The sequence below is a fragment of the Phacochoerus africanus genome, chromosome 15, assembly GCF_016906955.1.
Source record: "Phacochoerus africanus isolate WHEZ1 chromosome 15, ROS_Pafr_v1, whole genome shotgun sequence".
NCBI lineage: Eukaryota > Metazoa > Chordata > Mammalia > Artiodactyla > Suidae > Phacochoerus > Phacochoerus africanus.
In genome coordinates this window covers 47,935,234-48,057,129 of record NC_062558.1, presented here as the reverse complement: position 1 = coordinate 48,057,129, position 121,896 = coordinate 47,935,234, and the positions used below count along the sequence as shown (strand labels likewise).

The following is a 121,896-nucleotide window of genomic DNA, read 5'->3' as shown; positions in this document are numbered from 1 at the left end:
ATGTGGAGAAATCAGAATTCTCAGACACTGCTGGTGAGAATGTAAAATGACACAGCCTCTTGAGAAAAGAGTCTGGCAGTTCCTTAAATGGTTAAAAATGGTATTATCACATGACCTAGCAATTCTATTCCTAGGCATGTGCCCAAGAGAAATGAAAACATATGTCTGCACAAAAACTTCTGCATGGAGTTCCCATCATGGCTCAGTGGAAACAAATCTGACTAGTATCCATGAGGACACAGGTTTTATCTATGGCCTTGCTCAATGGGTTAAGGACCTGGTGTTGCCATGAGCTGTGGTGTAGGTCATAGATCTGGCTTGGATCTGGCATTGCTGTGGCTGTGGTGTAGGCCAGCAGCTGTAGCTCTGATTCAACCCCTAGCCTGGGAACCTCCATACGCCATAGGTTCAGCCCTAAAAAGACAAAAACAAAAACAAAAACAAAAACAAAAACAAACAAAAAACCCACAACCTTCTACATGAGTATTTATAGAAGTGTTATTCATCATAGCCAAAAAGCAGAAGTAATACAAATGTCTATCAGCTGATGAATAAATGGGTGTGGAAAATTCGGTCAATCCATACAATGGAATATTATGCATTATGCCAAGTGAAAGAAGTTAGTCACAAGTGACAGTGTTGTGCATGATTCTATTTATATGAAAGGTACAGAACAGACAACTCTACAGAGACATAGAGTAGATTAGTGGCTACCTGGGGTCGGGGGAAAGGAGGAAGTTGGAATGACTATTACTGGTTATAGGATCTTTTTTTGGAATCATGAAAATGTTTTGGAATTAGGTAGAGGTGATGGTTGCACAACTATGAACATATTTAAAACCATTAAATTGGGAGTTCCCGTCGTGGCGCAGTGGTTAACGAATCGGACTAGGAACCATGAGGTTGCGGGTTCGGTCCCTGCCCTTGCTCAGTGGGTTAACAATCTGGCGTTGCCGTGAGCTGTGGTGTAGGTTGCAGACGCGGCTCGGATCCCAGGTTGCTGTGGCTCTGGCGTAGGCCGGTGGCTACAGCTCTGATTCAACCCCTAGCCTGGGAATCTCCATATGCCGCGGGAGCGGCCCAAGAAATAGCAACAACAACAACAACAAAGACAAAAGACAAAACAAAACAAAACAAAACAAAACAAAAACCATTAAATTGTATACTTTAAATGGGTAGATTATAGGATATGTAAATTATAACTCAGTAAAGCTGTTACAAGAAAAAAGAAAAGTCAGATGGTATTGCACTCATCCAAAGGCTTGGCTGGGACTTAGGGATCTGCCTCCAAGTGGTTCACTTATATGACTGTTGACAGGAGGCCTCAGTTCCTCACCGTGGTTTTAAATATGTTCATAGTTGTGCAACCATCACCTCTACCTAATTCCAAAACATTTTCATGATTCCAAAAAAAGATCCTATAACCAGTAATAGTCATTCCAACTTCCTCCTTTCCCCCGGTGTTCTCCTCCACCCATGGAGTTCTTCACAGGGCCACTTGAATGTCCTCATGATATGTCAACCAGCAACCCCAGAGCAAGTGATCCAAGAGAGAGCAAGAAGGAAGCCATATCTTTTATGACTTAGTCTAGGAAAGTAACGTCCCTTCTGCCACATTTTGTTAGAAGCAAGTGACTAGGTATAGCTCACACTGGAGGGGCAGGTAGCAGACTCCACCATTTGAAGAGAGGAGTATCAAAGAAACAGTGCACATTTTTTTTTTGGCCTTTTCTAAGGCTGCACCCATGGCATATGGAGGTTCCCAGGCTAGGAGTCTAATCGGAGCTGTAGCAGCTGGCCTACACCACAGCCACAGCAACGCAGGATCCGAGCTGCATCTGCAACCCACACCACAGCTCACAGCAACACTGGATCCTCAAACCACTGAGCAAGGCCAGGGATTGAACCTGCAACCCCATGGTTCCCAGTCAGCTTCATTAACCACTGAGCCACAATGGGAACTCCAAAACTGTGCACATTTTTAAACCACCACATAACATTGCCCTATTAGGAAGAACAGCTTCCATAGTGTCATTGTGTCTACATCTCCCCCCATCCCCACCTATCTTTTATTCCTATTTAAAAAATCTGTTAAATAGACTCTAATGTACTTCTTCTTAACTACTGAGATGTCTAGTTTGAACTAGACACAGTAGGTCTCACTGTTTGTTCCCTCAGATCTGGGGCAGGGCTTAGTTTATGCCAAGTGTGCCGGTTGAATTCCCACTTAGAAATCTTATGAGAATGATCCTGAACCTACAGATTCCAGGGATCTCCTGGAAGCAGACTGCCTTCAGGGCTTTCTCCCAGATGCCAGACACTGTCTGCCCTGCTGGATTTCCTTTCCTGGTCTGCAGTGGGGCTGCTCCAGACGTGATTGGTAAATTCCAGGTGAGGCAGTCATCAGCAGAGGCCACTGCCTTCCTGAGCAGCCCCCCACAAATGACTGGGCACAGTCAAGGCACTAGGGCCTGGCCCTTTCTGTGGGCCTTTTCCCCAGAGCTCTGGGCTGGTTGACTGAGACTTTTTAGAGCAGCACAGGGGTACAAGGCTCTTCTTATTCAGAACTTCCTTCAATCTCCTCTCTCCCCATAGACACCAGGCCTGCAGCAGCCTGAAGGCTTTCTCTGCTGAGACTGCTTCCTCTCCCTTTATCTTTCACAGGCATTTCCTCCAACAAATCTCTTGTTCTTCTAACTCTGTTTTGGCAGCAGCTTCCTAAAGGACACAATAGACACCCAGGCCTTGGCTCCTCTGGGCTATAGACCCCTTACTCCCAGGGGATGCCATCCCTCCCCGTCACCCCCACTTGAGCATCCTCTGTCCCCTCTCCCCTCCTCTCTCTGTCCAGGGCCTTGCCCTGGACCTAGAACACAGTAAACTCTCAGTAACTATTTGTTTTTGAACAAACACAGAATGCTCTGGAACTAGGCACTACTTGTTCCATTCTCCTGGCACAGAAAGCTGCATGGCACTCTCCAGGGGCGGGGGCGGGGGGGAACAGGAGGGCCAGCTCCAAGGGGCAGAGGGACAGCAGCCTTCAGGCAGTGGAGAGGAAGGCCCTGAGGTGGAGGGGGCTCTCGGGGAGTCGAGAATCTCCCAGGGCCAGGAAAGGCCCTCCCCACAGGCCAGGGGACCTCTGACTCAGCTTCTCCCTTGATGGTTCTGTGACTCCCAGCAAGTCACCTCTCCTCTGGGGCCTTATTCCATCCATCTCCACAACTGGATGAGAAATCCTGCCCTGCCTGTCTCCCTGGGGAGGGGCTGGGGTTGTGAGCATCAAATGAGGTCATGGCTGGGAAAGTGTTGGCAGGGGAGGGCAGTGTTCACGGAGTCCTAGGTCTGGGGTCAGAGAGTGGAGGGGAAGAGAGACAGAAAAGAGAGGAAGAGAAAAGAATTAAGAGAGAGGAAGACACACACACACAGATGAACAAAGAACAGAGAAAAACATGAGAGATGGAGAAAGAGGGAATGAATGAGAGAGAGACAATAAACGGGGAGCTCAGTGAAAACTGTAAAGAGACAGAAGAAAAAGAGGACAGAAAAAGAAGTGGAGAGAGGAAATAAGAAGGGGAGTCAAAGACAGAGAGAGATGGAGAGAGGGAGGGATGGAGGAGGCAGAAAGAAATGATGAGAATCAGAGTCAGAGAGGGAGAGACTTCTCCCACGGATCCCTGCCCGGCACTCCCCACTGTCATACACTGTGCACCCTGCCCCACCCCAGATGGGTGGGTCCCCTTCCATCTTCAGGGCTCAGCTGGTCCTGTCCTGTCCTGCTGGTTTGGCTCCTGACATCCTCTGCTCTGAGGCTGCTGAGGGGTACCCTGGTGGGAGGCAGGGCTCTGAAGCCTGTCCTGTAGGCTGACTGTAGCTGGACTGCCGTTGTCCTGCAGGTCGCTGATTAATCTGAAGGGAAAACCCAGTGATACCCTCCGAGGCTGCCCCAACCTGCCTCCCTTTGGGGTCCAAACAGGAAGAGACCTTAAAGGTCAACTCCACTGTACCCCTCACTGTGCAGAGAAGGAAACTAAGGCCGGGAGAGAGACAGGGACAGGCCTGCAGTCACACAGTTAGGCAGTGGCCAAACCAAGGACTAGCTGTCACAGATGCTGTGGCCCTTTGGGACTTGCTTTCTCCTGAGTAAATTGCTTTCTGCCCAGGGGTATCTTGTGCCTTTAGGGACAGTGTTTTTGGTGCTAGGCCCTGTGCCAGGATTCCTATGACGCAACTACTATGATTATGCCCATTATACAGATGAAGAGACTGAAGCGCAGAGAAGCTGAGTGCCAGGACCCAAGCCAGGTCTGTCTGACCTTGAAAACTGGTGTCCTGCCATGGCGCATCCCAGCCTCCCTGGGTTGTCACTGGAAGTGCTCCATACTATAGAAAAGGAGGGCAGAGGTGAGAGGAAGTTCCTACAGCTGGAGAAAATGACCAGAACCAACCATCAGAATTCTTCCCAGAGGGACACACCTTTGCTCAGTCCCTGCCTTTGGGTGTCCCTACCTTTCTGGCCATCACACCCATTTTCCTCTTTCCTAGCTTCTGGAGAGAAGGAGTTTGGGTTTGGCTCCTGGGCTACCCTCCCCCTCTCTCCCTCTTCTTTTTCTTCCTTCCTTCCATCCTTCCTTCCTTCCTTCCTTCCTTCCTTCCTTCCTTCCTTCCTTCCTTCCTTCCTTCCTTTCTCTCTCTCTCTCTCTTTCTTTCTTGGCTGCACCTGAAACATGAGGAATTTCCCAGGCCAGGGATCAAACCCACAGCACAGCAGCAACCCAAGCCATAGCAGTGAACACATCGGATCCCTAACCCACTGAGCCACCAAGGAATTTCCTCTCCCTCTTCTTCATTGTTACCAGCCATGACCTTTTGAGCCACAAACCCAGGCTGGTGCTGAAGCCACAGAGAAGGGTGTGCGCAGCCTGCAAGCCACCCCCACCACTGTCTCCCTCCTCTGCACAGGGAGCTCCCCTTTCCTAACTCTGCCCCTGGCTCTGCCTCACTGGGACTCATCCTCCTGGAAGAGACTTGGGTGCAGATTAGGGGGATATTGAGGAAGCAGTAAGTAGGCAGAGGCAGGACAGACAGATAAGACACTGTCCCAGCTGACCCTGACCTCCTGCGAAGCCCCCCAAGAGCTGTACTCCAGGCCTCTAACCCCTCCCCAGCTGGGCCTGACTGTGACCTGAGATTTCCCCACCCTCACTGATGCTCAGTTAGTTTCTTTCTTCTTCTTCCTTCCTTCCTTTTTTCTTTTTTTTTTTTGTCTTTTTGCTATTTCTTGGGCCGCTCCCGCGGCATATGGAGATTCCCAGACTAGGGGTCCAATCAGAGCTGTAGCCACCGGCCTACGCCAGAGCCACAGCAACAAGGGATCCGAGCTGCATCTGCAACCTACACCACAGCTCACAGCAATGCCAGATCCTTAACCCACTGAGCAAGGCCAGGGATCAAACCCACAACCCCATGGTTCCTAGCCGGATTCGTTAACCACTGAGCCACGACGGGAACTCCTGATCCTCAGTTTCTTCATCTGCACTTGGGTTATAAATTCCTGGCTTCCCCAGATGGAATCAAACATCAGCTTTGAGACACAGGAACATATGCCCAGGTGTAACTCCTCCCCAGTGGAGAGACCACCCTGTCTCTTGAGGGACACATGATGCCTGCTGTGTCCCCCAGATAACTCCAGTCCAGGAATGTAGGTGACTGCAGACCCAGCCACCCCACCCCCCACCCAGGACACACTGGCTCCTCTGGGGACTGTAGTCCCTGTAGTCCCTTTAAGCACAGAGCACCAGACCAGCCTCTTGTTGCTTTCAAAGCCTGCTCTGGCTGTGTCTCCACCATGTGTTAGACCAAGAAGGCTGCTGCTGGGCCAGGTCGGTGCTTGGAGTCCCAGGAAGTGGGAGCCCTGGGGCACTGTCCTCTGAATATGCCAGGTGCCTTTCTCAGAAGGGCTGGGCAGGGAGAGCACCCCAAGTGGCCAGGGGATGGACACTCCCTTTCCCAGAAGCCTCAGAGCTCCCAGGGGGAGTGGCCAAAGAGCCCCAGCCCTGCCAGCACCTCCTTTACCCAGATTTGCCAGGGCCCGGGGCCCTCTGCCAGCAATGAGGAGGTAGGTGTGGCAGCCATCTCCAGGGTTGGGGGATGAGGACCAGTTCTGAGAGGCCCCTCAGAGCCCCCACACCCTCTCCCCTCCGCAGAGAGATACAGATCCCCTCCTGGACTCCACCCCCAGGGCCACGGGCTTGGGCTTCTAATGGCCCCATCCCGGGGGCGCTGGCGGCAGGTGACTGGAAGGCGTGGAAAAAGGCCGGCTGAGTGGGGGCGTGGGCCCCGGCAAGTGCACTCCTCAGCCAATCAGCGGGCTGCCCAGCCGGTGGATTCAGTTACAAGCCCCAGATCACCCCATACTCCAGCCTCCTTCCTACTCCTCCCAAAGCTCCATTCATTGGCCCCGAAGCACCGGGTCTGCTGGGCACTGCTTCCGCTCAGCTGCTGGAGCTGCTGCCTCGTGGGCCCACCAGAAGTAGGCTTCCTGGGGGCTTTGTCTTGACTGGGCTGGGCCAGGGCGGAATGGGGGTTCTGGTGGTGCTGTTAGGAGTGCTGAGCTTCCTGGGGAGGACTTTGGGGGGCTCCCCTGCCCTCCACTGGGACAGCACCTCCTGCCACTTGGCCAGACCTATCCCTGGAAGACCCTTGAGGTCCCTTAGCTTCCTGGGCAAGGATGCCCAAGGACTGGCTCTGTTCCACGCCCACTGGGATGGGTACGGGAGGCTGCAGGTGTGCAGCCGGCAGGATGAGCCAGAGCTCACTGCAGCCTATGGTGCCCTCTGTGCTGGTGAGATCACCCGGGGCTCCTTTATCCACACCCCTGGACCTGAACTGCAGAGAGCCCTGGCCACCCTTCAGAGTCAGTGGGAGGCCTGCCGAGGGCCTGCTGAGAGCCCAGCAGGGACCAGGGAGAAGCGAGCAGCAGGGCAGAATGGAGTGCCTGGCATAGGGCGCCAGCGGGTGAAGAGAGGCTGGACCGTGCCTGGCACCTTGTGGTGCGGAGTTGGGGACTCTGCCGGGAACTCATCTGAGCTGGGTGAGCCATGGGGGTGTGGACTTGGGGGAGTGGGTGGGGAAGAAGTGCAGACTTTGGCCCCAGCACCCACTCTTCCAGGCTGTGCGTCCTGAGAGAGTGACTTAGCCACTCTGAACCTCAATTTCCTTATTTGTACGATGACATGAGCACAACGCTCATCACGGGATGCTCAAGTGAGGTTAGAGATGGGAGCATTTACCACTTACACCAGGGAGTCCTTGTTAATCACGATCAAGGGAGGGGGCTGGCTAGGTGGATCCAGAGCGGGATGAGCCAAAAGCCATTACCCAAGAGAAGGCCCAGTGGAGTGGACGCTGAGACCCAAAGGCCCGGGTTCAAACCCCAGCTCAGCTCATCTAGGCTGAACAAGTCAGCTTCCCGCTCCGAACCTGTTTTCTCACCTGTACTATAACAGTGACACCTCACTGCTGGGGCTGCGGTGCATCTGGGTGTGGAAAGCGCCAGGCATTTGGGAGATGCTCAGTAAAGGGCTTTATGGCTCAGATGATGAAAAACACTCCTGGCTTTTTTTTCACCCTTGGTACAGCTGACTGTGTACGTGGAGGACTGAGGGTGGGGGGAGAAACTGGCACTTGAGTTGGAGCAGGTTGGCATCCTAACAATGCCTCACCATGCCAGTGAGGTTGCACCCTGCTGTTTGCCATTCCATTCCACACACATTCATAACTTTGGAGTTTTATTTGGGGTGTGAGCCCAAGAATGCAGAAACCAGTTCTCCTGAGGAAGATCTTTCCATGGGCAAGGTCACCTGGCATGGCTGTGCCTGCGTGTTCTCTCTGGGTTTTGAAATTGAGGGTCCCAAAGAAGGAGGCCTAAGGGTATCTAGGGCATCTGTGTCAGAGCTGGGGCGAGAACCCAATCTCTGCTCCCATGACTAGGTGGGCACAGCCCTGTGTGGTGCCCAGGACCCTGCTGAGCTATGTCCCCTCTGCTCCCTGCAGGGGTCTTCCAGGGCTCCGATCTCTGCTGCCGGGAACATGACCGCTGCCCACACAATGTCTCGCCCTTCCAGTACAACTATGGCATCCGAAACTACCGATTCCACACCATCTCCCACTGCAACTGTGATGCCAGGTTGGTGGTGGGCAGGGAGGGCAGGGGGCTCAGGGTGGAGTTACCCAGTGGCTGGGTGCAGAGACTGGAACTCCAGAGAATCCTAAAGGATCAGCCAGCCAGATCCCACTGTACAGTGGGAATGCTGAGGCCCAGGAGGAGAGGGGACCCTTGGACCCCAAATCACCTGGCTGGTAGGGACTGGGTGGGCACAGGTAGGCCTCTGTGGTCCAGGGACCTGAGTGCCATCTCTGGGGCAGGTTCCAGCAGTGCCTGCAGGACCAGAGGGACTCTGTCTCTGACATCATGGGTGTAGCCTTCTTCAACGTGCTGGCGATCCCCTGCTTCGTGCTAGAGGAGCAGGAGGCCTGTGTGGAGTGGTACTGGTGGGGCGGGTATGTGGCTGCCTCCTTCCAGCCCCTTCCCAGCCAGGGGGAAGCTGGGGCTGTGTTGTCTGCATGTCTTTCCTCTGGGGAATGATGCTTCACACTCCTTTCTCTCCCCTGGGTGAGGCCCAGAATGCAGACGCTCCCTGGGTGCCCTGCATGACCCACTGGGCAGTGAGATGAGGGATGGGACTGGTAGATCCCCAGTATCCATGGAGATGAGCCTGTGGACTTCTGGGAGCGGGGATTCTGGGTTACCAATTGCCACTATGTGCCACCTCCCAGGTGTAGAAGGTATGGGTCTGTACCCCTTGCCCGCCTCCAGCCCAGGACCTTCTACAACGCCTCCTGGAGCTCCCCGGCCACCTCACTGACTCCCAGCCCCCAGAACCCAGCCCTTAGCAGGCCTCAGCCAATGAAGCACCCTCAGCAGTGGCCATCAGAGTGGAAAGAGTCCAAGTCCCCCAGTAAAACCAACGCCACAGCCCTCCAGGCTCCAGTAGCCTCTCCTGGGTCTGATAGGGCCTCCACAGTCCAGCTGGAGGTCACCCATCCAGGCTTCCAGGGGACAACAGGTGGCCAAAAACCTCCAGGTGAGCTCAGAACCTAACCTTGGGGGTTCCTGATGTGAGGAGATATCCCTGCCTCTGTGCTGGGTGGGGGGCCCTGGGTTGCTTCCTTTCCTGCTCTGAACTCTGGGGGTCTCTCAACCTCTCCCATCAAATTGTGCTGCAGCCAGAGGGATTTTTGGAAGCTCTACACTTGACAATGGCACGCCCCACTGAGCCCCCATGATGTCCCAAGACCCAGGATTCATCGGTTGCTAGTCCTGCAGACCCTACTCCCTAGACAAAACTCCAGTGTTACAAACTTCAGTTCCTCTAAAGCAGCCAGCTCTGTCCCACCACTGGGCCTTTGCACAGGCTGTTCTTCTCCCTGACTCTTCCTCTCTCCCAGCTTCTAATTAGCAGCCTCTGCCTCCAAGAAACCTTTTAGGACCACTCTTGACCCTGTGGGCTCTCTCCATGGCAGCACTGCTGTGTGTGTGTTAAGTGTGTGTGTGTGTGTGTGTGTGTGTGTGCATGTGTGCATGTCTCCCCCCTCTCTGGGGGCACAAAAGGCATGAGACAGAGGGACACTGTGCACGTGGTGCAGGGCATCTGTGCCAGATGGCAGTGGGCATCAGTAGGGCCTTGCTGGGGGATGGAGCCCCCTCACCAACACAGCTGCCCCCAGGTGCCCACCGGGCCTGCCGCAGCTTCCGTCACCTGGACCAGTGTAAGCACCAAATTGGACCTCAGGAGACCAAGTTCCAGCTGTTCAATAGTGCCCATGAGCCTCTCTTCCACTGCAACTGCACACGCCGGTGAGACCCGTTGGGGTGGGTTGCCTGTTGCCAGGCATGGGGTGGGGACACTGGCTGGCAAGGCCCTGTCCCAGCCTGAACCTGCCTCTGCCCTCAGGCTGGCACGCTTCCTGAGGCTCCATGGCCCACCTGTGGGTGCCAGCATGCTTTGGGAGCTGCTGGGCATGACTTGCTTCAAGCTGGCCCCTCCATTGGACTGTGCTGAGGGCAAAGGGTAAGTGACAACAGAACCAGAAGGGGTGGAGGATTTCTGCAAGGTGTGAGTGGCCTCTGCCCACTTTGTGCACCCAGGCCAAGGGAGGAGGTCGGGGGACCTCTGCACTCCACTGTCATCAGCCTGGGTTCAGCCCTGCAGTTGACCCATGGAGGTTGCCTCTCGACTGTGTCATTTATTTCCTATGTGACTTTGCAAGCTGAATCACCTCTCCACACCTCTGTTTCCCTACCTGTAAGAGGAAATGGCATGTATGACATACATAGGCCAAGACATGCAGGGTAAACGGTGAAACACCTGCTTAACTCTCCTCCTACTCCACAATCTCACCGCAACTCTGATCCTCAAAATCGAGTGCTTATAACTCTCCCTATTTCACAGGTAAGGAAACCGAGGCCCAGACTGGCCCAGGTTTCTGCAGCCAGCTAGTAGCAGGACTCAGGCTTCTGGGTGCTAGCCCAGGCTTATTCTGCCCCCTTCTAGGTGTAACCCACCCTCCCTGGCCCCAGCCCTGCTTTTCTCTGAGCCTAGGTCGCCCTGTCTTAAGATACGACGGGATTCTTGGCAGCCATGACCCTCCCGACTTTGCTCTTCCCACAGCTGTCCCAGAGACCCCAGGGCCTTCAAGGTGTCAGCTCGGCACTTGCTGCGACTTCAGCAGAGGCAACGCCAGCTCCAGGGCACAGGCACGGACAATGGGCAGGTTTGGCTTTCCGAGGACCAAGGGGCCCCCATATCATTCTACAACCGGTGCCCGCAGCTGACCTAGGGAGCCAGAGGACCCGAAGGGCACAAATCCTGGGACCAGTGACCTCAGTTCCAGCTTTCCTGGACACAGACTGGACTGTGACCCTGGCTTTGCCAGGCCCTGGGGGCTCAGCCTCCCCTCCATATCTTAGATTGAGGCATGACATGGGTTTTTGTGGACAAACAGAAGGCTATGTGGTAGGGCTGGGGACCAAGACCCAAATGCTGGACCATGTCTCCTGCTGTGCTTGGTGATCTTGGGCTGGTGACACAACCCCTCTGTACTTGGATGTGGTATTCAGAAGGCTCATTCTCCTGCCTTGGGCTTGGACCTTCCCAGAGGACTTCACATCCACATGGGACAAGGGTGAGGGTAACTCATTGCAATAGCCCCAGGAGGTGCTAGGAGGAGGTGTACATATGTCCATGTTGTAAAATTAATGCATGTCTCAAGGACCTGCCCAGGATGCCCCGGTGCCTGCCTGCTGAGGTCTGGGGGTAGCAGGTGGGGAAGGAGGGATGTGCCTGTGTCTGAATCCAGGATGGGGTAGGGGTGGGGGTGCTGGAGAGGGGCTTCCCAACTCCCCCCTCCCCAGGGGATCCCCTTCTTTTACCAGCTGCTATGTCCTTCCTGGACCAGCACTGTCCCATTCTTTCTGTCTTTAACCTAAACTTAGAGCTCCCCCATGCCCTTGAGTAGAGACCTCCTTCTCCCACTCTGAACCTTAGTTTCTTTCTCTGAAAAAGGGGACTGTAAACAGGACCTACCTCGTAGGGTTGTTGAGGATTAAGTGAGCCTGTTCCTGGATAGCACTTACCACCTAGTAACTGTTCCCTCCCTCCAACACACAACCAAACTGTGCTTAGGCCAGACTGGTTTTTAAAGGTCCACATAACCTCTTGGAGGCCTCAGTTTGCTCACCTGTAAGATGGGGCTAAGAACGGCACTGACCTCAACACCACAGCTCAGGCCCACGGTGCAGATTAAAGGAGATGGTGTGTGTACTGTGTTCAGCTGGTGCCTGGTAACTGTCAGATCTATCATCCTCTCGCCTCCTTTTTTTTTTTTTTTCCTTGCTTTTTAGGGCTGCACCTGTGGCTTATGGAAGTTCCCAGGCTAGGGGCTGAACCAGAGATGCTGGCCACAGCCACAGCTACAGCAATGCTCGGATCGGAGCTGCATCTGTGGCCTACACCACAGCTCAAGGCAATGCCAGATCCTTAACCCACTGAGAAAGGCCAGGGATCAAATCCATGTCCTCATGGATACTAATCAGGTTTGTTACCACTGAGTCACAATGGAAACTCCTCCTCTCACCTCTTTAGTCCCTTCCTGACTCCTCCCACCCCAGACTGCTAACAAGTTTTAGGAAGGAGTCCGGAGTGAGGCTGGAGAATTTAATTCCTAATTGATGACCTCCAGGTTTGCTCCCCCACCCTAGATGGGGGCCCAGATAGGGCTTTGCTGATTGTCACAGTCGAAGTGCCAGGACCAAGTTTAGGGGACTTCAGTCGGCCACCCTTAGCCAGAACAGAGTGGCAGGTGCAGATAAAGCTGGAGCAGCAGCAGGAGGGAGGCAGGTGGTTTGCGGAAGATTGGGCCAGAGTGGGGGCCACTTGGGCCCACCTTCCTGCCCCACCCTCAGGGCCCCAGGCCCCCTCCCTCCAGCCCCTGCCAACACTGGGGGCTCGGAGACAGGCCATTGGGGGCCGGGACCTCTCGATCGGGTCCCCAGGAACTACCACCGCCAGGATCTACAGTCTCTAGGCGCAAGGCAGGCAGCAAGCCCAGGCTTTGAGGCACAGGTGGCTGGAAGGCCCAGGGCCCAGGTGGCCCAGGGGACCCCCTCCTCACTGCTTCCCCGGCTGCCACTATCGCTTCCCCTGTCAGGGGCCACCCAGGGCAGGCGGCGGCTCTGAGGTGAGGGGCTTCTGCTGGTGCCACGGCGTTCACGGGACGAGGGCCGCAGGGCGAGGCCGGGGAAGCGGGCCAGGCCTGGGCTGCGGCTACGGTGCCTCTTGGACTTGCCAGGGCTGGGGCTGCGGGACTTGGGTGCAAGCAACTCCAGGGTGCTGTCATCCTCATCCTCTGAGCTGGCCCCTGAGCTATCTGTGCTGCTGCTGGCCAGCTCCGAGGTAGGCAGCGAGATCTGCGGGAAAGGCTGGTCACAGGGGGTGCACCTGTCCCTGGCTGGCCATGGAAGCCTCTGGGAACCACTCCCACCCTCCCCCCTGGGCAGACCCAGGAAGGTCAGGATACTTAAAGGAGCTCACTGAGCAGAACGCAGAGGCTGTAGCATTTGAATAGAGTCTTTCAGTGCCCCTGACCCAGCAGCCTGGCCTACTCACCTGGAAGGGCTCAGTGACGCCAATGAGGATGCTGTGGGTGTGGCTGTAATAGCCCAGGATGAAGTCTCCATGGCCCTTGGGCAGCGACTCCTCACTGAATGTCACCTGGTGGCCCCAGGGGGTTTAGGCCCAGGTAGGGTGAGGGAGACCAAGACCCCTCAAGCTGAGTCCTGAGCCCCCAAGGGTAACAGGAACTTCCTCCCACCCCTCTCCTCCTCTTAAGTACCTGGTAAATATTCCCGTCTACATCTTCATGTTTAGCCCAGACATAAGCCACGTAGTCCTTGCAGTGGCGGAAACCCACCTGGGGAGAAAGCAATCAGGGTTGTGATCCTTAACACCTGAACCTAGCAGCCTCCAGATTGGCATCAAATTCTAGAGAAGCCGATGACTCCACCCGGGTCCCTGGCTGCCCCTTCAGGCCCTTCTTTCCCCGAGCTGCTGACCAGCCCTGTGCTTCTCACCCGGTATAAGCCGATCCAGTCCCAGGAGCTGCGGGCGAACACGGTTTCCATGCGGTACCTCACCACAGCCTGCTCTGGCCGCACCCATTCGTCTGCCACCTCCAGCCGCACCAGAGGCACGTCGTCTCTGAAGGCAAACTGCCCAGGGGGAGGGGGCAACATCAGGGGAGACCCTCTAGTATCTCCCTTGGGCTTGAGTCAGCACAAGTCCGCTGAGATGAAGGGCCTTTGAAGCCACCGCACGGACTGGGAAATCGAGGAAGACGGGGGTCTAGGATAAATGCCAGGCTTCCTGCCTCCCAGCTCAGGGCTCTTTCTGCCCTTAGCCCTTAGCATCCTTAGGGAGTGAGGGAGAACATAACTTTGAAGCTTAAGTAGATTGTGGGTTTGGCCCTGGCTCTGCCATAGACATGCAGTGTGACCCTGGGTAAGTTTCTTGACCTCTCTGAACGCCAGGGCTCCTCTCTGTAAACTCTTATGATCTCATTCAACTCTTGAGATTGCTTTGCATATTCAGTGAGATACCATATAAAGCATCCTATAAACTTCCCAGTATACAGAAGGTGCTCAGTGAATGACTTGCCTATCTACTAACAAAAGAGAAGGGTCAAGTCCTGTGATGCACTGGATATTTGAGGGTAAACTGAACATACCTGAGCGGCAAGAAGAGCTTTGGGCAGAAAGCTGAAGACCTAAGACTCTGCTACTAGCTTGCTTCTTGACCTCAGGAAAGTCCCTAGCCAGCCTAACTAAGACTCAGTTTCCCCACCTGTACTCAGGGACCACTATTAACCTTGTTTGTCATCTGTCCATGGAGATAATTTATATCCTCTTCCCAGCTGATCAGGATGTCACCATGTGGATGGGGTTGCTGGGCTGGCAGGAGGCCAGGGTACTGGCTCCACCTCCTTAGGGAAGGACCCAGGTGATGCCAGCCTCAGGCTTTTGTCTGCTCCCCTGTTTATCTGGTTTCAAGTTTCTCTCCCGCCCCAGCTTCTAAGCCAAGCTGCCCCAGAAGAAGCCAGCATATCCTCTCCCTGTCCCTGGGCTCCTAACAGCAGGTCTGGCCAGTGTGGACTCTTGGAAGTACCCTGAAGGGCCTCGTGGGCTCAAAACTCCTCTGATCCCCACTTTGGGTAAGAGATTTAAGTTCCCAGATCAGGGAAAGCCTCTGTTTCCCTCATCAGCAAAACCAGGGGGAGAATTTGGACAACCTCTGGGCCTACCGAGATATTTAAAGGGATAATACACGTGAAGTAACCTCCCCAGAGCCTGGCATGTAGTAGGTGATCAACAGGTAATGTTTTATGGGGACAGAGTCCTAGACAAGGAGGGAAGGATAGGGTGCCCCAAAAGAGTGCTTCTCAAGGGGAGTCCCTCATTGGGGGATAAACTGCGCACCCAAGGCTTTTACCAAAGGTCATGGGAGGCCAGATGTGGGCAGATTTTCGTTCCCAGCTGAGGATGCTGGCCACTGTCCTCATCACACGACACACAACATAGTCAGCAGGGAAAACACTCTCTGACCTGCTGGGCTCCCTCTTAGCAGATCAAGAGAACCAGACAGTCCAGGGTTGGGGCTCAGGACTGGAAAGATGGGCTCCACCTCACTCTGCCACTGAGCCTACGTGCAACTTGGCACGCATGCCTACCCCACTAGGGGCCTCAGTTCCCCCAGAGCACAAAGAGTTGGACTATAGGGTCTCTCAGGTCCAGTTCTGACATTCTTGGATTTCTCTTTTTTACTTTGGTAACTGGGGACCTCAATCTTAACACAATGTTAAATTTTACAGTAACTATTTTAAATTCAGCTTTGTATTTTTTTAATGTCTCCACTCCCCCTCTCCACCACATATGGTAAAATGGTAAATTAAATGATGAATGAATATGAATGAATGCTACCTGGGGTTTGAGCAGACATTTTGAGTTTGCTGGTCATATATATGTGAATTTTAAGATACGTTGCCCTAGCTTTTCTCAGAAGAAGGGAGTTGAGACGAATGGAAAAGGCATATCTTTTTTTTTTTTTTTTGGTCTTTTTAGGGCCACACCTGCAACATATGGATGTTCCCAGGCTAGGGGTTGAATTGGAGCTATAGCTGCCAGCCTATGCCATAGCCACAGCCACGTCTGCAAACTACACTGCAGCTCGCAGCAATGCTGGATCCTTAACCCACTGAGCAGGGCCAGGGATTGAACCTGCATCCTCATGGATACTAGTCAGGTTCATTACCACGAGCCACAATGGGAACTCCGGCATATCCTTTTAAAACAGACTAGCCTGGGCTCAAATCCTAACTCTTCCCCTTATTAGACATTTGACTGGGGAAGGTGATGCTGTGTCTCTGAGCCTCAATTTCCTCCTCTGAAAATGGAGATTATAAACCCACCCCCAGTCTACTATGACAACTGGGTGCTGCTAAGGGCAGCTACAAGCGGTGACCAGTATGTAGTGGGGCGCTGAGCCAAGCTTCAGATGTCATGAGAGGAAAATGAGGCTGGGACTCACGTGCAGAACGAACTGGGCAGCCACAGGTTTGTGGTCACTGACTGTGTACTCCATGTGGCTGCGATAGCTGTGCTGGGTCACCTGGAGCCGGTGTCTCTCCCGTCCTGAGGGGCTGGGACCTCCACCTGGAGCCTTGACCTTCCACAGGATACGGTCTGTCCAGGCTGGCTTCCGCTTCTTGGCACTGTGGTGGGCAAGGGCAGCCTGAGTATCAGGAGTTGAGGGTCAAGGCATTTGCTTCCTGTCCCTCTTTCCTGTCTCCCGTACCCAGAAGACCTCAGCCCACATCTGCACCTCCCATCCCAGTGTCGAGCTCACCTGGTATCATATTTATTAGTACCCACGTCAAACTTGAAGGTAGGCGCAAAGTTGAGAGGCCCCTCCTGGAAACCCTTCAGGATAGGCCAGGTATTCTTGGCCATGTTAAGCTGTGAGAGTCCAGAGGCACAGAACTTGTCAAGAGCTTGGGCAGAGCTGGTGAGGGTGAGGGTCACAGCCTAGGGTACGCGTTTTTGTGGTCCTGGGGCATGCTCTGTGTACTTGGGGGTTGGGGGTACAGGCTGGAATGTCCCACCTGGTCTTTCTCCCAGAGCTGGTGGAGCTGCTCGCTGTCGATGGCAAATTTGACAAAGTGCAGGTCGTAGCTCTCAATGCGGAAGTTCAAGTCCCCGAACCAGAACACGAGGCTATTTGGAGGCGGAGGTCAGCGGGGTCCAAGGGGTGAAGAGCCCAACCCAGATCCTTCTCCACCCCCATCCAACCCGACAGCACTGGCTGCTCCTAGAGATGACGCAGTGGGTGGGTAGGTTGCAGCAGAGTCTCCAGCCCCCCATGGAGCAGCAGGGGGTGCGGATCTAAAGGAAAGTTAGGTACCTAGGTTCCGATTCCCAGCAAGGCCCTGCCCCTGGCGAAACTCCACCCTGAAGGCTCCACCTCCCACCGAACAACCGCTGTTTGTGTTCCTAGATATAGTTTGAGGGGGGGGCTCCACTCCCATGGGCCCCGCCTCTTCCCACAAGGCCTACCAGCCTGAGGCCCACCCTTCGTTCACTAGCCCCGCCCAAGCTCCCTGCCCCGGTCCATACTCGTGATCCAGGATGCCCTGAGCGCCAGGCCCCTGGAACTGCTGGAGGCTGAGGATGGTCTGGAAGTTGTCCTTACGCTGCTCAGCTTTGTCCATGTGGGCCGGCAGGTGGCAGTTCAGGAAGCACAGCATGTGCCCGAAGGCTGCCAGTCGCACACTCACTCCACCCTTGTTGCCCTTGGGAGACAAGGTTGGGCGGGCCATGGGCGGGGCCAAGCAAGGAGGTGAGACGCAGGGCGGGGTTTAGGGTAGGCGGAGTCAGCGGGTGAGGCTCTGGACGAGTGGACGCTTGGAGAGGGGTGGGTTCTAGGGAAATAGGTGTACGGAAAGGGGCGGGGGTCTAGACAACTGGATAGGGTAGAGGTGGGGTTTGGGAGAAGCAGTCCTCAGAGTAAGGGGTGGAGCTTGGGGGAGGGGAGAACAATGCCCGTGCTTGGGCGCCCCCCCCCCCAATAACCTACGGACACCTTAGGGCCCTGTCCCCTCCCACGCCAGTTCCACGCTCACCCAGTAGCCACCTAGGCCTGTGCGCGTGCAATCAGTCTGCACGTCCCTCAGGAAGGGCAGATGGTAGTACTTGGCAAACAGCAGCAGGATGACGCCCTGCATCCGCACAGTGCTCACCTGCAGCAAGGACAGGAGGTTGAGAGGGTGAGAGACAGGATACCACTCCCCTACCCTCGCCTTCGCTTTTTTCCCTCCTAAGGTCTGCTGCTCCATCCTCCCATTTCACAGATCCGGTAACAGAGGCCCAGCGGGTCCCACAGTGAGTCAAAGCGGATCTAGGGCCAGGAATCCGGAGGGTCTCCATCGCTTTGGCGGGGGCTGGGGGCGTGGGTTGCTGAGGGCGACATTACCAGCACGAAATTGAAGGGCCCCAATGCATCCATGAAGAGCTCACTCCACTGGTCCGTGAAGAGTGCGTCCTTGAGCCGCTTGTTGATCATGGAGTTCACTTCCTGCAACCTGTGGTGTGGGGACGATGAGGGGGGCTTTGGGATTGGGGGCAACCTAGAAACCCTTCCATGGGCAAGGGTCTGGGAGGCAGGAGGGGGTCAGGAGGCAGTCTACTCATCCTGCTCCTTTACCCGATGGCGATCATGTCTGCCCTGTCGCTGTCATCGCTGCTGCTGCTGCCCAGGTGGAGGAGGGATGTGACATCATCAGGGGGCATGGCGGTGCCCACATTCCACGTGACCACAGTAATCCTGGGGGTGGGGATACAGGAGGGGTTACTACTGGGCACCACATCCTTATCCTCAACCTCCCTCCCACAGGGCGCTTTCTGGGGAAAAAGGTGTGGTATAAGCCCTCAGAAGGACCCACAGGGGGCCCAGGATCTTTCCTACCAGACTCCCCCAGGGGACATCAATTGAGACAGGGATGGGGAAGCCCCTTAGGAGAGGATGCTGTCTTTTAAGGGTCCCAGAGTGGCCTAGCACCTGCAAGGACTCCCCTCCTTAGAGAGGTAGCAGGACTGAGCAGGGAAAGCTACCCAAGAAGGATGCTGTGTGGTTTGATTCTCAGTTGTACTCAGCTGAGCTCAAGGCCCAGCAATCTCTTGAGAGGGCCCCCTCACCAGAAGCCGGGATCACTCTTGCAGGTGGGCTGAGCTGACCAAGAGGAGGATGGTGAGGTGGACGTAGAAGAGGAGGTGGTGACCAGGGCTGGGGTTTCTCGGGGCTGAAGGCTGGGGCTCAGGTGCCCACCAGGACCAGCACCCTGGGTGCCAGGCCTGGGGAGGGCCATCTCAGGGGCTGAGGGGACACAGGGGGAACGGTTGGGGGAGCGGCTGGGGAGCGGCTGGGAGACCGAGGTGGCTTGGGCAGAGGTGGGGGCACAGTCTGGGATAATGGGGCCCCTGGCCGGAAGGTGGGGGACAGAAGTCCTGGGGAACGAGTACCAGGCTCTGGAGGTCTCTGGCCCACATCCAGGGGCAGGGTCTGGGGTGGCTGGGGCAAGACAGGATCCTCAGGGCTGCTGCGGGGGGCCTCAGGCCGGGCTCTGAAGGAGGGGGAGATCCAAGGGTCTGGGGGGGCTTGGATCAAGGATGGGGATCCCACAGGACCAGATGCCTGAGCTGGGGGCTGGAGATGTCCTGCAGAAGGGGGGAGAGGTGTAGGGGCTGGGGCATCCCTCTGTTTAGCTGGTGTCCATCCAACAGAGGCTGGTGCTGATGTCATGGATGCTGAAGCCAGGGCCTGTTCCTGAGTGGGTGATAGAGCTGGATTGGATGCTGGGGAAGAGCTCGAGGGGGGCTGTGGAGGGTGCTTCTCGGATGCCAGGGCTAAGCTTAGGCCTGAAGCAGCCAGTGCTGGCTTGGGTCCCACGGAGGCAGGTGGCACCTGCTTCTGGTCCCTGGACAGTGGAGCCAGCCTGGGCCCTGGAGTGGCTGGAGGAAGCCGAGGCCCAGCTGAGGCAGACATCACCAGCTGCCCCAGGGATGCTGGCGCCCGGACTGAGCCTGAGGTCACTGGAGGAGGCTTCGGCCCAGCTGAAACAGACATCACCAACTGGCCCACAGATTTTGGAGCCAGACTGGAGCTGAGATGGGCAGGAGTTGTTTTCCGCCCTCCAGGGGTAGTCATTGGAGCCAGGACAGGTCGGGGAGACGCCAGAGCCAGCCTCGGCCCCTCTGAGGAAGGCGGCGTAACTGCTCGTGGCCCCACAGGTGTCAGAGCCAACCTTGGTTCCAAGGCTGCCTTCTCCTTCACTGGGAGCTGAAAACATGAGTCCACCTTGTAGAGGATATGTCAAAGTCTCAGAGTCAGCCCTAACCCAGCCTCCATTCCCTTCAACCCCAGCAGACTCCATCTAGCTAAGAAAGGCACATCTTTCCAAGGAAATTCTTCCCAATTTCTCACCCCATTCCATTCTGCTGTGAATCAGCTTCTCTTTGGGGGAAAATGACACAGAAACTTGTCTCCTTCTTCATGTGTGAATACCTCTTCCATAGATGGGGAAACTGAGACCCCTGACTTAAATGATCAGAATGTGAGCCTGGACCTGAGGGCTCTCCTTGCCTTCATGGCTGGCACCTACTCTCTGGGCACCCTGAAGTGTCAGGTGGCTAGAGTCAGGCCACCTGCAGTCATTGCTCCTATGGCCAAGGGTTACTGACATGACACCCTAGATCTGGCCACACTGGACACCCTGGGTCCAGCCTATTAAAGACCCCTCCCATCCTCCACACTACCCAGGAACCTCCCCCCAAAAAACATCCTCAACACATTCCCAGAGCTCCATGTAGGAGCAAGACCTAGGGGCTGGGACTGGCTGTGTCGGTTCCAAGCTCTGGTCCATGTGACCTTAAGCAAGTACTTCCTTGCCCAGACCCTCAGCTTCCCTGTCTGTAAACTGAAAGAACCTAGTGAAGGGAAGCCTTGGTCTCACATTCTCTGCATTTATGAGCAGAGGATTTTTTTGCTAGAATTCCATTTGAACTCCATAGAATAGTCCCTCCTCCCAAGTGTGATTCTAACATTCAGAACAAGTTCAGGATTCTGCTGATCCTGGCATCGTACTGCTCTGTGAGTGGGTTGTACCCTCTTACCCTCATCATCCCACCTGTGAGGACAGGCAAGCAGCTATCCCCTTTTTGTCCCGCAGGTGGAGTAGGGGGGGCGTGGGGCCATGCAGGGACCCCCCTCTCCCTTTCCTGTCTGTCCCCTGTTTCTGATGCCCATCTTAGGAAGTCAGGATAAAGAATCCTTTGCCGATGAGGGCAGAAGGTTTACACTCAGCTTGGGGCAGTCCAATCCCTGCCTCCAGAGATGCAGTTCTGTCTGTGTCTCATGTCCTTCTCGGTTCAGAGAATCTGAAACTGCCACCACCTCTGTCCCCAAACTCAGCTCTTGGAGGCTTGCATTTTGAGCATCCTCCATGGTTCCTAATGTCCCACTCCAACCCCCCGCCCAAACACCACACCGCCTCCAGGACTAACAACTTAGACATCCCAGATGTCACAGTTTTAGTGTTCAGGGATAAGCCTCCTCATTTTGCACTGACTCAGAGAGGACAAGCAACTTGCCCAAGGTCACACAGTAAAGCTGGAGCACAGCTGGGTCCCCTGACAAACAGTCCAGTGCTCTCCTTGGGGCTCTCGGAGATGGCTAATTCCATCTTTCTCTGGGTATCCCATCACTAGCTGCCTCCCGTCCCCTGTTTGCCCCATCACTGATTGGTAGGCAGAAAAGAGTAATATCCCCTCAGCCAGGGGCACCGGGGTGCCTGCAGTGTGTGTGTGTTGGGGGTGGGACCAAGGATCAGGAATGGGGGGCTAGGCTTTAGGGGTCTTACCTTGGAGGGTGCCCCAGTTTGGGAAACCCCATGGGGCATGGGCAGGGGGCCCAGGCCAGCCCGGGTCCCCAGCCTCCCACTGCCACTGACGCCCTGGCCCTCCATGTCTGCAGCCCCGGCAGCCCGGGCTCCCTCGGGCTCTGGCTCTAGCTCCTCCGCTCCCGGGAACCAGTGATGTCATCAGCCGTTTCAACCTGCTGAGAATTTAAAGGCGCAGGCACCCACTTCCCAACCTAGAGCTGGCCAGGGCAAGGTGGCCTGCCCCCTGGGGACTAGCTGCTGAGCCTGGAATGGTTGTGGGGGGTCGGGGGTGGTGGTGGGACCATTGGCCTGGCACAGGTCCCAACTGGCAGCATATCAGAGGCTGTCTTTCTGCCCCCACCCTCCTGCCAGTAGGCCTGGCCAGCCCTTCCTCAAGGGAGGGGCACTGACACACCTGAGTGTAAGGTAGCTCAGAGGTCAGCCCCCTCTCAGGGCCTCAAAGACACCTGAGTCCCTGCCCTGGTCCTGTGACCTTCCCATTCCTTGACAGCTCAGGGTTTGCCTTGGCCCCCACCCTTGCCCCATTTTCAGGCCTTGGTGCCAGCCCCCGACCTGGCTCTATCTTTCCCATCCCAGAGCCAGACACTCAGGCTCCAGCAACTGGAGTCCTTTGCCATCTCAACCTCACCGCTGGCCCCTCCTCTTCTGCAGACACCTCCCACCTGCCCTGGATGTCCCCACAACCAGGCCAAGCCCAGCCCAGCTCCTCTCAGTTTTCTTGGTCCAAAACTCACTGGGTGTGGCTTGGGAGAGGGACTTGCTCAAGGTCACCTGGTGAGCTGGGGAGGTCTCCTGAGCCTCAGTGAGGAAAAGGAGCTGCCTCAGTGACCCAAGGCCCACAAGAACAAACTGGGGTGTCAGGAGGAAGGGAACGGAAGAGAAAGGCACAACCGACAGGGAGTGGGGAGCAGACTGGTAGGATGGTCAGAAACAGGACTTGGAACTTCTTTGGCTAGGACCCTGCACAGTGTTTGTTTAATGAATGAATGAATGGATCAATCAATCAACAAGAAGAGAGAATGAGTGACAAGGTTCAGATATGGCCAGAGATGGCTCTGGGCCCTCTGCTTCTGCCTTTTCCCCACTCTTACTCTTACCTGCTGATCAGTCCCTGGAATCCTGATTCCTCCAGAACTGCTACATTGCTTAGAGAAGAGTGATATCACTCAGTCTAGGCAGAAAACTTTCAGAGTTTTATGCCCAGAGCTCCCTGCTTGTTAACAGTCTCCTATGTATCTTCATGGTCACCTCCATGAAAGTCATGTGGACAGACACCTGATTTGCTTCCCTTGATGGAATTCTCACCTCTTCCTGACTGTCTCTGGGTTTAGTCTGTGTTTCTGTGCCAGCATCTCTGTAAGGCTGGAATTTGCAGGCATGGAGACCAAGGCCATATTAGGGCCTTGGGGTAGAAAGTTTTTTGGGCGATGATGATAGAGGTGATGACAGTGGTGATCATAGTGCTGGAGGTGATAATGTACATAATTATGATGACGGAAGTGGAGGACTGACCATGATGTTGAAGTGGAGAGGTGATGGTGCTGGCAAAGTGGAGGTAATAGTGATAGGATGGGTAACGGGGATAGAAGAGGGAGTGGAGGTAAGGGTGATGGCAGCAGTAGAGGTAATAACAAAAGTTGGTGATGATGGAGGTGGTAGAATGAAGAGATGGTGGTCATGGTGATGAGGGTAATAGAAAAGGTGGAGATGGACCAGAAGAGGTGGTGGAGTAGTTATGTTGATGGAAGCAGAGGTGGTGAAGGAGCTGGAGGTGAAGATGGGAGTGGCGGTGAGGGAAGAGACGAGACTTGACATGGTGGTGGTACTCAAGCCAGCAGAGACAGAAGGAAATTCTGAACTTACCCTGCCCAGCTCTCTGTCTATTTTACAGATGAGAAAACAGGCCCCCAAGAATACCTGGTTTCAGTTGCGGTCTTGGAAGGGGGTGGGGAAGATCCAGGTTTCTGGAACATCAGGGCTGAGACAGAGGCATCAATGCCTTACGGAAGGCAGGCAAATGTCATGCAAATAAGTGTGCAGAGGGCTCCTCTGCTCCAGCAGGGCAGCCAGGATCTCCACCATCTCCCCTCCCTGAGCTCAGATCCTTCAGGGGACTTTGACTCACCTGGAGAGTCACTGGGATTCCTGGTCTGTGTAAGGGAGAATAAAAATGATAGACACCTCCTAAGGTTGCTGTGAGAATTCAATAAGATAAGACGCATGAGGCGTTTAGCACAGAGCCCAGCACAAGCAAGCTCTCAGTAAGGCAATTGCCCTGGAGTCATAATCACCATCACATCTTCATCATCTATTCCTACCTGCCCATTTGGTGGATGCTGAAACTGAGGCCCAGCATAGTTGCATTCCTGGGGGGAAGGGAGAGGGGCGCTGAGACCCAGACATGGCCTTGCCAAGAGAAGCGGGTGGGAGGCGGACCCTGGCTGAGGAGAGAACAGGGTAAGAGCTATATTTGAGCTCCTGGTAGGATGACTAAGGAGGTTGATAACAGACTCTGGGGCTCAGGGAGGCAGGCTGGGGGCAGCTGCCAGGGAGAACCGCCCCCCTGGAGACGGCTGCCTCCGGAGGCACCTCCTGGTTCCCTCTCTTCACATACTCCTGGGGGAAGATAGTGGGGGGTGTCCTGAACAGAGATTACGTGTTGTCCAGGTCCTTCTGGGAAACTCTTAGTGCTCCCCTCCAGGCAGTTTGGGTCAGGGATGGAACAGGATGTGGTTGATGGATTATCTCCATAGTAACCCTGGGGGGTTGGTAATAAGATTCCTGTTTGACAGAGAAAGAAACTGAGGCCTAGGGGTTACCCAGTCAGTATGGGACAGAGCATGAAGTTCCCAAGGAGATGGTGGATAACTCTCCCCTACAGAGGTGCTCGTTGAACCTATTCTTTTTTTGTCCTTTTAGGGCCAACCTGCAGTGTATGGAAGCTCCCAGCCTAGAGGTCGAATTAGAGCTACAGTTGCCAGCCTACGCCACAGCCACAGCAATGTGGGATCCGAGCCATGTCTTCGACCTATACCACAGCTCACTGCAATGCCAGATCCTTAACCCACTGAGCCAGGCCAGGGATGAAATCCGCGTCCTCATGGATACTAGTTGGATTCGTTACTGCTGAGCCACGATGGGAACTCTTGAACCCATTCTTTGAAGGAGAGTCCATGTGGCCCAACTGAAAAGAGAATTAGCAGAGGGAGCAGCAGGTGCAGAGGTATGGAGTGTGAAATAGTGCCAACCCTGGATACGTGCCCTCATGGTCCTTTAGATCAGAGCAAATCCTGTAGAAGCAGGGAAGGGAGAGAGACTTTCTTCTTCCTATTTTCTCTTCTTCTTCCTCGATTCGCCTCCCAGGGCCACCTGATGATGGTAATAGTACAGAAGGGTCTGTCCTTTGTTTTGCTCCCTGGTCACCTGATCCAGGCCCACTGTGAGGGAGGTCACATTGGAGCCACTAGCTGAGAAATGTCTTGAGACTTTAGAGGGTGCCTCAGGGTATGGTGGGAAGGTGGAAGAGAAGGAGAGCATCCTGGATGGGAAAGTATACAGGGCCTGGAGGAGCATTTCTCCTCCCAAATCTTCACTCCAGGGGTCCTTACAGTACCACATGCCACATGTTATATCACTGTCCCTTCGTTCTCACCCTCTGGGGCAGGTGTCATCCTCACTCCCAAACTGGCCCTCAGGAATGGGTTAAAGCAGGAGGAATGACTTTCCCAAGGTCACACAGCTGGGGCTGAGCTCAAGCATCCCTCCTCCCTCTCCTTGACTCTCCCTCCTCCCAGGCAGGCCAGCACCCGCTGTCAGCTGCTCTGAAGTGAGCGGCTATTTTTATTCTGGTGCGAGGGGATCTCGGGCAGCAGAGCCATGTAGGTTAGAAGGCTCTAGGACAACCAGCTTCTGTAGGCAGGGAGAGGCTTACTGCAGGGATGTAAGCTTGCTGGGGGAGCCCTCGTTTTTTGCATGCTGACCTGTCCTTAGCTCCCAGGCCTCCATAAACTTCTTTATTGGAGCTCAGAACAGAGCACAGAGCCAAACTAAACCCTACCCCTGATCCTAGATTCAACTTGAGCCGTGTTAACTAAGCCCTGATCCCATGCTAAAACTGAACCTCTAGCCCCAGCTCCAGACTGAGCCCTGACTCTAGTCAAGTACTGAGCCTGATCCAAGCCTAAGTCTGATTTCAGCTTGAGACCTCAATTCTGGACCTAGATGGAGCCCTGATTTTAACTTTAGGCTGAGCTGTAGTCACAGCCTGAACTCTAACCCTAATCTGGACCAACCCTTGATGTTAGACAGGCCCAACCTCAAATCTAGATTGAGGTCCAAGTCTAGTCATTAACTGAACATAGTGGCAGGCTGAGCCCTGATTTTGGGCACAGTCTGAACCTTGGGACCTGACCCTGGGTCACACAAAACAGGTCACACATTAGTCCCTGACCTCAGACTGTGCATTGAATCTGGTCAATGGCTAAGCCCTAAGTGTAGTCACAGACTGAGACCTAGTCCCAATCATTGACTGAGCCCTGACTCTAGCCCAAGACTATGAACCTGGCCATAGGCTAAGGACTGACCCTGACTCTCTTTGAGCTTGGCTCTATCACAGACTAAATCCCAAACCCAGAGCCACCTGAGGAAGGCTGATGGCCTAGATTTTAAACTGCCACATAAGGGCTTGGGTTACGAGCAGAAAGCTGTTCTGGGAGATCCTGGGTCTCCCATGGCTGCTGATGCCAGAATATTCCCGGTACTATTGCGGCCAGTGTCTCTACCAGCAGTTCCACTAGCCGGCTAGTCAACCCACAGCAGCCCAGGCTGTGGCCCCTCTAGGCCACAGCATCCAGGTTAATGCAATGAGAGTGGTTTGGTGGCATCTGTCCAGTGAACATGGGCCCATGGGGCACTGAGGTTTGGCTCTGTCAGCAGAAAAGCCTCAGGCTCCATGAGGCCTCTGGTTTCAGCCACTCTGAGGCCCTTGCTGGGGTGTGGGGTGGGGTAGAGGGAACCCACGGCATACGACCCTTTATTTCTGTAAACAGGTTACTGTTTGTGTTTAGGTAATACATACTTATTATAGGAAACACAGAAAAATATTGTAAAGGTGAAAAAATTCGCCTATAATTTCATCTGCCAAGAGATGGCCATTTTGACTCCTTGGGTTGTTTCCTTCCAGATTTGGGGTTTTGGTTTAGGCATATATATTTATATATACATATTTTATAAGATTGATTGGCTACTCTGCTGTCACCATAACATCCATTGCAGCCCGTATCCCTGAGGGCCTTCAGGAATGGGTCCCAACTGGTTAAGCCAGGGAGCATTCCCATTTTCCGAGCCACTCGACTGGATCATGGATGACCTGATGAGATATAAGGAGACTTTTGCTGAGGACTTTTGGGAAATAAAGTTTGTTTTCTCTCCTGAGAAGTTTACAGAAATTTAAAAAAATTAAAGATTTCCACTTGATTAGATATGAGTCAAGAAGTCTATGGCAGTCCTGGTTATTGTAGGCAGCCATGTTGACACCATGCAGGTAACTGGGCTAATGATAAACTGACACTATGGAAAGCAGAATGGAAAGAGATCAGGTCTTGGTGACTATCAACCAGATCAAACCTCACCTGAAGCTCTCCCTTCCTGGACTCTTTTGTTATTTGAACCAACACATTCCTTTTACTGTTTAAGCTGGCTTAACTTGAGGTTTCTATGACTTGCAGCCCAGAGCATCACAACTCCCAACTGGTATGACTATCTCATAGCTTTTTAAACAATTTAATACTATAACTATGAACATTCTCCATGTCACTCAACACTATGCTGCATCATTTTAAACAATTTCATGGTTCTACTAAGGAGAATTGTATGCTGCATGCAATGTCACAATTGCATGCTGTGACATGCTTCTGTCATGTCTCCAGTTTTTCACCATGATAAACAGTGTTTTGATAAACATCTTGACCTAACAAGTAGTTCACTCTCTGAAGATTACTTTCAGTCAAATTCTGAGAAGTAGGATGACGGGGTAGAAGAAATATTTTTAGGGTTCTGATTTATTGTGTCAAGTTGCCTCTCAGAAAGCTTGGATGAATTCCCACTTCCGTGGCAGTAAATAGAGTGTTAGACATAGCCTATCATTTCAATGGTCTGGATAGAACCAATTATATTCACTGTGTCCACATATATTTATAGAGAATGGATGTCAAATAACAGCCCTAAGCCTATTATTATTATATCTTCACAATCAAATCAGCGAATGGGAGGGAGCGAGGTATGAGCAAAGGGCTGGGGGCAGACCTGATTTATCTATCTAGGGCTCATCATACTTTTAGAGGTCCACGAAAATGCTTTAATTTTCATTTCTTTTAAAAACAGAAGAAAAAAATGAATAAATAATAATGAATCCAGCCTGGATTTGATTCTTTGGAGGGGGGGGCTTGCCCATGCCATGCAAAAAGTTTCTGGGCCAGGGATAGAAACTGCACCATGGCAGTGACTTGAACCATAGTCAACGCCGGATCCTTACCCCCTGAGCCACCAGGGAACTCCTAATTCATCTTTATATTAAAGCAGCTATAAACTGCAGATTTTTAATATGTGGCCTTTTGTTGGTGGTAATAGTTTTGTGTGCATGTGTTGTTTTTAAGTAGAGGACAGGGCTCAGGAAGGTAAAACTGCCTAGGGTCCATGAACGTCATGATACAGCCTTGGTCTGATCTTAAGAAGGATTATGAGTGCTAGTTTCAGTGGGAAAGAGCATTGCAATTGTGATGATCATTGTACAACTACAGGTGTGATAGGAGTTCCCATTGTTGCTCAGTGGTTAACGAATCCGACTAGGAACCATGGGGTTGCGGATTTGATCCCTGGCCTTGCTCAGTGGGTTAAGGATATGGCGTTGCCGTGAGCTGTGGTGCAGGTTGCAGACGTGGCTCGGATCCCGGGTTGCTGTGGCTCTGGTGTAGGCTGGTGGCTACAGCTCCGATTGGACCCCTAGCCTGGGAATCTCCATATACTGTGGGAGAGGCCCCAAAAATGGCAAACAAACAAACAAACAACAACAACAACAACAAACTGCAGGTGTGATAAATTCATTAAGAAAGAAAGAAACAAAGAAAGAGCATTGCAATCAGTGTTCTGTGTCTGTCTTAGGCTTGAAGAGGGAAGCAGCACCCTGACCTAGTCATCTTGGACTTGGTGAACACAGGAATGTTTGAGGTTCAAATCCTAGAACCACTACTTAGTCGTTTTACCTTTCTAAGTCTGTTTCCTCACTTGTAAAACAGTTCCTAGGGCCTCTTTGAGGCACTGTGACAGGCATTATTCTAAAGAGTTTTCTAATGTGTATTAACCCTTTTATTCTCCCAGTCCCTAGAGTACGGCGTAATATTCCCATTGCCGCAACTTGTGCTCCAGGGAATGGAAACGTAGATCGGAATTTCATCCAGAGAAATAAAAGACACAGATGAGGATTCCCCAGGCCTCAGTTTTCCCATCTTCAAGTCGAGTGTCTGGCCCAGAAACTCGGTCTCTGTCCGCATCTCGCCCGCGCCCCCTGCCGGCGTGAGGGGGCATTGCCTGGCCCCATCCTGTTGGAGAGTCCACGCTCTCGGTCAGCAGAGGGAGGGTGGACACTCTTGGGACTGGGAAAGCAAAGGGCCGAGGAGCTCAAACCCTGCCGGCAGCGCTCGGGCGGCCGCCGAGCAGGCCCTGGGGCGGATACCGAGAGCTGGGGGCGTGGTCCCTAGCGGGGCGGGACCTCCAGCGGGGGCCCGGCCAGCCCGAGGGCCCAGACGTGGCGCTGTGGCCGGGCGGTTCACCTCTAGTTTTCGGATCACCTCCGGCCGGCTTTCAATGCACCTCCCGCCGCTTTCGCTGCCCCTGCTGCTGCTCCTCGCGGCACTCGCGGCAGCCACCACCACCTTCCGGCCCGACTGGAACCGTCTACAAGGCCTGGCCCGAGCCCGGGTAGAGGTGAGTGCGCCGGCCCCCAGCCCAGAAATCACCGCCCCCAACCTTGCGGGTCCTCAGCGTTGGAATCACTACCTCTTCTGGCCCCAGGACCCTCCCGACTCCCACGTCTTCCTCGGCGCCCGCCGGGACTGTCCCTCCCGCTTCCCAGCCTTAGAACGCCCCAGCACCATTCATGGAAGCCTGGAACACCCCTGATCTTGTGGCCTGGAAATCTGAACCCCTCCTTAGCTCCCCATCAGGCCTGACATGGGCCCCAGACACATTGGACCTGTCCCCTAACTTCTCTGGCCCTATGACTCCCAGACCAGTCCAATTTCCCATCCCCCCATCACTCCTCTTTTTCCTGGAATTCATCCCCACTCCAGTTCCGGTTGGTCTCTCTCCCTTTGCCTGGGGGAGGGAAGACCTTATGGGAGTCTAAGCCCCCATCCCCACTCCGCCCCCCATGCAAAACCCAGGAAAGGAGGCTAGGAATTTTCTTTAAACACTTACTGTGAAGTGTTCCCTCACCCTCTCCTGCCAAAGTCCCTGTCGGGTTGTGTGACGTGGATCATCACAGATCCTCTCTAGGCCTTAGTTTTCTCTCTGAAAAAAGATGGGGAGGAGGAGGGAGGACTAGAATAGGTAGCCCTGCGGTATGGACTCCTGCTAGAAGGAAGCTCCACATCAGGGAGTACAGGGAGGGGTCCACCCCTCCCTCCTTATTTGGGAAGAGACCAGATGGTCTGTGGGGCTGGGCCGCAGGCGACGGAGAGGGCCAGCTCTTCATGGGGTGAGGTAAGGAGCAGATGGCAGGTGTCTCTAATGAGGCCCCCAGGACAGAGCTGTTTCCTTCTGGTCTGCCTCCACCCAGAGGTTCTAGGGGCTAAAGACCCAGTTCTCTACTGCCTGAGGGGAAAAGGGTGCTCATTTCTCTTGGGCATCAGGAGTGGGTCAGCAGTCAGTAAGATGTGCAGGCAAGAGCCCTAAGTCTGCTGCTAAGTGCTCTTCGGGTCTCTGGCTTTACTCCTTTTTCCTCTGGTGTCATTACGTCTCAGCTTCCCCATCTGTACAGAGTTCTCCCTTCTGCCCACAAGAGGCCTCATCTCCACACCTTGGAACTGCTATTCAGGGAGTAATCCATAGCCCAACCCAAAGCTGAGCTGGGGGATGAGGGTAAAATTAGGGTTGAGTGTAGATGTGAGGGCTCCTGATCTATTCCATTTTGTCCCCTCTGCAGACCTGTGGGGGATGACAGCTGAATCGCCTCAAAGAGGTGAGTTTGGAGGAAGGGGTCCCAGTGAGCCTCCTGGGGGGTGGGAAACATGGTCCCAATGACTGGGTGGGGGAGGATCCTTTGGCAGGGAGTCAGGAAGTTGCACCTGACTAGCTGTGTGACCTCATTGGGCTTGTGTCCTGTTGGTACCTGAAGGGGGTTGGGGTCTGATACTCTGGTTCCTCCCCAGGTGAAGGCCTTCGTCACCCAGGACATCCCACTCTAGTATCCTCCTTCTGTTCTAGGGGAGGGAGGATGGGGAGAGGATCTGCCAGAATCTCCTTTCACTTAACTTCAGATACAGATGACAAATGGTTTTCACCTGACAAGTGAGATTGCATGATAGTTACTGCCCAAAGAATTCTGAGGTAGTCTTGGGTTGGCAAGAGAAATTGACTACGTGATGACTGCCACAGACACAGGGGCAGAGAGGAGGGCCCTTACTCCTTTGAAACTTAATTTCCTCATGTGTAAAGGGGGATCCCTGCCCTACTTGGGCAGAAAGAAGTTGCGCTGTTCACATCAGCAAGGCCCCAGGAGCCCCCCCCCCTCCGCTTCCATCCCCCCCCCCCCCCGCCCCCCGACATGGCCCACCACTACCCACCTTAACACCATCTCCAGCCACAACCTGGTCATGAAACATCTCCCGGGGGCCGACCCAGAGCTCGTGCTACTGGGCCACCGCTTTGAGGAACTGGAGGTGAGGCCCGGAGAGGCAGATGGGGGAGGGGGCTAAGAGATTGGGCCCGACCCGTTGACTCCGCCCCTCCTTCGCTGCAGCGAATCCCACTCAGCGACATGACCCGCGAAGAGATCAACGCACTGGTGCAGGAGCTCGGCTTCTATCGCAAGGCGGCGCCGGACGACCCTGTGCCTCCCGAATACATGCGGGCACCCGCTAGGCCCGCCGAAGGAGCTCCTGACCGCGCTGACCTGTAGGTCTGGCGGCGCGGCACCCCACCCTGCCTGAGCCTTAGGGACAGAATGAAGCGCTCAGCGTCCCGGGAGCCCCTCCCTCGCTGAGAGTCGACGACCCGTCCCCGAGCCAGCAGGGATGGAGTTGGGGGTTCCTCCTAAGCCGTATTTCTCCCCTCCCCAGCTCCACTAAATCCCCCTCTGCCTTAACCAAGACTCGACTCCTTCTTTCTTTGCTGCTGGTGAGTGAAGAATAGGAGCTCCCCGAATACCCATGGGAAATCCCACATCCCCAGCTGCCCGCTGCGAGAGTGGGTAGAATTTGCCCAGCTGCTTTCCATGCAAACCCCCAAGGGACGCAGAGGAGTCAGGCTCGTTGAAAACCAATAATTTATCAAAACGCTGCGTGTATGCGTGGGAGGGTGTCGCGACAGACAGGGCAGCGGTGGGCAGGCACACAGGGAGGGGACGGTGCCTGTGTGGTGCGGGCAGCTTGCCGCGGGCGGGCGGCCGTGCGGGCTGGGAAGCTAGACATTCTTGCCGCGCAGGCGCAGCTCGTGGCGCCGCAGGTGGTTGTATAGCGACTGCACATAGGTGAAGACGCATTTGGGGTCGGGCTTCTTGCCCATGATCATCATGTCCTCCACCTCCACCAGGGGCACGCAGTCCACCAGCATCCTGCGGGGAGGAGGTGGTTATCAGCGCCAGCCCTGCTTCTTGCGGCGACCCTCTACCCAGAGGTCTATTCCAGTGCTGCAGCCTGGGGGTCTTCCATAAACTCGACTCTTGATCTAATAAATGGGGGAAAAGCCTTCCAGAAAGGCAAAAGGCCCAGGCATCCAAGGCTGGAGGCACCCCTGTGGGAGCAGGGCCAGGCATGTGGAGGTGGAAAAGAAGAGCCCTGCTCCATCCCCATCGGACTCTAAGGACCCAGCATAGGGTCAAGGTTTCAGCCCCTGGCCCTGGGCGGTCCTGACTCCAGACCCCGCCCACTTCTCTCCAGAGGGCCGCCTCCTTCTCACCCTCAATGGCACACTCCCACTTGGCACAAGCCTCTCCATTGGGCTGATGTAACCAAAAGGGCCTCAAATCTTTCCTTGCATCCAGTACCCTCTCCAGTAACCCTCTCTGCCAGCTCCCTGGACTAGTACCTCCTGTAGAGCAGCCTGGGAACGCCGGTCTGCCTCAATAGACAACCCTGCTGTGTGAGATGGATGCCAGGGAGGGGTGTGTGTGTGTGTGTGTGGGAGACAGTTCTTAAACCCTTATTACCCCCTTGGATAAAGCAGGGGAGGCAGATGAGCATCCACATCAATACGGACTGGGCCATCTACATCACGTTCAGGAGCAGGACCACTCTTCTGACCATCTGCCAGTGTGCTAGATACACTTTACACACAGGGAAACTGAGTCACAGAGCAGAGGAGTCATTGATTTCAAGCTCTACAGCTTGGTAGGTGCAGGGCTGGGCCTGATGGATGTTGGCACCTGCCTGGGGCCCCTCCTTCAATATAGCAAGAACACTCACCCCACTCTGGGGTGAGCTGACTGCAGCTATTAAGCAACTGACAGCCCCAGGGGCTCAAAGCTTGAGTGTGCCTCCCTGACTCCATTTCCCTTTCCCTCCCAGAACAAGACCTCTTCAGCCTTGTTCCCTCCCATCTGCAATGCCCAGCATACAGGAAGCCCTCAGTCAGTGTTGTTATGTGAGTTTCTTTTGGCAGAGAAGGCATGAGGGAAGGAATTGCTCCTGTTCCCAAGACACCCAAGGGCCCAGAACAACCTCCCATCTTGTACCTTCAAGGTCAAACCATGGTAGGGCTAGGGCCTACTCTCAGCTCACCAGGACTCCAAGGAAGAAGCCTTGGATGCAGGAGACCTGTTTCAGTCAAGGTTCCACTCCTGGCCAGCTGTGGAAGCTAGAGAAAACCCTGCCCTGTGATTCAGTTTCCCCATCTTTGTAGAAACAGTATAGTCATTCTTTGCCTCCCTGGAGTCCTTGGAAGCACTGAGGATGAGTGAGAGGTTCCTGACTCTGCTGCTGATGTGCTATGTGCCCTTAGGGTTGTCTCTGGCACTGGGCTTGTTTCACCAGCTGTGCTATGACAAGGAGGCAGCCTCTCTCAGCAGCTTCTTCCAGCTGTGGCCATCTCCCCAGGGATCCTGGCCTCCCCCAATGTGGAGCTCCCTCCTAACTCCGGTGTCTTCCCTGGAGACCTTATAAAGCCATTGTTTACACCGGGGCTCATGGCTCAGGACTCCAGCTGCCCCAGTGACAGGCCAAACACCAGGCAATTCGAGCAACAGCACGGCTGAGTCACACTTTCCAACTGGATCAGGGCTGGGCTGGGCCCTTCTCCCTCCAGGCTGGCCTGCTGGGCAGCAGCTCCTAAGTCCATATATGACCTAGAGACAGCACCATGCCCATCCTCCCCTCACCTGCACGGCTTCTCTGAGTATATGTGTGCACATGTGGGCTGCCCCCACAATGGCTCCAGGTCCCAAGGGGCATCTGAGTGCACTGCCAGCCCTGTCCCTGACTCACATTACTTTGGGTAATCCCCTTTCTCCCTCTGGAGCTTTGTTTTTTCTTCTCTCTACAAATGGTGAGAAAAGTGATGAGGCAAAGAAGAGTTACTAAGTGGGGAGTATGGAGTTCCAGCTTCTGGCCCCAGCTCTGACCCAACATCCCTGGCACACTCTGAGCTCACCCCTGTCCTCCTCTGAGCTCCTGGTCTGCAATGGGCAGTTAGCTCAGGATCTGAATTCTCTCCTGTGGCCCTGAGGTGAAATGACCAGACAGGAAGTACAACTGGCTTGAGGATCTAGGATCCCCCACCAGAAACATCTTTCTGATAAAGTGGCCTCATTCCTGAGTGCCTCAATTTGGAGTATGCACCCCTAAGTCCCCAGTGCACAAACTGGCAGCCTGGGAGGCTTCCCTGACCCTCCTCCCCCTCCCCAATGGATCCATCAAGAAGCCCACCCCTCAACTTAAGCTGCTCTAGCCATCTAGTCTGTCCTCTCCCTCCCCGTCCCTCATCCAGGCCTCTCCCAAGGATTGTTTTAGAATACTACCGGACTACATACTTCCCTTCTCTGTTTGGAAACCTTTTATGACTCCTGTCCTCAGAAGGAAGTTCAGACTTCTGCCTGTGACCCCTTCTTCCCCCTCACACCCAGACTAATTAAACTTCCTTCCCTTTCTGGATATACTATGCCCTCCACTTCCCTCCACCCTACCCCTGTGCATAGGCTGATACCTCTGCAAGACTCTCTCTTCCTCCTTTAGCCTGAACTTGTCATTCAGACGCCAGCTTAGTCTGCACTTTTTTCACAGAGCTGTCCTGGACCTGCTGGCTGGGTCACGTGCCTCCCCCAGGTTCCCATGGTCTCTGGGGTTTCCTCCATCTCAGCCCTGTCCACCTGGGTCAACAGCACCCATTGAGGACAATGGTTTCGTCTGCTAGGTCCTGAACAACCAGAAGATAGAGCCATGTCTGGCTCTTCTGGCTCTTCTCAGGGTCCCCCTGCTTTCCCAAGCAACCTCCCCAGCTTCTCTCTGCACCCCACTGAGAAGATTCCTGTGTAACGGAGCAGGCGAGCAAGGCAGAGTTCCTCACCGTGGGGCCCCAAGCAGGGGTTAGGACTTTTTGGTTTTTACCAGCCCCTTCTGGACCAGACAGCGGTAGAACTCCTGGATGTACGTGTACACGCACTTCCAGTCAGGCTCTCGAAGCCGCACCATGTCCTCTGTGTCCAGGAGCTGCGGGCAGTCCGCATGGGTCCTGGGGAGGGTGGGGGGCCAGGAAGGGGCAGGGGGCAGGGCCCGAGCGGGGCAGGGGGGGAAGAGGCAGAGAAGAGAGAGGGGAGGAGAACAGAGAGACACACACATACACACACAGAGACATGAGTTCAGTTACGTTCTCAGTGCTGCAGTCTGCCAGCCCCCCCCGCATGCCCCCTCCCCATTGTGGACGTGCCGCTCACTACCCGTCACTAATGGTGTGCGATGCAGACAGGGGTGGGGGCCAGATCAGTCACAGATGCAGAGAACTCTTGGGGCAAGCGGGGGGAACACGGGGTGGGGGCTATGGCGCTGGCGCCAAGGTTGGCGAGGAGGGCTGTGCCCCAGGGAGGGGGGTGAGGGAGGCGTGAGAGGAGGTGGAGGGAGGAGAAAGAGGAAGAAATCTGGGAGGGGGGGGAGACAGGAAGAGAAAAGTTGAGAAGGAAAGAGATGGAGGAGGGTGCTGAGGGTGAGGTGAGCAGACGGGGCAACGATTCCAAAGTGGAGGGCTTGCTGATGTCCTATATAAGCCTCTGGCAACACCTATATAGGCTGGGCGGGCACGGTGCCCGGGCCAGGAGCCTCCTTTTGGAATCTCCAGCCGGGATCCCGTGGGAGCAGGAAGCTCTGGTGATAGTCAGAGGAGAGCAGGACAGAGAAAGGGAGGGAGAGAAGGGGGAGAGAGGAAGAGGGGATGTGGACAGGGCCACCTGGTGGGCCTTGGCCCGGGCTGGTAGGTGGGCCTCCGGCTCCTTCGTTCCTGCGGGCACCTGGCACACTCAGCAGCAGGTGGGGGAGAAGGATGGGGGCTCTTTGGGGAAGGGGGTCTCAGACGCTGAATGACAGTGTGGCTGGCCAGCTCCAGGGGCCTCAGGGCAGCTGGGCCTAGGCCAGATGTCCAGCCCCAGACACCCAGCTGACACCAACAGGGCTGGGGCCCACACTTACTCAGCAGATGAGAAGGCCACCTCAAAGTTCTGGCGCCGATTCTGTGGGCTGAGCTGCCCATAGTCAAAGGCCTCAGGGAAGAAGTTGTGCACCAGGGCACAGAAGGCCATCCCATCACTCCAACTTGAGGAGAAGTTCTGGATGTCCACATGCTATGGGCAGCGGGAGGACTGGTCAGTTCCTCCATGCCCTCCACCCTCCAGTGTTTTGGCATTTCAGACCTAGGGCAACTGAGCTTGGAGAGACCCTGTAGCTTGCTCAAGGCTGCATGGTGGGTGAGCAGTGGGAACATGAGCCTCCTCCAACTCAGTTGTAAACTCCCATGTCTGCCTCTTAGGGGGACAGAGTAACCAAGAAGCCCAGTACCACCCAGTTAAAGCTATAGTCATGCCGTCATCACTCCCTGCCTTATGCATACAAATTTACCAAGTGCCTCCAATGGAACAATGAGGAGGGGACTCCAAGATGGGGTCTGGCCCTAAACCGTCCCCATCATCCAAAGGGCCCTCATTAGGCCCTGCCACTTAATCACTTATTCTGGAATCTAGGGCATGTTACATGTCTCTGAGTCTGTTTTATCCCAGAGGAGGAATTCCCATCTTCCCTGCCAGGCACGGTGGCTGTGAAGGGTACAGATGTAACTGGATGGGGGAAGGAGCGGGAGGAGGGTGAGGTCCCTGTTGGGCCAGGGCCAGGCCCTCATAGAGCTCACCTCATAGCCCCGCGTCTTGGCTCGGCACCAGTCCAGCAACATCTGCTTGATGCTGTTGGCGTTGGGGACCCCAAAACTGGTGGAGCGCTGCACAGCTGCGCGGGGTCCGCCAGGGCTGCTGAGGGGGCAATATCGCGATCGGGGTCACAGGACTACAGCGGGGCTCCTCGGTGAGCCCACCCAGTGCGCACCAGCCCCGCCCCTTTTACCTTTAGGGTCTTCCCACCAGAGCTCCAGCCGCGCCCTTCGGTTTACGGCCCCGCCTACCACAGCCCAGGCCCCGCCCCGTGCAGTTATAGGCCTGCCCCGCTCACCCCGCGGCGCCTTCTTTCTCCAGCTTCTCAATCATGGCCTTCCGCGCCTGGGAGGCGGAGGTTTTGGGCAGGCTCTGTGCCTTCATCAGCTCTTTCTTCTTCTCAGCTTGACGTTTCTCTAGGGCCGCTAGGCTGCCAGGCCGTGGGCTGGCCTCATCCTCCCGGTCAAAGATACTGAGCGGTGGGAAGGAGACTGTTAGGGCTGAGGAGGGTCGCTCCTGAGCCTCGACCCCCACTTGCCAAGGGAGGGGTCTTGTCACGCTCCAGACTCTACATTCTCGTGGTATCTCCAACCACCAGCAACTCTTGCCAGCAAGGGAGGTCCCCTCATCACAACCATTTTACAGAGTAGTCGACTGAGGCTCAAATGACAAGAAAATGGGAGCCAAGCTCTTTTCAATAGACCTGGCCCCTGGGGAGTTCTCTGAAGAAGGCTCCTTATATCCTCAGCTTACAGGTGAGTTCAGAGTCTGGGCACTGTCATCAACTAATAATGACAACAAATGTGATAACAGTAATGGTAATGATAACAATAATACTAGCTTATTATTATTTTTTCTTTCTTTCTGTCTTTTTGCCTTTTCTAGGGCCACACCCGCGGCATATGGAGGTTCCCAGGCTAGGGGTTGAATCGGAGTTGTAGCCGCCCACCTACACCACAGCCACAGCAATGCGGGATCCCAGCTGCATCTGCGACCTACACCACAGCTCACGGCAATGCCAGATCCTTAACCCACTGAGCAAAGCCAGGGATCGAACCCACAACCTCATGGTTCCTAGTCAGATTTGTTAACCATTGAGCCACAACGGGAACTCCTAGCCTATGTCTATTGAGCCTTTTCTATGTGTTATTTTAAACTTCACAAGATAATGGAAGGACCCTCAACACTACCACTGAAGGTAAGGAAATGGAACCCTGTGGCCTTAGGTTTCAGGGGGCATGAGGGGCAGCTCAAGAGCTTGAACATGGGTCTCTGACTCAGAGTCCCTGGACACCTCTGGTTCCCAGCCTGAATTGATCCTACCTGCCCCAACATCCTCCATAACATAGCGTATACCCCACCCTCATAAAGCTAAGGTGAAAAAGTGCTCCGTGACACTGGGAAGTGGCAGTGCAGTGGTGGGAGGCCTCTCTAAGACCGCGAGCAAACCCTTAACCTCCCGCACAGTGTGGCTGAGGATTAGGTGAGATACCAAGGCTAGCAGGAGTGGTCTGACTCCCATTCTGCCTCTCCCTGGCTGTGTGCCTATAATTTCCCAGCACCCTCAGTAGAATGGGTGTGCAGTGAGGTCCCTTGGGGCACTGATTCCTCTGTGGTCTGGGAGTGGGTACCTGTGCTCACCTGCCCATCTTCTTGGATGATGAAGAGGAAAAGGTCTTGGTTTGCATCATAGTGCTGCCACCACCATCTGCAAAATAGAGGAAGGGGAGCAGGGTGAGGTCCTGGGCTGGACATGGGTGATGGGGTGGGAAGCTGGCAGAGGGAAGGTGGTAGCCACAGGCAGAGAAGAGAAAGTCATGGCTGGACAGAGAGACCCATGGATGAAAAGTTCGGAGAGAGAGTTCGAGGAAGAGTCTGAGGAGGCGGGCAGGTGGGCAGGCTCAGGGAGATGCCAGGCGGCCTTACTCTCCGAGCGCCTCACGAAACTTGACTCCACTGTGGTGGTGCGGGCCGTCCGTGTGCCATCATCTGCAGGGGCAGGGGATGAGAGGAAGGGTGTGAGAGGCACAGGGACCAGTGAGGTGCACATGTTCCCACCCTGAGCCCTGCTTGGCCCCTTACTGGAGTGGACGAGCCTCTCGGTCTTGGTGACAGTGCTGACAGCTGAGCCGTCAGCTGTCTGCTGGCTGTGCCGCATGGTAGTCTTGGTGGCTGTGTTGCCACGGCCCTCCCCAGGCCGGGCCCGTGCCTCTTGCAGCCGCCGTTCCCGTTCCTTGTCCCGCTGGTCTGGGCAGAGGATGCCCACACATGCCCAGAAGGGCCACCATCACCCACACAGCACAGATGCAGGGGCACGTGGGATACACAGATGGGGTAGAGGGCAACTTGTTAGCAATACTGAAGGCCCAGGGGACAAGGGCCCTCTCTAGGGGTAGCTGGGGGTGAGGGGATATCTGTAACTTGGTAGGGGATAGGGATGAGTGGTGGACTCAGAAACAAGGTGATATGGAACAGCTGAACTCAAAGGGGGAGTATTTGGATCTAAGCAAGTTTCTGTGGGAATGAGTAGCTGAGTCCAGAGGGATTATCTCCATCTAGGGAGCGAGCAGCAGAATCTAGGGAAGGAGAAACTGAGCGAGGGAAGTAGCTGAGTAGGCCTTCAAATGGGTCTTGGGTTGGGGGAGAAGAGCGGCTAGAAGAAATATCTAGATCTAAGAAGGGAGTAATTTGAGGTTTCCGAGAAGCAATTTGATCCAGAGAAAGGGTAGTTGGGAGAGAAGCTGGCAAAGGGGGTAACAGGACCTAAAGAAGAAGCAGGTGGCTGGGTGACCATCAGTCAGCCCAGGAGGAAGCAGCCAGATCCAGAAAGGGAGTAACGGAGAGTATCTGGAAAAGCAAATGGATCTAGAATCTGAAAGAGAGAATAGCTGGGACCAGGGAGGAAGCAGCTGTGTCCAGGGAAGGGAAGCTGAGAGGAGGCAGAGGCTAAGGTGGTCATCAGTGGACCTCAAGGAGAAAGATACAGCTAGGAGAAGGAGTATCTGGATTCAGGGAAGGAATGCTTGACAGTACTTGGAGAAGCAATTAGATCCAGAGGAGTAGCTGGGGAGAGAGCAGCTGGGTCTAGGAAGGAGAAGAGAAGCTGGTTCTGGGTCTAGGAAGTGGGAGAGAAGCAACTAGGGAAAAGAGCCTCTGAATCGAGGGAAGGAGACATAGGAAGAGCTGAATCTAGAGAAGGAGAAGCTGGGGAGGGCAGTTAACTGAGCTGGAGTGTCCACTAATGGACCCCAGTGAGGGGAGAAGCTGCACCAGGGTGGGGTATGGGCTCTCTACCTCTCTTTCTTTGTCGGAGCTCACGCAGTGCGGCCCGGATGAGCTTCCGCTCCTCAAAGTCTGTAGTCTGATCCAGCTGCAGAAAGAGCCCCTGTCATTGCCCACCTGGTGCCTCCTGGCCCCGGCCCCTTGCAAACCCCCAGTCCACCAGATGTGGCCATACCATCTTGTCCAGGACACCCTCATCTTCTATAGCCATCAGCTCCTCGGCTCTCAGTGGGCTCCTCCTCTCTGGTGCTTTGTCCACTCGTGTCTGCTCGGCGCCATTGGTCTCCTCCACTGCTGCAGAGGGGGGCTCTGCTGGCTCTGGTTCCATCTGCGGGAAGGGCAGAGGGCATGGACTTTAAGAAGGCATGTAGATGAAACCAAAGGGCAGGGGACCAGGCCCTGGGGCTTCTGGCACAGCCTCTGAAATACCACTGGTCGGTTAGACTGCCTGAGCAAGGAAGGCCAGGATGGCCATGCTGGTGTCAGGCTCAGGGAAGAAGCACTGAGGCACTGAGAGCCTTGTAGGGCTTCCCATGTACCCAGAATTGTCTCTTTAAAAAAATTTTTTTTAATATTCAAATACTAGTTTTCTTTTTATATTCATTTATTTTTTGTTTTTTTAGGGCCACCCCTGCGGCATATGGAGGTTCCCAGGCTAGGGGTCGAATCAGAGCTGTAGCCTCTGGCCCATGCCACAGCCACAGCAACGCAAGATCTGAGCCACATCTGTGACCTACACCACAGCTCACGGCAACGCTGGATCCTTAACCCACTGAGTGAGCCCAGGGATTGAACCTGCGTCCTCATGGATCCTAGTTGGGTTCATTAACCACTGAGCCACGACCAGAACTCCCCAGAATTGTCTTAATACAACTTAATACAACTAGCATGGCAGTAGTGAGCATCCTATGAGCAGTAGGAATTTTACTCTACTAAGAGAAAGGAAAAGCAAGGCTCAGGGTAGTTTCGTGATTTGCCTGCAGTCCTATAAGCATTTTGTGTTTTTGTTTTTTTGGGCTGCACCTGTGGCATATGGAAGTTCCCAGGCTAGGGGCTAAATTGGAGCTGCAGTTGCTAGCCTATACCACAGCCACAGCAACATGGGATCTGAGCCGCATCTACACCACAGCTCAAGGCAATGCCGGATCCTTTACCCACTGAGCAGAACCAGAGATGGAACCTGTGTCCTCATGGATACCGCTCAAGTTAACCTCTGAGCCACAAATGGAACTCCCGGTCCTTCTGTAAGTATGATGCAGCCTTGGATCTGAGCTAAAGGTAGCCTAACTCCTGATCCTGACTTCCTTCTGCTGCTTCATTCCCAGCCCCCTCCCAGGCAGCCTGGGCCCTGACCTGCCTGTTCCCAAAACCTGGGTCCTCCTGGGCCAGTGCCCAGGCAGCACATGGCCCCCCTCCCCAACCACAACACACCAAGGGGACTGGACCAAGGCCCGTAGGCTCCTGACCAGGTGTCTGACTGGGGCTGACCAGAGCCAAGTCCTCTGTGAAGCATGCCTCTGCTCCCCTCCCCCCAGCATGAACCACCCCTAAGTGGCCTGCAGCCCACCCTAGCTCCCCAACCCTCCCAAGGCATCTTCCCAGCCCCTTGCAGACAGCCCCCAGCCCAACTATCACAGCCCCTCCCCTTCTGGCAGGGCCTCTTGGTCTGCTGTAAGAGTAAGGAGAGCCGAGGTGGCAGCTGCTTCAGGGAGGCTCAGCTTGTCTGGGACAGGGGGTGGGGGTGGGGGCTGGGCCCCGGCCAGGGGCTGCCAGGGCAGTTGCCAAGCATGCTTCAGGGCCAGGAGCCTGGCACCATCTCACCTTGGTCTTGGAGCACCAGTGCCCCAAGTCCCCTGTACAGATAGGTAAACTGAGGTTCAGAGAAGGTAGTGGCACACCTCAAGTCACTCAGCAGAGGCAGAGCCTGGCTCGAAACCAATCCCCTCCCGGCAGCCCACAGGGACTTACGAGACTGCCGCAGCGGGCAGGGCCAGCAGAGGAGCGGCGGCGGGTGCTGAAGGCAGGTGGGTGGGCCACGGGGGTCCCAGCATCCTCGGCCGCCTGGAAGAAGGCCTCAGGATCGGCAGCGGCCAGAAGCAGCTCGCTGGGTTCCAGCTCAGGCTCAAGGTCAGGCACAAGTGGGACCCCCAGCCGCAGGCTCAGCACCTCCACCTGCCTGCCCAGGGCATCCAGCCTCCGGCTCAGTGCTGCTGTCTCCGCCCGCAGCTCTTCAGCTGCCCGGGCCACTGGCTCCACGGCTGAGGCGGCTGCCTCAGCTGCCTGGGTCACTGCCGCCCGGCCTGCCTCAGCCACTGCCCGAAGTTCCTCCAAAGCCTGGCCCAATCGCTCCTCGAGGGCTGCAGCCAGCTCAGACCCAGGTCCTGGTACCCCCGGCATGGTGGTGGCAGGGGCTCTATGGTCAAGTGACAACGGGGACAGTGGTAGGGACTGTGGCTTCTAGCTGGCAGAGTCAGAGTCTTTGCAGCTGGCCTGAGGGCGAAGGCAAGGGCAATGGGCCTGCCCCGCCCCTGCTGGCCTCCCAGCCTGCCACCCGCCAGCTGGGGCTGTAGCCCAAATAGAAACCTATTCTGGGCTCCCTCTCGAAGGGGCCGTGGGGGAGGGAGTGGCCCGCTAAGCAGGCGGATCGCCAGGCCTAGCCCTGGCCCTCCAGAGATCACAGACTGGCAGGACAGCCAAGTCTGCACAGGTTCTGAAGGATGGCCGAGGCCAGGCCCCAGGCTCCACAGGTGAGGGAACCCAGGCAGAGAGCAAGGACTGGGTCTGTCTGGGCCACCATGTACATTAGCTGTGACCCTGTGTCTGCCAGACTCCAGGGCCTGCATCCTTTGCCCTCATGCTGTGCTGTTTTAGAAAGCTTTGTAGAGATGGGGGCAATGAAGGCACAGAGAGGTGGGACTTTGAGCAATGTGATGTAACAAGTAAGTGTCCTCTGCCTGCCCCTGTGTTATCTTTTTTTTGGGGGGGGGGGTGGAGGGGGCACAGTATGCAATAGCTTGATGCAGGAGCTCAGTTTCCAGATCAGGGATTGAACCCAGGTTGCAGTGGTGAAAGCCCTGAGTCCTAACCACCAGACCAGTAGGGAACTCCCTTCTCTGTCTGCCCTGGTGCTCAGATCCAACCATAGACTCTGAACAGTGCATTATAGGCACATGATCTGCTTCCCCTTGCTTCTAGGCATGGAAGCTGAGGCGAGTCGGTGGCATCAGACCCAGGGCTTCCTGTGGCACATCCAATCCACCCCAAGGGCTTCGGCTGCCCTCTCCTTACTCCCTTGGCAGAGAGCAGTTAGGTCCTGCTCTGCGAAGGGAAGGGTGCTCTCTTGCTTCCACCTTTTCCCTGTCATCCCTGAGAAGGCCCAAAGCTGGTTCTAGCCACCTCACTTCAGCCAAAGTGCCATTCAGTCCTTGGTGCAGCACAGAGGGCATTACCTGGGCAGCAGGGCGGCCTGCTGGTGATGGGGATCCCTTCCCTGGCTGAGCTCGAAGCCAGCTGATCCTGGGCTCCAGAATGAATAATGGAAGGATGTAGCGTATTCAGTTCCTGGGCATCTGCTAGGCTGCCGCCTCACCTGACTGGCACCCTCCTGCCTGTCCCCCCATCAGTGCTTCTGCCTAGCACTCCCTGGAGATGTTGACGCAGATGGTAATCGCTAATCTCCAATCTCCTAAAGGGCCAAGCTGATCTTTGATGAGCAGATGAGCGCCTCTGCGCCTTGGGGCTGAGGGCCAGTATGGGGTAGGAGTAGGGCCACGGGAGCTGCTACAAGAAAAGAGGGACAAGCCCTCACCTACCCTCTCTGAGCTTCAGTTTTCCCACCTGCTCATGAGGAATAAACCAACCAATTTTAGAGTGAGGACTGGAGATCAACATGTGGGAAGCTTAAGGCCGGTACAGAGTGAGTTGATGACACGCCTAGTGGCTGACAGGCAAGAGTCTGGTCTTAGTTCTGCCACCAGCTGGCTTGGATTGTGGACAGCCACCTCTCTCTGGGCCTCAGTCTCCCTGTGTGTGCAGTGGGGAAGGGCAGAGCAGAGGAGCCCTGCTGGCCCTAAACCCTGAAGGGGTCTATGGGAGCTTGATGTTGGTAAGGCTGGGGCAGGGGTAAGGAAGGGCTCCCCTCACTTTTTTTTCCTTTTGTCTTTTTAGGGCCATATCTACAGCATATGGAGGTTCCCAGACTAGGGGTCATATCAGAGCAGTAGCCACTGGCCTATGCCACAGCCACAGCAACTTGGGACCCAAGCCGCATCTGAGACCTACATCACAGCTCACAGCAGTGCCAGTTCCTTAACCCACTGAGCGAGGCCAGGGATTGAACCCGAGTCCTCACGGATCCTAGTCGAGTTCGTTAACCACTGAGCCACGACAGGAACTCCAAGAAAGGGCTCACCTTAAGGCTGCAGCCTCCTCGGCTACCGGGGGAGGCATGGCTGAAGCTGGTGACGTGAGTGACAGTGCCCAGCCGGGCCACAGTCCCGGGGCTGCTGATATGGGTGATGGTGCTCTTGCCCCCACTGCTGGTGCTAAGGAGGGTGGGGGGCGCCCGTAGCCCCAGCGTCAGTTCTGGAGGGGGAAAAGGACTACTGTCAGATTCAGGGGGTGAGGGCAATGCCAGTCCAGGCTGATGGTGCCCCTCAATCCCAGCATACCCTCTAGAGACACCCTGAGCCTTGGCCACAGCACCTGTCCTATGTGCAGAGCCGGGCGGCTACAGGTGCTCATCTCCAGCAGCGGGGAGGCAGTGGGGAGGCCTACCTGCCCTCTGGTTGCCTGTGGGCAGAAGCACCCGGCCTGTGGAGGCCTGGCTCCGGCCATCCTTGATCTCGATGGTGAACGTGGTCTTCATACTGGCCCCTGGCTCTGCAGTGCCCACAGCTACGGGCAGTGGGGCACTGGGTTCCTCTGAGCGGGCCACGGGCCCCCCTGCTCTGTTTTCAAGGGGCCTGGCAGCCAAGCCCCGCCCTCCGGGGCCGTCCTCCCGGGGGCAGCTCTGAAGCTGGGAGGCTGTTCCTTGCTGCTCCTTGTTGAACCGGGAGGAGGTGTCACTGGGGCCCCGAGAGGAGGGGCCACTGGAGGAGGAGGAGGCAGGGGTGGCTCTGGTGTGGGAGGGGCCTGGGAGCCTTGCAGGGGTTGAGGGACCGAGGGTTCCCCGGGGTGGGCCTTCCTGGAGCCCAGCAGCCATAGGTGAATCAGATGTGAACTTGCGCACGCGGTCTCGAACGGAGCCAGTACGCTGGAACGCGGAAGGTCCACCGGCAAGGGGGGTGGGCTCTAGAAGGGACAGGAAGGCTGTCAGTGCTTGGATGGGACAGGGACTGCCCAGAGCCTGGGGCTGTGAGAACAGGCAATACCTCGGTTCTGGACTGGCTGGCGGGGGCTTAGCACGGATAGGGAACGTTGGCAAGGGCGGGGTCCAGCCGGGTCTGGCAACATGGGAAGAAGGCGGAGGCCATGTGGGGGCAGAGAAAGGAGAGTGGATGGTGGGGTCCACCTCTCATGGTCGTCTCTTCCACACGTCTTCAGCCTCCCAGCCCCTTCCTGCCCCTCCACCTCCCCAGCCTCCCCAGCCCATCCTGCACCTCCCACAGCTCCCCACCTCCCCAGTCAGCTGCCTCTCTTTCACAGGCCCCTCCTTCCCCTCCTGCACTGACCCCACAATGACACTCCTGGGGGCTGGGGCTAGGATTGGGCTGGAGGAAGGGTGCCCAGATCCTTCCTACCGATAGGGATGGGGGACACCCCCTGGCCAGCACTGCCCACGGCTCCACCAGGGAGATGGGTGCACTCCCTTATTGGGGAAAAGAATGTGCCTGAGGCCTGTTGCCTTTCAAGGCTGTGGGGAGGCCTCTGGCCATGGGTGGGGGAGTGGGCCAGGCCGGGGGCGGGGACACCTCAGGGGCAGTGGGAGGAGTGTCAGAGAACTGCCTGGACCTGAGGGGACTGGAGCTGTGTGGGCACAAGAACCCATTTTCCAGGCAGGGAAGGGCAGATGCCATAGCCATCTCTGCTGGAACCCTCACCTGCTCGCTTCGTGTCGGAGAGACCTTTGGTGGGGCCTTGGGCAGCAGTGGGCTCTGTGGGGCAATGCAGGAGCTGCAGGGGAACAGGGCATGGGCAGGGCCTGACTCCCAGACCGAGGAGCTCAACTGCCTGGCATCCCTGACCCTCATCCAGACTCACCTTGTTGACCACCTGCCTGTCACTGTTGAGGGTGGCTGGAGGCTCCTGGGGTTCAGGGCTGGGAGCCCTGGGTGGACTGGGAGGTGGCTCAGGGCTGCCCAGAGCCTCGGCAGCAGGGCCCTGGGCCTTGGCAGACTCCAGTGGAGGCTCAGGAGAGGTAGTGCTGGGCGAACTTTCAGGTGAGGCAAGTGAGCTGGGTGTGCTCCCAAGTGGGGCCCGCAGCAGGAGTGTCACTGTGGTCACATCCCGGCTGGTGCCATTTGGGGCTGGGGTTGGCTCTGGGACCTCTGCCTGGTGCTCTTGTTCCTGTGGCTTCAGCACCTGTGGGAAACCCACGGGATGAATCCAAGGCTCCCCAGGCACTCAGGGCAGGGCATGCAAAGCAGAGGGGCTGGGCATGGTTTCCTGCAGGCACACCTGCACAAGCATGGTCACTGGCACACCATGGGCAGTCTTGGATCCTCACTTCCCAACCTCTTAGTACTGCCTGCCCAAGGGCAGTTCAGAGAGCACCAGATCCTAATGCCAGGGGATTGGGACAGCAGGAGATCTGCTGGGGACTCCTAAACTTAATAGATTCCTGGATTGGGAGCTCCTTACCTCTGGCTCAGCCTGGTTAATCAAGGGGGTAGGGGGTAGTCCTGCCAGGACCAGGGAACCAGCGGCCTCTGCTGGCCACATAGGGAACCTGCACAGCCTGCCCTCACATCCATACTCCCTGGAGAACAGAGTTGACTCTGAGCATCTGGGGATTGACAAGTTCCTGAAAAGTCAAGGTAAGGATGGGGGCTCTCTGGTTGGGGGTGGGGAGGGAACGGCCTCAGGAGGATTTAAGCTGAGCAGGTACCAGGGTCTGATTTGCATTTCAGGGAGATCCCTCTGCTGAGTAGAGGCTGGATGGCCAGCATGGATGTGGAAGGTAGGCATGGAGGTGGGGAGGCAAGCAGGGAGACAGGAACCTGGGAGCAGTGTAGACAAGCTGGATTTGATGGGGAGGCCTTGGTAGAGAAAAACTGCAGTGGGAGCACGTGACCAGAGGTTGCCTGGGAGAGTGAGCAGAGACCTGAGATAGTTCCACCAAACACAAATTAGGGGACCCCTCAGTTAAGTACTGGTCTAGCAAAGACACACAGGCACTCAGTGCTGCTGGCATCCATGGGCAGAGGACCTTGCCCACACCCCTTACCTCACACCGTTCCAGCCTGTGTGATGCCCGCCCCTTGCTGTCCTCCCTTGAGCCACTGTTGGGACGCCCGCTGCACAGCCTTCCAGCCAAGGTGGCAGCTGGAAGGGAAGAGAAAAGCGTCAAGTGAGTGACTGGGGCGGGGGTGGGGGGGGCTGCACAGGGAGGGTGGTGCTGCAGGTGGCCTGCATCTGGGCAGGGGCGGGGCCAGGACAGGGCACGTACCTTCAATCTCCTGGGCCCGGATGCGGCGGATGGCAGCTCGGATCAGCTTGCGTTCCTCATACTCAGGGGCACCTCGTAGCTGTGGGTGAAGAGTGGGCCACGGGGATTGGGCTGTGGAGTCCAGGTCTTTACCTACCCTGCCCCCATCCCCTGCCCGGGTGCAGGCCTCACCAGAGCGGTCAGCTCCTCCACATCACTCATGGACTCCAGCCGTCCTGCCAGCCGTGCCAGAGCAGCCCGCTGCTCAGCCTCCCGCTGCTGAGAGCTGCAGGGACATCATGACCATAACTGCCACTGCCAGGGCCAGGTCATGGAGGATGTGGGCTGAGGGCGGAGGCCAGCACAGGGTACCCGGAACTTGGCAGAGGGCATGTTGCTGTGCACACCCTCTGGCTACACACTGGCACATGCACGCCCAAGGGCCTGAGCGCTAATACCACAAACTCAGACATGCTGTCCACATGGGTGTGGCCAGGACATTATGATTGGCACCTGGTTCATGCCTGTAAACGCCCCTGTGTACTACAAATGTGTGCCTGTACTGCCATTTGCTCACCCAGATGGGCAGCAGACACCTGGCTTTGCCTGCACAACAGGAGCTGAGCTTTGGCATGTGCTGCCCCACCAGCATGTCCAACCCCACCCCCACCCCACCACTCACTGCAGCCAGTTCTCCTTGTTGTCCTGCCGCTCAGCGCGGAAGCGCTTGGATGCCAGGGCTTCCTCCTCGCGCTCCAACTCCTGCCGCTGCAACTCCCGAATGGCCGAACGGATGCGTCGCCGCTCTGCCAGATCCGCTGTGACCTCCAACTGCGGGGCAGGCAGGGGCGAGGGGCAGGTCATTTTGGCTGCTGGGGCGGAGGGCTGGCACCAACTGCCCACAGCTCGGCCTGGGCACAATGAGTGTTCTGTCTCCACTCCCTCTGTCCCAAGCCCATCGCGTGCCTGCCCGCCCACCCAAACTTGGTCTCGGGGTACGGAGACCCAGACCACACAGCCAGGGCTTCTGGACAGATCACCATGCACTATGGTTCACAGAGTGGGCAGCCAGCCATCATCCACCTGTGGCAGGTGCCAAGCCAGGCACTTCTTCCTGTGATTCGAGTCCTGAGTCTCAGAGCTCTTCATCAAACCCCTGAGAGCCTGGGAGTCATGGCAGGAGGAGAGGCCATTCTATGGGCCCCTAACAGTGTCCCTGGGGAGGGAAGGGTGATTCGGGCCACTGGAGTCCAGCTGAACAAAGGAGACTCCCATGGTCCCAAAGTACCACAGTCTTGCTTGTGGGTGGCAGCCTCATCCACACTGGACAGACTGAGGCAAGAGTAGGCTCTCAGGAGTCAGTGTTCCCTGCCTGGCTGGGGGCTATTGTTTTCCCTGCCCTGGTCCAGCCTTAGTCACCACTGAAGGGGCAAAGAGGCTAGGGCCCAAAGTGGGAGGGCCAACCCCCCAGACATATAAAGCAGCTCCATTGAGGTCCACCTGGGCCCTAGAGAGGGTGTCCATGGGGGACAGGTGTTTTCCCATCTGGAAATTGGGGATGGCTGGTCTAAGCAGATTCAGGAAAGGGCAACCTTCTCTGGGCAGTCAGCCAATCCTGGTGCCCCCCTCACACCTTCCCCACCACCTGCTACAGAAACTGGCTCAGGGGAGAGAGGTCTGGCCCAAGGCCCCCAGGAAGATAATAGCAGAGATAAGCCTCCAGTGTGGGTCTGGGCCAGATGGGAGCAAGTATAGGCACGGTGGTTTCCTCTGTCTCCACCCCCAAATTGAGCAGGGGTAGGCCCAGGAGCCTTCCACTCCCTTCCTTTTTAGCCTCCTCCCCCATCATTCCTTCCTGCTCCATGGGGGAGCCAGGTGGGAGGGGGAGCATGGAGTGTGGGCTGGCTTAGCTTAGCTATGAGCTCACTTGTCCCCATCTGAAGAGAGTAGGGACAAATGACAGAACACTCCAGGGTACCTTCAGTCTCCAAATTCCTGAGGAGCTAGGGGAGGGTCCCATGAGGCTCAAGCCAGGACCCACAGCTGGCTCCAGCCCCAATCCAGTTCTGGCTGGGTGGTCAGATCATATCCTTATCACCTCTGGTTGTCGTTTTCTCAGTTGCCAGATGGGACAATGGCTCCCACCTCAGAGCAGTGGGTGGGGATGGGGGCAGTGACTTAAGGTCCCCCCTGCTTGGTTTCAGCTAGCAGGGAGGGGAGAGAGAGAAATGAAGGTAAATGAGGACAAGATACCAAGAGGCATTTGAAACATTTACTGAGAACTTGTGTGCCAGATCCTGTGCTGAGCCGCCCAACTTGTCCAAACCTCACGGAAGCCCCAGGCACTTTATTTCTCCCATTTGACAGAGGAGGAAACTGAGACTCAAGGATTTGCTTAGGGTCAAATGATCTGAGCCAGGATTCGAACACAGATCTCTGTGACTCTGCAGCCTAGAGGACCCTGGTACTATATCGAGGACCCCTCTAGCCTGGACTAGAGATGCCCTGGGGCTGAAGAGGGCCTATCATAGCAGAGGGGGCAAAATGAGACTCACTTTCTCACCCTCAGTCCTGGCCTTGCTGTAGGCCCAGAGCCCTCTGCAGTACACTTGGAGACTGGGGACCTGAGGGAACAGCTGGTCTAGCCCCTCCTGAACAGAGGGTAAAGAAGTTCAGAGATGCAATAACGAGCCCTTTGTCTCCTGGGTTTCCCTTCTTAACCCTCTGGGCTCTATAGAGACGGGGTTCTTGTCCTTGAAGAAGCCTGATGTGGGAACTTGGTTACTTCTGTGACCACTGGGATCCTCAGTGTCCCCATCTGGAAAATTGGAGCCTTTGTCTGATCCCCCCACGTGGGTGTGGCAGGGCTGGGGAATGGACACCCTCATTCCACTGGTCACCCTCCAGCATTACCCTTCCCTTTAGGCCTAGAGACAAAGGTCCACCCACAGTGTTCCTGCTGTGTGTCCTGTGTTCTCCGCCCTCTCAGGCCCCAACGTCCTGAGTGGAGGGGGCTGTGGGAGGGAGGGAAGGAAGTACAAAGCGCCATTGTCCACCGGGGGAAGGGGAAGGGGATGGGGCGGTTTCCGAAACTGCCCAGTGAAATTCTCCTGGGAGGAAAGCGGGCGCTTCCTCCTCCCGGGGGGCCGGGTCTCTGAGTACTTTGTACCCACCCTGCTGGGGTCTGACAGGCCCTGGCGGCGTCTCCTTGAGCCTCGCTCTCCCCACCAGCACCATGGAGGAGACTTTCCAGTCATTTGCTCAGTCCCACCTCCTCCAGTTAACCGGAGGGGAACCAGCGGGCAGCGGAGCGAGGCCTCGCCAGGGGGCGCTGAAGGCCCGCGGGCCCCACAACCGCCGGCCCCCTCCCCACCCCATACACTCAGGGCACCGCCCACGCCTCTCCCAATCAGCCCAGCACTAAGGCGCCCAGCTTGGAGCCGGCCACACAGGAAGTCCCCCGATACCGCCTGCTTTAACATCCCCGGTTACAGAGAGGAAACCCAGGTTCACAGACAAGCAGCTTCCGCAGGTCACCCAGCTAGTGAGTGTCAGAGTTCCATCTCAAACCCGGGACGGAGGCGGAGGGCGTCCGGATATGTGCTGGAGGGGCACGTGGCATTTCGTGTCCCCAGGTACCCCCATCCCGCGCAGTCCCCTCCCAGTTCTCAGGAATGTGCAGGACCCGAGGCTGGGAACCCGTCCTGGGGTCTCCAAATCAGTCAGACGCTGGGACGCGGGTTAACTTGCCCTTATAAGGCTCGGCCCTGCGGGGAGGAGCCCAGCTCGGGACTCCCCCGTTCCTGCCACGAGGCCAGCGCGCGGGGCGGGACTCTCAGCAGTTCTGGGGCGCAGTAATGGCGGGCGCCTGGCGGTGGAGGACCCGATCCTGGAATGGAAAAGACCTCGAGGGGCTTCGGGGTCCCGAGACGAGGTGCGAGGTCTCTCTAGTCCTTGCCCAGGCAGGGGGCCGGACGTGGGTGGACTACAGCCAAGGCCTCCGTGTCTCTGAAACCCTTTTCTAGCGCTCAGACTCGCATGGGGTGGGGGGTGGCGGCTCGAGAACCCTGAGCCTCAGAGTAGACCTCTAGGGAAGGGCATGCGCGGAGACTTGGCTTTCTCTCTGCTACCCACATTAGGATTCTAACTTCGTAATGGGAGATTGAGCCCATGTGGTGGGAACCTTTGGAAACCCAACTCATCTCCTTCAGGCTGCACACAGCCGCCTCTGGCAGTGGCAGACACCCGGAGTCTACGGTGCTGTCCGAAGACCCAGAGGCCGAGTGTCCTGGGTAGACGATGCCAGTGTCTGGGAGCTGTACAGTGGCTGGGCTGAGCTGGCTGGCTCTGGCTCCTGCCTCCAGAGGAGTGGTATGGGGGTGGGGTGTGTCATTTGCTTTCTCCCAGGGAAGGTAAATCTTTAATTTTCCCCCTGGACAAGGGTCAGGGGCTGGGGGGTGGGGCTCTGGTCCCTCCTCCAGTTCAGGTGTTTCCTTCCCTGGCTGGTGGGCACATGCCTGCCCTGCTATGCTGCCCCACAGCCACTCTGCATGGGGCCGGGAGTGGGGGTGGGGGGAGTGGGGGGTGTCAAGAAGAAGCTGGGGAAAGGGGATAGAGTGGGCCCATCCTTATTCGACCCCAAGATCTGGGTCCATACGTCATTTCATCCCCATGCCGAATATAGGACCTAGATATATTCACACATTCTCCCACCTCCCATGTTACAGGTAAAGAAACTCAGGCTCTGAGTAGGAAAGTGACAGATTAGAAGTCACAGAGTTCATAAGGGCCCCCCAAACCAGTCTCTGTGGGGTCTTCTGGCCCTGACTTATCCAGTCTCTTGGTCCCCCGTGACCCCATTTGTTTGGATCCGTTTCCTAGCTGGGTGCCCCAGATGATTTCACCTCTCTGAGCCACAGTGTCCTCCTGACTCTTGGAGCTGCTGTGACCATTCTGTGAGATGGTGTGCTTAGTGCCCAGCCAGCTCCCTACTGTGCCCTGGCTTATTAATCATTGCTGCTACTGTTATCAGTGGGTCAGCCTCCAGGGGTGGGTACTGCCCAGACTGTTGCATGGGAGAAGCAAATCCAGCCTCCTCACACCTGTAACTGCACATGGGTGAGTTACTATTTAAACAGGTGGTGGCAGTGGGGGGCTGGGAGGGACAAGGCCTCAGCACCTGGCATGGACAGGCACATGCCATCAGGGCCCCTGCATCAGCCATGCGGAACAGGATTAGCCCTGTTCCCCTGAGCCCTCCTCCTGCCCCTTCCCCCATCACCTCCTCCTGTCAGCTGAGAGGTATCCTGGACAGGCCCTGTCTCTCTGGCCTGGCTTGCCTGTCCTCATAATAGGGATGATGGGACCACTTACCAGCTTCCGCAGGGCTCCCTCATCCAGCCCAGCTAAGGTTTCATCCGCCATCTTGCTGGCCCCTAGCTCCGTCCGTCCTCTCCTGGTGAGTTCCCCAGTGCTTGTGGCACCTGACACCAGCTCAGGGAATTCTGCAGGGGACAGACATGAATCAGGCCTGCTGGGGCCTCTAGAAACCACAGGCACTTGGGCTCTGTGCCTCAGTTTCCCCCTCTAACCCCTGATCATCCATTAGTGTCCAATCCTTGTTATCTGTGATGTGGCGCCTGGTGGGTGGTGCCCTCTGCCCTAAGGTAGTGTGCTGAAAACTCAACATACCAAGAGTAAGGATCTCTGGTTCCGGCCCAGCCAACTCCACTGCCAGCCTGCTGTGTGGCCTTAAGCTGGGCCCTTGCCATGTCTAAACATCAAATAGGGAGGGTAGGGACCTGGATTGTGAAGCCAGGGCCCAACAAGGACTACCCAAGCTGTCCTTACCACCAGGGGGGTGCCTGCCAGTCTCCACAGCTTCCTACCCCACCCACCCATCCCCAGGGCCTGCTCAGCCTCTACTCACCTCAAAAGCTCTGCCTCTGGCTATAGGCTAAGCCTTTCTGAGCCCTTGCAGCCTTTGCCACTCTCATTCCCTCTGGTAACTTAAGCCATTGGTGGTAACACTCAGTCTTCCAATTCTTGAGGACGGCCCTCTGTGCACATCCCCTTCCACTCCTCCCCTTCCTGCCCTCCTCCTGATGCCAACTGCCCTGACCTCATGAAGCCAGGTGTCCAGGAACCTAGCTCCTTCTGCCAGTTCACACACTTAGGATTCAGTTCCCCGGCTGGAAGAGCCTTCAGAAACTGATCCGTCCAGCTCCTGGATGAGGCAAACAGGACTGGAGAGGGCCAGAGAATTGTCATGGGGAAGGAGGATCCCAAAAACCCAGAGGGGAGGGAATGGATTTAATCTTGGTCACCTCTAGCTTCTGAAGTCCTCTTCCAAAGTACCTTCAGGGGCTCCGGACACTCCCTTTTGCCCTACCACTGCCTATCAAAATGGCCCCCTAAATCCTGGCCCACCCTCCCACTGCAGCACTTTCCTTCCTCCCGCAGCACTAATGTCTTTCTGGAATTTGAGAGCTCATAGCCCGACACACATAGTAGGTGCTCAGTTAATGTATGGTGACTGAAATGGCCCCAGGATTGCCCCTGTTCCTGTTGATTCATCCCTCAGTCATCTCTTCCCCCTCCCCAGAACAGTCACAGTCACTGGCCGAGTCACCCCATCTGGTGAACGGGTTTGGGGGGTCCTGGTACACACAGTTGGGGTTCATCAGACCCTACCTGTTCAAGTCACTGCTTGCTTTTCCCATCCCTGTGGGCTAGGACAGGTGGCAGCCTCCCTCTGCTGGGGTCCTTGACTCTTCTCTACCTACTCTGGCGTAAACTCCCAAGAGCGTCACTCTGCAATCACCTGGCTTAGGTTCTGTGGACACTTTGAGTTCCCTTAAGTCTTCTGAGGGGCAGGGGTCCCTAATGCATAATCTAGGACTCCCAAGGAAGTCCCTTCCTCGCCAGGGATTCCTGTCGCTGTTCCTTTCCAGTTCCAGGGCTCCCTGTCCCAGTATGGGGTTCCCGAAGATTGTGAGGAGACTTGGGGGAATGTGGGCGCTTCCCCAGGGTTTCTGGCCCCCAAGACTTGCACCCCTGGGGGTCGTGGAGCCTCCTGGCGGCCCATGGACGTCCTTCCCCGCGGTCTCAGAACCTTATTCCATGGCTTAGAGACCCCGTGTGTAAGCGGGGTCTCCCAGGTCTGGGAGTCCCAGAACCCCGGGAATCCACATATCCAGATTCCACCCCCGGACCTGGCGGGGGTCTTGGTCCTGCCCGAAGGTCTGTACACTCACCTCTCAGCCCGGCCCGCCCGTCCGGCGCGGGCTCAGGTTAGGTCTTTTGGTATCCAACAGATGGACTAGGAGCGGTCAGGCGGAAGGCGCCGCGACCGGGATCCCAGACCCGCTCAGCAACCGTCCCTGGGATTCTGCAAGCGCCGCCCGTCCAGCCGCGCCAGCAGCCCTGCCGGCCCCGCCCCGCGCCGCAGCACTAGCCAATCATCGGGAGGGGCCCGCCCACCCTCTTGCCCCATTGGAGAGATTCAATTTTGACGGTCACGCCCCTAGTGAGGGCCCGCCCCTCGAGGGCCTGAGTTACAGAGGATTGCTGTCTTGGGGACACTGCTAGCGCGGTTTTGGCGGGTCCGGTGGGCGTCGGCAGGAGGACGCAGCTTTGAGCCAAAGTCGGGGAGGGCACCCAAAGCCGGGGTAAGTGGTCTGGGTTCGTACTATTTGCGGAGCCTTCAGGACAGCCTCTCTCCGCCCTCCTCTTTGTTCGTGAGACCCTGTCCACTCCCTTGACTCCGCCTCCTCCTCGCGTCAGTGCAGGGCTTGGCCGCAGTCCCTAGACTGTTTTCTTTCGGAACACCTGGTCGGGACCATCTCAGATCAGGGACTTGACCCTTCTTTGAAGCACCTCAGGGACCACCTCAAGTGGAGCAGGATCAACCACACAACACCCCTTCCCCAGACCATACACTATGAGCAGACATTGACCTCAACTACATTGCTTCTTCTCCCCTCCAAGACCCTTAGGGTTGGCCCCTTGCCTCGCTGGAGTTTTACATAGGTAATATTGAATCCAGAATCTCATTCAACAAATGGAGGAAATTGAGGCCGAGAGAGCAGCAGCATGCCAAAGACAGCACAAGCAGTCAGCCAGGGGACCCAAGAGCTCAGATCCACTGGGGAAACCACTTCATTCTCCGTGCTAGAGGTCAGGGCACTTCCCACAGGTGTCCATGGAAACCAAAGGGAGTTGGAACCTGGGAGTCCTGTCTATCAAATAATAACAGTAATAGTATCAACTAATTTATTTCATACTTGCCATGTTCCAGGTGTGTACACACACATATATGGATTATCAACTGTCCCATTTAACAGTTAAGGACAACAACTAATAGGTTGTGGAACTGTGACTTATACCAGCACCTTTCATTTTAGAATCTGTGCTTTTAACCTTTATGATGTGGGATTGTGGAGGAAGCCGTTTCAGGCTGTTGCCCCAGCAGAGCCCCTCAACCCTGCGTCCAGATTCTCTGTGATCACTCACGACCTCACCTCACCACCATCCAGGGGGAGGGCCAGTATCCACCCTGAGACTCTTTTAAGGGTGATATCTTATTTCATCCCTGCGTCCTGGAGGTGGTCCTGTTTTACACATGAGAAAACCATGGTGAAGCAAGGGAAGAGACTTCTTAAGGTCACACAGGAGGAAGAGCAAACAGAGCCCAATTTAGGAGCTGTAGTTCAAGGTCCCCTTCCTCTGGGCAGACCCCATCTGGGCCCTCTCTACTTGACCTAGATACCATCCTATTCTCCAGAAGGAGAGTCAGTGCCTTCCAAGCCAGCTTGGTCCTGTTCAAACCTAGCGGGCCATCTGAATGGCCCCTTGGGACTGGGCACACTTAGGCCACCTGAGTGGCAGCTGATGGCTCCAATGGATGGCCTGCTTTGGCTAGCTCTGCACTCCCCCCCACCCCCATACAGCTGGAGGGGAACTGCGCAGGACTCTACTTGGGACTAGCACATACTGGTTCTTGGTGGTACTGAAGATAAGCATGGGTCCCGTCCCTCTGTCAAGCCCTCAGGGCTGGGGTCCTACTCCATACCTTTTGGCCTTCCCCTCCTATCTGAAAGGGGCAGGGTGGGATGGTGGTGAAACAAAGATCAAAGGTGCCGGAGAAGCTTGCAGCCACATCACAGGAAGGAACAAACATCCTGTGAGGACAGTCCTGGTGTTTACTGAGCACCCGTTGCAAGTCCGACTCGGGGTTTGCCCCATTGCAGATTGACACTGTGCAAGATAAGTATCACCCAGATTCTCCAGAGGAGGAAGCTGAAGCTCAGGGAGGTGAAGGCACCTGGGCTGGTAATGGCATTAAAACGTGAGTGGAATTTTGCCCCATGCCAAAGCCCCTTTCCTCCACCTTGCTGCTTCTAGGATGGAGGGAATCCTGGAAGACTTCTTAGAGGAAGTAATAAGCAAACTGGTCCTTGAGGAAGGGTGCAAAGAAAGCCATCCCACAGAGAAGAGGGGGAAAGATATGAAAGGGTTTTTTGTGGCAGAGGAACAGTGTGAGTAAAGGCTGGGAGGTTTGTAAGTGGGAGGGGATGGGCTTTGGATGGAACAGGAAGTGGGGATGGAAGTCCTCCCATCTGTGAAACTCCCTGAATACCAAATGAACAGAGTGAGCATGTCTTATGGGCACTGAGGAGGCCTGGGCCTCAGTCTGTCCATCTATAAAATGAGGGGCTCGGAGTTCTTCACTTCAGGCCCTTCCAAGGCAAGGGGCTATAATAGAAAGGTCTAGATTTCTCCAGGTCCAACTCTGGACTGGCAGAGTGGGGAGTGGCTGCAGCAGCTCAGGGGCCAAGGGTAATATTTTGCTCCAGTCTCTGAGTCTGGGAATAAATACTTTACCAAGCTGGCAGTGCCAGATCCCTGAACCTTCCTGGCTTCCCCTCCCCCCAGCTGGGGTTCTGCAGAGAAAGCCCAGGCTTGGGGTCAGAAGGAAAGAGGAGTGATAGGTCTCAGGGCTAGCTCCCACCCAGGCAAAGTTGGTTCCCTTGGAGCCTCGGTTTCCTCAGCTGCACTGTGGGGAAGTTGTGGCCTGAGCTTTCTAAGCCATCTCCCCCTAGACTAGACAACATAAAATTCCAAGACTTTCAGGGAGACCCCACTTTGGGATGTGTTCACAAGTAGCTGTGAGGCCAGCCAAGGCCAAGACCTTGGGCCTATGAAGGAGTCTAGAGATTGCTGGGCACTGGGAGGGATGCAGGGGTTAGACCTGGGTTGGAGTTGGGCCTGCTGTTAGGGCTCATAGCCTAGTGAGAGTCGGGGGAGAGAAGGTTGTAGAGAAGAAGCCCTCACCTCTTGCCTCATGTTTAGCATGTGGAAGGAGTGGGGAAAGGCCACCTGGAGAAGGTACAGCATGGGAACAAAGGAAGGCAGGTAGGACTGAGGACTTTGCTGGGAAAAAGTGAGCAGTCAGGTGAGGCTGGAGCATGTGGACACTGAAGGAGAACTGATCCTTGCTGGACTTGGCTGGATCTGAGGCTGTGACCCTCTTTCTCATGGGCGGAACTGGAGGCCCCCAAGGTCATGGCCAGCAGCCCCAGGAGTGGAGCCTGGGACCTGTTTGGCAAACCAGTTTGGCAAGGCTCTCTCCTCCACAATGTTATCCAGCTGCTGTGTTCTCTGAAAAACAGTGCCAGATAAACTTCCGGTCTTGGAGGAGGAGGCCTGGCCCTAGGCACTGAGGGATGGGGAAGGAGTGACTCTGTAGTGAAGGAAACTTGGAGGCAAGTAGGCCCTGGGGAGGAGAAGGAGTCTGAGAGGCCCACTGGGCCATGATGAACCCCAGGAGACCAGCCTCATGGAGAAAGGAGAGGGTTCCCGATGGGCTCGCCTGGACCTCTTGTGACGTCCAGGGGTTTCTGGGTGCCTAGCAGGGGCCCTATATAATTGCTGCCACTTGGGTTGGAATCTGGCTCCAGATTACTTATATATGAGTGGCAGTGTTGTTACTATGGTGAACCTCACAGCTTGAACCTTGTGAGGTAGAACCATCATTATACAGAAGAGGGGACAGGCTCAGCCACGCCAGCACCTGACACAGGATCAGAACTCTTTTTTTAAATCATTTTCTTTTTAGGGCAGCACCTGTAGCATATGGAAGTTCCCAGGCTAGGGGTCAAATTGGAGCTACGGTTGCAGGTCTACACCACAGCCACAGCAACACAGGATCCGAGCCACATGTGCAACCTACACCATAGCTTATGGCAATGCCAGATCCTTAACCCACTGAGCAAGGCCAGGGATCAAACCTCCATCCTTATGTACACTATGTTGGGTTCATAACCCGCTGAGTCACAATGGGAACTCCGTGAACTCTTGATCTTAACCACAGTACCCTCACATCTACCATTTGGGATCTCTGCCCACAGGGGCCTTGTCATATTTTTCTTTTTCTTTTTTTGCTTTTTAGGGCCAGACCCACAGCATGTGGAAGTTCCCAGGCTAGGGGTCAAATCAGAGCTACAGCTGTCAGCCTACGCCACAGCCACAGCAACCAGGGATGCGAGCTGCATCTACAGCCTACACCACAGCTCACAGCAATGCCGGGTCACCGACCCACTGAGCAAAGCCAGGGATCAAACCTGTGTCCTCATGGATACTAGTCGGATTCGTTTCCACTGCACCACAGTGGGAACTCCCCGGTATTTCTTAAATTCTTGTGAGCACAACAGCTGAATCTTGGCATCATAGAGTCCTAGATGCCCACCTTGTGGTCCAAATAGGTAATCTAAGCCCCAGAGAGGGCAAGGAACAGGCTTCGGATCACACAGCAACATGAAGGAGGAGCCATTCTGTACCCCAGATCCTTAGCCTCCCAGAACCCTTGGTTCCCCTCAGGGCCTGAAACACTCATGAAATAACATTAACTGGCACATATCAAGTCCCATACTATATGCCATTCACTCATTTAATCATCACCACAGCCATGTGAGAGGTAGGTGCTAAGATTATATCCATTTTACAGATAAAGAAACTGAGGCTCAGAGAGAAGTCCCTTGTCCCAGCTGACACTGAATGTTGGTGATAGGGCCTGGGATTTGAACCCAGTTGTGTGGACTCTTTCCCCTTGGTGGACCCAAAAGGCCTCATTGGAGGCATGAAGACCTCTAGGTAGGAAGGTGGATGGCCCCTTTGCAGGCTCCAGAGGCAAGCAGTGTCCAATTCATAGTTTCCACACAGGCCTGGCCTCCCTGGGGCAGGCAGAGAAGTGCTGAAGCTGCGGAAATGCTCTGAACCTTCCCAGAGGAGGCGGCCACGGTGGGAGGGAGTGTTCAGTGCAGACCTCAGAGCCAAGTGTAGACGTGGCGGCTGGACCGGCTGCAGGCGAGGGAGGGCAGGCGGGTGGGGCCCAAACCCGAACCAGCCTCCCAGCAGTGTTCCCAGCCATCCGCCAGCCAGGCCCAGCCCTGCCCACCCTTCTAGCTTGCCATCTGGATTTGAGATGAGGACACTGGGCCTAATAATAGCTGAACTGTAGCAAAGGCAATGCCTGGAGCTGCATGCAGCCTGTGGGGGGCTGGGATCCCCCATCATCTCATACTGGCCTAAAACAAGTTTCCAAATTTTTTAAATAATAGCAAGTGTTATGAAGTGCATACATGTGCTAGGCGTTGTGCTAAGTTTAGCTCACAGTAACTCCTTTATTCCTCACAACCACCCCAAGGAGATAAGACTGTTATTAGGTCTATTTGATGGGTGGAGAAACCAAGGCACAGAGTTAGGTCACTTGCCCCTGATGGTTATAGCAGCCTCTAACTGCTGAGCACACACATGTCCTGGGCACTGTGCTAAGCACTTTCCACATACTCTCCCACTTGAGGAAAATTCACGAGGCATTATAGGCAGATTGTCATTTATTTAGATCATGAAAAAAATGAGACCCAGAGAGAAAAGGGATTTGGCTGATGCCATGTGGCTGCAAAGGGTGATTCAAACCCAGGACTCTAGAGAGGGCAAGACCTTGGCTTTTGGAATCAGACAAACCTGAGTATGCTGGTGACATCACTGTTTCTAAGCTGTGTGGCTTTGGCAAGTCTCATCACCTGCCTGACATTCTGTTTTCTCCTCTGTAAAGTGGAGGTTTGGTTAACATGATACTAATACCACCTGTCAGCTATTAAGCCCACCTTGGGAGTAAGTCATTTACATCCTGCTTTTACACTGTGCATTCCCTCATTCAGTTCTCACAACAGCTCCCAAGATGAGGGGCTCTCCTCTTCTCTCACACTTGCTTTCTAGAAGAGAATGTTGTCAGTACAGATTAGGGTCAGCTCTGTGAAGAGACACGTGGCACTATGGGAACTTGTATTGAGGGCTACTTAAATTTTTTTTTTTTTTTCTTTTGGCTACCCAACGGCATACAGAGTTCCTGGGCTAGGGATCAGATCCCAGATACAGCTGCAACCTATGCTGCACCTGTTACAACTCCAGATCCTTAACCCACTGTGATGGGCTGGGGCTCGAACCTGTGTGTCAGCACTCCCAAGATGCCACCAATCCCACTGTGCCACAGCAGGAAGTCCTAAATTATTTTTAAAGTTTTGTTCTGAAGAGATAATCCTCAGAGATCAGAGAAGGTACCACTCAGGAGGTAATTATTCTCAGATATGGAGGATAAGACGAAATTTGCTGAACAAGGAGGTGGTCTTGGGGTGAGGAGTGGTGTTTCCCAGAGGGAATAGGCTATGCAAATGCCCTGAGGCAGGAACACCCTTCAGGAACTGATGGAGGACCGATGCAACTGGAGTTTGAAGCGTTAGGGAGCAGTGGTGTGAAAATGACAAGGGAGAAGGGAGCAGAGGCCATCCCTGTGGGTAGGACTGGGTACCTCATTTCTGCAGCCTGGTGCAAAATGAAAACATAAAACTCCTTACTAAAATTATTAAGAATTTCAAAATAGTGACAGGAGAGCATTAAATCAAGCATGGGGTCCTGTGCAACTGCACAGGTCATACACCCACGAAGTTGGTCCTGCCCTTGGACCACAGTAAGAAAGGAGAACTTTGCTGTGAGAGCTACAGGGAGCCAGGAAAGGCTTTTGAGCTAGGGGTAATGAGATCTGATTTGCATAAACCCAGGTGTTGTCTCACTGCTCCACACCTGGATGGTATGTGACCCTCTCCTCTGCACAGGTGGCCTGATTCATTTTCCTGAAATATTTTACTCACTCTCTTGCTTAAGAACCTGCAGTGGCTCCAAACACCCCCCCGCCCTTCAGTCCAGCTCCTACTCCCTACCCAGACACTCAAGCTTCATAATCTGCCCTCACCTGCCATGGTTAACCTGCCGTCAGCATAGGCTCTGTGCTGAATCCCAGAGCTGATGAACTAACTCAAGGATGCACAGCAATTACAGGAGGGCAAGCCAGGGCGGGAACACAGGTCTCCTGCAGTAGGCACCTCCCTGCCTTGGAGGAGGCTGCACCCTCACAATGTACTTTGTATCCTACCCCACCCCCAGCATAGAGGCTTGCACACAGTAGGTGCTCAGTGCGTGCCTGTGGCAGTGGCAGTGAATACCTCTTGGGGCACATCTTTGACCAGGGCAGGATATTCAAAATCCAGAATGTAGTGTCCCTCCTGACTTCTCCTCTCCATCACCTCTATCTCTAGGCACTGGCCAAGACTCACTGCACCACCCTGGGCCAGGTCCTGCCCATAGACATGTGTTTGGTCTGCGCTGCTTTTTCAACGTTTTTTTTCAATTCATCATTAATGTTAAAAATCAAGAACTTTCACAGGGCAATCTGCATTGTTTCTTTGCAAAGTCCTGGGTCCGGATTCGCCAGGGGCAACTTTCCCTAAGTGGACCCTAAGAAGAATTGTGCCTTGAGGCCTTAGTAGGACCGTGGAGCTTGGAACCTTGGAGAAAAAGAGCCCTTGTTACCACCAAAGACCAATCAGGATTCTGAAATCTCACCAATCAGAAGAAGAACTCTACCTTCTGGAGGCGGGGCATGTGGGGTAAGCCCCGCCCCCAGCCTGTGAAGGAAGGAGGGATGTTTTGCTCCCATTCTTACCAACCAACTCCACCCTGATGGCGGACTCCTGAATCCCGGGAGGCTGAATGGATGCAGTGAGTGTTCCTCATTTGGGCTGCATTGGTCCCTCCCACCCAGCCTGGATCTTGGATGGCTCTTCCTCCTCATTTTCACTTTGGCTGGCTCCTGATTACCATTCAGGTCTCAACTCAAATGTCACCTCCTTAGAAAGACCTTCCCAGTGCACCTCTCTGAAGCTTCACACATTACTCTGTATTGTATTATCATTTTAAATTTTGAATATTTAAAAAATCATAGCAGTTATTATCTGAAATTTATTTGTTGCTGTTTGACTCCCGCTAGATGTGAGCTCTATGAAGGCAAAAACTGAGTCTGTCTTGCTCACTACTGACTACCCAGGGCCAAGGTCATGACCTGGCACCAAAGAAGAGGTTCAGCACACGTTTGTGGAAAAGTGAACTACTGGACTCACAAAAGACCTCTCCCTGGAGGCTGCCCATGACTCCGTGTCACAAGTGTGGGTGGAAACAGGTTTGCAATTAGGGAGCAATTAGTCACCAGCTAATTAATACCCAAGACAGCTGAGGGGCTGGGAGGCAATCTAGAGACTGAAGCCAGAAATGAGCCTCTTCTGTGTTAGTGAAGGAGATTTAAACGATCAGAAACCTCTCCAAAAAGGGATTTGGTCCCTTTAAGAAGTAGGTGGGTCTAGCCAGCCTCCGGTGGCAGGACTGGAGAAACTGGCCTGTAAAGTAAGGGATGGAGTGGAGAAAAAAAATCACCCTTTCCTACAGGGCAAAAGTACTTTTTGATGTTAGGAAACGTTCTTTTGTTTGCAAATACCAGAAACTTCCTAGATTAATCTGAGCTAAAAGGGGATTTTTTTTGGAAGTCCATCAGAAGTGGTATCAAGGTTAAAAAATTTCAAGGTAGAAAGTGGGGGACCTCAAATTCACTGTTTTCATTCTCTCAAAATTGTTTTTTGATTTCCAGACCCTTCGGAACAGTCTGTTGTTTAGAGCTTTGCATTCAAAGGTGATCTGTGGACCAGCAGTTTTGGCATTTCCTAGGAGCTTCCTGGAAATGCAGAGTTGCAGGCCTCACCGCCAGATGAGGGGATGGTATTTCTTAAAACTGCAGGTTCCTAGAACAGCTGCTGCTGTAGTGGTCTCCAGGGGATGGGTGTTCCCCAAGGTCCACTGGGAGGAGGGCAATAAAACTGGCAAATAGTCTTGAACTACTGTAGGCAGGAGCCCAGCCTACAGCAGCCTACTCCTCAGGTAGGAGATAAGCTTGGGAAACCCGTGCCTGTGACTTGCCAAAGAGGAAACTGCTCCAGACCGTGGAGTAATTGCCCTGCATGCTGGTGGACTTCTGCTCAGAGGGCTGTATTTTGAAGGCTCATCTGCTTGGGTGAAGGAAGGCAGAGGGCAGCCTGGGCTCATGTCAGAGCTGGGACCTTCAATCTGCCTGCTGTGATCTGGGCAAGCAGTTTCTAAAATGCTACCCTCAGGACACAGAATGGGAGCAACCATATCAACTTGGCCCTGTAGGAGTTCCACAGCACCTTCACCCTTTATCATGTTTGATCTTTATAATGCTCTTGTGCAAAGGATGTAAACAAACAAAACCACCAGTCAAGCATGGAAGATTCCTGCCTTTAAAGAGGGTTGAGTGCAGCTCCAGGAGTTGTACTTCCCTCTTAGTTGGTTAAAATCCTGTTCTCAGATTAATCTGAATGAAAAGGGGATTTTTATTGGAAGGCCATCAGAAGTGTTATCAAGGTTAAAAAATTTCAAGGGGCCCTGGAGTTCCTTTCGTGGCTCAGTGGTTAACGAATCTGACTAGGATCCATGAGGATGTAGATCGATCCCTGGTCTCGCTCAATGGGTTAGGATCCAGCATTGCTGTGGTGTAGGTCACAGACATGGCTTGGATCCCTCGTTGCTGCAGCTGTGGTGTAGACCGGCAGCTGTAGTTTCGATTTCACCCCTAGCCTGGGAATGTCCATATGCCTTGGGTGTGACCCTAAAAAGCAAAAAACAAAAATAAAAACAAACAAACAAAAACCAAAAACAAAAGAAAAGAAAGAGGGGGCCCTTTGGGCTGAGTTGACTCATGGCTCAGCAGGTTTAGGATCTGGCACTGTCACTACTGTGGCTCTGGTTACAGTTGTGGTTCGGGTTCAGTCCCTGGCCAGGAAACTTCCACATGCCATGGGTGTGGCCAAAAAAAAAAAAAAATCCCATTCTCAAATTAAAAGTGCTGTTGAATTAGGAGGTTGGGCCAGAAGTGAGCTCATCCTTTCGCATTAAGAAGTTCATTGAAAGTGCATCCATATTAGCTCTCCCAGTAAGACACAAGTATCCATCCAGGCTTACTCAGTACTCCCTGGAGCTCAAGAGTTTCCCTTTTAGGGCCAAAGCAATATTGGAAGAAGTCAATCCTACTTTTCTCACTTATTTCTGCCATGGGAGAAAGGATCTCCCACTTGCCACTCACAGTTCCCAGGCTTTATTGGCAGCTCTAGGCAGCTCCTAAAATTGCAGATAGAGGCTCCAGAATGAAATTGTCAGTCTCTACAGAAGTCACCTTGCGTCTCCAGCACTTATTAAATGACATCATGAATAAGGCTTGGAAAATAGCATGCAAGAGTCTGGCTAGTGAGGACAGACAGAATCCTGCAGGCATAGATGCAGGCAGGATGGAAATGGAGAGTGCCAAGAGGTGGAGGTGAGGACAGGGCTGAGCGCCTCAGAAAGAGAAGGAACAATCCCAGTTATTTTTACAGAACACTTTCACACACATGGTCCTTCTCCATCCTCAGCAACCTGAATGGTAAAGTGTAATTATACCCAATTCATAGATGAGGATCCTAAGGTCTAGCAAGAACCATGCATCTTAGACCAGTGCCTTGTACATAGTGAGTAAGTAGTTTACATTTGTTGAATAAAAGCAGAAAGTGTATATTGCACAATACTTTTTTAAAAGAACTGTGAATGATGATAAATTTACTTTTTTTGCCTAGTCTTAAGTGTCTTCCCACAAGATGCTAATTACAAAGGGACACTTTACAACAGAGAAACTTGGCAGGCGCCTCCTTAAACCAAGCGATCAGTGTTTACATCACTAGTAATAAATCCCATTGACAAAATGTAGCTCCTGTCTGATGCATTAAGAAGGGCACAACATCACTTCTGTACTATTTTTGCCCAAAATGCATAACCTCAATCTGATCAAAAGAAAACCACCAGACATCCAAAGGGAGGTACGTTCTATAAAATACTGACCAGTACTTTTCAGTGTCAAGGTCATAAGAGATAGGAGAGTCTGAGGAACTGTCACAGATTGGAGGGGACTAAGAAGACATAACAACTAAATGAAAAATGGGATTCTGGACTGGATTACAAGAAAAACTATCAAAATTCAAATAAGGTCTGTAAGTTAGCTAATAGCACTGTATTAGTGTCCGTTTTCTGATCATTGTACCAAGATGAGGTAAGATGTTTTTATTAGGTAAACATAGGTGAGGGGTATAGGAGGTGAAGACTTTAGGAAAATTCTCTAAACTATTTTTGCAACTTTTCTGTAAGTGAAATTATTTCAAAATAAAAAATTTTAAACTATTAGATAAATTTTATGATATGTGGATTCTATCTTAATTTAAAAAACTGTAAAAATCTTGACAAAGTAAAGCATTAATATATAGCTCCTTTGGATGATACATTCTCCAACAGTCTTCATTTTTCTCTTCTAATTTGAGAGGACATTTCCAGTCTCTATGTTCTGATTATTCTCAGTTCAAAGGCCATCTCTTCCAAGATAGCTAGAAATACTGTCTTCCTTCCTTGAACTCCCACCCTACCTTACCTGCACTTCTATAAGGGCACTTATCACCTCCATAATGGTAGTGTCTTGTTCACACAGCCCCCTAGCCCACCTCTTTTTCCTCTCCTTCCTCGCTCCAACCACAGTGTTCTGGCAGGAGCTGCCCTGTTGAGACAGACCCTACCCCAAGCTACAGTTGATTGGTCTAGGAGTAGACATCAGACTCAGGCCAATCAGACACCTTCTCGGCTCCCCCCTCCCTCCCCCACTGGAACTCAGAAGTTTATCGCTCTGTCTCTAGTTGCTGGAGCTGTGAGATAGGAGAAATGGAAGCTGTTAGCCATCATGTTTTCTGACACAAGGAGGACCTGGTTCCATCTGTTTGTTTTTTTGGTTTTGTTTTTGGCTTAAACAACACATTTCTCACATATTTGGAGACTGGGAAGTCTAGATGAGGGTGCCCTCATGGTCGTGTTCTGGTGAGGGCCCACTTCCAGGCTTGCAGACAGCCGCTTTTTCGCTGGACCCTCACTTAGTGAGGAGCAGAGAGAGGACTCCGATTCCATCTGTTAATGAAGTTTTCTGTACTTTCCAGGAATGGTTGGTTGGTTGGCCCCCGCTGTCTACTAAATAACCCCCAGAATCTAATCTTCCAATAAAATCCTCTTCCAATAAATCTTTCTTTATTAAGTTAGCCAGAATATTCTTATGTGGTTCTCAATCAAAAGATGCTCAATGAATGTAACTATTCTTAGTTATCTGCATACATGCTTCATCTCTCTTGCTCATCTGGGGATTGCCAAATGCCCATCTTAGATTCAATTCTCCCTGGCCTGCGGCTACTGAGAAAACTAGGACAATTACTTATAAAGATACTTTTCAAAAATTGCTAAATTCTGAGATTAGTCCTTATTTAATTTTATGGTGATGTGCTTTATTTTTCCTTTTTAAAAAATGTTCTTTAAAAAATAAAAAAATGTTGGCCACTGTGTGCCCCATTTGGAGATGACACTTTACTGGAATATGAAATCCTAGAGCGGGGGAAGCGATGTCCAGGTATTGATTTCTCTGGGGCAGGGCCCTCGCCTGGTTCTCTGCTCAGCTCCTGGCACAGGGTAGGGAAGGAGATGCCTCCAAAATAAGTGGGATGAGCTAATGGATTTAGAAAGCAGTTCTGGTCTCCTGCCTATCACGAGGGGATGATCTGCTTTAAAACCATTAAAGCTTGTTCGTTCATTTTTTAATGGTTTTCAAAGGAAGACTAATCTCTTTCATTTTCTGTGCAAAATGCCCCCTTCATCCTGCCTGACTGTTCCTTTCAAGTGGACCTCAGATTCACTTTCTCTTTTATGCTCTCCTCTGTCTAGGAGTGGCTTGGCTTGGGGGGAAAGTTGAGGGCTCCCCTCTCAGAACATGGTCTGCTCACTGCACTGGGGAGAGAGCACTGAAATGGGAGTCCAAAAGCACTGCAGTCTCACTCCAGCTTCCCCTTGGGCTGGCTGCAAGGTCTCAGGCAACTTGCTTCATTTCTCTGAGCCTTGGTATTCCCATCTGTGAGGTGGGAATGATATCTAGCCTACCTTCTACACAGGGCTGTTAGGAGGTCTTGAATAAGGATTTGACAGCAATTTGGAAACTGGATGTGGAGGGACAGGTGTCAGCTGTTGTTTTACAGAGCTGTTGGGGGGCATTGGGTGGGAAAATGACTAGTAATAGAAATGGGAATATAGGAAAGTGTAGGGGAGTTGCCGAGTACCTCTGGCTAGTCCTAGCTCTGCCTACTACTTGTATGTGACTTCACCTCTCTGTGCCTCAGTTTCTTTTATTTTTATTTTTTATTTATTTTTATTTTTTCTTTTTAGGGCCACCCTTGGCATATGGAAGTTCCCAGGCTAGGGGTCGAATCGGAGCCACAGCTGCTGGCCTACACCACAGCCACAGCAATGCCAGATCCAAACCACACCTGCAACCTACACCACAGCTCATGGCAATGCCAGATCCTTTCTGGCCTTTAAGCAGGGCCAGGGGTCAAACCTGCATCCTCATAGATACTAGTCGGGTTCGTTACTGCTGAGCGGCAACGGGATCTCCATGTGCCTCAGTTTCTTCATCTGGAAATCCAGGAATAATTACAGTGTAGATGAGAAACACAGGTCTCCCCGTGTGTTTTCTTTCATGGGGACAATAATAATACTTCTCTAACATGATGAGAATTAAAAAAGATGATGCAGGTAGAGTACTTAGCATAGACTGGCACACAGCAAACTCAGTAAGTGCTTGTCTTGTTTTATACTACAGATAAAGAAAATGCATCTGGGAACTTCCCATTGTGGCTCAGCAGTAACAAACCCAACTAGTATCCATGAGATTGCAGGTTCAATCCCTGGCCTCGCTCAGTGGGTTAAGGATCTGGCGTTGCCATGAGCTGTGGTGTAGTTCACAGATGTGGCTTGGATGTGGTGTTGCTGTGGCTGTGGGGTAGGCCGGCAGCCGTAGCTCCAATTCAACCTGTAGCCTGGGGACTTCCATATGCCACAGTTATGGCCCTTAAAAGCAAAAAAAGCAACAAAAAAAAAAAAAAGAAAGGAAGGAAGAAAGAAAGGTGGTATAGCTGGCCCTGTCACACAGCCATCAGTAGCTGAGCAGGATTTGAACCCACATCTTTTTGACTTTGGAGGCCAGTCTGTGAACAACTGTGTTACAGTCACCCCATTGTGGGGCCTCTGCTCTCGACCCAACTGACTCAGCAGCTGTGGGTGGCCTGGCTCCTGTGTGTGGGCAGCAGAGTCAGCGAGAAGCCTCCCAGTTCCTTGAAAACCAAATATGGCCAGACTAGGCCCTTGGAGGCCTGACCCTCAGGCTGGGCTTGCTCCTGCCTGATCCTTGATGCTGTGGGGCCCCAATCCCTGTGCTCTGGGGCCCTACTTCCTGTGCAACCTCTTGGCTCTGCCCCAGAGGGCGCTGGGACAGCCTCCATCCAGATCCACATTCTCATAGGATCTTGTTGAGCAAGTTACTGAAGCAGAACATGTGAGACCAGTGTCTTAGCCATACCACAGTAATTCCCAACTCCAAGCCTTTACTCACACAGTTCCCTCCACCTGGACTTCCTCTCTGACCTGCTCTTATGCATTCTTTGGTGCCCACTGTGAGCTATCAGGAAGGGTTACTGTGACCTGGATTAAATCTCACATCCTATCTGTCCATCCATCCTTTCTTCCATCCATCCATCCATCCATCCATCCATCCATCCATCCATCCATTCATCCATCCATCCTTCCATCCATGCATCCATCCTTCCATCCATGCATCCATCCTTCCATCCATCCATCCATGCATGCATCCATCCACCCAGGCATCCATCCTTCCATCTGGTTAGGCTCCTACCTGTGTCAGGCATTTTACACACAGTCTCTTTGCAGAGTAGAAGCTTCTTGAGTATTGCAGACCAGCTGTAGAAGATAATTATTCAACTATTATCCTTGGGAAAGTCCTGTCCTTACTACCGTCCTGGCAAGGCTCTTATCAACATCACCCCCTTTCCGCAGTTGGGAAGACAGTACTCAAACAGAGGAAGTCCAAAGAACACAGCAGAGATGAGTGGAGTGAGACTTGGACCCTGATCTGTCAGACCCTGGAGACCAAGTTCCTAACCACTAGGCAGTACTGTCCAACTCCTAAAGGAGGGAGGGGTGGCGGTGAGGCCCAGGTCCTGGGGAGGGCTGGGACCCTGTCTCCTTCAGTTCTTGGCTTATAAGTAGCCCCCTTAAACCAACACCTTTCCAGTCCTGAGGCAGCCGTACCTCTCTCGCCTTCCCTATTCCCCCTACCGCCTCCCCAGACATGACCAGAGCTGGTCTGACACTTGCCAGGGTGGCTGGGAGAGGATTAATTTTTTTCCCTTGCTTCCCACTGACTGAGACTTTGAGAATGCCTATCCTGTCTCAAAACCTACAAAGTCTGTTTCAAGGTCACCAGCATCCTGACCTCAGCCCTGCAGAGGGGGCAGGGAAGAGAGGCTCTTCCCCATAGCTCAGAGAGGGGAGCTATGGCCCCAGCACTGGTCATGGGGGCTGTGGGTGGGGCGGCCCAGCTGGGCCTGGAATGTCTTGCTTCAAGGAACAGAGCATGGACTTGTCTGCTAGACCTTTCCTGAAGCCACAGTACGAGGTACTTAGAGTCTGACAGTTTCCATCTCTGCCACCCACCAGCTGTGCAGCCTTGCAGGAGTCACTTCACCTCTCTGAACTTCAGTCTCTGCTTCTGAAATATGGGGACAGGGCTCTCCCATTTGAGAGATGTTGGGAGGATGAAATGAATGAATTCTTGTGAAGCACTTAGCCTGGAACGTGGTGGGGGCTCAGACAATGAGGTGATTCCTGTTTTAAGTGCCTAACGGAGAACATCGGATCAGGAGGGTCATCTAGGCCCTGGGTAATAGTATCTAACGTTCCTTATCACTGCTCTGCACCAGGCACGTTCATCAGGACAACATCATGATAATTCAGTGCCATATTACTGATGGGGTAACTGAGGCTCAGAGAGGGAAAATGACTCACCCTAACTCCCTGCCAAGCAAGGGGAAGAGCCTGGGCTTGGACTCAAGTCTGTGTCTACCACTTCAACTCTGATGCACTGTGCTGGATTCTCTGTCTCCATCTTGCAAAGGCCCAGAGAGGGAAAGGGAGTTATTTGGGGCCCCACAGCAGTTGGAGCTGAGTCAGACCACATCCTGGCAGCTCCACATGGGTCTGGATAGTTCTCCAGTCCTAGGATTAAGGCTGATACCTTCACAGTTCTAGTAAGGCTCTGGGGATCTAGTCTCAGGCTGGTCTCAGATCCCATCTTCCTCAGACACCCCATGACTACCCCCTTTCCCACCCCCAAGGTTTCAGCATGCCCTCCCCACCTTGAAAAAAAATGATCTGAACCTTCGGCCAAAGAAAACTTGTTGATGCCCGGCTGCCCTGGAATGTTGGAGGGGGGTCACCAAGCTGTTTGTGAACAGGCCAGCAAAGAAATAAGAGCAGCTACCTTTTTTGGGGAAAGCCAGAACTCCCTCTGTGAGAAAGGATCCTGGGCAGGCTAGCTCAGAGGCCCTGGTCTCAGTTTCCCCATAATCACCACCATGGCATTTACGGGGTATGATTAACTTCAATTTTATTGATTCAACAACTATTGTCTGGGTGCCTTCTGTGTGCAAGGCTCTGAACTGGCTGCTTGGGAAACAAACCTGTTCTCTGGGGCTGGCTTTCCAGCAGAAGGCAATGTCTTGGTAAATCTCCCAAAGAGCCAGAGGCCAGTGGCCCAGGCCCACAGCCCCAGATCGATACTCTGGGTTGGATGGGTTTCAGAAATCAGAATTTTGGGGAATTTTAAAGATGATTGGGTGGGGTCTGGGCCCACCCATCTCCAATCAAACATGGATATCGCTGTAGTGAGAAGTGGGAGTATTGACTCTGAAATAAAGGTTCTGCACAGCTCCAGTTCATTCAGGTCAAATTTTGCCTCCAAATGAATGTTCTTTGAGGTGCGAAAAAGCCCTTGGTTGTCTGGGTATTTGGGTAGTTGAAGAAGGTAGGTATTAGAGACCTAATCCTCTCCCCATTATACAGATGAGAAAACTGAGACTCAGGGCAGAGGAACCACATGCCCAAGGCCCTGGAGCAACCAAACAGTGGGTGAGAACACAGGTCTTAGTGACTCTAAATTTAGAGCTTGCCACCACCAGGGACCCTGCCTGGGAGAGAAGCAGGGACTGAGTAGAAAAGGCTTCCTAGCCTAGCCTTGGGGCCCAACAGTCAGTTCTGCCAGGAAGGAGTTAAGCACCACCTGGGCCTCCGCCAGGACTCGGCACCATGTCTCCTCACAGGGCCTGTCTGTCTGGGGCCTGTTTACCAGGTTGCGCTTGCATCACTGGCTTCGACGTGCAGTGCAAACACACTCACATTCTTGGGTCATGAGAAATGCACAGTTGCGGTGACATCATGCCCAGAGAGGAGGTTTTCGCCAGTCTCCCGCCTGCCCAGAGTCAAAGCTGTTTAATTAGCACCCTTAACTGGAACTCTTCTCTTCTTGTAAATACCAAGTGGAGAAACTCTCATGGGTAGGGGTGAGGGGGGTTGGAGTGTGTGTGTGTGTGTGTGTGTGTGTGTGTGTGTGTGTGAGACTGTGTGTTTTAAGGGATAAAAATAGCCCATCTGGGACTCCTTTTGGGGTATTTGTGAGTATTAACGCACCACTGTTTATATTAAATCTATGTCACTCTGGACATTTCCTCTGAATTTGGCTTGGAGACGGGACCAGAAGAACCACCCATGTCTTTTTGTTCTCTCTAGTTTTTCCTTTTGGGAGGGAGACATGTAGGCCAAATGAAAAGGCCCTTAGAGACAATTTAGACCAACCCTTCATTATCCAGCCAAGGAAAGGGAGGCCCAGAAAGGGGAGGGCCTTCCCTGAGGTCACACAGCAAGGCTCTGTGTTCCCACACCCCTTACATGCATTTTGCAATACTGTCCTCAGCCCCACTTTAGCTTTTTGAGTGGCTTTTTCAGAGTATTGAAAAGAGAGATGCAGGAGTTGCCGTCATGGTGCAGCAGAAATGAATCTGACTAGGAACGGTGAGATTGCAGGTTCAATCCCTGGCCTTGCTCAGTGGGTTAAGGATCCGGCATTGCCCTGAGCTATGGTATAGATGTGGCACGGATCTGGTGTTGCTGTGGCTGCAGCTGTAGCTCTGATAAGACCCCTAGCCTGGGAGTCTCCATATGCCGTGGGTGTGGCCCTAAAAAGACAAAAACCAAAAAACAAAAAAACCAACCAAACAAAAAAACCCAACAAAATGTGGAAACTCACCCCCTCCCCTTGAATGTAAGCTGGGCTTACTCATTTCAAAGCGTGATTTCCAAAGCTATGCCATAAAAACCACTGTTGCTCCAGCCCTACTCTCTTAGATGACTCACTCTGGGGGAAGTTAGCTGCCATATTGTGAGGACACTCAACAGCCCTGTGAAAAGGCCCATGTGGGAGGGACAATTCCTCCCACCGACAGCCAGCACCAACGTGCCAGGCAAGTAGGTGAGTTTCCCTGGAAGTAGTTCCAGTCCTGGTCAAACCTTTGAATGACTACAGTGTGGACTAACATTTTGACTGCAGCATGAACCAGAGAGATCCTTGTATTAATCATATTTTTTATTTTCTGTATGTTATGAGGTTTTGACCTCTTTGAGAGCCTTGGTATCTGGGAAGAGACTGCCCCTCTCAGGGCTAGCTAATTCCTAGAGACAGTAGACAATTTGTCAGTGATCCCACCTTTCATATACAAACTAACCAATCCTGAGTCCATACCCCTAATGACCACCTCTTCTAACTCTCACACACCAAGCCAATATTTTCTCTGCCATAAATAAAGCCAGAGCAGGTACTGGACAACTACGGACAACCCCTATGCCCCAAGGCCCATTGGAATTATTCAAACAAGCCAGTCCTAAGCTGTTTACCCTGCTCTGCCATGCCCTTTCTGCAGAAACCCCAATAACAGCTGTGTTCTTGGGTGTCTCTCTTTCTTTTCTGCCTCCTGACTGACACTGGTGCTTTCCCCCATGGCCCCGCATGGCACACCATGGCTCCTGTTTCTAGGGGAGCTGTAACTAACATAGAACTTTTTTTTCAATGGAACTGACTCCCCATGTTGTCACACAGTCACCTTTATAAATTAAGAATCAGGGAGTTCCCGATGTGGCTCAGTGGTTAACGAATCCGACTAGGAACCATGAGGTTGCGGGTTCGATCCCTGGCCTCCCTTAACTGGGTCAGGGATCCAGCGTTGCCGTGAGCTGTGGTGTAGGTCACAGATGCAGCTTGGATCTGGCGTTGCTGTGGTTGTGGTGTAGGCTGGAAATAACAGCTCCAATTCGACCCCTAGCCTGGGAACCTCCATATGCCATGGGTGCTGCCCTAGAAAAGACAAAAGACAAAAAAAAAAAAAAAGAATCAGGCACAGATCATACCTGAGAGATCTTGATCTAGAACAACCTAACTAAGACATTCCTGGAGACTTGACTCACAGAAATTTTTAGAGATAGTAGATGTTTATTGCAGCAGCTAGATTTGGGATAATTTGTTTTACAGCAATGGATAACTAATACAGATGGTTATATCCCTAGTTCTGGCTAATGAGAGGTAAGAGAAAGTATGCTGGGGTGCTTCTGGGAAGCTTCCCTGAAAAAAGGATCACAGGGAGAGAAGAGCTCATGGGTAGCACACTCTTAGAACAAGAGTGATGCTTCCAGAATGGATAGCCATTCTGGGATCATGAGATGCTGAAATATAAGGACAGAGGAGAGTGAAAAAGTAAGAAGAACCTGTGTCTTCCATGATATCATTAAGCTGGTGGAACAACCCTCTGATCTCCTGCATCCAAATTTGTAGACAAGCAAACAATAAATGTCCTTGTGATTTGTTGTTGTGTTGTTGTTGTTTTAGGGCTGCACGTGCAGCATATGGAAGTTCCCAGGCTAGGGGTCAAATCAGAGCTACAGCTGCCAGCCTATGTCACAGACACAGCAACATGGGATCCAAGCATTGTCTTCAACCTACACCACAGCTCATGGCAACACCAGATCCTTAACATCCTGAGCGGGCCAGGGATCAAAACCGAATCCTCATGGATACTAGTTGGATTCATAATTCACTGAGCCACAATGGAAACTCCCTGTCCTTGTGGTCTGAGCCACTGTGTCTTGCTACTTGCAGCTTAATGCATCCCTAACTGATAGGATAAGCATGCACAATAGCGTCTCACTTAAAAGGAATGACTTATGCAATGACTTCACTTCTCTAGAATCTGAAATGAAACTAAAAGGACAGTTGAGCACCAAAAGCAGCACCACAGTGTCATACCAAGTGCCTTACTCTTAGGTAAGTGTTCCTGACCTTCACTCATAGCCTTTTAATTTTTTTTTACATACAATCCCAATGAGCTTTTCTGGGGCATCTTCCCAGGCTGTAGCTTGGAAATCAAGTTAATTCAGTAATCAATCATCTGCTATCTGTCTAGCACTGCAGGAGGCTCTGCTAGGCACTGGGTTTGCATAAATGAGGGGTTTAAAAAAAATTTTATGGCCACATCCATGGCATATGTTAGTTCCCGGATTAGGGATTGAATCCAAGCCACAGTTGCAACCTCCACCACAGCTGTGGCAATGCCAGATCCTTAGCCCACTGCACTGGGCAGGGAATCAAACCCATGCCTCCACAGCAATCCAAGCCACTGCAGTCGGATTCTTAACCCACAGTGCTACAGGGGGGACTCAATTTTTTTTTTCCACATCCGAGGCATATGGGAATTCCTGGGCCAAGGAATTGAACCCGCACCACAGAAGGAACCTAAGCCACAGCAGTGACAACACTGAATCCTTAAGCCACGTGCCATCAGGGAACTTCCATAGATGAGTTTTAAGTGGGTAAGAAGCAACATGATTCAATTGGCCAGGTAACTTGGGCTGTGATGTAGAGATTGGAGCAAACCTGGAAAAAGCAAAAGAAAAGTCTGTAGTGTCAATTTTTTTGTTTGTTTTTGTTTTTTTTACAGCTGCATCTGGGGCATAGGGAAGTTCCCGGGCTAGGGGTCAAATCAGAGCTGCAGCTGCTGGCCTACACCACAGCTACAGCAATGCCTGATCCTTAACCCATTGAGGGAGGCCAGGGAGCAAACCTCTATCCTAATGGATATTATTATGCCTGGTTCTTAACCGCTGAGCCACAGCAGGAATTCCTCTAGTGAGTGTCAACTTATTAAGATATATACTTAAAATTATTTCCCATGGAAAATTCCATCTAGAAGACAAACTACTAACTCTTCTTAATTGTTGCGAATACTGGTTTCCAAAGTACTTGTCTGCTTTGACTTCCTGAATCCCTTAAAAGTTTTCACAAGTGAAATAACGTACCAGGCCTGGATCTGAGTTCTGAGGACATGCAGAATGCAGCAGCTCTAAGATTTCCCAAGGCATGATTTTTCTGCCTCTATACTTCATAGATGGGAATTTAAGGCCAGAGGAGGGGAAGGGACAGCTCAGAGTGACCCAGTAAAATAGTAGCAGAGTGAGGACTAGAACCGAGGGCTCTGTACTTTCCCTTTCTCCAGGCAGTGAGGAAGGCAACGCGGATTCCCTCAAACCAGTCAAACATTTCCTTTCAGGAGGAGTGAGCCTTGACCTAGTGCTGTGAGCTCCCTCTGGGTCAGGAAGCTCTGCCTGCCCAGGATTTCCTGTGTGTGGGAAAGAAACAGGATGAGTAGATAAATCCTCTGAGGCTCATTTTCGAGTGCATGAAGACTTGTCTTTGGTGAGTCTGCAGTAGCCCTGGACAAGATGACCAACTTGTTGACATGTGTGTTTCTAAAGGCAAGCAAGGAAATTTCCCTGTGGCACAGTGGGTTAAGATCTGTTGCCACAGCTGTAGCACAGACCTCAACTGCATTGCAGGTTCGATCCCTGGCCTGGGGACTTCCTCATGCGTGGGTGCAGCCAAAAAATTTTTTTTAATAAATAAAAGTAATAAAAAAAATGATGACCCTGTACCCATGAAAGACAAGTCCGGACATGGTAGGGGAGAGGAGCATAGGGCTTTGTCCCCCACCCTTGGGAGCAGCCTTGGTTTGCTCCTCCCAGAAGCAGACTGTAAGACAAGTATTTAAATGCAAATAACCTATCTTGGAGGTGATTCCAGGGCATCTGCGCAGGGAAGGAAAGGGAAAGCTGGCAGTAAAGGAAACATTATTAAGTGGTGAGAAACCAAAGCTCAACCCTGCTAGGGAACTAGCAGGCCTCACTTATCCCAATCAAAGATCGAGGGAGCTGGGATATCCACCCACCAATTTCCCATCCTCTGCTAGTTAAGCGCTGAGGGAGGGGCGCCAATTCTCGGCACTTCCGGCTTGTCCGTGCGTAGGTCTGAGTGCTCCTGAGGCCAGAAGGCTTGAGCAGCTTTTAGTGAGTCGCTGAGATTGTCGGGGGGATGTGGGGTGGTGTCTGCTTCAGGGGCTGACCACTGATTGCTTTTCCGTTCAGAGGAAAAGGCAGACACAGGCCCAGGAGATGTACCTCCCTCTCCCTGTGTGAGGATACGGAGGGTGCCTACAGTGTAATGGTTGGGGTCTTTCGCCTGTCCAGGGCCCCCCAGTGGAACCACGGTGTGCTATGACACAGTCAACTAGTCAGCACAAATATCCAAGTCTTCCTTTTTGACACTCAACTAGACCACGTTTCCCACCCTCCCTTGAAGTTAGGAGGAGTCATGTGACTGATGCCAGCCAAAGAAATGTGACCAAGAGAGATGTGTGAGGCTTAGGGCACAGAAACCTCCTAGGCACTGTCCTTTTTCTCTTTCCCTTTCCATCTCAACCTTGGAGGCCACGTGGTGCAGATGGTAGCCGGTCTTCCGTGGCCTCTGGAGGAAGATGGCATTGCGCAAATCACTGCACAAATCACTATTGTTAGCTCTGGAAAGGAAAAGGTCAAAGTGCCTTGAGCACTTACCCTGGTAATTCAGGCAGAGGAAACATAATGGGCAAAGACCCTGAGGGAAGAAGAAGGAACCCAAAAGGAGCTAGCCACTACTGGAGGTAATGAGCAAGGGTGAGTGGCATGAGAGGAAGATGCATGATCCTGATACAAGATTCTTAGGCTTGTGGGAGGAATTTGATGTGTGTGCCCTGGTGCTGCCATGGAAGCCTCCCCACTCTCCCTGGGGTCAAAGCAACAGTTTAAGGAACCAGACTGTAACCAGGAGGGCTGACCCTGGAAAATCAGAATTTGTGTGTTTAGACTTCCTGCTGTGGCTCAGTGGGTTAAGAACCTGACCGGTATTGATGAGGATGTGGATTCAATCCCTGGCCTTGCTCAGTGGGTTAAGGATCTGGCCTTGCAAAAGCTGCAGTGTAGGTCCAGATGCAGCTCCCTCCTGTGTTGCTATGGCTGTGGCGTAGGCCAGCAGCTGCAGCTCTAAGTCAACCCCCAGCTCCAAGAACTTCCATATGCCTTGGGTGCGGCCCTAAAAAGAAAAAAAAAGAATTTGTGTGTTTGGCATTCAGTGAGCCCCATGTTTGGAGTCCCCTGTCCCAGAGTCAGGGCCTCTTGACTGGTCTGCAGTGGGGGAGGGGCTTGTCTGTCTTCCAGTCACAGCCCAACCTCACCGCCGAGGACCATTTGTAGGTCACCTGGCCTGAATTTGATGAGTCTTGAAATCAAGTGGTTTATGACCTCTCCTGAGCTGGGTCCCTCTCATCCTACCCAGACAGATGACTCTGATATCAATGCTATAGGCTTTTTTTTTTTTTTTAATGGCCACGCCCATGGCGTAAGTAAGTTCCTGGGCCAGGGATTTGAATCCAAGCCACAGCCAAGTCCTGCACTGCAGCTGCAGCAACGCCAGATCTCCTAACCTGCTGTGCGAGGCCTGGGAGTGAACCCACACCTCTGTAGTGACCCAAGCTGCTACAGTTGGATTCCTAACCCACTGCACCACAGCAGGAACTCCTGCTATAGGCTCGCCTGGAAACCTCACCACATTGTTTTGTTAAGTCTCCAGTAACTGACTTAATAATGAACTGTTGGGCCAGAGCTGCTAGCTTGACCTCATGAGCTGCCTTTCACTTGCCCAACCCCCTTCCCCAGAGCAGTGTCCTCTCGGGAAATGCACCCGACCCAGCTGCATCCGTGGGAAGGCCTGGCCCCCACACATCACCCTCCCAGCCCTGCTGAGGCCACAGGAAATGACCCTCTTAGAAGCCACGAACCAGAGTACAATGACAGAGGGACGGAAGCCTGTTTGTCCCAGCTAACTTGTCCCCTTGGGTGCATGCCAGATGCTGGAAACACAAAACTGAAGATTCAGTGGGAAATATATATATATTTTGAAAACAATCTTTGGGCTTTAGCCAGCTTCTGAGGCTCTGAGGGGTTTTGTTTTCTTTATTTGTGTTGTGTGTTAGAGAGAGAAAGTGTGTGTGTGTGTGTGTGTTTAAAACATAAACACGACTCAGAATCAAAGAATCTAAGGTTTGAAAGGTCAGGTGTCCCACCCAAGCAGCAGGCCCCCTGGCATCTGTCTTCTTGTGACAGGGTTCCACCCTCTCCACCAGGCTGTTAATTGCATCCCTTAGCTCTGGCCACTGTCCCCACCCCATCTCCACTCACCACCTAGAATCCAGAGCTCTTCTCAAACCCAAATCAGGTCAGCCTTCTTGGCCAGCTCTGTCTCATTCTTCAGGTGTCACCTCTAATTCCACCTTCTCCAATGGGCTTCCAGGCTACTGTCTATGAAACAGCATCTCTCAATGGTACTCTCTCATAGTGCTGATCACACTTAACCCCTTCCAGAATGCTCTGTGTTTACATGTGCCAGGCACATAGTAGGCACTCAATAAATGTTTGCTGGCTGGCTGAATGTTTTCCAGTGGTTGTTGCATTCAGAGTTGGCAGAGAGAATCCAGATTTCATTATATTCAAGTAATGCTTTTGGCTACAAACTGTGTGCCAACTGTGTGCCAGGGCTGGGAGGCCAGTCAGTCAGGAATTTGGGTCATTCATTTGTTCATTCATTTGGAGGGGAGAGCCCTGAGTGAGTGGTGATTCAGTTTGGAGGTGCAGAGACCCATGAAACAGAAGAGGGGATTTCAGGTGGGCCTTCCATCAAAAGGGAAGCCAGGTGGGATGGGGGAGGACTGTTCGACTGGAAGGAAGAGCTTGAAGAGAGGTTTGGAAGTTGAAAACAAACTTATTTGGAAAAGGAAGAGAACTATAGGGTGTGGAGTTTAATTTACCACCATTTTGCATGCCCAGGGAAGGCAGGGACGTGGTTTTTGTCTGGGACAGTGTGGGGGGACACTCCACCTTGTTTGTTTAGGCAATGAAGAGATGGATACGCATGTCTGAGGTGAGGGACAAAGCTGTTCTGTGGCTTGGAGGCCTTGAATGCTGTGCTAAGCAGTCTGGCTTTTCTCTATAGGCAACAGAGTCTAATAAAAAAATAATTTTGGGGGAGTTCCTGTCATGGCTTGGTGGTCAATGAATCTGACCAGGAACCATGAGGTTGTGGATTCGATCCCTGGCCTTGCTCAGTGGGTTGGGGATCTGGCGTTGCTGTGAGCTGTGGTGTGGGTCACGGACGTGGCTTGGATCCCACATTGCTGTGGCTGTGGTGTAGGCCGGCAGCTACAGCTCTGATTGGACCCCTAGCCTAGGAACCTCCATATACTATGCGTGTGGCCCTAGAAAAAACAAAAATAATAATAATAATAATTTTTTTTTTTTTTGAGGAGCTTGTTTTAAGAGCCTGGATGGGAGTTCCCTAGTGGCTCAGTGGGTTAAGGATCTGGCATTTTCACTGGTATGGTTCAGGTCACTGCTATGGTATGGGTTTGATCCCTAGTCTAGGAACTGCCCCCCCACCCCCCGAAAAGAGCCTGGGTGTCCTTGGTTCCTGAAGTCCATTTCTTTAATAATGCAGACTACCCCAGGATGCTTCTAGAAAATACAGTTTCTGGGCACCCATTCTAGAAGAGTCTGACTTTCTGTAAGTCACAGTTTGGGCCTGGTCATTAGCGTTTTCACAGTCCTTTCACATGTTCTCATCATTCACGGGATTTGGTGGCTAGTTAGGATCAGAGAGGTAAAGGTATTTGGCCAAGGCCACCCAGCCAATCCCAACGCCAGATCCCTCCCACCCAGTGGCAAAGGGGGCATTTTGAACCGGGTCCATCTGGCCCTCCATGTTTACTCAATTTATCTGCAGCCACCTCTGGATGAACTCCTTTCTCCAGTTTTAGTTTCCCCTGAAAGCAAGAATCTGGGCCATGGCTGGGTCTGCCTGCGCTGTTCTCCCTTCCTCTCCCCACTCCCAGCCTCAAAGGTCAGGTACCTCCCAGCCTCCCGCGGGCATGTCCATTTATGGCTCTGTTGTTCCAAAATGTGGCCAAATTTATAAACTCCCCCTTCCCAGAGACACGAAACAATTTGTGCAGAGTGCAGTGCGGGGGCAGAACTGGGAGCTTCGGCCGAGGCCTGGACTTCAGCCCGGGCCTGGGTCCAATGAGCTCTGGCGTTGGACAGCTCCCAGATCCTCCCTGGGCCTCAGTTTCTCCATCTACAGAGCAAAGACCCTGGACTAGATCTTTCCTTAAATCCTTCCTAAGTCTAGACACATCCAACTTACTGCTTACAAATACCAATTCCCTAAGTCCATGGCCCCAATAATTGTAAAAAGAGGTACAAGGAGATGGACTACATGCAGCCTCTAGCCTCTCCTTTGCATTGCTTTTCTTTCTTTTTTTCTGCTTGATTTTTTAAATTATAAAAAAATTACCCAAGGAATCTACTTTCAGGGTAAAGTAAAAGTCCCCTGTCTCTAGCCCCTCATTCCTACTCTCTTCCCAGGAAGTGTAGATTGTCAAAAGCGTGAGGCGGAGATTTCAAGACAAGAGTCTCTGCATTTATTTATACATACATGAGGGTTTTAAATTTTTATTTATTGTTTACACCAGTGGGAATAGTATATTTTATTCAGTGTCTTTCTTTTTTGACTTAATGTCTTATTAGCCCCTTTTCCATATCAACCTTTTTCTTAAAAAATAGTTTGAGGAGTTCCTGTTGTGGCACAGTTGAAATGAATCCGACTAGTATCCACGAGGATATGGGTTTGATCCCTGGCTTTGCTCAGTGGGTCGGGATCTGGTGTTGCCATGAGCTGTGGTGTAGGTCGCAGACATGGCTTGGATCCTGAGTTGCTATGACTGTGGTGTAGGCCAGCAGCTGTAACTCTGATTTGACCCCTAGCCTGGGAACTTCCATATGACGCAGGTATGGCCCTAAAAAGAAAAAAAAAAAATTTGAACGAAGTATGACTCACATACTATAAAATTCACCTGGAGTTCCCTGGTAGCCTAGTGGTTAAGGAACTCTCATTGCTGTGGCTCGGATTCGATCCCTAGCCCAGGAATTTCCAAATGCTGCAGGCACAGCCAAAACAAACAAACAAAATAAAATAAAATTCACTTGTTGTGATTGTAGAGCTCAAAGATTTTTATTAAATTTATGAAGCTGTGCATCCATCACAATCATCCAGTTCCAGAACATTTCCAGTTGCCAGCGAGTGCCCTTATGCCCTTTGACCTGTCAATTCCTGCTCTCACCTCAGGCCACAAGCAACTACTGCTCTATCTCTGTAGATTTGCCTTTTCTGGACATTTCACATAAATGGAATCATGCAATAAATATGTTGTTTTTTGCATCTGACTTTTATTAATGTAATTATTCTGCTCTAGAGTGTATCATCCTTTTTTTTTTTTTTTTTTTGGCTACTGTTCCTTTGCATAGGATATATTACATTTTACTTACCCATTTACCAGTTGGTGGACACTTGGAATGTTTCCAGTTTGAGGCTATTAGGAATAATTTTGCTATAAATGTTGGCCCTTAAATCTCATTTCTCTTGGGTGGACACCTTACTCTTAAGCTTTTACACTGCTGTGGCATCCTCCACTGAGAAGACACACTCTGATGTTATAGCCAGTCCCCTGTCCATGGGCACTTAGATTGTTTCTGAGGTTTCACTGTCACAAACCTGCTGCTTCCCACATCCATCTTTGGGTACTTGTGCAAGGAGAAAGAGAGCTGGGTCACGGAGCGCATACAGTTTACATTTGTTGAACTGTTGGCAAATCATCCTCCATGACAGTCTTGCCTTCTTGTCAAAGGAACAGGAATGGTGAGAGAGAATCCACTATAAAGATATCACCCCACTCCCACTCTACCCATTGAGCTGGAAGCACTGGGCAACCAGGAAAAAGTCCCCAGGATTGGGCAGTCACTGGATAGCTGAGGCCAGGCAGGAGAAACAGAGGCTAGTAGAGGGAATAGAAACCTTCTTCCTGAGCTTTTTCTTTGCAGGGCTGTAGGTAAAGAGCTCTCAGTCACCAGAGGTATACAAATGGCTGGCCAGCCATGTGGCAGGGGCTATACAGGAGCTCTCAAAATCTGATGGGGAGTTCTCTTATGGTGCAGTGGGTTAAGGATCTGGCATGGTTGTTGGGTCACTGCTGTGGCACAGGTTCCATTCCTGGTGGGGGAACTTCTGTATGCTGTAGGTGCAGCCAAAAAACAAAGGAAAAATCTGATAAATGGCTGAATAGCTTCTGAGGGGTCAAGAACATGACTTTTGCTGGCAGGGGCCCTTGGTTCAAACCCCAGTTCTGCCATTTCCTAGCTCTATGATGCTGAGAGAGAAAATCCAGTGCCCCCAGCCTCAGTTCTCTTAGCTGTAAAATGAGGATGTGACTCCATCTCCAATGGTCTGGGGTGGGGGGTGTCAATGACAGCATGTGGGTGGGGCTCAATTGTTGGCCTAGGATTATGCCTCTTTGAATTCTGTGATCATGGGCTCTTCTGTCTGGAACCTCAGGAACTGGGGATGAGAGGACTGTGATGTGTACCCACGACTACATAGGCTGCTGAGCAGGGAGAATAGGTTAAACTTCATGTGACAGAAAACTCCCAAATAATAATAGTTTACCCAAGAGTCATTCCTCTCACCTCTAGAGGTAAGCAGGGGAACAGTCCAGGGCTGGTGTGACAGCTCCATGGAATAGTTAGGGACTTAGTTCTCATTTCTTCCAACCTTAGTACGTAGCTCTAATCCTCATAATCCAACAGGGCAGCCAGAGATCCAGCTATCATATCTGTATTTGGAAACCAGCATGGAGGAAGAGAGGACAAGGGGGCAAAGAACATGAACTAGTCCTTAAAGTTTTCCCCAACTGTACCTGAGAGTTCTACCTAATGTTCCATTGACCAGAACTTTGTCAAGTAGCTACACTAGCTGCAAGGGAGAGGCAGACAGGTGTAGGGTACGAAGAGAACAGCTTTGTTTCCTTCATCCCCCAGAGAACCATTATTCGATCTCGTGTCACCACAGTTTTATCCTGCCTATTCTAGAACTTTGTACAAATGTCATCACCCAGAATATTCTCTTGTATCTGGCTTATTTCATTCAACATTATGTTCATGAACTCCTGAGGTTTTTTTTTTTTTTTGTCTTTTTGTCTTTTTGCCTTTTCTTGGGCCGCTCCCGTGGCATATGGAGGTTCCCAGGCTAGGGGTCTAATCAGAGCTGTAGCCGCCAGCCTACGCCAGAGCCACAGCAATGCAGGATCTGAGCCGCGTCTGCAACCTACACCACAGCTCATGGCAACGCCGAATCGTTAACCCACTGAGCAAGGGCAGGGATTGAACCCACAACCTTATGGTTCCTAGTCGGATTCGTTAACCACTGCGCCACGACGGGAACTCCTTTTTTTTTTTTTTTTTTGAATGAAGGAGACACTCATCAACAGGTTGGTCTTTCATTACTTTCTTCCATCACTGAGTCACTCATTCAACAAATATTTCTTGAGCCCCTACTACACGGAGAGGACTGGCCAAATGCAGTCATTCATGGCAAAGACTGATGAACTCTGACCCCAACCTATTTTGGCTCCAAATTGCAATGGTGACAGCCCTATTCTGAACTCCTCAAGCATTGGCATGGGGGGGGGGATCGTGGATAGACAGAGGCCACAGAGTCCAGTGGTGAGGAGCTCTGGCTCTTGCACCCACAGATGGGCACTCAGTAGGTACTTAATAAACAGCAACTGCAACTATTTCCTTGGCATGGGAGCCTTGTAAGGAGCAGAGCCCTCCTCTTTTCTAATCCTTCACTGGCATGGTAAGGTAGGTCCTGTGACATTTTTACCAATGAGGAAAGGATGCTCAGAGAGGTGAGGCTTCTAAGGTTGCACAGTGGGTGAAAGGCTGAGCTGGGATTCAAACCCAGGGCTTTAGACTATCAAATCTGAGCTTTCACCTCTCTGCTCTGGGCAATGAACTCAGACCTCCTTACCCTTCTTTTGAGCCTTGACCCACTCAAGGGAGAGCCCAGAGTCATCATGGGCAAAGACTGCAAACTTTGCCAGTTCTTGTTGTTTTTCTCCCACTTGGTGGGTCAACCCAGGATGTTTTCCTGGCTCCAAACCAGCTTTGTATGTTTCTGCTTAAAATCATATTGGAGGGGGTAAGGTGAGGCATAACCCACCAGTAGCTCCCTCTGCCCATATCCAGCAGTCTGGGCCTGGGTTTTAGGTGGTCTCACTGCCATTTTTCTCCCTCTGTCTTGCTCCCTGGGGACCGTCCACCTGGGACCCTCCAGGCCTCTCACTCTAAGCTTCTATCAAGTGGCCCCAAATGGCCACATTTTCCTAAGTGACATTTTTCTGAGTGATGGGCATGAGAGTACACATCTGGGTCAGTTGTTACCAGTGCCCTGACTCACCCAGATCTTTCCTGTGAGTGAATGAGCCTTTCATTTTAACTGCTTGCTTTTAGCTTTTAGGGCCATGTATCTGTTTTTCTGATCACATAAAATCTGTTAGAGACGGGAAAATGTTGTTCAAAGAAATAGTTAAGTTTTCTCCATGGGAGCAAATTTTCCAGGGAAGAAAATATGTCAATCTTATGATATAATTCAGCAGCTTGCAAGAAAATATTTTTTCAGCACATGAATCCTTTTGCAGAGGCTTCGTAAGCTGAAGCTCAATGTCCAAATGGTAAAAGTAGATAGAAGGAGGGGTGGCATTTGCTCAGAAACACGGCTTCCCTCTTACTTCCTAGCTACCCACTTCTCTATGATGCTTACCGCTGGATGTGGAATCTAGTTTGAGAAACTCTGAGAACACCTTGACCCAGGAGTTAGAACACTGAGCTTGAGCCCCAGGGTCATCTTTTTATTAGCCTGTGATTTCAGAGGAGGGAACGGACTTCTCTGGGCTCTGTTTTCCCACGTGGGAAATGGCACGATTGTACTAAATATTTCCTAACCTTTCCAATTCCAAGATTCTGTGTGTCTGGGGAAAATTTAGTCTGAAGTGGTGAACTATTGAAATACAGATGTTTTGAAAAAAAGAAACAGAGTTCTCTTGTGTTTTCCAAGTAGAGGTGCTGTGGAACAACAGCTCAATTTACTTCGTTATTAGAAAGTAGGTAAAGTTGGGAGTTCCCTTAGTGGCTCAGCAGTAAACAAACCTGACTAGCACCCGTGAGGATGTGGGTTCGATCCCTGGCCTCGATCAGTGGGTTAAGGATTTGGCATTGCTGTGAGCTGTGGTGTAGGTCGCAGATGTGGCTTGGATCCCAAGTTGCTGTGGCTGTGGTGTGGGCCAGTAGCTGTAGCTCTGATTCAACCCATAGCCTGGTAATTTCCATGTACTGCAGGTACAGCCCTAAAAAGCAAAAAATAAAGGAAAAAAAAAAAAGGAAAGTAGGTAAAGTTGAATTATTATGCTGTATACCTTAAAATTATACACTGCTGTATGTCAATTTTATCTCAATAAAACTGGAAAAAATGGGAATAGAATTAAAATGTAAAAAAAAAAAACAACTACCAAAGAACTATCATTCCCATTAGTCAATGCAAAAGTCACTAATGTATTACCATATCCAGTGAGGGGGATACTCTAGAAAAAAAACCCAGAAAGTTAGGATAAAGATGTCCCCTGATATCCCATCTGTGTAATTAATTCATCAGTAACCCTTCCCTCATGTCCAGTATATGTAACATACTTAGTAAAAAAAAGTACTTAGTAGTGAAAAGTTAAACTGAATATTAATATAGACAGTTACTGAATATTAATGTAGATATATATTTTTAAACATCAAACTTACAGAGTTCCCTCATGGCTCAGCAGGTTAAGGATCCAGCTTTGTTACTACCGTGGCTCTGGTTACAGCCATTGCATGGGTTCGCTCCCTGGCACGGAAATTTCCACATCTTTCACATGCGATGGGTGCAACCAAAAAAAAAAAGAAAAAAAAAGTCAAACTTACACATACAGCTGGGATAACCAATGTTCTGCTTTGCTCAGACTGATGGGTCTCTTGGGATACAGGACTTTCAGTGCTAAAACCAGGACTGTCCCAGCAAACCAGAATGAGTTGGTCACCTATACTATACACAGTTATTATGTGCCAGACATTATTACAAACATTTTCCACATTTTAACTCCTTTAATCTGAGTCGTAACCCTCTAAAGTAGGTACTATTAATATCTCCATTTTTATAGATCCTCAGGGGACACTAAAGCTCAGAGAGGTTAAGTGGCTTTTCCAAGGTCACACAGCTAGCTGAAGGCAGAAACAGGATGAAAACCCACCCAATACAGCTCCGGTGCTCTTAACTGTTACATCCCCTGCTCCTAAATTGTACCATTGGCAAATCACAGAGCTGTGGCCAGTCTGTGACCAAGGCCAGGCACTCAGGAGACCCAGGGCTGGCTCTCTGTGAAATATATTGAAGCGCCATCTCCCAGCTTCTCTGGGTTGTGGTTTCCAGCTTGGTGAAATGAAGAGGGGGGTCTGGAACAGCGGTTTCTCTTTATTTTTTTTAAGCAGTAAAACTCATCAGACAATTGGGACCCAAATATATAAAACAGACCATGTCAGAAAATGTACATCTTTAGTGTTGAGCTGAAAATTCTTCGCAGTGTACAGAATTCTTGAAACTCTGCCCCATAGCCTGAGGCTTCCAGAAGCCGAGTGTGAACACTTGTGGTTTAACTGCTCTCTGTGGACCTTTTAGGCTCTAAAATTAAATCCAACATTTAATTTAAACATCTTATTGGTTCATGCTGAAAAAATGTTTGAGTTGCATAAGATTTGCCAGGCGCTGATCCAGGCATTGGGGCATCAGAGATGAGCTAGAAAGGGTTTCTCTGTTGTCACTGTACTGACATTAGGGGGTGGATAATTCTTTGTTTTGTCCTGTGCATTTTAGACTGTTTAGTGGCATTCCTGGCATCCCTCACTAGATGCCAGGAGCACCTGCCCAGTTGTGACAGCCCCAGGTATTTCCAGACTTTGTCAGATACCCCCAGGGATGAAAATCAGCCCTGGTTAAGAATTACTGAGCTAAACTAATGAAGATCTCTTATCACATGAGCTTATGTTCCCTGGGGAGAGACAGACAACAAACATATTTTAAGAGATGATCAGGGAGTGATTAATGTAGGATAAAATTAAAATGAGGTGATGACATAGGTGTTACTGGGGCACTTTTTCAGGTTGGGTGAGCAGAGAAGGTATCTCTAAGGAGGTGATATTTGATCTGGGATCTGAATGTCTAGCAGGAAGGAACCAGTTACTCAAAGATCTGAAGGAAGAGTGTTTCAGAGGAACAGTAAGAGAAAAGGAGGAAAGGATGTGGAATTCCATTGCGGCACAGCGGGTTAAATATCCGGTGTCACTGCAGTGGCCCTGGATAGCTGCTGTGGTGAGGGTTTGATCCATGGCCCAGAAAATTCTGCATGCCACGGGTGTGGCCAAAAAAAAAGGGGGGTGGGTAAGAGGATGGATGAAATGTAGCTTGTTTAAAGAACAGAACAGGGAGTTCCCTTTGTAGCTCAGCGGTTAACGAACCTGACTAGGATCCATGAGGATGTGGGTTCGATCCACGGCCTCAGTCAGTGGGTTAAGGATCTGGCATTGCCACGAGCTGTGGTGTAGGTCGCAGACATGGCTCGGATCTGGCGTTGCTGTGGCTCTGGTGTAGGCCGGCATAGAAAGAATCACTTGCATAGGGTGCAGAAAACAATTTCCGCCACCATTTTTCTATGCATAGTAAGTTACTAATCATCTTTCAAGTGAGTGCCAATGTCACCTCCACCACGAAGCCTTCTTTAAACTCACTCCAGATAATATTAATTGCCTCATTCTCTGTCGGAGCCAGAAACAGCTCTGATTGGACCTCTATCCTGGGACCCTCCATATGCTACAGGTACAGCCCTTAAAAGCAAAAAAACAAAAAAAAAAAACAAAGGCCAGTGTGGCAGGAGCATCGAGAATGAAGGGCAGAGGACAGAGAGGTGAGCTGAGTGGGGTGTAGAAGGCAGGTAGAAATGGGGAGGATCAGATCATTGAGGGGCTTCTCAGGCCAGAGGAGGAAGGTTAGATTTTATTTTTAAATATGAGCATTGGCTATGTGCTCCTGGGCTGGGGCCTGGGACACAAATGTGAATAAGATAGTTTACTTGTGATCCCACAGAGAATGAGGCAATTAATTTTATCTGGAGTGAGTTTAAAGAAGGCTTCGTGGTGGAGGTGACATTGGGCACTCACTTGAAAGATGATTAGTAACTTACTGTGCATAGAAAAATGGTGGCGGAAATTGTTTTCTGCACCCTATGCAAGTGATTCTTTTTATGCATATTGTTACACTGCTGACTCCTGAGTCCTATCCCCAGAGATGGTGGGGCCCAGGAATCTGTATTCAACCAGCATTGAATAGCAGCCTTGATACAGGTGGGGAAACCTCACTTTGAGGAAGGTGCTCTTTGGCTTTTGTGCCACTTGTCTAGTGCCCAGTGGTGTATGACGAATGTCTTGACAATGTTATTGCAGATGGGAAGCATTCACTGGTCTATTGTGTACTAGGATCCAGGGATAGAAGAGAAGGTCAGAAGGAGCCACTTTCTGCCTTTCATACATCCCCAGTTGCCCCCTTCTCTCATATAAGGAAACAGAAACTCAGAGGGGATAATTGACTCTTCCAAGGTCACACAGCTCAGAAAGAGGCCCATCTGAACACTGAATTCAGGCCTGTGGACTCATGGTCCAGTACTCTTCCCCTTCCCTTCTCCCTCTTCTTCTTTTTTTTGCTTTTTGCTTTTTAGGGCTGCACCTGTGACACATGGAAGTTTCCAGGCTAGGGGTCGAATTGGAGCTACAGCTGCTGGCCTACACCACAGCTCACAGCAACGCCAGATCCTTAACCCACTGAGCAAGGCCAGGGATCAAACCCTCAACCTCATGTTTCCTAATCAGATTTGTTTCTGCTGGGTCAGAATGGGAACTCCTTCCCCTTCCCTTCTAACCCTAACACTTCCACCAGTCGCACTCAGACTTTTCTTCCCTGGAGGAGATCCCTTACACGCCATCGGTGAAGCCAACCTCCACCAATTTGAAAATCAGCTCTGACTCACACCAGAGGGAGCTGCATGAAGCCGAGCAGGCCAGGAGCCAAAAGGCAAGGAGGAAAATATACACAGGGCGCTATGCAGAAGGCTGTGAATGTGCAAGTGCCCCAAATGCTGCTTATTTTCCTTCCAGCTTGACACACACAAAAATGTTCAGACCAGAGGAAATATGTTGGCAGCTGTCAGAGGTGTGGACAGGGGCTCTTGCAAGAACTGGCTGGTATGAGGCAGGCGCAGGGAACAGGAATGGGCCTGACTGCTGGGAGCATGACGATAGATAAGAGCCTTCCTTCCCTGAAATCCAACTCCCTCTCCTTGTTAATGGGGTGTCTTTGCAGCTGGGACCCCAGATCTGGAGCTGGAGCTGTGTGAGTGGGTCATAAGCATGTAATTGTGTCAGTGTGTGTAAATGGTATAAGTGTGTAATTGTGTAAATGGCTAAGCAGGTAAAAGGGAGCATAAGCCAATGAGTAGGTAAGTGTATAACTGTGTTAGTACCTGAGAGTATAAGCATGTAAAAGGTACATGTACAAGGAGGTACATGTGCAACATGTAAGGAGGTAAACACGTAAGCAAGTAAGTGTATAATTGTATAATTGAGTAATTAGGTCAGGGAGTAAGCATGTAATTGTGTGGGCAGAAAGTTTGTAAATAAGCAAACAGGCAAGTAGGCAATCACTCTGATGGATCTGCATGTAAGCGAGGGACATGCGCAAGCATGGGATCATTTGCCTGCGCTTGACATGAGGCTTCTACACACTGCACTGACACATACCAAGGCTGTTTTCTGAATTTCAAACTGATTCTGGTTTTGGTCTGTAATAGGGTGGGATGATGACATCTAAGACTCATTCTATTCTCAGCACAAAATGGTTAGGGCGTACAAGGCCTCAGTGTGTCTGTGTAGCCATGAAATGATTTCAGGTGGTTCAAGGATAAACTTTTTCATCATTGCATGTGTCTTAGAGGAAGATTAAAAATTGACCATCCAAACTACTGATTTCATTGGTTCTTGGGATGAGTTGAAATTGATAATGGATGTATTTGAGTTTTGAAAAAGTGAATTAACCCCACTTCACATTGGGCCCTTATGGGCAGCCTGATTTGCCAGCAACAGCAGCAAAATCCCATGTTTCCCTGCTCTCTATCCTGTGGCATAGGGATACCTAGGCCCAGCAGTTTCTGCCCACTTCCTACCTCTGTCAGAAGGTCGTTAATGACAGCAGGTGACTCAGAATAGCACTTTTTTCCACGCATATGGAGCCAAAAGGGATTGAGCAAGAGTCCCAGCATTACCATAAGAATGAAACAGATTATAATAGCATTGCGGGAGAATCTGACTAGCATCCATGAGGACGCAGGTTTGAATCCTGGCCTTGCTCAGTGGATTAAGGATCAGGTGTTGCCACGAGCTGTGGTGTAGGTCACAGATGCGGCTCAGATCCCGAGTTGCTGTGGCTGTGGCTGTGGCTGGCAGCTGTAGTGCCAATTGGACCCCTAGCCTGGGAACCGCCATATGCTGTGGATGTGGCCCTAAAAAGACAAAAAAAAAAAAAATGCATTTCAAGGGCTCAGAAAAATTTAAGTCGTGTGGAATTAAAGACCACAGAAAGAGTTCGGAACCTGCACCTAAAAAGGGTGATTGCTAAGGATTTCCCTGGTGGCTCAGTGGGTTAAGGATCAATATTGTCACTGCTGCAGCTCAGGTCACTACTGTGGCGAGGGTTCAATACCTGACCAGGGGGCTTCCATGTGCTGTGGAAGCAAGATTTGAATAGGCTTAAGAATTTCCTAACATAATGACCAAAATGTCCAGTTTGCAAGAAAAAAAAAATCTCTTACAGCAAGAACTAGGAAAATCATAATTTGAATAAGAAAAGAAAATCAACAGATGCTAATATCAAATGGAATAGATGTTGGAAGTATTTGACAAGGATTTTAAAGCATCCATCATTGTGAATTCAAAAAAATAAAAATAAAAATAAAGCAGCCATCATGAAAATGTTTCAACAATAAAACAAATTCTCTGAAACAAATGTGAAAATAGAAAATCTCAACAAAGTAAGAGAAGTTATAAAAAGAACCAAATAGTATTTATAGAACTGAAAAATATAGTAACTGAAATAAAAGCTTGCTGGATAGACTCATTAGTGGAGTGGAGACGACAGAGAAGAGAATTAGTAAATTGAAGATGCATTAATAGAATTTACTCAGCCTGCACAGCAAAGAGAAAAAAAAGACTGAAAATTTATGCAAAAGACACATCTGATAAGTGACTCATCCAAAATATACAAACACCACTTAAAAATCAACAGTAAGAAAACAGCTTGATTAAAAAATGGGTCAGGAGTTCCCATCATGGCACAGTGGTTAATGAATCCAACTGGGAACCATGAGGTTGCAGGTTCGATCCCTGGCCTTGCTCAGGGGTTAAGGATCCAGCGTTGCCGTGAGCTGTGGTGAAAGTCACAGATGCAGCTCAGACTCCCCATTGCTGTGGCTCTGGCGTAGGCCGGCGGCTATAGTTCCTATTAGACCCCTAGCCTGGGAACCTCCATATGCTGCGGGAGCAGCCCCAGAAAGGCAAAAAGACCAAAATAAATAAATAAATATAAATAAAAAATAAAAATAAAAAATGGGCCAAAGACTGTAACTAACAGATACCTCACCAAAGAAGATGTAAAGATGGCAAATAAGCATATGAAAAGATGCTTTACAACATATATCTACATATAATGCATATTAAAACAACTAGATCCCACTATACACCTACTGAAATATCTAAAATCCAGAACATGGATAACACCGAATACTGGTGAGGATGTGAAGCAACATCTCCTTCATTGCTGATAGGAATGCAAAATGTTACAGCCACTTTGGAAGGTAGCTTGACAGCCTTTTTACAAAAGTAAACATACTCTTATTGTACAATCCAACAATCACACTCCTAGGTAATTACATACAGGAATTGAAAAGTTATGTACACACAAAAACCTACACATAGATTTTTTTAATTCAATGAATTTTCTTATATTTATAGTTGTACAACCATCATACACATAGCTTTTTACAACAGTTTTATTTGTAACTGCCAAAACTTGGAAATGTAGGGAATGGAGAAGTAAACATGGTACATTCCAGATGGTGGAATATCATGCACTGCTAAATAGATATGAACAATCAACCAGGAAGAGATATAGAGGAAACTTAAATGCATAATATTAAGTGAAAGAGGCTAATCTAATACATACTGTACAATTCCAACCATATGACATTCTGGAAAAGGCAAAACTGTGGAGACAGTAAAAATATCAGTAGTTACAAGGGGCTGGGGGATGCGAGGAATGAATGGGCAGAGCACAAAGGAGTTTCAAAGGAATGAAAATATTCTGTATGATACTATAATTTGGATACATGTCATTATACATTTGTCCAAACCTATAGAATGTACAAAACCTAGAGTGTCTGTGTACTTCATGTTATTATGATATGTTAGTGTAGATTCATCATTTGTAATGACTGTATCATTCTGTGGGGAACACTAATAATGGGGGAGGCTATGCATATGTGGGACATAGAGTATAAAGGAAATCTGTTTTTTTCATCTCTTTCCCTTTCTTTCTTCCTTCCTCCCTCCCTCCCTCCCCGCCCCCCTCTCTCTCTTTCTTTCTTTGTTTTAGGATCATACCCATGGCATATGGAATTTCCCAGGCTAGGGGTTGAATCCTAGCTAGCCTAGACTACAGCCACGGCAATGCAAGATCCTTAACCCACTGAGTGAGGCCAGATATCAAACCTGTGTCCTTATGGATACTAGTCAGGTTCGTTACCTCTGAGCCACAATAGAACTCCCTAAGCTTTGCTTTGAAGCTAAAATGTCTCTTAAAAAAAAAAAGATCGGAAAAAATGGAATAAAGCCTCTGCCTCTGTGGGACAATAACAAAGGATCTCATCTTTGTACCATGGAATTCCAGAAATAGAGGGGAAAGAATGTAGGACAAAAAAAGTATTCAAAGAAATAATATTTGAAAATGTCCCAAATTTGGTGAGACATAAAAATATAGATACAAGAAGTCAAGTGAATTCCAAGTAGGATAAAGTCAAAGAGAGCCACATCAAGATATATCATATATTTTTTGTTTTGTTTTTTTGTCTGTACCCTCAGCATGCGGAAGCTCCTGGGCCAGAGGCTGAACTCCAGCCACAGCAGTGATCCAAGCCTCTAAGTGACAAAGCCAGATCCTTAACCTGCTGTGCCATAAGAGAACTCCTAAGATACATCATATTTATTTATTTATTTATTTATTTATTTATTTTTGTCTTTGTCTTTTTTGTTGTTGTTGCTATTTCTTGGGCCGCTCCCGCGGCATATGGAGGTTCCCAGGCTAGGGGTTGAATCAGAGCTGTAGCCACTGGCCTACGCCAGAGCCACAGCAACGCGGGATCCGAACCGCGTCTGCAACCCACACCACAGCTCACGGCAACACCGGATCGTCAACCCACTGAGCAAGGGCAGGGACCGAACCCACAACCTCATGGTTCCTAGTCGGATTCGTTAACCACTGCGCCACGACGGGAACTCCGATACATCATATTTAAACTTCTAAAAACCAAAAACAAAGACAAAATATTAAAAGCAGCGTAGAGAAATGACACATTACTTGTAAAGGAATACCACCTTGGGTCCCAGCAGATTTCTCATGCAAAACCACAGAAACGGGAGGGAAAAGACACCATTTTTTTCTAGTACTGAAGAAAATAAACTGTATTCAGTGCAACTATCCTTCAGGAGTAAAGGGAGAAGTAAAGACTTTCACAGGTGAAAGGACAAATGTTGGGTCTAAGATGCAGTTGAAAAAATGCAGTCGGTGTGGTTCAGCCAGACAGGTGGACAATTATGTAGAAAAAAATCCTTAAGACAATTATATTTAAAAAGTGGGAGGGTAGAGAGATCTAAATGGAAATATGGTTTCTTTCTTTCACTCAATGTAGTAAACATTGACACCAGTGGGCTCTGATGAATTACACAATTACATAGTAATACCTAGAACAAGTAATAGAAACTATATATTTATACATACATGTGTATATACATGTAAATGTATATTTACAGCTACATCACTATACAAAGCAATATACTCAAAATATTAGAATTAAATTGGAACTCTAAATGTTTAGGTAATTAACATGAAGTCAGTGAAAAGCAACAGATGATGAGAAATAGAAGGAAAAAACAGAAATTTATAATAAAATGGCAGGCTTAAGCCTTAACATATCAATAGTTACTTTAGGAGTTCCTGTTGTGGTGCAGTGGTTAACAAGTCTGACTAGGAACCATGAGGTTGCAGGTTCAATCCCTGGCCTTGCTCAGTGGGTAAAGGATCCGGCGTTGCTGTGAGCTTTGGTGTAGGTTGCAGACGCAGCTCGGATCCCCGTGTTGCTGTGGCTCTGGCATAGGCTGGTGGCTACAGCTCTGATTCAACCCCTAGCCTGGGAACCTCCATATGCCTCGGGAGTGCCCCCAGAAAAGGCAGAAAGACAAAAAAAATTTTTTTTAATTAAAAAAGGACACAATGAACTTCTTTGCAGAACAGATATGACTCACAGACTTTGAAAAACTTATGGTTTCCAAATGAGACAGGTTGAGGGGGTGGGGGGATGCACTGAGGGTGTGAGATGTAAATGCTATAAAATTTGGTTGTGATGATCACTATATAACTATAAATGTAATAAAATTCATTGAGTAATAAAAAAAGATCAATCCACCAAGAAAATATAGCAATCCTAATTGTGTATGTATTAAATATTTAGAGGCCAAAGTATACATGGAAAACTGATAGAGCTAAAATAAGAAATAGACAAATCCATAGTAATATTTGGAATTTTAACATGTAATTCTTAGCAACTGATAGAACGACAAGGCAAAAAAATCAGAAAAGATACAGAAGAATTGAACAATACCATCAACCAAAAAGATCAAATGGACATTTATAGAACACTCTACCTAACAACAGAATATATATACTCTTCATGCAACAGAAGAAAGGCTGGGGGAAAAATGTAATTGTAATGTATACATGTAAGGATAACCTGACCCCCTTGCTGTACAGTGGGAAAAAAAAAAAAAAAAGAATATATATACTCTTCAAGCATCCAACGAACATTCACCAAGGTAACCAAGGATTAAAGAAGAAATATCAAAGGAAATTTTTTAAAAATATGGAACTGAATAAAAATGAAAATATGAGATCAGATTTTATGGAATGCAGCTAAAACTGTTCTGGGAGGGAAATTTATAGCACCAAAATTTACATTAGAAAATAGTAAGGAGGAGTTTTTGTTGTGGCTCAGTGGTAATGAACCCAACTAGGATTCACGAGGATGCAAGTTTGACCCCTGTCCTTGGTCAGTGGGTTAAGGATCTGGCATTGCTGGTATAGGCTGCAGACATGGATCAGATCTTGCATTGCTGTGGCTGTGGCATAGCCCAGCAGCTGTAGCTCTTATTTGACCTCCAGCCTGGGAACTTATATATGCAGAGGGTGCAGCCCTAAAAAGAAAAAAAAAAAAAGAAAATAGTAAAGATAGCAAATTAATAATCTAATTTCTACCTCAAGAAACTGAGGAGTTCCCTTTTGGCTCAGAAGGTTAAGGATCAAGTGTTGTCACTGCTCTGGCTTTGGTTACACCTGTGGTGAGGGTTCAATCCCTGGTCTAGGAACTTCTGTATGTTGCAGGTGTGGCCAAAAAAAAAAGAATACAGGTTTCTTAAATGCCTATAGTATGTTGCCATGAAGGCATGCTATAGGCTATATTTCACTTAATCATCACGAGGTAGCTATTATTCATGAGTAATTTTTTTTTAACACAGGAGGAAACTGAAGCAGAGTTTGAATGTACTCTCTTTTTCTTTCTCCATAACCCATGAGTTGTTTTGAAAGGTCTGTGTCAACTGGTTAAAAGAATGGACTCTGGGGAGTTCCTGTTGTGGCTCGTGGTAACAAACCTGACTGGTATCCATAATGACTTGGGTTCAATCCCTGGCCTCACTCAGTGGGTTAGAGATCTGGCATGGCTGTGAGCTGTGGTGTAGGTTGCAGATGTGGCTTGGATTCTGTGTTGCTGTGGCTGTGTTGTAAGCCAGCAGCTGCAGCTCCGATTTAACCCCCAGCCTGGGAACCTCCATATGCTGAGGGTGCGGCCCTAAAAAGACAAAAAAATTTTTTTTAAAAGAATGGCCTCTGGAATCAGATAGACCTGGATTCAAAACTCTGCTCTCAAGTTAAACATTATGTGACTGTGGGCAAGGTACTCAAACTCTCAGGGAGCCTCAGTTTTCTCCTGTGTAAAATGGAGATGGTATCAATGCTTAATTCATGTGGCTATGAAGGGATTAGATGAAACAGTGTATGTCAAATGCTAAGCCTGGTTACTGTAAATATAGCTAGGAACTAGTAGATGCAAGCTATCATTATTTTTATTTTAAAATACTGTTGCTAGGTGCAAGAATTTGTTTCTTTAACTATAACTTCCCCCAGCACATTCAAAGGGACTAATGACAAAAACCCAACCAACCCCAAACTTCCCAGAAAATATTCTGGTAAAGAAATCTTGTATTTCTTTTAAAACAAATTGGTTGTAACCATTGTTCGCCATACATGTGGATGGTGCACTTGTTCTCTAAAATGCCATGTCATTGAACCTTTCTGGGGGAACATTTACTTGCCAGGGACAAGATTCCCTCCCCCTGTGCTGGAGCAGGAGCTGTCTCTCCAGAGATTCTTGGTCTCTTGACCATCTCCTCTGCTTGCTCAGAACATGGCAGCAGATGACCACTGGGATTTTTGCTTTCAAATTTTTCCAGTTGAATGCCTGCGGCTGACTTTCAAGGGAATAAAGTGCCAGGATGGAATCTGATTGGCTCAGCTGGCCTTTGATGTCCACCATTGGGCTAATCATCTGTGGTCAGGGAGGGGGTCACCTCAGCAAGGAGCTCATGGACATTGACTCTCTGAGATTCAAGGACATGGGCCATCACTTGCTGACTGGGCTTTCCTGCTCATACATCCAGACAAGAGTCACTAGGATGTACCTGACATTTTAGGTTAATGCTACTAGAGATGTCTGCCATGGACCCATGGGAGACATCACTGAGAGGTGTTGTTAGTAATTTTTCTTTTTTGAATAGGCACCAAATGTATTAATGATTATGTTTGGGGATTAGGACCTCAGAACAGAAAGGATTTTGACTTTCTATACCTTTGTGGTGTTTAAAATTTTTTTCTTGGGATTTGCTGGTAGCCTAATGGTTAGGGATCCAGCATTGTCACTGCTATGCCTCTGGGTTGATCCCTAGCCTGGGAACTTCCACATGCCAGGAGTTCCTAGACCAGGGATTGAATCCATGGCACAGCAGCAACCAGAGACACAGTAGTGACAATACCGATCTTAACCCATTGAGCCACTAGGAAATTTCAATTTTTTTCTTTTTCTTTTCAGCATGAGGAAGTTCCTGGGCCAGGGATCACACCTGCACCACAGCGGTGACCTGAGCCATTGCAGTGACAATGCTGGATCCTTAACCCACTGCACCACAAGGGAACTCCTATAACCTTTTATAGAAAATATTGAGATGATAGTACAGTTTCTATATATCTCATGTCTAGTTTACCTATTAATAACATCATATGATCTAGTTGGCTCTCTGTATTCACAGGTTCCATATCAGTGTATTCAATCAACCTTGGATCAAAAATATTAAAAAAAAATTTACCAGAGAGTCCCAAAAAGCAAAACTTGAATTTGCTGCTACAGGCAACTATTTACATAGCATTTACATTGTTCTAAGTATTATAAGTAGTCTATAGATGATTTAAAGTATAAGGGAGGCTATGTGTAGGTGATATGCAACTACTATGCCATTTTATATAAGACAATTGGGCATAAGAGAATTTTAGCATCTGCACAGTGTGGGGGGTAGAGGTAGGGGATCCTGGAACCAATCCTCTGTGGATACTGAGAGACAGTTATACACTGTTTACAATTAATGAACCATTATTGATACATTACTATTCATTGAAGTCCATAGTTCATTAGGATTTCTTAGTTTTTACCTATAAGATCCTTTTTCTGTTCTAGGATCCCATCCAGGAGACCACATGACATTTAGCTGTCATTTCTCCTCAGTCTCCTTTTGGCTATGAGTTTTTTGTAATTTGCTGGTTGTTGATGACCTTGACAGTTTTGTGAAGAACTGGTTAAGTATTTTGTAGGCTGCTCCCCTATTGTTTTTGTCCAACGTTTTTCTCATAAGACTGGGTTATTGGGAGGGAGACCACAGGGCTCTCCATTTCCATTACATCAGATCATATTACATCAACATGATTGATGACTGTTGATGTTGGCCTTGATTACCTGGCTGATGTAGTGTTTTTCAGGTTTCCCCACTGTCGTTACTCTTTGTTTCCTCTTTCCATATTGTACATTTTGGAAGGGAGTCACTATGCACAGCCTGTGCCTAATAAGGAGAGAGTTATGTTCCCCCTCCTTGAGAGCAGAGTATGTACATGAATTATTAGGAATTCTTCTGTGTATTAGTTTCCTAAAGCTGCCATAACAAATTACCACAGACTGGATGGCTCAAAACAGCAGACATTTATTCTCTCAGAGTTCTGGAGGCTGGAAATCTAAAGTCAAGGTGTCAGATCAGCAGTATTCCCTCTGAAATGTCTCGGGAAGAGCTGTTCTTGCCTCTTCCAGGGTTCTGGTGGCCCCAGGCATTACTTGGCTTGTGGCAGCATAACTCCAATCTCTGCCTCCACTTTTCTCTGTGACTTTCTTCTTTGTGTGTCTCTAGGTCCTCCTTATAAGGACATGGGTTGGATTAAGGGCTCACTCTGAATCCATTATGGTAACTCTCGAGATCCTTAACTAATTACATTTGCAAAACCTTATTTCCAAATAAAGTCTCATTCTGAGTTGCTGATGGATATGAGTTTCGGGGGCACACTATCCAGCTTACTCCATCCTGTGTGGGACATTTATCTCTTCTCTGCCCTTTATTGACTTATTCAATCATTATATTACTATAAACTAATGCATATTATTTTTTACTTTGGTCATAATCCAATGCTCCATTAACTCTCTGCTTAAATTGTTTCAGCTTTGGCCATTGGAAGCTCTTTCAATTGTTTCTTGTGACATAGTCTCATTATTATTATTACGATTATTATAATATTATTTTGAGCATTTCCTGATTCTCTGGCTCTACAAGATACCCTAGGCTCATATTGTTTATTTCTTGCTCCATTTCCAGAATCAGCCATCTCTCTAAAGAGCTCTGGTTTCTTTTATTAGGGAATGGCATTAGAAGCCAAAATCTTGGCATTAGGCATTCTCATGGCTACTGGGGTGTCACCTCCTTTAGGGCCTCTCAGCTGACAGAGCAAAAAAACAAAACCAAACAAAAAATGAAAACCCTAATCTGATGTGCATGTTCTTTTTCCAACACCATGAAACAATTAACTCAATTCTTGCTTTCCTTTTTTTTGGCTGCCCTGCAGCATATAGATTTCCCAGGCTAGGGATCAAACCCAAGCTGCAGTTTCAATCTACACCGGAGCTAGAGCCAGGCAGGATCCTTTAACCAACTGTGCCAGACCAGTGATCAAGTCTGTGTGTCCGCAGAGACACAGCCAAACCTGTTGTGCCACAGCAGGAACTCCATCAGTTCTGATGCTATCTACCTGGAGATAGCATCAGATCCCACAGGTTAAGGGCTGCGTCCTACAAGACATCCCTCTCCTCCCCCCACACCTCATATGCCAATTTCAAGTCTAAGTTGTCATCTGTGCTTCTGATGACCTGGCTATAGATCAGCGGTTCCCATGACCCCATCCTTGATTTCAATTAATTTGCTAGAGCAGCTCCAAGAACTCAGAGAAATATTTTACTTACTAAATTACTGGTTTACTATTAAAGGATATAACTCAGGAACAGCCAGATGGAAGATTCACAAGGCAAAGTGTGTGGAAAGAGACCCAGAGCTGCCATGCCTTCTGGGTACACCACTCTCCCCAGATTTCCATATGTTCACCAGCAAAGAAGCTTTCCGGTCCTTGGGGATTTTATGGAGGCCATATCATATATCATTACATAGGTATGATAGTTTAAAGCATTGGCCTGGTGCTAAGCATTCAGACTGGTGGCTGAACAGTCTGTAGTCCCTTTTTCCTCCCTGGAGGTAGGGGTGGGATGAGACTGAAAGTTCCAACCCTCTAATCCCAAGGTTCCTTCTCTTGGCAACCAGCCCCCATCCTAAGGTTACCTAGGGGCTTTTCAAAAGTCGCCTCATTAACATAACAAAATACACCTTTATCACTTTTATCACAGGAAATTCCAAAGTGTTTTAGGACCTCTGGGCCAAAACAGGATGAATACCAAGTATCAAATTCTGAGGTGTTTTTGTTTTTGCTTTTTAGGGCCACACCTGCAGCATCTTGAGGTTCCCAGGCCTGGGGTCCAATTGGAGCTACAGCTGCTGGCCTGTGCCACAGCCATAGTCACATTAGATCCGAGCCACAAACTACACCACAGCTCACAGCAACATGGGATCCATAACCCACTGAGCAAGGCCAGGGATTAATTAACCAGCAACCTCATGGTTCCTAGTCAGATTCGTTTCCGCTGCACCATGACAGGAGCTCCCAAGTATAAAAAAATTCTTGTTATAAATCACAATATCACACCTGGCATCCACTGATTTTTTTTTTTTTTTTTTTTTACTATTTCTATAGTTTTGTCTTTTCCAATTGGGAGCATGTAAAATACAGCCATTTCATAGTGGCTTCTTTCATTTTGCCTTATACATTTAAGGTTCCTCCATGTCTTTTCTGGACTTGAGAGCTCATTCCTTTATATTGCTGAATAATAGTCTATTGATTGTATGGATGTATCATAGTTTGCTTATCTATTCATTTACTGAGTGACATCTTGGTTGCTTTCAGTTTGGGGTAATTATGAAGAAAGCTCCTATAAACATTTCTGTACCAGTTTTCGTATGACATGTTGTTGATGATTTGGGAAGAGGGGTTGGGTTGGAATCCTTTTTTTGCCTCTGATGATCCATGTTCTCGGATGCAGAATGAGAAACATCACTCAGTTTTGCAGTTTATATAGTGGTGGCTCTGGGCTTCAAAGAGAGGCTGCCCTCTGGCTTGGAGAACCTTTCTCCACTCCCAGACCTTGACTGCCCAGCACATTGACCACTTGCTGGTTCCTACTCCAGTCTTTTCCTGGAATGTTCCACTAATGTCCCACTGCCCCATACTCCTCCGCCTCCAACTTCTTGAACCTTAAACTCTTTTTTTTTTTTTTGCTTTTTAGGGCTGTATCCAAGGCATATGGAGGTTCCCAGGATAGGGGTCGAATCGGAGCTACAGCTGCCAGCCTATGCCACAGCCATAGAAACACTGGATCCGAGCCGTGTCTGCAACCTACACCACAGCTCACAGCAACACTGGATCTTTAACCCACTGAGCAAGGCCAGGGATCGAAGCCACAACCTCATGGTTCCTAGTCGGAGTCATTAACCACTGCGCCACGACGGGAACTCCTGAAACTTAAACTCATTACTTCCTCAAACCTGCATGAGGGAGTTCCTGTTGTAGCTCAGCAGAAATGAACCCGACTGTATCCATTAGGATGTGGATTCAATCTCTGGCCCCACTCAGGGGGTTAAGGGTCTGGCATTGGTGAGAACTGTGGTGTAGTTTGCAGATGCAGCTTGGATCTGGTGGTGTTGTGGCTGTGGCATAGGCTGGCAGCTGTAGCCTGGGAACTTCCATGTGCCACACCTGTGGCCCTTAAAAAAACAACAACCCCAAAACAAAACCAAACAACAACAGCAACAACAGCAAAAAATCTTCACGACGTTCTTTATTGACTCCTTTGGAGGGGGCACCTTCCCCCCCTTGATCATGCATGCTTCCCCCCACATCAGGTCAGTCATTTAGCCTGTGGATTCACCCTAAATTCTCTTCCTTCTCTGTTCCATAACCATTCCTGCTCTGTAGGAGGGATTTTTCTAGTCTGTCTCCCACACTTTGAACTTGGTGCTTCAAACCAATCAGGCCGTTTTTCGCCTCCTCACCTTTGCATAAACTGTTCTCTCTGCTAGTGTATACCCTCCCCCTCATTAACTCCCTGGGAAATTCATACATCTTTCAAAATTCATGGTAACATGTCAAAACTCCAAGCATCTGGAAAGCTTTGTTTATCTTCTCTTTATACTCTTGCTACTCAAAACATGGTCTGCAATTGAATACACTTTTGGCATCATCTGGACATGGGTAGGAATGCAGAATCTCAAGTTCTATCTCAGACCAACTGAATCCAGAGCTCTGTTTTATTTTATTTTATTTTATATTTTTTTGTCTTCTTAGGGCTGCACCTGCGGCACATGGAGGTTCCCAGGCTAGGGGTTGAATTGGGCTACACCTCAGCCTCAGCAATGCCAGATCCAAGCTGCGTCTGCAAACTACACCACAGCTCACAGCAATGCTGGATCCTTAACTCACTTTATGAGGCCAGGAATCAAACCTGCCTCCTCACCTAATGGATACTAGTAGGGTTCGTTTCTGTTGAGCCACGACAGGAATTCCCAGAGCTGCATTTTAAAAGAATACACGTGATTTGTGTGCCAATTGAAGTTTGAGACGTGGACGTGTTCTGTACCACTTCTGACACTGCCTTTCTATTGTGACATGAGTTGGATTTTTGGTAATTATTTGTGTCTGTTTTCCCCTCAAGACTCTGGGTTCCCTGATGTCAAGGTCAGGGTTCACGCCCTATTCAGTGTCCAGCCCAGGCTTTGGCACCTTAAATGTTTGTTAAACCCTCAGGGTTCTTCAGACCTGGGTCCGAGCCCAATAGCAAAAAGAATTACAGAACTGAGGTTCTTTTTTGAACATATTTTACTTTATCTTCACAAAGATATTGTTAAACTATGCATACCTTGCCTCCTCTTTTTTCTTTCTTTCTTTTTTTTTTTACTTTTACTTAGAATGAATTCATAGAAGAATCAAATGGAAAAATGAGCAATGGTTTATGTACAAGAATGTTTATAATTATTAAGAAACTTAGATGTCCAACTATTATTGTGTTATGTGTATATATAAATATAGAACTATAATATGCATCATATAAAGACTTATGAATCTTTATAATTTTTTAAAAACTTATCAATTATGTATGTATAAATTTAACAAATTCAAACAATATAGAACTGCATGTAAGCTAACATTAAAAGTAACAGTCTGGGAGTTGCAATTGTGGCTCAGTGGTAATGAACCTGACTAATATCCATGAGGATGCGAGTTTGATCTCTGGCCTTGCTCAGTGGGTTAAGGATCTGGCATTGCCTTGAGTTTTGGTGGAGGTAACTGTTGAGGCTCAGATACCACCTTGCTGTGGCCATGTTGTAGCTCTGATTGGCTCCCTAGCCTGGGAACTTCCCTATGCTACATATGTGGCTCTAAAAAGCAAAAAAAAAAAAAAAAAAAAAAAAGGAAAAGGAACAGTTTGCCAGTTCTCTCATGGCTCAGTGAGTTTACAACTATGGTGTGTGTTTGATCCCTGGCCCAGGGAACTTCTGCATGCTGTGGGTGTGGCAAAAAAAGTAATAGTACATCCCCTTCCATTAACTGATGGACTTTTGTTATTGACCCTCCCCTCCCCCAGGTCAGATTCTGACAAGGGTCCTTCTACCTGGTATGATTAGAGCCAATCAAATGAGATTGAGTTTGGTTCAGAAGCAGATGAAAACTTTATCCCCCCCCCCTTTTTTTTGTCTTTTTGCCACTTCTTGGGCAGTTCCTGGGGCATATGGAGGTTCCCAGGCTAGGGGGTGAATCGAAGCTGTAGCCGCTGGCCTACGCCAGAGCCACAGCAACGTGGATCTGGATCCGAGCTGCGTCTGTCTGCAACCTACACCACAGCTCATGGCAACACTGGATCCTTAACCCACTGAGTGAGGCCAGGGATCGAACCCTCAACCTCATGGTTCTAGTCGGATTCGTTAGCCACTGCTCTATGATGGGAACTCTGAAAACTTTATCCTTTGATCAAAGAATGGAGAGGTGTTGGCTGTGCTCTGGAAAAGCCCTCAGCTGGGCTGCTTTATAGGGATCTGCTCGGCGGGGGAGGGAGCAGGGTCAGCATAGGCAGTTTGCTCACGACTCCAGATCACAGTGCTCAGCGTCTCAGCCTGCCACTGCCATACTGAACTGAGTGTCCTGGCAGTATCTATGCACACGGCCTGCCCATCTGAGGTGTTGGCACAGCCATTTCGCACCAGGGACTCTGGGCTGAAGTGCCAGGCTCAAGGCCTCTGCACTCAGCCCCCTATGGGTGAGGGAGACTAGACTAAGCGCAAAAAGAGATTTTGAAATAATACAGGAATGGGAATATTGTATATTTGGTTAAACTTTATCTTACTAGGTATAACTTGAAATTTCCATGTAATAAAACTTTGTCACCTGCCAAATGAAAATCAGAAGACAATTAGGATGGCTAAATAGACAATCAACACAGACATACACTTTTTTTTTGCCTTTTTTTTAGGGCTGCACCCATGGCATGTATAAGTTCCCAGGCTAGGGGTCGAATTGGAGTTACAGCTGCCGGCCTACACCACAGCCACAGCAACAAGGGATCCGAGCCACCTCTGCAACCTACACTATAGCTCAAGGCAATGCTGGATCCTTAACCCACTGAGCGAGGCCAGGGATCGAACCCGAGTCCTCATGGATCCTAATTGGGTTCGTTAACTGCTGAGCCATGAAAGGAACTCCCCAGACATACACATTTTTTAAAACGTTTTGAAAGGAACAAAGTTTAAAACCTGAACCCTCTATAAGAAATTGAGAAAGCCTGATCTCCAAGAAAATATGCAGTTAAAGTGACAAACTGCTTGTAGGAAAGGTAAGAAAAAGATATCCTGGGGGAGTTCCCATCGTGGCTCAGCAGAAATGAATCTGACTAGTAGCCATGAGGACACAGGTTTCATCCCTGGCCTTGCTCAGTGGGTTAAGGATCCAATTCCTAGTCGGATTCATTCGCTGTGCCACGATGGGAACTCTGGGCACTGTTTCACACTTTAAAAGAAAAACAAAACAACACTTTGCTAAGCTTTGAACATGCATATTCAAACATCTCTGCTGAATGACCTGAGGCCATTGGAATCTTGTACAACATGTCTTAGACTCACTTGAAATCCGGTTCCTGGTGTGAGTGATGTAAAACATAAACGTGACCTATTGCGAAGATGACAAACCGCTTTGAGAGCTAGAGACTGTAATTCAGAATCTTGCCTTATTTGGTGCACTTCCTCCGCCTCCCCCCCTCCCTCCCCCCCTCTCTTTATCTATTTAATTTTTGCTCAGAGGGCCCTGTGGAACTTCTGTTTTAGTGACATGACTCTCCCTTGCCAGCAAGGAAGAAATTCATCTCCATTCCTGTTATTTGGTGGCCTTTGTTTCTTACTGGGAAATCACGACTAGTTTTCCAAAAAAAAAAATGTTCATTTTAGATTGACTGATTTTCTAGCATAGCTTACAACCCCCACCCCATCAAGTTCTAACTTTGTGGTAGTCAGAGTCTTTGTCTTCACTTCGTCTTTAAGAACTTCTGGATTTTCCTGTATTCAATTTGCATAACGACATCTATTTTTATTCTTAAAGTATTGTCCCGGAGATCTCTAACTTCCAATTCTGGTTTTGACACATTGTATTTTAGGTCCTCTTCATAGCTGTCAGGTTGGAATTCCTTCAAACGTTCTCTTGCTTTAGTTCCTCTGTTTTGTTTTCCAAGTCTTTTTCTTGGACTCATCAGTACATCCTCAAGTAATTTTTTTCAGAAAGTGTACTTTTTTTTTTTTTGTCTTTTCTAGGGCTGCACCTGTGGCACATGGAGGTTCCCAAGCTAGGGGTCCAGTTGGAGCTGAAGCCACTGGCCTATGCCTCAGCCACAGCAATGCCAGATCTGAGCCGCGTCTGTGACCTAAGCCACAGCTCACGGCAATGCTGGATCCTTGACCCACTGAGCGAGGCCGGGGATCAAACCCGAAACCTCTTGGTTCCCAGGCAGATTCATTAACCACTGAGCCACGACAGGAACTCCAGAAAGGATACTTTGAATGCAAGTTTTAGAGACCCTGCTTGTCTTTAAATATCTTCTTTTGCCCTCATATGTGCTTGACAGTATGGCTAGACATGGACTTTTCATTCAAAATAATTTTCTCTATGTGAAGTTTCATGTAAAAAATAGAAATTTCATTACTTTAACAACTGGTACTAGAAATCATTTAAGGGATGGGATTGTGAGAGATGGGAAAAATATACTGATAAGCTCTTGTGAGTAGAAGGAAAGGATAAGAATGTGTGGGAGAGGCCAGGAGAAAAAGGAAATTGGCTGCACTGCTCATTATGAGACATACTATGTCCCTCCATGTTGCTGCAAATGACATTTTTTTTGTCTTTTTGTCTTGTTGTTGTTGTTGTTGTTGTTGTTGCCATTTCTTGGGCCGCTCCCGCTAGGGGTTGAATCGGAGCTGTAGCCACCGGCCTACGCCAGAGCCACAGCAACGTGGGATCCGAGCCGCGTCTGCAACCTACACCACAGCTCACAGCAACCCTGGATCGTTAACCCACTGAGCAAGGGCAGGGACCGAACCCGCAACCTCATGGTTCCTAGTCGGATTCGTTAACCACTGCGCCACGACGGGAACTCCCGTTATTTCTTTTTAATGGCTGAGTAATATACCATTGTGTTGTGTGCATATGTGTGTATACATATATATATATATGCATACACACATCAAGTTTACTTTATACATTTGTCTGTTGATAGATATAGGTTACTTCCATGTTTTGGTCATTATAAATAGTGCCGCTATGAACACTGAGGTCTATGTATCTTTTAGAGTTTTTGTCTTTTCCCAATATATGCCCTGGAGTGGGATTGCTAGATCATATGATAACTCCATTTTCAGTTTTTAAAGGAAGTTATATGTTGTTTCCCATAGTGATTGCACCAACTTACATTCCTACCAACAGTGTAGGGGCTTCTTTTTTCCCAGTACCTTCTCTGATACTTATTATTTGTAGACTTTTTAATGGTCTGTGTCTTCCATCTTGATTGCCTTTAAGGGAATTGGAAGTTTCCACTTTCTCTTTCTTGGAATGCTGACTCTGGGGGAAGCCAGACAAATGTAGAAGTCTGACTATCCTGAGAATACTATGCTGAGAGGAAGTCCAAGCTTGCTGTGTAGGAAGGCATCATCACAGAAAGATGCCCACGTTACCTCCAGCTCTCCCATCTTTTCCCAGCCAGATGTGGAGGTGAAGGAGCCATCTTGAACATCCCTGATCCAGAAGACACATCATGGAGAACTGAGGTTCCTGCCCAACATAAGGCTACAGTTGAATCATCCCAGTCATCTTCATCCATTCTTAGCACTCCAGCTGGTGCCCCAGACATCTAAGCACAGAGATGAGCTGTGCATACTGTGCTCTGCGCAGTTCTGACCCACAGAACCAGGAATATATGTGGTTATTGTGTTATGCTACAGAGTTTTGAGGTGGCTTTGTTAAGAAGAAATAAACAACTGGAAAAATCACACAATTTGTAAATGTTAAACTATCTCAGGCATTCTTTAAAGAAAAATCTTGGGGAGTTCCCATCATGGCTCAGCAGAAATGAATCTGACTAGCATCCATGAGGATGCAGGTTCGATCTCTGGCCTTACTCAGTGGGTTAAGGATCTGGCGTTGCCATGAGCTGTTGAGTAGGTTGCAGATGTGGCTCAGATCCTGAGTTCCTGTGACTGGATTAGGCCAGCAGCTATAGCTCCAGTTGGACCCCTAGCCTGGGAACTCCTATATGCTGAGGGTATAGCCCTAAAAAAGACAAACAAACAAACAAACAAACTTAGTAACCATTATTTTTTCATTGCAAAAGTAATACCTGCTCATTGCATCATATTCAAATACAGAAGTATTATTTAGGGTTGGGACTTTGTTGTAATTGTCTCCATAGCTCCAGAACCTACTTCTAGTGGCTTGATAAAGTTTATTGAATGAATGAATGAATCTATCTTCCCTGCCTTCCTTTTCCCATCTTCTCACTTACTACCTTCCCACCACTCACATTTAAAAGGTCAAACTCTGAAAGTTTTAGAATGGTGCTAGAATTGAGTTTCAGCTGCTTTGGGTGCCAGGGGGAGAATCAAGCTCCCTGGGTGGTGAGCTGATCAGATGTCAGGCAGAGGAGTGCTGGGTTCCTCCTATTCTAAGCCCCTGTCATTAGGCTTGAGGCTGGGGCTTACATGAACTGAACTCTGACAATAATTCTAAGGGTAACCGCTTTGGGGATATAGCAGCTCAACCACAATCTTAAGAGGAGTTTGGAGGGGCAGAAATTCCTGGGTGACAGTAAGCTGCCTGGCCTCAGGTGTGTCCTACCCTCCCTGACCTCAGTTTCCTTTATGAGTCTCCTTTGTCAAAGTCAAGCCTAGGAAAAATCTGAGGTCATTAAGAGTGGGTTCTGGGAACATCCCAAATGCCAGGAACAAATTCACCCTTCTGATGCTTTGAATTCTTTAGAAAATATGGGCTGAAACTGTGGAAAGGGCAAGTTATAAAACAGTCTGTACATGACATACAGAGCTTTCTCTGTTTATAACTTTATTCAGATTCTCTTCATAGAACCAAGTTGGGGAAAGCTGTTTGCCAATGTGTTATCTGTGGTTATCTGAGGGGGACGGCAGGAAATTTTTTCTGGTAATTTTTTTTTTCTTTTTGGTGTGCCTCCAAAATTTCTACAATGAATGTCTATTACTTTTCATCATCAAGAAATCAAAAAATTAAAACCAGGGAGTTTGATACAAGCCCTTTGTCGTACTTGGTAAGTCCACAGCCTGCTTCTAGATAGAATAAGAAGAGGAACCATCTATGCAGCCTCGTTATTGGAGATGGCAGCGTTGTCTAATGTATTCATTTTCTTTTTTTTGTCTTTTCTAGGGCTGCACCCACGGCAAATGGAGGTTCCCAGGCTAGGGGTCTAATTGGAGCTGTAGCCACCAGCCTACGCCAGAGCCACAGCAACGCCAGATCTGAGCCACATCTGTGACCTACACCACAGCTTGGCAACGCTGGATCCTTAATCCGCTGAGCGAGGCTAGGGATTGAACCTGCAACCTCATGGTTCCTAGTCGGATTTGTTAACCACTGAGCCACGACAGGAACTCCTAATGTATTCATTTTCCATTGCTGTGTGATAAATGACCACCGAGTCAGTCGTTTAGAGCAGCTCATGTTTGTGATCTCACAATTTCTGTGGGTCGGGAGTCCAGGTGTGGCTTAAATGACTTCTCAGGGGCACAGAGGGCTATAATCAAGGTGTTGGCCAGGCTGCATTCTCCTTTTGGAGGCATGAATGGGGAGGAAACTCTTTTCAAGGTCACTCAGGGTATTGGTAGACTTCAGTTCCTTGTGGCTGTGGACTGAGGGCCCCGGCTTCTTGCTCTTCCTTTGGGTGAAGGCTGCCCTCAGCTTCTAGAAGCTGTCTGTAGTTTCTTGCCATGTGGGCTTTCCTAACATTGGACTTACTTCAACAAACCAGCAAGAAGAGTCTCTAGAGCAAGATGGAGTCTTATGTAATGTAACGTAGTCACAGAGTGACATCCCATCACCTTTGCCAGGTGCCAATAGGAGCAAATCGCAAAGTCCCACCTTGGGGGGGGGGGATGCCAGGGGTAGTGGTGGCTGATTTTAGGGGAAGGGATTACACAAAGGTGTCGTTAGGGACTGGGTGTTTGCATCCCCCCAGGATTCATGTTGAAGACCTAACCCCCAGTGTGGCTATTTTTGGAGATAGGGCCACTATGGAAGTAATTAAGATGAAATACGTTTATAAAGTTGGGGTCCTAATCTGTTAGAATTAGTGTCCTTTTGCGAAGAGACACTAGGTGGAATTACTTTGTGAGGGTTAAGTATCTGGCATTGTCACTGCAGTGGCTCGGTCGCTGCTCTGACACAGGTTTTAATCCCTGCCCTGGAACTTCCACGTGCCACAAGTATGACCAAAAAAAAGAGACACTAGAGATCTTTCTTCTCCCACACACACTGAGGAAAGGCCACATGACAGAGGGAAAAGATAGCTTATCTGCAAGCCAGGGAGAGAGCTTCTCTAAAAATCAAATTGGCTAGTCCCCCTGATCTGGGACTTCCAGCCTCCAGAACTTTGAGAGAATATATTTGTATCCTTTGAGCTGTGCAGTCTGTGGTGTTCTATATGGCAGCCCGAGCTGTCTTGGACAAGTGTGAATGCTGAGGGACACTGATCATGGTGAGGGCATCTTAGAGTCTTTCGGCCACACTCAACCTTGTGACATTAGCTGGAATTCTAAATAGAAGTTCCAGAAGGTTTTAGGTCACAAGTGGAACATTAAAAAAAAAAAAGAAATTCAGATTCTCCCCAGAGATTGCCATTCTGTAGGCCAGTGTGGGGCCTGAGAAGTTTCAATGAGCTCTCCCAAGGTGATTCCAGTGCTGGAGAATGTGGTCCAAGTTTGAGGGTTAGAGCCCAATAGCTTCAAATTCAAGCCCTGCCAATTCCTAGCTATAGGACCTTAGATCAGGGACTCCTCCTTCAAGCTGACGTCTTTCTCTCTCTCTCTTTTTTTTGTGTGTGTCTTTTTTGTCTTTTTAGGGCCACACCCATGGGATATGGAAGTTCCCAGCCTAAGGGTTGAATCAGAGCTGCAGGTGTTGGCCTACACCACAGCCACAGTACCGTGGGATCTGAGCAGTGTCTACGACCTACACCACAGCTTGCGGTAATGCCAGATCCTTTAACTTACTGACCGAGGCCAGGGATTGAACCTGCATCCTCATGGATACTGGTTGGATTCTCAACCTTCTGAGCCACAATGGGAATTCCTGATGTTTCTTTACCTAACATTACATGGCAAATTATTAAAAGAAAATTAAAAAATATCCTCTGGTGTTACCAGCTCCTCTTCCCAGCCCAGCACCAGCAAAAACAGGCTGGAATTGTTGTCTCACGTCTCTCTCCCCATGCCTTTAGATCACGGAAAAGTTCAAAATCATCAGGAGGACAGGGTTTGGGGGCTGTTCAAACATGGAGGTGATCTGGGTCTTACTTGTCGTTATGGCTCCTTCTGGAGGGATGCTGAAATGTATCACAGGGGGCTGGAGAAGGTGAGGGTCCAGGCATTGATTTTTGGTCAGCTGGGCAATGGAGGTGATTGCCAGTGTCCCTGCACACCAGGAGGAAAGGCAGCCCTTGGCCGTGCTGTCCACCAGCAGGTGGGGCAGCCTCCATGGTGGCCCCATGGAGGGGCCTCAGTTTTCTGGCCTCACAAAGAGTGTGTGGCCGTGGGTGGACCTGTGTGTGGCAAGTTGACTTGGGGCAGGATTAAATGACTCACAAAGTATGGGAAACGTCTTGCACTTGGTCTGTGGAATAAAATTCACAGCAGAAAAGTGTCAAGCGAGATCATGCATGTAAATTGCAGTGCATGGTGTCTGGCACCAACTAAGGGTTTAATAAACAAAATTTATTTTTCTATTATGTCAAAATCTCCCAGTTTGTGTGCCTATAGTATTTCTGTTTTTATTTATCCACTGACAGGGGTCCCATTGTTTTCTAGGATAAAAAAGATATGAGCTTTTGAGGATGAGGCTTTGGTTTCTACAAACTGAGAAACTCTGGTTTTCCTTCTCTATGATGACTGGAGTGCTTTGAGGATTAATGAATTAATGAAGGCGGGGGTTTAGCTCCATTCCTTTCTCTTGTAAACATTTGTTATAATCTCTTGTAAACCATGCCTTGTAATAATGATTCCAAATGCTGGCAGACTCGGTGGCATGGATGTGTTTTAGTCTGTGAACCCAAGGATATTTGAGTGAAATACACCACCAGGGCCAGATTCCTGAGCATGCCAACTATATAGGCATACAGGGCCCCATGCTTTGAAGAGCCCCATGCTCAGGAGGGCCTCACATTTTGTTTAGTGCTCTGCTCTTGCCATCTTGAAATTCTTCATGATTTCTGAACAAGGCATTTTCATTTTGCACTGGGCCCCACAAATTATGTAGCTGGCCCCATACTGATCCATGTCGACTCAGGCTCTTAGCCACCTGCACATGAAGTTTCCAAGTTACATATAGCCCTTTATCTTGTATGAGTTGATATATCTTGAGTGCCTTCCTCCAGATGACATTTCAGGAGGCAGAGGTAGGAGAAGATGGATGCTCTAGGATTATTAAAGGGGAAGGAGCCAGGGTTGGGGAGAGTGTGTGAGGATCTCCTCTGTTATAGGCCTGGCTCCCACAGATGTATAAAAGGAAGTCCATGTGTGAGGCACATGGAAGCCTGACTTAAGTCTTCTAAGTTGAAGAAAGACCGAGGAAAAAGAGAAGCAGGGAAGGAGGGAAACAAGCAGATTCTGCTCCTTCTTCAGCTGTTACACTCAAGGACAAGCACAGAAAGTGAAGCCAAGAGCATCAAGTGATCATAAAACAGGCCACAAAGACTAGGCCAGGCTCTGGAGGACAGAATGCTATTAGAGCAGGGCTCTTTGCCTTAAAAGAAAAGGGAAGTGGGAGAGGTATCCAGGCAAAGAGCCATAAACACAGCCTGCACCCTTGTTCCCTTTTTGGGTGCCCCAGGCACGAGGAAACTGCATTCCATTTGGCAAAGTGCTAAGAACAACTTGGTACCAATTTGCTTTTCGGCTGAAGCCAAGGATGCCTGTTATTGTAGACTTGAGGTTTCTTGAAACTTTTCCACATTCACTTTTGAATATTGCAAGTTTTCCCATCATTAGATCTAATGAAACATCCTAAAGTGGTTGAAAAGCTTGTTTTAGGCCAGGAAGTGATGGGAAGAAGCTGTGTTTCTCTCTTGGACCCTTGAGAAGGCCTGATCCTCTCCTGCCTTCCATGGAGGCCCCACTGAGGCCCTATCTCTGGGGCTGGCTCCCTAGGTTATCTCAGCTCATCAGTGGTGTGTGTGTGTGGCCCTGGACTCTGATTTCATGCTTGCTTTGTCATAAAATTTGTGGTATAACTTAGATGATCACACTGGAAAATGAGCATTGCAAAATACACAGAATATACTGCATTGTAATTGTGCTGGTCATAAGAGGAACAGAGAATTTATTTTAAAATAATTTAGGTGTTCCCATGATGGCTTAATGGAAATGAATCTGCCTAGTATCCATGAGGATGCAGGTTTGATCCCTGGCCTCACTCAGTGGGTTAAGGATTCGGTGTTGCTGTGAGCTGTGGTATAGGTTACAGTCAAGGCTCAGATCTGGTCTTGCTGTGGCTGTGGTGTAGGCTGGCATCTGGTGGCTCCAATTCAACCCCTAGTCTGGGAACCTCCATATGCTGCAGGTACGGCCCTAAAAAGGCAAAAAAAAAAAAAGTTCAATTATAGTGTAGTACAAATGATGTGTTCTGAAGATGGGCTGCAAGTTGAATGCCGTTTTGAAGACTACTGTCACTGTCTTTTGAGTGTGTCAGCAAATCTTTGTGACTGGAGCAAAGTCTGGGCTCGCTGATCTTCCTGTCCCCACTTCTTTACTCCCATCTCAGCTCCAAAGGCTTTGAAGCCCTGATCTGTATATGTCTTCTGAGTCTTAGACCACCTAAAACAGCTCCTGGACTTGAATACTTTCTCTGGGCAAACTGTCTTCTCCCCAACTCCAAACAATCTCAGGCTTCTTCCAAACTTGAGAAGTCAGAGCTCCTGTCCAGAGGCCAGGTGTTGAGTCAGGCAAATGTGACTGGGATGTTTCTGTTCTGCTGTTGTTGCCTCAGCGAATGACAAGGATGAGCCCAGGTCTCCCCAAGGTCTTCAGTGGTTGATGCAATTGGCTTCGGCCCATTTCCCAGACTTAACAACTGGTCTGATTTCAGCTACTTTCTCTAAGGCTTGAAGGCAGTTCAGGATGGCAAACTGGGATAGAGCCATAAAGTCTTTTGGGATATTCAGAATCAGAACAGAAAAAATCTTTTATTTTTATTTATGTGAATGAAGGATTAGGATTCTTACCTCTGAGTATTAAACCTGTATATATATATATATTTTAATACAAGTAGCAGTGGGGTATGCTGGGCCTTGGTCTGATCAATCATTTGGAAAGTGCCTAGGCACCCAGGCTGTCTGTCTGCTCTGATACAGATGAGGAAGGACTTATTTCTATTAATGGGAATTGGACTTCCTTAATCCACATTTGGACTTCCTACCACATTTGCTAACAGGCCAACTGGCACAGGTGGCATCCAAAGGACCTCAGCCCAGGAGAAGAATGGAATGTGACATATTTTGCTGCTACCAGCATTCCCAAGGGTTATGGGGCAAATGGGGAATTGATTTTCCTTATAAAAGAGATTGAAGAAAAGTGTGTGTGTGTGTGTGTGTGTGTGTTAGATGGACACCGGCAAGTTGAACTTAAAATGATGGCAAGAGGACGGCTGGCTGACCGAGTTTGGACCCTCCTGGGAACTGTTGCCTTAATAACATTATTAGGAACATTTACTGAGAGCTTACTAGGTACCAGGCACTATGTGTGCATCATTTCTCCCAATCCTCACAATCTTTGAGGTAGGGACTATTGCTACTCCTCTTTTTATGAATAAAGAAGCAGGCACAGAGAGGTTGAGTAGCTTGCCAGTGCAGAAAAGTCTGTAGCTCAGTCTACCAGAGTTAACAAGTTCTAACCCACTTCTTACAAAATGATCTAATATTTCCTAAACACGTATTGTGTGTCAGGTGCTGGCAATAAGTTGAACTGGAATGGCCTAGTCAAGACTCTGTCTACTTCATGAAAAGAGATGACAACTCAAATTGAATAGGCAGAAAGTGGATTTATTGGCTTGCAAAAAATGTTCAGGGTTGGAGTTCCCATCGTGGTGCAGTGGTTAACAAATCCGACTAGGAACCATAAGGTTGCGGGTTCAATCCCTGGCCTTGCTCAGTGGGTTAAGGATCTGTTGTTGCCGTGAGCTGTGGTGTAGATGGCAGACGTGGCTTGGATCCTGTGTTGCTGTGGCTCTGGCGTAGGCTGGCAGCTACAGCTCTGATTCGACCCCTAGCCTGGGAATCTCCATATGCCATGGGAGCAGCCCTAGAAAAGGCAAAAAGACAAAAAAAAAAAAAAAAAAAAGTTCAGGGTTAGTTTTGCTTCAGACATGGCTGGATCCAGCAGACAAAAATGTCTTTAGTATTCTTTCTTAGTTCCCTGCATAGGATCCATTCTCAGATAGGCAATCTTATGGTGGCAAAATGGTTGCCAACAGTGCCAGGCTTGCAACCTTATGGTTCTAAATTCAGTGGATTGAAAACAAAAGGAAATGCATTTCTTGGTTGTTTAAACACCCTTCATAAACCAACCTCCCAGAATTAGAACTGGTTTGGCTTGGATCACATACTCAGTCCTTTCCAACAACCCTGGCCAAGGAGCTACAGGGCTCTGGTGTCACTCTGGGTTATGTGCTCACCCTGCAGCCACGTGTAGTTAGTGTAGGGACAGGAAGCGGAGGATGGCTGAAAACCCAGAGGGCAAGTGATGTGCAGTTATCAAAAGACATGGGGATGGATATTGGGAAGACAGAAACAACAGATGTCCAAAGCAATGGATGTTCTGGGACCATAAGGGGGCACCTAGCCAATAATGCAAGGGGCCAACTTATTAACTTATGGTGGGAGATATATGCCAGGTTCATGACCCAGCCCGACACCCACCTAGGGCACTGCCCTCTTGTCAGTGCGTCCAGTAGGGACAGGTTGCTTCAATAGTATAAAATTAGAACAAATGGAATTAGACATTCCTAAGAAATACTTACATCAAACAATCTGTGGGCAAATGAGTTCAGTTGTGAGGGAGGGAAAACCTTAAATACCAACCATATAAGGAGGACAGGAGTTTATTTATCCTATAAAGCAAGCCCAGAGGTAAACAGTTTAGGCTTGGCATGGTGGCTGCACATTTATCCGACACCCAGGCTCTTTCTCACTTGTGACTCCATCACCATTCACACACAGTTCCTTCTCCTTCAGTCTAAGTGAAGTGTGCAGCCAGATTCTAGCCAGCAAAATGGAAAGAGGAGATGGGCACATATTCTTTCAAGGATAATCCCAGAAATTGCTCATGCCCCACTGGCAAAAATTTAGTCAAAGATTTATACCTACCTGCAAGGGAGGCTGGGAAACATGGTGCTTATTCTGGGTAGAATGGATACAGGGAGACCATGGTCTTTGTCAGAAGGGCACCCTAATGGACAATCTTTCTCTGTTACAGTGGCCTAACCAATGGTTGAAGAACAGTCACTTGGGCCACAACTGCAGCATATAGGAGTTCCCAGGCTAGGGGTTGAATTGGAGCTGTAGCTGCCAGCCTACACCATAGTTCATGGCAACACAATGCTAGATCCTTAACCCACTGAGTGAGGCCAGGGATTGAACCTGCACCCTCATGGATACTAGTTGGGTTCGTAACCTGCTGAGCCATGAAGGGAACTCCTGATCATCACTCTTCTGTGAGCATATTCCAACTTGAGAAAGTCCAGTTGCAATTTAATTTCTTCTAAAAATTATAAATTATTTTTCTTAGAAATGAATATACTTTCCCTTAAAGAAAAAAGAACGTGCTTCCTATAAGTAGTGAAACAATGTCAATATGTACCCAGTACTTTCTTCGAATCCCTCATTTTAAAATATAATAGCCTGCTGCATCTGTATCTTTGCACATTTCTTTCATGTTTAGACACAATTGTAGGTTTTGTTTTCACAAAAATGAATTCTCATGATATACAGAACTCTGTAAATTTCTCTATTTGCTTAAGAAATACATTATGGACATGCTACAAGTTAAGAGTTAGAGGTCTGACTCATTCTTTTTTTGTAGTTAATAGATATTGTTTATTATTTATTTATTTTAATGATGTTTATTTTTCTATTAGTCGATTTGACTCATTCTTTTTAACAGCTGCATAACACTCCAGACTATAGCTGTTCTATAAAAGATTCGACCATTCCCAAGTCATTGCCATTTTTCTGTAACCAAAGGCCATGTTGCAGTAAACTTCATGTGATGTCTTTATGTCTTAGGGCTTTTAGTTCTTTGAGATGGGGTCTTTGAATTGGGATTGCTGAGTTAAAAGGTACATTTAAAATTCTTAATCAATATGGCCACATGACCTTCTAAAAAGACTGGAGCAATCCACATTCCCGCCTGCAATGTATCAAAGTTTTCATTTACCCTAATTCTTTCCAGTACCAAAGGTCATTGCTCTTTTGATTGATAGTTCATTGCCATCTGATTGACCATTGATCAATGGTACCTTGTTGCTTTAATTTATATCTTACTGACCACGTGTACAATATGCTTATTGAAATGCAGAGAAGCACAGTGGTTCAAAGCAGACTTTGAAGTCATTCCACCTGAGTTTTTGTCCTGGCTCAAGATATGTGACCACCTACTGTATGACTTGGGCAAGTTACTTCATTCCTCAGAGCCTGTTTCCTTAGCTCAAAAACAGAGATATTATCTATTTCACAGGGTCAGGATTAAAAGAGGTAATACTTGTAAAGTACCTGAAACTCTGCTGAACGTGTATCAAGCATTAATAAATGGTTAATAACTTTTACTGTTGACTTTTTAGACATCTCGAGTTACCTATTGGGTGTTCTCTACTGCTATGCTTGTTTTGTAGTGATCAGTTTGTGGCAACTCTGTATATTAGCCATATTAATCTCAATCTGTTGCTTATGTTGGAAGTATTTCCCAGTCTATCATGTCTTTTACAGAACCAAGGTTTGTTTTCCCCAAACTTCTGTTTACATAGTCAGATATGTCTGTAATTTCCTTTAGGGTTTCTAGGTTTCCTGATTTGCTTATCATCTCCCATCATAAGATTATAAAAATAGTCTCCTAAAAATTTTTCCAACATTTCATTTTAACATTGAATGTTGTAGTCCTTCTAGTATTTTTGTGTATGATGTGAGGTAGGGATTTGGTTGTTCTCTAGGCACCTTACTGGAGCTCAGTTTATATAATAGTTACATGTATTAGATTTAATTTAGAAACTTCATGAAAAAGAGAAATTTGGAAGAAAACATAGTATTTCCCATAGTAATTATTCGGGTAGTTCTGAATATTAATGGATTTTGTTTTTCCTTTTTTCTTTCTTTCTTTTTTTTTTTGCTTTCTAGGGCCATATCTGTAGTAGGGAACTTCCCAGGCTAGGGGTTGAATTGGAACTACAGCTGCTGGCCTACGCCACAGCCACAGCAATACCACATCTGAGCCATGTCTGCAATCTACGCCATAGCTCATGGCAATGCCAGATCCTTAACTCACTGAGCTAGGCCAGGGATCAAACCTGCATCTTATGGATACTAGTTGGATTTGTTTCTGCTACTGGAACTCCTCAGTTTTTTCTTTTAATGGGCTCTTTCCCTTCTCTCTTTTTAAAAACATGGAATGCTTTTCCCACATGCAATATTATAGGAGACTCCAACATACAAAATTGGCTGTTACTGTTTGAAACGGTGAAAGGTAACAAAGTAACAAAGTTGAGTAGGTGATGAAGAGCCTTGTATACAAGGATGAAGTTTTATAAGAAAAGTTCAGATTTTATGCTGAAAAAATGGGGGGGGTGGGCTATTAAAAGGTTTTAGGCGGAGGAGTTACACAATTAGCTAAGAACAGACTGAAGTAGAATAATGGAGGCAATAGCATCACTAGAAGGGCATCGCAAAAGTCCCAGGAACAGATATTGTTCCCTTGGACAAAGGTGATAGAAGCCGAGACAGTCTGGGAGTATATTTACATGACACACTAAGAGAATTTAACGACTAATAGGGATGTCTGGGGTGAGAGAGAAGAGAGGGAAATGTTAAGAATAATGCCCATGGGAGTTCCCTTTGTGGTGCAGCAGAAATGAATCTAATATCCATGAGGACTTGGGTGTGATCCCTGGCCTTGCTCAGTGGGTTGGGGATCTGGCGTTGCTGTGAGCTGTGGTGTAGTTTGCAGATATGACTCGGATCCTGTGTTGCTGTGGCTGTGGTGTAGGCCAGCAGCTACAGCTCCAATTTGACCCCTAGCCTGGGACTCTCCATGTGCCACGGTATCACGCTAAAAAGCAAAAAAATAAAAGAATAATGCCCATGTTCCTGTCTGAGAAACAGGGTGTAGGATGGTGCCATTTATCAAGGGAACACCGGAAGAGTCAGTTTTGAGGTGAAAATGTGGCCAGTGTGAGGTAACTGTGTATTAATTACGTGGGGGAATATCCAGATGGCAGATGGTCATTCAGATCTGGAGTTCAGGAAATATGCATGAGTTTAAGATAGGAATCTGGAAGTTATCAACATACAGTTGGAAACCACAAAGCTGTGGTTATGGATGAGATTTTTCAGACTCTGTAGGACAAAAAGGCCTACGAATAGGAGGGATGCGGATTCACTTGGGGTTCTCTGACTATAAGCAACACAAATCACCTCTGGCTACTGGGCCTCTGCATATGACTGTACAGGGGGTAAGGTGTATAGTCATAACTAACAGCTTGCCCAGGCAGTGTAATTTATTGAAAGAATATGAGGCAGTTCACAAAAATTAGAGAAGCTTAACATTCAAGAAAATCAGGAACCTAGGCAACTAAGGAAATCTCAGTAGTAGGAACTTATATGCCTCTTACATATTATCTTCTGGTAGCATTGGAGAGGGGTATCTTCTTAAAGGAAAGGTGAGGTGCTGTTTTCAG

General features: G+C 50.1%; 4 protein-coding genes and 2 long non-coding RNA genes across 14 annotated transcripts; 3 read left to right on the top strand and 3 right to left on the bottom strand.

Annotated features, from left to right (window-relative positions):
• Window positions 1-6,124: 6,124 nt before the first annotated feature.
• On the top strand, window positions 6,125-11,891 carry PLA2G3 (phospholipase A2 group III). 3 transcript variants are annotated; one of them, XM_047762081.1, is made up of 7 exons: window positions 6,125-7,090; window positions 8,053-8,185; window positions 8,425-8,559; window positions 8,836-9,143; window positions 9,787-9,916; window positions 10,014-10,130; window positions 10,731-11,891. In XM_047762081.1, exons 1-7 carry the CDS (start codon window positions 6,577-6,579, stop codon window positions 10,897-10,899), a joined length of 1,506 nt encoding a protein of 501 aa, XP_047618037.1. In that variant the 5' UTR covers window positions 6,125-6,576; the 3' UTR covers window positions 10,900-11,891. The 3 variants fall into 3 exon arrangements, with proteins under 3 accessions (XP_047618037.1, XP_047618038.1, XP_047618040.1); XM_047762082.1 differs by lacking the exon at window positions 8,425-8,559; XM_047762084.1 differs by lacking the exon at window positions 10,731-11,891 and having other exon boundaries at window positions 9,991-10,129.
• Window positions 11,892-12,261: 370 nt separating this feature from the next.
• Window positions 12,262-22,703, bottom strand: INPP5J (inositol polyphosphate-5-phosphatase J). Its single transcript, XM_047761478.1, is given in 15 exon segments — window positions 12,262-12,723; window positions 12,725-13,027; window positions 13,227-13,331; window positions 13,453-13,530; window positions 13,691-13,828; window positions 16,200-16,383; window positions 16,518-16,627; window positions 16,774-16,885; window positions 17,285-17,460; window positions 17,791-17,907; window positions 18,141-18,249; window positions 18,372-18,491; window positions 18,863-19,073; window positions 19,076-20,003; window positions 21,583-22,703. Coding segments are annotated over 15 exon segments (3,000 nt in total). The 5' UTR covers window positions 21,688-22,703; the 3' UTR covers window positions 12,262-12,519.
• A 6,002-nt stretch (window positions 22,704-28,705) lies between these two features.
• On the bottom strand, window positions 28,706-31,409 carry LOC125116791 (uncharacterized). The gene is made up of 2 exons (XR_007132424.1): window positions 30,097-31,409; window positions 28,706-29,583 (listed from the first exon to the last, which is right to left on the bottom strand). It is a non-coding gene; the product is annotated as an uncharacterized LOC125116791 (long non-coding RNA).
• SELENOM (selenoprotein M) lies at window positions 29,471-31,984 on the top strand. Its single transcript, XM_047762337.1, has 5 exons — window positions 29,471-29,604; window positions 30,824-30,859; window positions 31,050-31,084; window positions 31,481-31,559; window positions 31,640-31,984. Exons 1-5 carry the CDS (start codon window positions 29,485-29,487, stop codon window positions 31,796-31,798), a joined length of 429 nt encoding a protein of 142 aa, XP_047618293.1. The 5' UTR covers window positions 29,471-29,484; the 3' UTR covers window positions 31,799-31,984.
• Window positions 31,985-32,147: 163 nt separating this feature from the next.
• SMTN (smoothelin) lies at window positions 32,148-55,512 on the bottom strand. 7 transcript variants are annotated; one of them, XM_047762329.1, is made up of 20 exons: window positions 55,364-55,511; window positions 53,481-53,611; window positions 48,790-48,938; window positions 48,300-48,393; window positions 48,129-48,207; window positions 47,907-48,004; window positions 46,721-47,041; window positions 46,561-46,633; window positions 45,892-45,963; window positions 45,296-45,811; window positions 44,931-45,103; window positions 40,695-40,847; window positions 40,532-40,607; window positions 39,320-39,484; window positions 39,164-39,226; window positions 38,879-38,945; window positions 37,536-37,709; window positions 37,222-37,339; window positions 36,510-36,661; window positions 32,148-32,452 (listed from the first exon to the last, which is right to left on the bottom strand). In XM_047762329.1, exons 2-20 carry the CDS (start codon window positions 53,529-53,531, stop codon window positions 32,302-32,304), a joined length of 2,745 nt encoding a protein of 914 aa, XP_047618285.1. In that variant the 5' UTR covers window positions 53,532-53,611; window positions 55,364-55,511; the 3' UTR covers window positions 32,148-32,301. The 7 variants fall into 7 exon arrangements, with proteins under 7 accessions (XP_047618285.1, XP_047618286.1, XP_047618291.1 ...); XM_047762330.1 differs by having other exon boundaries at window positions 37,222-37,336; XM_047762335.1 differs by lacking the exon at window positions 55,364-55,511 and adding an exon at window positions 42,488-42,580.
• LOC125116790 (uncharacterized) lies at window positions 47,037-63,453 on the top strand. Its single transcript, XR_007132423.1, has 4 exons — window positions 47,037-47,496; window positions 47,590-47,639; window positions 47,922-48,029; window positions 62,762-63,453. It is a non-coding gene; the product is annotated as an uncharacterized LOC125116790 (long non-coding RNA).
• Window positions 63,454-121,896: the final 58,443 nt, after the last annotated feature.

Bases quoted from the DNA above. Each gene is read 5' to 3' on its own strand.
- SMTN (XM_047762335.1), bottom strand. From the start codon at position 53,531: ATGGCGGATGAAACCTTAGCTGGGCTGGATGAGGGAGCCCTGCGGAAG. The intron at 48,394-48,789 runs GTGAGTGGTGGG...ATGTCCCTGCAG, and splicing joins AACAAGGAGAACTGGCTGCA to CTCTCAGCAGCGGGAGGCTG. The intron at 47,042-47,906 runs GTAAGGGGTGTG...GGTTTCCCACAG, and splicing joins ACAGGCTGGAACGGTGTGAG to GTGCTGAAGCCACAGGAACA.
- PLA2G3 (XM_047762081.1), top strand. From the start codon at position 6,577: ATGGGGGTTCTGGTGGTGCTGTTAGGAGTGCTGAGCTTCCTGGGGAGG. The intron at 7,091-8,052 runs GTGAGCCATGGG...TGCTCCCTGCAG, and splicing joins CGGGAACTCATCTGAGCTGG to GGGTCTTCCAGGGCTCCGAT. The intron at 9,144-9,786 runs GTGAGCTCAGAA...AGCTGCCCCCAG, and splicing joins AGGTGGCCAAAAACCTCCAG to GTGCCCACCGGGCCTGCCGC.